Raw genomic sequence first — 135,638 nt, forward strand, 5'->3', positions numbered from 1 at the left:
ATTTTTAGGAAGTCATCACAGCTAAGGGTGGTTGGGATATAAGGTTCTATTGAGTTGTGACTGTTTGTCAGCCTTGCTACAGTGCTGAACAGAAACCTAGGATTATTTTTGTTTTCCTCTATTAAGGATGAGTAATATCTGGTTTTAGCCGTACGCAAGGCCTGCTTATATGTCACCAAGCTGTGTTTCCAGGCAGAGAGGGTGTGCTCTGTGTTGGAACGGCGCCAAAGTCTTTCTAATTTACGTGTCGATTGTTTAAGAGAGCGCGTTTCAGCATTATACCAGGGAGAGGCTCGTCTCGGCTTGACAAACTTTAATTTGGAGGGAGCGACGACATCGAGGGTAGTACGAAGCGTAAACATAACACGATCAACAAACTCGTCATTAACAGCAAGGCCGGACATTATTCCTTCATAATTAGATGACATGGAGGCAAACATAGGCTTAATTATCTGTTTATACTCTGAAACAGAGCGATCACCTAATGTCCTTTTCATCTGAGTTCTAGTCACTAGTGGCGGATTATCTTGAAGCACAAACTGAAAGGTAATTAGAAAATGATCAGACAGTACGGGGTTGTGGGGATGGACACTAAGATCACTAATCTCCGTACCGTAGGTTAAAATCAAGTCCAGGGTGTGCTTGTGACTATGAGTTGGTTTATTTACATTTTGAATGAAGCCAGTCCCATCTAGTAGGTCATTAAAGGCCTTACCAAGGGAGTCACCTTCATCGTCAACATGTATATTAAAATCCCCTACAATTATAATTCTATCCCAGCTTAGCAAAATACTAGATAAAAAGTCAGAGAAATCTAACAAAAACTGTGAGTAGGGACCAGGGGGACGGTAAACCACTATGTATGAGGTGCTTTTCAGCATGCGCATCTTTCGTGGCACGCCAGACCCACTTAGAGTGTTTGTTGCCAAAAAGCTCAATCTTGGTCTCATCTGACCAAAGCACACGGTCCCATTTGAAGCCTGGGACCGTGTGTATTTTTGTGTGAGAAGTGTTGAAATGATCAATTTAAAAAAATAATTAAGCAAATGTGACACACAGAGTGGCTTGCTAAAATTTGCTTTAATATATTGTTCTACGTAAAGGAAGTCAGCCAAGGTCGGCCCCCCACATTTTTACCACACCAAATCGGGCCCCCTTTGCAATGCCCTAAACGGTTTTAAAATAGGCCATACATTGAAAGTGCGCCTTATACTGTACAGTCCCTGACAAAAGTCTTGTCGCTTATCCATTTTGTAGAAACAATTGCTAATAACCTGACTTTTAATTATTTAATTGATTTCAGAAATGGCTCATATGAAACCTAAGACCCTCCCAAATGATGTTGAATGTACAAACATATATTTGTTTCACTGAAAAAAGATCTATCATTTAATGAAAACATAAAGGTCAAATTTCGGCAAGACAAAAGTTTTGTCGCCTACAGAAAGTAGTGTGAAAATTGAACAAAAAATGTACTTCAAATACAAAAATATGTTACATAACATAAGCGAATTAAGTAGTGGTGCTGTGAGATCCAAATTTAAAATTTTGTATGACTTCCATAGGCTTCGGCAAGGATTCATACAATTTATTGATGAAGTCATCAGGAACATCAAAGAAAGCAGTCTTGCATGCCTCCCAGGGTTCATCAACATTCTTGGGTTTCATCTTCCATGCTTCCTCTTTCACCCTACCCCAGACATGCTCAATGATGTTCATGTCTGGTGACTGGGCTTGCCAGTCCTGGAGGATCTTGACCTTTGCCTTGAGGAACTTTGAGGTAGAGATTGAAGTATGCGATGGAGCACCATCCTGCTGCAGAATTTGTCCCTTTTTATGGTTAGGAATGTAAGAGGCAGCTAAGTCCAGTGCGGCTTATCTATGAACAAATGCTCTTTTCGTGTCAGATTGTTGGGTGGTGGTTTATAGTCAGGTGCGCCTTATAGTCTGAAAATTACGGTAAATGTAAGTCTTAACATATGAAAATAAATCACTTAATAATGGTAAGGTCAATTCTATCCTTACAGCATTTGGGAATACAATATTACACAAAATTATCTATATAACTGAACTCATTATTATATGCAAAATAAGGTTGCTTAGAGTTTGTGGGGACAGTTTGAACATCCTGAAAATTTGGTAGTGTTATGTCCCTACCGTCCCTGTGAAAACCTACGCCCTTGGTCACACATAATGTTGATTGTGTTATGATCTACGGCTGCTTTGCTACTTCAGATCCTGGACGAATAGAACCGTAAATCCTGTAGGACAATGTTTGGTCATTAGTAGGTGACTTCAAACTGAAGCAGGACGATGACTTAAAAGTCACAGTGATCACCAAACAGATGTCAAAAACCCATTACTAGTTGTAAAGTATACTTTAACACAGTTATGTTAAGCTAGTTATATTCAACACAGTAATGCCCTTTCCAGTCGAAGCCAATCTAAGCCATTTCACTTTTTCTTCTTTCGTAGCATCTACTATGATCTGAAGCTCTGCGTGGATCACTGGGCCCACGTATCCCTGTGTCGGAGTCGGGGCTCACTCATAGACGAATTCTTCCATGAGATCCATCAAAATTACTTTGCTTCCTGTGGACAGGTCCAGGACCCACCATTCGGCATTCTCGTAATGCTGATAGCTCCAGTTGTCTTTGTGACATTCCTCATGCCGCTTCTGTGCGTCCAACTCACTACATGCAATACAATTTAAACTGTTAAACTGAGATGGTTCTTATACTTCACTGACAGTTGACAAAACAGCTCCCACAAACACTGCACCATGCCCTCCCATTGGGGGCTAACTCAGGCAGAGCGTTTGGCTTTCACTGTGATAAACTCAAACACACGCTGCATTCAAATGCCAGATTTAGGTGGAAAAAGAACAAATGTTTGATTGCATACGAGCAGGCAGGAGTGTCTCAAGAGTAATTTGGTCAAGGAATTCAAGGTAATTATTATATAAAATGTCGCCATGCAGGCACTTTGAAACATTAAGGGAAAAAAATGCATGGAAAAAACTAGCGTAACTTTAGCTTGAAATGTTTACGTAAAATGAATGATGACTGCCCAATTGTTTGCTTTTAACCAAGAATCTGTTGTATGTTTATATCTATAGAAATTCCGGGATGTACGCATTTATTTACAAGAATTTTTAACTTAAAAACTCTTTGTTTTGTGATTGCCGCAACAATGGATTACACAATAGCCTAATTTTAGCTTGAAATATTTACGTAAAATGAATGATAACTGCCTGTTTTGTTACTTTTAACAAATAATCTAGACTGTTCTATGTTCATATCTATAGAAATTCCGGGATGTACGCATTTATTTACCAAAATTTTCAACTTAAAAAGCTCTTAGCCACCAAATAGTATCCATACACAGTAGCGTAACTTTACAGTCAAATGATCAGGTAATTTTCAGCCAACTGCCTGTTTTTTTGGCAAAAAAGTAGTAATTTACACACTTCTGCGTCCATAATTTATTTATTTTTTTAATTAGACTTTTACGTGTTTTATTTTACATAACATTCCAATCTAAAAACGATGAGGGCCATATAGCCGGCAAGACGTGCTGAGGCAATAGTAACATAGGAATTCAACCTGAATAAGTTGTGATTGTATATAGAAAAATGCAAATTTGGCTTTTGTTGAGGAAAATTAAGATGATTCTGCATGCTTTCCTCAAGTATTAAGTTTCTGATGTGAAAATTTAGTTATGTATTAGCTGTTGAAAACTTGCACTACATAAAAAAAATTAGGTTGCTATTTTGGGCAAAAACTTATATGATAAGTTAAATATGATCCTGAAAATATAGGTGAGTCTCTCTGCATTTGGTGATTTTTGTGCATCTAGCGTAAAATTTGAGAATTTTGTAGCCATTTTAATTTCTATAATACTTGTATAACAAAAATAATCAGGATTTTATTAGGGAACAACTTTGAATGTTTTGATGTTGCTGCTCATGGAGACTTGTATACAGTGTATCACAAAAGTGAGTACACCCCTTGCATTTCTGCAGATATTTAATTATATCTTTTCATGGGACAGCACTGACAAAATGACACAATGAAAAGTAGTCTTTGTGCAGTTTATGTTATTGTGTTAATTTATTTTCCCCCAAAATAACTCAAAATATAGCCATTAATATCCAAACTCCTCGCAACAAAAGTGAGTACACCCCTTAGAAACTACGTACATCCCTAAATGTCCAAATTGAGTACTGCTTGTCATTTTAAAATATCTGCACAAATGCAAGGGGGTATACTCACTTTTGTGATGGATTACTGGAACCATGTGCTATGGTCTGAAGAGACGGGCGGGCTTTCTTGTGTACCGTCTTCAGAAAAGGCGTCCTCCTAGGGTGACGGCCATGCACACCAATTTGATATAGAGTGCGGCGTATGATCTGAGCACTAAAAGGCTGACCCCCCACCTCTTCAATTTCTGCAGCAATGCTGACAGCACTCCTGTAATGAGTCACATGACATTTTGGAGGGAAAATGACAAGCAGTACTCAATTTGGACATTTAGAGATGTACGTTTTTTCATAAGGGTGTTCTCACCTTTGTTGCCACGGGTTTAGATATTAATGGCTATATTTTGAGGGGAAAATAAATTAACTTTAATATATAAGCTGCACACAGACTACTTTTCATTGCGTCAAAGTGTCATTTTGTCAGTGTTGTCCCATGAAACGATATACCATATTTTTCGGACTATAAGTCGCAGTTTTTTTCATAGTTTAGCTGGGGGTGCGACTTATACTCAGGAGCGACTTATGTGTAAAATTATTAACACATTATGATATCATTTCACATGTTATTTTGGCGTTTTGGAGTGACACTGATGGTTTGGTAAACTTGTTAGCACTTGTTATTAGATATCTGAATAACTTAATAGCTATGGCCACGTTCGCATTCTGCCTTTGGCAATGTGTGTTCAATTGTATTATTGACTTTTTTATATTGAAATGCATGCTTTTAGTTTGTGGCGCTTTCACGCCCACATTGAGGCGCACTCGCACTTGTTTACGCGAAGAAGAGCGCTCACACGCCAGAAGAAGATGGAAAGCTGCGCAGCTCTGAGTGAGTGGGCGAGTTAGCGAGAGAGAAACACGGCTGCGAACCTACGTTCATTGGGCATGCTTGTAAAATAAGTCTGTGTGTATCATCTTTTCTGTTGTTGATGTGTGTTTTCCACCCGCGATTGGACACTTAGAGCCAGTTGTGTGTTTGTTTGAACGATGTGCTAATGCTAGCGAAAGCATGCTAACCGTTTGTGTCATTGCTGTAATAGCACCTAATTATCATTTATTTACGTTGATGCGAACCTTTTTGGTATCGAGGACGAAATTGATTCACCAAATTATATGGACGTCCAGAATCGTCATTTGGAGTTTAGCTCGCTGTATAGCCAGGACCGAGCCGTAGCGTCCTGGTGAGGACAGTACATTCGCATTTCGTTGTTCATGCACTGTACACTGTACCCTTATTCAGCATGTTGTTTTCTATTGTATTTTTATATTAAATTGCCTTTCAAGATGACATATCTGTTCTATGTGTTGGATTTTATCAAGTAAATTTCCCCCCAAAAATGCGACTTATACTTCGGTGTGACTTATACATGTTTGTTTTTCTCTTCGTTGGGCATTTTATGGCTGGTGCGACTTATAGTTATGTGCGACTTGTAGTCCGAAAAATACGGTACTTAAATATTTGCAGAAATGCGAGAGGTGTACTCACTTTTGTGATACACTGTATGCCTAAGGGAGGTGCATGTTTTGGTTTTAGGTCACTAGTGGCTTTGGATTTGAAAATATCTGAATTTTATGTTTTTGAAAATAGGCCCCCTACGAGCCCCGTGTCCTGTCAACTGATAGTGAAGTCTATGGATGATTGTTCATAATTAGTAGGGTTGTTCCGATAGTGTTTTTTTGCTCCCGATTCGATCGTTTTAGTTTGAGTATCTCCCGATCCCGATATTTCCCGATCCGATTGCTTTTTTTTTGCTCCCGATTCAATTCCAATCATTCCCGATAATTTTTTCCGATCATATACATTTTGGCAATGCATTAAGAAAAAAATGAATAAAACTCGGACTATTATATACATTCAACATACAGTACATAAGTACTGTATTTGTTTATTATGACAATAAATCCTCAAGATGGCTTTTACATTATTAACATTCTTTCTGTGAGAGGGATCCACGGATAGAAAGACTTGTATTTCTTAAAGGACAAATGTGACTTTGTATATTGTGACTAAATATTGCAATCTAGTGGATTTTTATGAGCTTTCAGTAAATGATAATTCAGCCATCTATCTTCTGCCCAAATGCATGATGGGAAGTGCAACTATGACTGTGCGTAATGGTACCAATTGATATATCTTCTCAGCGTTGGGAAATAAAATAAGGTGTTAAGAAAAAGATCAACTACTACCTTTCTTCCCCACATTGCTTCCCACGATATTTCTGACCGTTGAGAGAAAGATTGTAAGGCTTTAGCCAACTAAAAATAGGCTTCAAAGGCCGCCAAAATTCTCTCTACTCATTTTACGTTGCTGTTTAGTTCTATGTATACGTAATATGGTGCCATTATAGATTGAACGCGACAATGCGTGAGCGGATAGGGCAGCGCATGTGTTAATTGTGTTAAATATTTTAATGTTATTACCGCGGTTTACGCGATAAATTTGACAGACCCACTGTTGGTCAAAACTAAAGACTCTGGATGAGTGTAAGACATTTTGTCTGTAACATTAAATACAATTAGAAAACGATTTAATTAAAAAAATAATAATAATAAATAAATAAATAGATAAATACATTAAAAAAAAATATGTATATATATATATATATATGTAGGCTAGTGATTTAAATGCGCCACCAGATGTCATTGGCGAGTTTTTGATTAACTGGGAGATAAAGACAATTTGTGCATTTTGACCCTTCACTGACGCCGTAGCTTCCTCTGCCTTCCAGTGCTGGCGTCATTGGGCCTTATGCCCCATTGTATTTCATGAAGGTAAGACGTTTGTTAATGGCTCCCAGCATCAAAGTTGGTATATAGTGACGAAATATTGCCATCCAGTCTTTTTGTTAAGCTAAACGGGCTGCTAACATGTTTACAAAGAGTTCGAGCAAAGTTTAATTGAGTTTAATGTGCATTTTGAATGTTTATTTTGACTGTGAATTTGTGAATGCCAGTTTACTTTTCATGGTTGTTCAGCTGTGAATATATTGTCTTCTATTATGCAGACTGAAGCACTTTTCTTTTCCTAACATTATTTTTCGAACATGTGAATATTATTTTTGTTTTATTTGCAATACTGTATATGACAATGATGCCCCATTGTATTTCATGAAGGTTGGTGAAGAAGAAGTTGCCGAGTTTCTTGTGCCAATAAACGGCGTGGTCCAATCTGCAAATCAGAACGCCCGTGCCCACTCGTCCTTTCTGCCATACACCCCGTCATCACCGATCCAATAAAAATACACAACGCAGAGCATCGTCGTGGTGTACAGAGAGGGGTCGCACGGGTCGGGTTACATCTTTGGTGCCGTGACCCGGATTTGTGGCGCTCCAGGACCGAAGAGAACAAGATCAACTTTTTCATCAACGTTGCAGTAATAGACTTGCACCTTGTGTGTGTGCGGTGTGTCAGCAGAATTATTAAGGTACCCATTTTCCCATTGTGTCTATTTGAAACAAGGTAAATTTAGTTTTTCTCTTTGGGTGGAGACCATTCCTTACAAAAAAAAAAAAAAAAAAAAACTAGGGAATGGTAAACAAATGTTTTGTGGAAGAAAAAAAAAAATATATGAGAGTGATGCTGGTTTAATATCACAAGTGTTGATAGTGTATTTAATTCATATCTGTGATTTTGAAATTGAACTTTATTGTGATATTGGTGATATATCGGTGTATTGAGCACATTTTAGTGATACGCACACACATTTATTTAGCTGTTGAAATAATTACATAGCTAAATAGATAGCAGTTGAAAATGATGAGTAACAGTGCAGACACCCAATTAAAGCAACAAGGCCCCTCCACGGCCACAACAAGCCAGCAGCCCACCCTTGGGCCTGGTAAAAGCCTCCACCATGACTCCACAAATCAAACCCACCGTTGGAAAGAGGGGGAAATGGCTCGTCCCAGCACAGCTCATCAGCAGCCAGCAGTGAGGCCTGGGCCAACAAGTCAATTTCCCAGATTCAACGTCCCCCAGCAGCTGGGCTATAACATTATTCGTCCACCTCCTCGTCACCCCACGGACACCAGTTTAGCCCCACCGCTAACCCCACCACCCTCTATGTTGTCGCCGTATGTTGATCCTCGTGTTGCGTTGACTCATGTGTCCACAGTAACAACCTCTGGGACCCCAGCACAGACGCCCATGAGACCGATCTTCACATCTCAGGCTACTGGACCTGGGCCTACACCCACTTCTCCGCCACAGTGCCCCTCACAACTCGGCGTGTCACCGGAGAAAATTGTGCAGCAGTCCCCTGTGAGCCACATGGGTTTCCCTCCTTACCCCATGCAAACTGCTATCTCTAGCCTCCATCCTCACACCAGCTATGCGTATTCCACATCCATGCCCCAAGCTTCCACACCATGGCTGCAAACAACACAAAACATGGACAATATGCATAGACCTCCCGCAGCAGAGCAGGCTTTCCAAATCACAGAAGATGAACATGTTCCCCAGTTGCAAATGTCGAATGCTTTCGTCCACCACCCTCAGCCTCCACTGCACCCATCTTCTACAGGTGCATGGGGCCACAGTGTGCTAGCTAACCCAAACCCCCCACCAACTACTTATGGCGGCTTCATGCAGACACATCAGGTGAAAAATGTCCAAGTTTTCACTGGTAATGCTGATAGTAAGATGCTTGTGGAGGACTGGATTCGTGACATGCAATATCTCCTGGAGGCCATAGAACTACCTGCACACCTCCGTTTCTCCACAGTGGTGCGTCACTTGGGCGGTGAGGCCAGAAAATTAGTACTGAACCTGCCCACCTGTGACCAAACTCCAGCGAAGGCATTTGAAGAATTGAGAGCAGAGTATGGAGACGCACAGGGCTCCTTAGACCCACTGGCTGACTTCTACGAGCGTAGCCAGAAGCCGGGGGAGTCTGCATGTTCTTACGCCATAGCTCTGGAAGCCACGTTGCGAGCTGTGGAAGAAAACCAAAGAGGTGGCGAGTCCTTCCCTGACCGTGACAGTAAACTCACCCGTCAGTTCTTGAGAGGCCTTATCGATGAGTGGGTGTACACGAGAATTGCACCAATGAAGCCACGGCTGCTCAGCTTTCGAGAGCTTCAGGCTGAACTCAGGAACCTGGCAAGAGAATCAAAAACTTTCCAGTCCCAAAGCAAAGCAAAGAAGACGTTCACTCAGGTTCATGTCGCTTCAGAGTCTAATTCAAATGCAAGGACAGAGAAGATGAAGCAGGCTTCGGAGTGGATGGAGCTAACCGAGTTGGTCAAGAAATTAGCCCTTAACCAAGAGGAGCAGATGACCAAGTTGACTCAGCTGGAATCTAGGATTGCTACGCCTCCTGTAGCTCCACAGCAGAGACTCCGCCCACCTCCTGGTCCCACACCCCCGATTTCAAGTGTCACATGTTATCGGTGTGGGAAGCAAGGACACATAGCTCGAGTCTGCAGAGCTGTGTTCCTGGAATCTGATGCAGCGTGGGCACGCCAACCTCGGCCAGTAGTTCCGGCGGAGGGAAGCATGCTACAGCCAGCCCAGCCTTTAAACGAATAGAGCCCATGGTAATTGGGGCTACTATGGGCGAGCAGCAAAACCCCCCACAGCAAGAGAACAATTCTGTAAATGAAGAAGAGGACACTCCCCTTGTGGGCCCTAGGAATGAGGGTGAGGTGGAGGTCGATGGAACAAAGTGCATGGCGCTCCTCGACTCTGGCTCTCAGATCACCAGTATTACACACAGTTTCTGGTGCAACCACCCCGTCCTTAAAAGTCAAAAGCTACAACCATCTAAAATACCCATTGAAGGTGCAGCTGGCCAGAGTGTGACTTACCATGGTGTCCTACAGATTAGCTTGAAAGTTCTGGGTAAAGAATTCAAAAGTGTGCCAGCTTTTGTTGTTGCTGACTCGTCATATCGGTCTTCTGTCCCTATGCTGGTGGGGACAAATGTCATTCGCGCCGCTAGAACCCACCTAAAAGTGACATATGGCCAACACTTCTTGCACCAGATTAAAGAGAGCCATCCAGAGTGGTACACTGCTCTATTGGATGTTGGAAACACTGAACATTGCAGTATGGATGGCATGGTGGGCCCTGCGGTGTACACTGGTCCCAGAACACACATTCCAGGGGGAAAAGAGATGGATTTGATGTGTAGGATAAAAGCTGGTCCTCAAAGGAAAACTTACACAGCCCTGATTGAAGGCCATTCTGCAAGACCACACCCACAAAATGTCCTGGTGGCCAAAGTTTTTGCTGATGTAAAGAAAGGAAGTGTCCCCGTTCGAGTAATGAACCTGTCTCAGCATGATGTAATCATAAAGCCTCATACACATCTTGCTAATGCCTTCTTGGTGGAAAACGTGGTGGACTTTTCTGACAAGAACCAGAGTGGCATTGATAATGGTGGAGCCAAAGAGGTATGCCAGAGTCTGCATCAAGTGGTGGCAAGCAGTGGGGTGGATTTGAGCGAAGCAGCGGTGGAGAACGAAAACCAGCGCACTCTCCTTAAAGAACTGCTGGAAAGGAATGCAAGTGTGTTTTCCCAGCACCCCATGGATTATGGACACACAAAGACGGTGCAGCATGAGATCCCTCTGGTCGACTCTAAGCCATTTCGACTCCCCTATCGCAAAATCCCCCCATCACAGTGGCAAGATGTGAGAAAGTTGTTAATGGAAATGGAAGCATCAGGAGTCATCAGACCCAGCAAGAGTCCATATGCTTCTCCAGTGGTGATCGTAACCAAGAAAGATGGTTCGTTGAGGTTATGTATCGACTACCGAAAGTTGAACTCCTGCAGCACAAGAGACGCATTCCCACTTCCCAGGATTGAGGAAGCTTTGGAGGCTCTGGGACAAGCAAAGTACTTCTCGACACTCGACCTCACATCTGGTTATTGGCAAGTGGAGGTAGCTGAGCAAGACAAGTACAAGACAGCATTCAGCACCCCCATGGGCCTATTTGAAGCGAACCGTATGCCCTTTGGGCTGCAGAATGCCCCCTCCACGTTCCAGAGACTTATGACATGCTGTTTTGGTGATCTGAACTTCACTCACCTCTTAATCTACCTGGATGACCTGATCATTTTCTCTAAAACATTCGATGAGCATCTAGAGAGATTACAGCTTGTGTTCGACCGGCTACGGCAGCATGGCTTGAAGCTGAAACCCTCCAAATGCCAGCTGGTGAGGAAAGAGGTGCAGTATTTGGGCCACTTGGTGTCTGCTCAGGGTGTCCGGACGGACCCGGAGAAGATCAGTCGAGTGAAAGACTGGCCGAGACCAACAAACCGGAAGGAAGTGCTCCAGTTTCTGGGATTCGCTGGCTATTACAGGAGGTTTGTGTGCGGATACTCAACGTTAGCCGCCCCATTGTATCGCCTCACTGCTGGAGACCCCAGAAGGAAAAAAAGAGGAGTAAAGAAACGTGTGGAGCCTGACCCTCCTTTCCTGTGGACTGATGAATGTGAGGAGGCTTTCCAATCCCTGAAAGAAAAGCTGACAACTGCACCCGTGCTGGGATATCCAGATTTCAGTCTGCCTTTTGTCCTCCAAACTGACGCCTCAGGAGAGGGGCTTGGCGCGGTGTTGGTCCAGGTCCAGGATGGAACTGAAAGAGTTATCGCCTTCGCCAGCAGAGGTTTGAGTCCACCTGAGACGAGATACCCGGCACACAAGCTCGAGTTCCTTGCGTTGAAATGGGCAGTGACCGACAGGTTCTACGATCACCTCTATGGGCGAAAGTTCTCAGTCTTGACAGACAACAACCCTCTCAAGTATGTGATGTCTTCAGCAAAGCTGGACGCCACCGGTCAAAGGTGGGTGTCTCGACTGTCAGCTTTTGATTTTGACGTCCAGTATCGGCGGGGACAATGCAACACAAATGCCGATGCCCTCTCTCGTATGTCTAACCAAGAGGTCACTCAAGCTCTGCAAACATGCCCTCAGCAGGTGAAATCCAGTCAGGACATGGGACCGCCAGCCCAAGAGCCAGACTGTCCCAAAGACCTGAACACGTCTACCCCACAAAAGCCTCATTCTGACACCCTCAGAATTAAGGTGCCATATCAAGACGTGGGAATGGAGTCACTGCCGGCCATGACAAAACAGGAGATCCGTGCGAGTCAGAAAGAAGATCCCGTCATTGGGCCTGTCTTGCACTACAAAAGTCTGAACCACAAACCAAATCGCAACGAGAGAATCAGCGATGGTGGCCTAGTGGGCCTTCTTTTAAAAGAGTGGAAGAGGTTAGTGGTCAAAGATGGTATCATGTACCGCCGCATTCGAGACCGCCAAAGGGGAGTAGTGGAGCAGTTGGTACTTCCAGAGAAACTCCGAGCATCAGTCAAAACTGCGCTCCACGATGACTCAGGGCATCTGGGTTTTGAGAGGACAGTGCACATGATAAGGGAGAGGTTTCATTGGCCACGAATGTTCCAAGAAATAAAGGCATGGTGCGAAAACTGTGAAAGGTGTTGCCTCCGAAAGACCCCAACTGCAGGTGTCAAAGCTCCCATGGTCAGTATTCACAGCAGTGCTCCCATGGAACTCGTATGTGTGGACTTTTTGACTCTGGAGAAGTCAAAGGGTGGCCTAGAGAATGTCCTTGTCGTCACTGACCACTTCTCACGCTATGCACAGGCATACCCCACCAGAGACCAAAAGGCCAGCACTGTGGCGAAGGTGCTGTGGAAGAACTTTTTCTGCCGGTTTGGTTTCCCAGCGAAATTGCATGCAGATCAAGGGCGCAATTTTGAAAGTGCAATTGTGAAGCAGTTGTGTAAGTGTACTGGCATCCTCAAGACCCACACAACCCCCTACCACCCCCAGGGGAACGGGACCACTGAGAGGTTCAACCGCACTCTCATGAACATGCTGGGGACACTTGAGCCTTCACTGAAACCCCGCTGGCATGAGTATGTGGATGCGATGACACACGCCTACAACTGCACACGCCACGATTCAACAGGGTACACGCCGTACTACCTGATGTTTGGGAGGCATCCCAGGCTCCCTGTTGACTTGATGTTTGGTCTCCCAGCCACCCATGAGCCATGTGGGTATAGTGAATATGTTCAGACGCTGCATGATTCCCTGTCCAAAGCCTATGCTCAGGCTAATGCAACTTCTCGTCAAGCAAAAGGGCAACAGAAGAAGTATTATGACCAAAGAGTACAGAGCCATGCTTTCAACCCAGGTGACAGAGTCCTGGTCAAGGTTTGCCAAGTAGAAGGTCGACAGAAACTGGGTGACAGGTGGGAGTCACGTCCATACATCGTGGTGAAGAAACAACCAAACTTGCCTGTGTATGTGGTCCGATCAGAGGATGGCGAAAAAGAGAGAGTGCTCCACCGCAACCTCCTCACCCAGTGCATGTTCTTCCCAGCGGAAAGGTCTGATGGAGTGACAAGGGAGGAAGTGGATGCAGACACGTCAAATGGTTTGGAGATGGAGGACACTGATATGATGGAAGAGCATACTAGTCAAATGACAGCAGAAGAGGATGCTCCACTTGCAGCAGAGAGTGTGGAAGTGGAGGATACAGCAGAAACTGTGGAGAGCTCTATTCCTGACACAAATGGACAAATGGAGCACACAGATGGAGAGGAAACAGTCGTGGAAACGGAGCAAAAGGATGATGGAAGGATGAAAAAGAGGACTGTAAAAGGGACCCACTCCCCTGATGGAACCGTTGTTCCAAGGAGGAACCAGCCAAGGAACCGACGTCCCCCCAAGAGACTATCATATGACACAAGAGTGGTGGAGTTAGATGAAGACCAGCAGAAAATACAAAGAGGAAGAGAATTGTGGGAGAAGGCCAAAGCAAGAAGAGCTATAATTCACACATAGTACAGATAAGCTAGCACACTCACATAGATAGGGCTTCCATGCACGAATTTTGGTTTTGCCACAATAGTTACCTATGCCTTATCTGACACTGTCTACTGCGAATCTGCAAAGTGTGTTGTGTTTTTGTTGTGATGACTGGGACGCCATCATTTAAACAAGGGGTGGATGTAGGCTAGTGATTTAAATGCGCCACCAGATGTCATTGGCGAGTTTTTGATTAACTGGGAGATAAAGACAATTTGTGCATTTTGACCCTTCACTGACGCCGTAGCTTCCTCTGCCTTCCAGTGCTGGCGTCATTGGGCCTTATGCCCCATTGTATTTCATGAAGGTAAGACGTTTGTTAATGGCTCCCAGCATCAAAGTTGGTATATAGTGACGAAATATTGCCATCCAGTCTTTTTGTTAAGCTAAACGGGCTGCTAACATGTTTACAAAGAGTTCGAGCAAAGTTTAATTGAGTTTAATGTGCATTTTGAATGTTTATTTTGACTGTGAATTTGTGAATGCCAGTTTACTTTTCATGGTTGTTCAGCTGTGAATATATTGTCTTCTATTATGCAGACTGAAGCACTTTTCTTTTCCTAACATTATTTTTCGAACATGTGAATATTATTTTTGTTTTATTTGCAATACTGTATATGACAATGATGCCCCATTGTATTTCATGAAGGTTGGTGAAGAAGAAGTTGCCGAGTTTCTTGTGCCAATAAACGGCGTGGTCCAATCTGCAAATCAGAACGCCCGTGCCCACTCGTCCTTTCTGCCATACACCCCGTCATCACCGATCCAATAAAAATACACAACGCAGAGCATCGTCGTGGTGTACAGAGAGGGGTCGCACGGGTCGGGTTACATATATATATATATATATATATATTAAAAAAGGCATGTCTGATATTTATTTGCCGATTCCGATACTTTGAAAATGACATCTCTAATAATTAGTAATATTTCTAATAGTAGTCATTGAAGTTATTGTGATTATTTTAAATGACTTCGATTTTAGTTATGCAATATTTGATGTTTTTCGACAGTTTGCCGTGGAAAATGGCTATGTACAATGAATGGACATGAATAGTTGAAAGTAACAAGAAGCTGCCCTGACACCAATGCAATGACAGTTAATTTACACATGAATACAGTACAGAACCACTGACATTGTTATGACTGAACATATAGGGTCTCAATGGAGGATTTGTTTACTTTACTTGCAAATTAACTCTCAAACACATCTGTTGTTTTGGGCAACTAAATCAAGATGTGGCGTCACACATGTTGAGAATGGCCTCATTTTTTCAAGATGGAACAACATACTGTATAGAATAGAGCATTATATAGAATGTAGACATGTTTCTGTCCTAGATATCTTTCTTTTGTATTACCCACCGTAAATACCATCTATTAAGCAGCCGTGCGTGTCGGCGTCGACGAGAACAATGCAAAGGCCTCGGTTTTTCCGTTTCAAATCACTGTTAAATATTGCCTCATTGCTGGGTGTGTCATTTTGTACATCCACATAATAACTATACTTTTAAAATTTGGCACAACTTTTTAAAACCACTGTAATGAAAAGCCAAATGTGATAATTCACCCTGTGAATCGTGTTTAGCCACGCTAGCTAGCCAGTCAGACTGTAGGAGCTGCCTGCATCATAGTTAAACTGGTTTTGGGCCGGTTTTGTATACCGGGGAAGATATGACAACCCCAACAAACATTATAATGGTTGGTAGAGTCCAAAACTCATGACACTAACTGGGCAAGCGCATAATTGCTAGCGCCCAGGGGTGAAAGTGGTTAGAATTTCTTCCTGTTTTTTTTGTTTTGTTTTGTTTTGGTAAACCTCCTAAAACCACCGAAATGCAAAAATTGCTTTTGGCACAGTTATAAATAGAACACACAATAAAACAACACAGGTTTCACACACACAGTGGTGTCCGCCTCACAGTTCTGAGATCAAGGGTTCAATCCCGGGTTCCGGCCTTCCTGTGTGGTGTTTGCATGTTCTCCCCGTGCCTGCGTGGGTTTTCTCCGTCCCCAGCCCCACATTCCAAAAACATGCATGGTAGGCTAATCGAACACTCTAAATTATCCTCGTGAGGATAAAAGGTTCGGAAAAGTAATGAATGAATGAATGGTTTCACACATGCATTAGGCTACTGCTTTACACTGAAACAAGGCATAAATGAGAAACTGATTTCCAATCAAAGTTGTATTTTTTCACTGATTTAAAACATTCCATTAAAAACTCAATTTAATTTTTATTTACCCTCATTTCCTCAAATCCAAATGCAAAATCTTAATTTCAACTACTCAAGAAAAAAGGATGTACATTAAAGGGAACCACAGATGGAAGGACATACAGTTCTTAAAACCTAAATCTTAGTACGAGCGGTGTTGTCAGTAACGCGTTAGTTAGTAACTCGTTACTGTAATCTGATTACTTTTTTCAGTAATGAGTAATCTAACACGTTCATTTTTCTACACCAGTAATCTGATTAAAGTTAGTTTCCTTAGTGTCTCTGCGTTACTATTTTTTCATTGCCTCATAACGTATGTAGAATGAAGAATATTGTAGTCATGTATAAAGAGCATTTTGAATAGAAAATGCTAAAAAGTTTCCTGGTACGTGTTTCCATGACAACCTCTTAGCTATTTGCTGTTTTGGTCGCGCGTCACATGTATTGTGGGACTGAAGGCGTGGGCCAGGCGGGTGGACATTTGAGCCGAGTGTTGAGACGTTGCGAGGGAATGTTGATCTGTGGATATCCATGAATGAAGGTGAGTATTTTTCCTTCATTCTGGAGGGTATCAGCAAAAGGTTGGACCTCCTACATGCGCGGCCGTTTCGTAGCTTTGCCGTAGCAACGACGGGCAGTCATCGCTCCAAGTTGGCAAGCTTTGTTTACATCATATGCGTGTTGCACATTTGTGCCTTGAGGTGATGTGTTCGTTTAGCATCTGAGAGATGTGTTGTAAGTCTGATTGAGTGTAAAGTGCTTAGTTGCCGCCACATTTTGTGGCCAAATTTACCGCGTGTGCGTTGAGAGGAGTACTTCCGGGTTGTGCACGCACATCCGCGCCCACCACCACCTTTGCAATTTTGTGCAGTCAGTTTGCATTGCTTTACATTGGCACTGATATGCTGTTAACCATAACCCAAAATTAAGAAGTTTTGACATTAGGCTTATTCTTAGAGTTAGCAAGGTTTAATTGGTCGGTGGAGTTGATTTCAACAAATTCCAAGCAGTTTGTCAGATATTTGTTAGTTTCAGGGCTCTGGAGTGGCTAAGCTAGCGCGAAATTCTGATATTACCCTATAAATTCAATCACTGGAAAGTCAATTACATGTGATGACATTTTTCTGTTGTCATTCTTATGTTGAGGCGGCAAAGGGAGAAAAACGGGTAAAAAGTAACTGATAGATTACTTTTAAAGTAACTTAGTTACTTTGATAATGAAGTAATCAGTAAAGTAACTAGATTACTTTTTGAGGCGTAATCAGTAATTAAATTTTCAGATCACAGATTACCTTTTCAATTAGTCTGTGACAACACTGAGTACGAGATATAATAATTTGATATTAAAACCCCTCTTAATGTTTTTGAAAATTAGTAAAATTATTTTAACTCGTTGCTCGGCATTGTTGTTGACGTCACATGGCCACGCTGCTGGAACTCCAAGTATCACTCTTTGGAAAAAAAAAATGTGTCACTAATTATGTAAATTAGTGATTTAAATACGCCACAAGGGGTCAATGGCGAGTTTTAAATTAATTAGGGATCAAGCCAATGAGTGCGTTTTGCCCTTTGACTGACACTGTAGTTTTCCTTTAATACACATTGGGGTGTAAGGCAGAGAGTAAGGAGAGTGGACACAGGCATAAGCTGCAGCAATTCCTTCACAACAAACAAGTATCATATAGTGAATATAACAAAAATAACATTCATATCTCTCAAAAAAATAATTTCCACAAAAAGAAAAGTGCTTCAATCTCTATTAATGAGGCCCCATTCTAACACAGTTAAACAGCAATGCAAAAAGAACTGGCATTCACAAATTCACAATCAAAATAGATATGCAAATTACACATAAAACTTCCTCAGGCTTTGGTCAAACTCTACTTAAACATTTTAGCAACTTGTTTAGCTCAACAAATACACTGGATGGCAATATTTGGTAACAATATACAAACTATGATGCTGGGAGCTTTTATCAGGAGTCTTGTTTGTTGTGAAGACAACACTCAAATTAACGTAAATCACAATGGGTCCGCACTAAACAGGAAACTACGGCGTCACTCGAGGGACAAAACGCACTCATTGGCTTGATCTCTTATTAATTCAAAACTCACCATTGACACCTTGTGGTGTATTTAAATGACTACCTTACATAGTTAAAGAGTGACACTGTGAAGTACAGCAGGGTGGCCATGTGACGTAACCGCCCTGCGACGTCAACGACAATGGCGAGCTACTAGTTTATTTTTTGATTTAAAATTCTTCCAATTTTATTCAAACAAAAACATTAAGAGGGGTTTTAATATCAAATTATTATAACACATACTAACATTTAACTTTTAAGAACTACTTGTCTTTCTCTCCGTGGTTCCCTTTAAAATTGAAGATAACGTAAACATTTTTTTTTTAATAATAAAGATATAATTAACATACATTAACAAAAAATAAGTACAAATGACTTAAATTATGCACAGTGAAATGGAATCTATTTTGAAGATAAAGCAAACATTGACATTTTTTTAATGATAAGGAAATAAATAAGTAGCCTTACATAAATGAACAAAAAAAGTCCGAAGTGCACATTAACATAGATGTTCTGAACCTCCCAAATAAAAATAAAACAAACCTCATCAATTCTTTCCTTTCTCTTAATGAGCTGATCAATTTTCCGTTGCATTGCCATTTTAATTCAACAAGCTTGTTTATTTTCCTCTAGTTGTTGTTCCAAAAAAACATGTGCATTTGATCCAATCAGAGCTAACTATCCATGCTGATCACATGTCAGTATGTAAGCTAATTGATCCAGAGTCCAGTTTATTTTATTTTTTTGACTTCTCAGATACAGAGAGACGCTGTGAAGAACTAAGTAGAATAAATATATGAATATTAAATATCAGTGGAAACGGAATACGGTACACAAGCACTTTATTAGGCTTGTTGTTAACACTTCTGTGTGTAAAGCTGACGTTAGTAGACTGTTCTTAATTTGTTCTGAATAATAAAAAGAATCACAAAACAGTTCCATTTTTAATGATTGAAACATATTTATTTCTCACAAAATATTACTTTACAGTCAGATTAAATGTACATTTTTGGGGTTTTTTTATTTTATTTTTTTACAGCAGCAGAAGAATGAATCTCTTGGACCTGGTACAAATTCAAAAGTAAATAGTACAAAATTCAGGCTTTGAAATTACATGGCATTGTTTTTCTATACCGGATCCCGAATAAACTCTCACGTCACAAACCTTCACTCCAAGGTAAGCACCCTAATGGGCGAGACACACAGGAGGCAACGTTGCTCGCGTTCATTGCATTTTCTATGGCATGAGCGCGAAAAGGCGAAAATCGCCAACCCTCTTGCGGCGAAGCGACACACGACGTTCGTCCACGTGAAATTTTGCACTTGTGCACGTACACATACACATGTACATATAAGAAAATAGGAAATGGTGTCATGCCTTGAGTTTAGCTGTGTTAGGTTTGTGCCCTAGTGTGTCTTGTCATGTGATTACCCATTGATTTCACCTGTTGCGGCCTGCTCCTTGTGTCTTGATCAATCCGCTGCCTCTTGTATCAACCACCTGCGCCTCATTGTCTCGTTACCCAATGTCTGTAAGTTCCCCATGTGCTGTCTGCTCTTGTTCAGTCATTGTCAATCCATGTGTCTATCAAAGTCTCTACCCAACTCCAAGTAAGGAGATAAAATTGAGACGCGTTTGAGATCGACACAAGTACTCATAGTTGTCTCTTGGTGAGATCTTGAAAGGAGACAACTGTGAAGACTTTCTCGAAAAATTGTGCCAGTAAACTATTCTCAAGACCTTCTCATGTAATGCTCACTATGAGACTTCTCATGAGACAAATTTGAGAAAACTGAGAAAACCACTCTGGTCTCGATTATTGCTTATTCACTTCTCAGAGATGTAAATGAGACATGAACAAGACCTCATCTTCAATTTTGCTTTGCTATGGGAACTGATTTATTGATCGACAAACAACCTGCAAGGACACTGTCCAACCTGGAAATTGACATCCACATGCCACACTTTGTCAACAGGAAGAGCGTATCATTTTAATAGTGTGCGACCAGCACATACTTTTTGATGCCTTTCGGCATGATTTTCTGGACATAAATAAAAAAGCGGCAGTGTGGGAAGTCGTTGGCGCTCAGTTAAATCTGCAATCGGAAAATACCGAAAATGTTAAAATTCCCTTCAAATTCATACCCATTCAGAGACCAGCGATGATGCACAGGCACAAGGCAGTGCGTGTCGCTAACGCTTGTCTCTACAATCGCAACGCACCCTGTCTGTCGGCATTCAGCTCCACGGCGATGACTTTCGCATTTCGCCATTGCTCATCTCCGTGTGTTGAGCCCTTGAAGGTCTGCTTTGTTAGCAGACCAATGATAAGCTCTGAGAAAGCAGGGGGAAAAAGTAGTTGCCCATTTTTGAGATGTTCTCTACATACAGTGATCCCTCGCTACTTCGTGCTTCAAACTTCGCGCCCTCAGTCCATTGCTGATTTTTTTTCAATTAAAAAATAAATACATAAATACAGATGAGCAGTCCCGAGCCGATCGCTTAGTCTCACTCTCACTCCATCCCTCCCTCTCCCTGCTCTTTTTTCCCCAGGCAGGCAGCGCACACACACAGGAGTTGCTTTTAAAGTTAACGAGGTTGACAGATGTTTGTGTTTGATCTTGCCAGAGTCACGACCTTCAAAAGCGCCGCATGCGTCAAACATCGTTTTACTTGTTAAACAGTTGCTGTGGCATTTCATTGTGTGTAAGTGAGAGGATCTGAGTAGACTCACTCAATGAAGTGCTGCCTTGGAACAGACAGGCTCTGTGTGCGGATTGCGCAGGCGGGGAGATAAGGAAGTGCGCGCTGGAATGAATGTGTGTGTGTGGCGACGTTCGAGGCAGCCGGACTTGTTGTTTTCGCGGCAATAGACACATGTTAAAAGTGATCCTGAGCAGTTTGTAATTTCCACATGTCACTCCAAGAGTCACAGCCAAGGGAGGTAACAGAAGCATTTAATAAAGCCAAGCAGTTTTGCACTACAGCACTGTACTTTATTGTTGTTTAAAAATAATTCAGTGGGACGGTAACATGTTTAAAACTTATCATGATTATTACATTTGGAGTGCTTGAAAACCATTTAATAAAATATATATTTATACATATTTTTTTTTAAATTAAACCTTGGGGAATAAAAGTGAAAAAACATGTTTTCTATGTATGCCTTTCCAATGCTAAGTCTGAATAAATACATTGAACACAGACACCCACACACAATTTGAGGAACTTCATGTTTTTCACTTATCGCTGTGGATTCTGGTTCCAATTAACCACGAAAAACGAGGGATCACTGTGTTTACAAATACAGTGGGGCAAATAAGTGTTTAGTCAACCACCAATTGTGCAAGTTCTCCTACTTGAAAAGGTTAGAGAGGCCTGTAATTGTCAACATGGGTTGACCTCAACCATGAGAGACAGAATGTGGAAAAAAAAAAAACCAGAAAATCATATTGTATGATTTTTAAAGAATTTATTTCCAAATTGGAGTGGAAAATAAGTATTTGGTCACCTACAAACAAGCAAGATTTCTGGCTGTCAAAGAGGTGTAACTTCTTCTAACGAGGTATAACGAGGTCTAACGAGGCTCCACTCGTTACCTGTATTAATGGCACCTGTTCTAACTCAGTATCGGTATAAAAGACACCTGTCCACAAACTCAGTCAGTCACACTCCAAACTCCACTATGGCCAAGACCAAAGAGCTGTCGAAGGACACCAGAGGCATAATTGTAGACCTGCACCAAGCTGGGAAGACTGAATCTGTAATAGGTAAAACTCTTGGTGTAAAGAAATCAACTGTGCGAGCAATTATTAGAAAATGGAAGACATACAATCTTACCCCGTGGCATCAAAATGATAACAAGAACGGTGAGCAAAAATCCCAGAACCACACGGGGGGACCTAGTGAATGACCTACAGAGAGCTGGGACCACAGTAACAAAGGCGACTATCAGTAACACAATGCGCCGCCAGGGACTCAATCCTGCACTGCCAGACGTGTCCCCCTGCTGAAGCCAGTACACGTCCAGGCCCATCTGCAGTTCGCTAGAGAGCATTTGTATGATCCAGAAGAGGACTGTGAGAATGTGTTATGGTCAGATGAAACCAAAATAAAACTTTTTGGTAGAAACACAGGTTCTCGTGTTTGGAGAAAGAATACTTAATTGCATCCGGAGAACACCATACCCACTGTGAAGCATGGGGGTGGAGACATCATGCTTTGGGGCTGTTTTTCTGCAAAGGGACCAGGACGACTGATCTGTGTAAAGGAAAGAATGAATGGGGCCATGTATCAAGAGATTTTTTGTGAAAATCTCCTTCCGTCAGCAAGGGCATTGAAGATGAGATGTGGCTGGATCTTTTAGCATGACAATGATCCCGTGTTGCCCAACGACAGCCCCAAAACATCACTGCTCTAGAGGAGATCTGCATGTAGGAATGGGCCAAAATACCAGCAACAGTGTGTGAAAAGCTTGTGAAGAGTTACAGAAAACATTTGGCCTCCGTTATTGCCAACAAAGGGTACATAACAAAGTATTGAGATGAACTTTTGGTATTGATCAAATACTTATTTTCCACCATGATTTGCAAATAGATTCTTTAAAAATCAAACAATGTGATTTTCTGTTTTTTTTTTTTTCCACATTCTGTCTCTCATGGTTGAGGTTTACCCATGTTGACAAATACAGGCCTCTCTAATATTTTCAAGTGGGAGAACTTGCACAATTAGTGGTTGACTAAATACTTTTTTGCCCCACTGTATCTGCAGCTAAATATAATACCTTGGGTGACAGATTGGCGGCGCCAGTTTGCCATAAATGATCCAAATTAAGTCAGAAGTCAGTTTATTTGAGTAAAGAAAGGTTACCAAGGACGTTTGAAAGGCAAACATCTCATTTTCTTTGGCCATTTTCTCATTCTTTACGCTCTCAGTTCCCTGAACTTCAAAGGATAAAAAATACAATATAACTGTATTTCTAATTCTATTTCAAAAACCAATTTTGGAAAGCTCCCAATAAGGCCACCCGAAATCTCTTAAATTTTCTAACCCAGGTGTCTTGTTTCAGCGGAACGGCTCACATTTATATGGGCACTAAAGATCTTCATGACTAATGTTTTTGAGTGGAGCGCGGTTGGGAATCAAATTCATGCACTCTACAACCATTGCGCAGATGTACCGTATTATCATGGTTAGTTTTCTAAATTGCAATACATTATGTACAAGGATACAGTTACAATTTCATTTACAAAGTGTCCAAAAAAGTGTTTTTAAATAAGTTTATCTGAGGACAGCTTGCGGGAAAGACTTTTTAAGGCTAACGCTATTTAACTTTTATACATAGTTTCTCCATACTGCAGATTTTTGGATATCGCTGGGAGTTGGAACATAACTCTTGCGTTAAAGATCACTGTTGAAGCCATAATAAGGTCCATCTGAACTATAAAATCAGTGTAAGATTAATCCGGCATGGTGGTCCATATTAACATGGTGCTTCCATATAAAAAGAATATGATCCCTTTGCCCTGCATACACTTCAAATTCTTTGAATCTGTCCGTTGCAGTAAATAAGAAGTTGGGAAAGGGAGTGGTCCGAATATACCAAAGTTAAGTATTTCTCTCATCTTGCGGACAGACAAAAGCCAAACTTGCACAACAATACACAAATGGAATGACCTCATTGCCCTTTAGTTGTTTTTGTTGCGCGACGAGACGACTGAACTTGCTGTAGGGATTAAACAAACACTCAGCAAGGCTTGAAATGAAATCAATCAAAAGCATAGGTAAGAGGATTTTTTCACAATAAAATCAGATTGTGGCAAAATAACAACTTGATCACGAAAATGTACATACATTTATTTACAAGCGGTGATCATTAGAAGAAAACTAATCACAATCTTAAGTTATTTTGTAAGACTGAACCATAGGTGGAGTTTGACTTTTGGGTCAACAACATGTTGATGACCCCGAAACGCAGTGTCAGCAATAAAATTACAAGAATATTTATAATAATTTGACAGTGAGCGTTTTTTTGTTTCCCATTATTCTTGACAGGAATTCTAAATCAGGCTGCTTAGGCAATACTTTTCGCCAAGATCGTCATCCATTGAATATGGTACGCCCGCCGGTGTCGTGCCAATGTAGTTACCCCAGTCAAAAATTGTATCCCTTAGGCGGAGCCATATGGAGGTAGATTTGTGTCTTTATTATTCAACCAAAAAAATGTTGCTTCAATTAAAATAATGTGTTTGAATGCAAAAATAAATTTGAAACTCAAAAAATAAAATTAAAAAAAAAATGCATGTGAAAGCTATTTTTCTTAGATTTTATTTTATTTTTTATTTTTTTATTGGAGTCAAGATTTTTTGATTGAAGCAACTTTTTTGATTGAAGTGATGTTGATTTGTTTTTGGGCCACATTTTGGCTAGGACATTTTTGTTTTTATTATTCAGTCTAGGGCTGTCAAAATTATCGCGTTAACGGGCGGTAATTAATTTTTTAAATTAATCACGTTAAAATATTGGACGCAATTAACGCACATGTCCCGCTCAGACAGATTTAAATGACAGTAGAGTGAAATGCCCACTTGTTAATTGTTTTATGGAGTTTTGCCGCTCTCTGCTGGCACTTGGGTGCGGCTGATTTTATAGGCTTCAGCACCCATGAGCATTGTGTAAGTAAGTATTGACATCAACAATGGCGGGCTACTAGTTTATTTTTTGATTGAAAATTTTACAAATTTTATTAAAATGAAAACATTAAGAGGGGTTTTAATATACAATTTCTATAACTTGTACTAACATTTATCTTTTAAGAACTACAAGTCTTTCTATCCATGGATCGCTTTAACAGAATGTTAATAATGTTAATGCCATCTTGTTGATTTATTGTTATAATAAACAAATACAGTCTTTATGTACCGTATGTTGAATGTATATATCCATCTTGTGTCTTATCTTTCCATTCCAACAATTTATTTTACAGAATATATATATAAATTACAGAAAAATATGGAATATTTTACAGATGGTTTGAATTGCGATTAATTGCGATTAATTAATTTTTAAGCTGTAATTAACTCGATTAAAAATTTTAATCGTTTGACAGCCCTAATTCAGTCAAAAAAAAAGTTGCTTAAAAAATATAGATTTTAAAAAAGAAAATCACTTCATCCCAAAAAAAAAAAAAAACTTCAATCATAGAAAAATTTTTTGAATGCGAAAAAATATTTGAGATTGAAAAATTTGCCTTTGAACACTTAAAGTTTTCTTTGATTGAAGCAACCCTTTTTGTGTTTGGGCCATATTATGATTAGGACATTTGTATCTAAATCATTCAATCCCCCCCAAAAGTGCTTCAATCAAAAAAATATATATATTTTTGGTAAAGAAAAAAATCATTTAAAAAAATATTTTTTATCATAATTTTTTAAAATTATATGCAAAGCAAATGACCGACTAAGGTGCCCGAAAAATGTTTTTTTGACCCAATATAAAAATGTTATTGTTCATTTCATTCATTTTTGCTGCAGTTTTATTGCTTTTCAACTTATATATATATATATATATATATATATATATATATACGTATTAGGGCTGTCAAACGATTAAAATTTGTAATCGAGTTAATTACAGCTTAAAAATTAATTAATCATAATTAATTGCAATTAATCGCAATTCAGACCATCTATAAAATATGCCATATTTTTCTGTAAATTATTTTTGGAATGGAAAGACAAGATGGATATATACATTCAACATACGGTACATAAGGACTGTATTTGTTTATTATAACAATAAATCAACAAGATGACATTAACATTATTAACATTCTGTTAAAGCGATCCATGGATAGAAAGACTTGTAGTTCTTAAAAGAAAAAATTTAGTACAATTTATAGAAATTTTATATTAAAACCCCTCTTAATGTTTTCGTTTTAATGAAATTTGTAAAATTTTCAATCAAAAAATAAACTAGTAGCCCGCCATTGTTGATGTCAATAATTACTTACACAATGCTCATGGGTGGCTGAAGCCTATAAAATCAGTCGCACCCAAGCGCCAGCAGAGGGCGGCAAAACTCCATAAAACACGATTAACAAGAGGTGTTTTACTGTACCGTCATTTAAATCTGTCTGAGCGGGTAATCTGCGTTAATTTCGTCAAATATTTTAACGTGATTAATTTAAAAAATTAACGCCCGTTAACGCGATAATTTTGACAGCCCTAATATATAAATAAATATATATATACACACACATTGATATATATATATATATATATGAAAGTCAGTTACATGCAATGACACTTTTCGGACACCAGGCGGGGCCTAGCCCCCCTTAAAATCTGCTTATGGACTGAACTGAGACATTTTGAGACAAAAGTTAATGTCTACTGTATCTGTGTGCTTGTTGGACCTCATACATCACTGTATCTATGTATATGCTCGACCTCCGACGGCATGTTGAATTAAAGAATTTTTAAATAAAAGACCCGAGTCTGGGTGGTCCGCGCTAATGGAGGTGACAAAATGTGCCGAACAAAGACTGTTGACAGGACCGAAATTTTTGAGGGTTAAGAGAAACAAAACGCAACTATTTTCCTTTTCAACCTGCGTGTTTCGACATCCAACAACCAGACAGGACAGATTAGCGGCACCGCACATTTTATTATCTTAAATAATACCCACAATTCAACGTCAGTTCTTGTGTAAATACCGGCCAATATGTGCTTTACAGTCAGGTTGTGGCTAGACACACCAGGTCTTGTCATAACAAAGCACACGTGGACGTGTTGAAGAGATTTTAACTCTCGCACAACCGTGAGCCTCTTTTACTGCTGTTGGTCAGCCGGTAGAGAAAACGCAAAGCTCCACTGAAGACAGATGGCAGGCGCCTGGTGACAGCTAATTTACGATTGGTTTCCGAAAAATAACACCTGTATACTGGCCTAATGTTAGGTGTGTTGCTCCCAAATTTATGTGTATCCCATACCAGTCCAAATAGTTAAAACAGGTGAGCTGTGAGCTTTACATGCGTGCATCTAAACTTGGCTACTATTCACTTTTCACTCAAATGTATGAAACCTTTTGCCAGTTGGGTGCTGAAAATATCTTGAACCAAGTGAGCTTTTGTTTTTTATCTCATTTATTTTGACCAAAGAATATCAGAGTGCTTTTGCTAAGACACCAACAAAACACTAACAATGTCTCCTTTAAATGTAGACAAAACACTGGTTGAACATTTAGTGTAGTTGTCATAGTAGTAGTAGTAGGGCATTTAGTTCATTGTTTGGTATTGCAGTCTGAAACTGTCATGATTGTTTCGGTCTCAGTTTCCACATCAAACCCGATTCCAGCCATTCCGGGCACGCATTTTGCGGCCGGCAATCTGCCATCAAGCGAATGCGCACAACCTGTCCCAACACAAATTGGCCAAGCAAGACAGTATGTCAACATGTCAAATATGAGAGTCACGTTGCGGGCCTTTTTGTAGAAATGTACAATTTGGGGTTGCTCCGCGTCTGTGTTTTTGGTGAACTTTCATAAATGGCAATCTTCTGTGGACGAGCATGTGCTTGCAGTCAAACATTTACATTCAGTAACAACAGGAATGATGAATGTCTTGTGCCATTCCAGTTTTAGGAAAGGAGTCAAAAGCTTTATAGCAAAGCCCAATTAAAGGGAACCACGGATAGAAAGACTTGTAGTTCTTAAAAGACAAATGTTATTATGAGTTAAAATAATTTGATTTTAAAACAGCTCTCGATGTTTTCATTTTTATACAGTTTGTAAAATTAGTAGGTCGCCATGGTGACGTCATTGGGTTACGCTGCCGTGCTTCCAAAGTGTGACTCTAGCGACATTAATATGTCATCTGTTCAGCACTTTCAGTTAGAACCCGAGAGGAACGTTAATGAGCAAGACAGCACTGTCGATATTTCACAAAAAGAGCAGCAAAAGCAAAATGAACAGGAAAGACGAGATGAAACGAGACCAGAGTAGGACAAAACCAGTGTCCTGCACCTTTTTTAACCCACCACACACATCATACTCCACTTGAGAGCTCCAGCAAAGGGCGGTGGGACAGGGGGCTGGGTAGAAATTCCATGCTGCGGTCCCACTGCCCCAAGCCAAGCGCTCCTATTTTAATGCATACATTGCACTACCCTCCGCTCACAATCCCATCACGGTGCTCGGTAATGGCTGCCAGCCGGGAACCTGGCAGCCACACTAATAGGGTGGTAGCTGGGTCCCACACTTTTTGCCTATGGCTGGGCGCCGGTGTATCGGCGGAGTGTTGCCTGCTCCGGCGGGGGACCCTGTTCTGCCCTCGGCTTGGTGGGCCGCTGGGGGTCCCGTGGCGTGCTGTGCCGGTTGGGGGGCTGCTGCTGTGGCTAGTGGGCCGGGTTGGCGGACGGGGGTGGAGGTGGGCGTGGGGTTGGTGGTGCGTCCCCTCTTGCCATCCCTGAAGGCCTGTTGATGGGTGTGCGGATCCCGAGGGGGAAAGACGATGGCTCCCTTGCTGGGCTGCGGGAGGAGGGATGGACTGCGCATTAACCCCCCGCCCCCCGGGCGCCCGTTCATCTCCGCTCGTCTGTGTGGCTGTCGCATGCAGCTGGATGTGAGGGCGCGCGCTCGAGTGGAGGGGTGCCGGTGCCGGGATTGGTGATTGGGCGGCGTAGGGTCGGTCGCCAAAGGGCTTACACTCACAAGGGATTCACATGATTACTGGGTTCTTGATCACAGAGCTGATTTGTGTACACTCTACCCCTTTCAATCACTTAGCTTATAGACTCCTCCACCCCATCCCCCTCTTTCCCTGGTCAACAGGCCCCCCACGTGGTATCAACCGGAAATACATCTAGCTAACGATAGCACCAACATATTAGTAGTTAGTGTAGACGTTCAATGTCTTTCTTGTTGGAGTTTGTGTTTCTTTTCTTTCTTCTCTTGTGTTTCTTTTCTTCTGTTCCCCCATAACCCCTTCCTGTTCGCTGCTTTGTCATAATAAACGAGGTATGTTGAATGATCACGATGGGAGTATGTCAGACTCTCAATGTGAAACATTAAAACTGTTCAGTCCATCCGGGCACTTAGACTTCCATTCTCCGTGTCAAACAGCTGAACAAGACGGGTTAAAAAATATATATAAATAAATAAATTAAATAAATAAAAAAGTGTTCTGCCAAAATGTGCTACACCAACGAAACGTCTACAAGAGGCCAATTTGACCCCCGAAGTACTAACGTGCACTTTAAGCTTGTTTTGTTTAGATGTTTACAGACAGAACATATTAAAGATACCTTAAGAAAATACTTAAACATAGTAATGTCAAGTAAGGTTGGTTTACATACGCTACATGACTTATGTGGTCAAAAGATCAACAATCTGCTTTAAAGCTACCACAAGAAAACACAATGCTTAATAGTATGAAAGAGAAACGCATGCAAAAAGTATTTTGAGGCAATGAAAGCTAATAAGACTCAATAAAAACATAAATAGTAAGTACTCGCTGCTTTTAACAGACGTGTGCATGTGTTGGACGTCTCGTCGCGTAGAAGGAATTGCAGAACACCGGTAGTGTTCGTCTAGTGACAGTGACAAACTACGTCATCACCCCGAGCGTCCATAAAACATGGCGCCCTCCATAGGTCAAACCATGTACTAAATATAATAGATTTTTAACTCAATGGGAATATTTTATGTGTTTCTAATGACATTTTATAGTAAAAGAGCAGAATTGTGGCTTGTTAGAGCCTACAAGTCTTTAAGTCCGAGGTTCCCTTTAAAAAAAATCTTAGCATGAAGCTCCAAAACCTAATAGCCAGGTAAATGGTTCACATTTTGGACTGAGAAAGATAAAAGAAAAACAATTGTAAATATATAGTTCGTTTGAAAATCATATACAGTAATTCATCTTCACCTGACCCTTGTCAAAACATTGTTTAACACAAAAAGCTGGGCAATAAGCCATATATTTTCCTCTCACTGCAAATCTTATGTACAAACATAACTCAGCTATAACGAAAGGCTGGGAATTTACAGTTCAAAGGTCAGTTTATCCTGAGAGAATTCTTGTATGGCTCATAATTTAGGGCATGGTTGTGTAAACGCCGATACCGATTCATCAGGCGAGCAAATACACTGCTGATTCATAAAAATACGATCTGCAAATAACTACTCATCACGTTGAAGCACTTAAGGGGGCGGGAAGAAGGGGGGGGGGGGGTGTCTGTTTGTTTGATTGTATTCCTGCAACTATAAAATAACCTGGTTAACCCAAGAAATTAGTTTTATCGTTAGCCTCATTTCGGCTCTTACAAATGCATGCATTACTCTGTCAAAAAAGTGGACCAGTGGATTACATAAGTGCAATTGCCATCTGATCTGTGCTTACCAGCGATCACAATATCCTCAAAGGACTTTACAAAAGACTTGGAATATTTAAAAAGAAATTCAAATACATGTGTTCCATATTATTAGGCATATGCTGTTTTGTTAATTTTCCTAAAGAGGATTTACAGTGAGTAACAAATTTCAACCATTGACTGCCATTCGACATATGATATACATAATGTATATGCATGTATGTGAACCATTATCAGATCCATGTTGATGTTGGTGTTGCATTACTTTGACCACAGGGAAACATTGGGGTGTGAATCTTGTGAAGCTTGTCATGTCTATTTTGTGGAAGAGAAGCAGGGTTACAAATTACTTCGCCCCAAAAGTAATTCAGTTAGTGACTCAGTTACCTCAATGTAACAGTAATTAATTACTCGGCAAAGTAACTGATGTTTACTTTTCATATTCTGTACGTTATTACATGATCCATTCTATAACGTCTTTCACATCAAATATGTTTATATTAAATAATTGAATTTAAATTTTTTTTCATTAAAAAAAAACTAAACAAAAACAAAACATAGGTTACACTTTTTACATGTTTTCCAAATTTCACCTATATAAGTGTGTAATGATACACAAACTTTAACATTCAAATGCTGTGAGAAAAAAGCCTTTTTGTTTTTCCTATTGTACTGTACCCACAATGAACCGTGACCCCCGTACCGAGGTACGTACTGACTTGTGCGTACTATCCCACCCCTAATATACAGGTGAGGCTCTGAATCTCTTCTCTCTCCTATATTTGCTCTCTTTGTTTTGATTTTTTTTTTAAAAATCCCACAAGGTTTACGGATACATCATTCAAAAGAAAAAAATTAAGGGCAAGTGACTATTTTTAGCAACTGAAAAACAAAAAATATTATTATATTGTAGCATCTACAAGAACAACACCCACTTGGTGATGATAATGCATACTCAACAATAAAACAGTCCAGTATTTTCAATTAATTGTACCCACCTGAACGCCACAAACTTTATGTAGAAAAAAAAAAAAAAATGCCCGAGAGTTTAAGACAGGGGTGCCCAAGTCCGGTCCTCAAGATCACCTATCCAGCCTATTTTCCATGTCTCTCTCCTCCAACACACCTGAATCAAATAATCAGGATCGTTATCAGGCCCCTGCAGAGCTTGCTGATGAGCTTATCATTTGGTTCAAGTGTGGTAAAGGAGGGAGACATGGAAAACAAGCTGGATAGGTGATCTCGAGGACCAGACTTGGGCACCCCTGGTTTAAGATGACGCTCACCAAGCTAAATGCTAATGCTAGCGAGAACGCGAATTCTATGCTAACGCTCCCAGCCACCTAGCATCGTGTTTGCAACGGCGTCACAACCCCCTTCCCTCCTCCCACCTACCGATCTGCTCTCTCAGCGTTTCCCGCGTCATTCAACCAAATTGTAGTAACGCGCACCTTCACCTCCTCGGTAATGGTAACGGCGTTGCAAATATGGGACAAGTAATTAATTAGATTATTCACTACTAGCAAAAATAACGCCGTTTGCAACATTGTTATACTCTAACGGCGTTATTAACAACATTGAAGTGAAGTCCGACCAGATTTGGCAAGTCACACTAAAACAGAATATGTGTATGTATGGTATGAACATGGTATGCACCGTCAAGGGTCGTAAAAGCATGTAAATGAAGCATAAAAAAAATATATCTGTCAAAAGTCACTGTCCTGCTTGACATGTTTCCTTTGGAAACACTGGTGAAACTTTCTCAACGCTCCTGTGCTCGAAAACGCTTTGGGTATGGGGTACTCAGTTTTGACAACTTTAGCATTAGAGCATCTCCACATATACCTAATAGGGTCCAATTCAGGGAGTGGTGCCGATTTTTTTTTTTTTTTCTCCACTTTTACCTGGATTACCTGGATTGCTAATAAAATATCGTGGCAGTAAACAGTATGTTAGTAATTCCATATCTTATTCTGACACTTTATTACACCCTACCATCTCATAGCCCATTATTCATGAATAAAACCCCACAAAAAGTTTCAAAATGAGTCCTTGTGAAGTTTTTCTGAGATAATGCGTGGCTAAAATACAGCTTTATGCATGACTGTATGCCATAATAATTTGGAACACAAAGTAATGCTTCACTTCTTTCTTTGCACACCACCACCCACAACAGACATTCACGTGTAGCCATTGTTCAGAATGTCTCTCAGAGTCGAAAGCCATTAAATGAGAACTGGATGCAAGACTGCGTTGCTTCTATGTACAGCAGAAAAGTTTGGTTCCTGAAAGCAACCCAGCTAATTTGAATTCTATAGCGACCTCGCAAAAAGCCGAGGGGGTGAAAACCCAACGACCGAACACAGATGCTACATTATAATTCACAGCCATACTATACAATACATCATTCATGCACCCTGCCAACACTCAACTGCTCCCTGGCGTGTTCGCTACACGTGTGTTTGCTTAGTTTCTCGGCTTTTTCAGCTGAAGTGTTTTGTTATATTATTCATGACATATGTGAAAAGTGTACTGGGAGATGAAAGCACAAATATGAATAAAGACATTTGGTGGGGGGCGTTCAAGTGCGCCAAACTACGCAATGTCCTTTTAACTTTGCGCCAACACTTAAGTTGCAGATAAAGTTGAAACATTAATGGTCAGGAGACAAATAGGTTGGCAAAACAAAGGATAAAATAGAGGTTATTCATTTGCAAGGGGCCTTTGTATTGGGTACTTACAATACAGTCAACACTGTCTTTGAGTGTTTACATCTTTGCCAGGGAGCTTGGTTGGTTGGCAGGGACAAGTTGCCAGTCAAAGATCTTCAAGCATGTACCAAGAGGGACGCATATACCGTATTGGCCTGAATATAAGACGGTGTTTTTTGCTTTGAAATAAGACTGAAAAAGTGGGAGTCGTCTTATATTCTGGGTCTAGACATTATACCCATTCACGACGCTAGATGGCGCCAGATATCATTGAAGTGAATACTGAAATTGAGGAGTAATGTTCTGTCATGACAGATCTCAGCTTCTCTCAAGTTTAACCCTTTAACACCGAACCTGTCGGCAGCGACGCGTTTACGCATATCGTCTTTGAAGCTTCGTCACGCTGTAATTACGTCACCCACGTGCCGCTGGTTGGTCTCATTTGAAGGTGCGGAAGTTGATGTCCACATCAGTTTTTATTTGAAGTCAATCGACCAAGTAAAACGGGAGATAATGTCATTTGAGTTTTATAGTTTTTTTGCATTGAAATAAGACTTAAAAAGTGGGAGTTTTCTTATATACGGGGTCTAGACATTATACCCATTCACGACGCTAGATGGCGCCAGATTTCATTGAAGTGAATACTGAAATTGAGGAGTAATGTTCTGTCATGACAGATCTCAGCTACTCTCAAGTTTAACCCTTTAACACCGAACCTGTCGGCAGCGACGCGTTTACGCATATCGTCTTTGAAGCTTTGTCACGCTGTAATTACGTCACCCACGTGCCGCTGGTTGGTCTCATTTGAAGGTGCGGAAGTTGATGTCCACATCAGTTTTTATTTGAAGTCAATCGACCAAGTAAAACGGGAGATAATGTCATTTGAGTTTTATAGTTTTTTTGCATTGAAATAAGACTGAAAAAGTGGGAGTTTTCTTATATACGGGGTCTAGACATTATACCCATTCACGACGCTAGATGGCGCCAGATGTCATTGAAGCGAATGCTGAAATTGAGGAGTTATGTTCTGTCATGACAGATCTCAGCTACTCTCAAGTTTAACCCTTTAACACCGAACATGTCGGCAGCGACGTGTTAACGCATACCGTCTTTGTAGCTTCGTCACGCTGTAATTACGTCACCCACGTGCCGCTGGTTGGTCTCATTTGAAAGTGCGGAAGTTGATGTCCACATCAGTTTTTATTTGAAGTCAATCGACCAAGTAAAACGGGAGATAATGTCATTTGAGTTTCATGGTTTTATTGCACTCATAAATATGCATTAAAACACTGCATGGACTATGTATCTATCTCCATATTTCCATCATTTCCTGTCTTTTTTCAAAACCAAAAGCAGCATAAAAGACTACATATCCCAAGAGCCGTAGTGATGTCAAGAAGGAAGAACCGAATGTGAACATTTTTAATAAATTTCCGAGCGAGGCGCCAACTAAAGAAAGGGAAGGCGTGCTAAGCAAGCAACGGCCGGTTGGATTGAGCTAGCGACTTTGAAACGTGCAGAATGAATGTAAAACTAAATTTAGCACAAGCTAATGCATTATTTCAAAAAAAAAAAAAAAAAAAAAGAAAACTTTATTGGGTTGCATGCCTGAAAATTTTGAATTGAACTGAACTACTTGTCAATATTTTGGAAAATAATTTTTTTCAATGTTATATATATTTTTTCTTCACTTAAATCTTTTCAATTTTTATATAGATGTGTGTTCGAGAAGCTTGATTGCATGTACGTATATATTTTTCATAAGGTGATGTGTACAATACCTAACTTCACAAAGCGATATCCTCCAAACCCTTTTTGTGTTAGATGATATTTATAATTTTTTTTCTCACTATTTTGCACTGTATATAACTTGTTTTGACTATAGTTTGTGTAAAGAACAAAAAACGCCTATGACCATACCTGCTGTTTGTGTTGAATTGTCAGACATAAAACTATTCAATCTTATTTTTTTCTATTGAATGTTTATCCTAACAAGTTGAATAAATATTATCAAGCTTCAAAACGGTTGGTCGAGCATGTTTGGTTGTCAATGGGACATCAACGTTACAAATTTTGAAAAAAGATTTTGGGATTTTTTTTTGGTCTTTTTGGGTTCAAAATGTTGATTATAATTGGTCAGTGAAGAAAACAAGAGTTTGGACATGAACTTCAAAGTGTCCTGAAAAAAGGGACCCAACTTGGCCATTTTGAACACTTTTTTCTTTGAAATATAAAGGCAACATCAAATGCATGCAAATTCAGCCAAAATAGCCTTAGGTGTTAAAGGGGTTAACCAGTTTGCATTATTTTATTGCAACGTTTTTCCTTATTCAGATTTGTTTCAAGACTACGGTTACAGTTAGACCTCACTTTGATGGTTAATGCAGTTATTGCAATTTTGTTGTTTTATCATAATAGATTGGTTTATTTACATTTCAAAAACCAGAAGCCATTCATTTACGAATGTGATTGCACTTTAGTTTACATATTTAAATGTTCAGGTGTTAAGATTTGAATGAGGCAAAATAACATGCTTTTTCTCTCAAATATATTGTTATATAAAGATGATGCCGATCGATCGGGTCCGATCACGTCGTTTTCAAAGTATCGGAATCGGCAAAAAAATATCGGACATGCCTTTTTTTAATATACATATATATTTTTAAATTAAATCGTTTTCTAATTGTATTTAACGTTACAGACAAAATGTCTTTCACTCATTCAGAGTCTTTAGTTTTGACTTAAAGTAGGGCTATCAAATTTATCGCGTTATCGGCGGTAATTAATTTTTAAAAAATTAATCACGTTAAAATATTTAACGCAATTAACGCATGCACTGCACGACCCACTCACACATTGTCGCGATCAATCTATAATGGCGCCGTTTTACCTACAGTGGGGAGAACAAGTATTTGATACACTGCCAATGGGAAAACCCATTGGCAGTGTATCAAGTACTTGTTCTCCCCACTGTATATATAGAGCTAAAAGGCAGCGTAAAATGAGTAGAGTGGATTTTGGCAGTCTTTGGAGCCTTTTTTTATTGGCTAAAGCCTTACAATCCCTCTTTCAACAATTAGAAATATCATGGGAAGCAACATGGGGAAGAAAGGTAGTAATTGATCTTTTTCTTAACACCCTATGTTATTTCCCAATGCAGAGAAGATATATTAATTGGTACCACTACGCACAGTCATGGTTGCACTTCCCATCATGCATTTGGGCAGAACAGTTAAATGGCTACAGTATCATTTACTGAAAGCTCAAAAAATACACTAGATGGCAATATTTAGTCACATTTATCCTTTAAGAATTACAAGTCTTTCTATCCATGGATCCCTCTCACAGAAAGAATGTTAATAATGTAAATGCCATCTTGAGGATTTATTATCATAATAAACAAATACAGTACTTATGTACTGTATGTTGAATGTATATATTCGTCCGAGTTTTATTCATTTTTTTTTTAATGCATTGCCAAAATGTATATGATCGGGAACAATTATCGGGAAGGATTGGAATTGAATCGGGAGCAAAAAAAAAAAGCAATCGGATCGGGAAATATCGGGATCGGCAGATACTCAAACTAAAACGATCGGGATCGGATCGGGAGCAAAAAAACATGATCGGAACAACCCTTTTGTTATAATCATTTGTTTCAGATGTACTGTAATTATTTTCTGTATAAAAATTAATTTGGTGTTCAAAAAGTCTCCTTTAAAACTTGAGTCTTTAAAAAGAGTGGGTCGTCTTATGATCAGGGCCGTCTTATATTCGGACCAATACGGTAGTTGTTTTTTTTTTTTTTAAACTTCTGGTTATTTGGGAGCTTGGTATAATCAAGAGACAACATCTTTGTTTGGAATTTCTACTGGAATATTTCTAAACATCTGACTGCAACTTGCTATGATGCTATCTAAAAGAAATAGCAGTTACCTAAATGTAGCAAATTTATGCATGCAATATAATTTGGCTTACTTTCTTGCACCATCTTTTGGTATGTGGGGTCAATTGGGATGCCTATTAAGCATTCATAACTGGGAAATCAACACTGTCCCCCTCACATTCATTCACCAACCTCTTCCTGTTGCCTAAAAGGTAACCATTAACATTGCACGTATGCCCAAAGCCTGCAGAGTAATTAAAGGGATCGGCATGTTCATTGACTTCATCAAAAGGGACGAACAAACAATTTCAGGGAAGTGAAAAACACACCACCTACACAAGGCCCGAACATTTTGCGTATAGTACATCTGTTTTTTGTTTGTTTGTTTTTTTCTAAAAGAAAAAATATATAGATATCTTATTGATCTATCAATGTTACACATGTGCTAATGTTTTTGCCCTAAGACTCTTGTCCTGTGGACATTCAAGAGCACAAAGAATGAAAAGTCCTGGGTTAGTTCCACTTTATACAAGCATGTGAATCTCGTTGTACTCATCCCGTCCGTCTTCGTCGAAGTTGGGCGAGTCCTCATCGCAGTCCAGCTGTGAAGATAAAGAGGTCCGCTCAGGTTGGAGTTACGTCGCACAGTTCACAATATTTTGTAATCTAAGTGGATTAAAAAAAGGTTCTTTGAACATCTAAAGCAACACTAGGTAACTTTCCGACCTATATAAAATATTTTTATAACATTTTTCATGATATGTCGACTGACAACTATTTGAATGACACCTCTTTTATATCTTAAGGGGGTCTGTATCACTTTCACCAGCACTAATTAACTTTGAAGAGGGTGGCAGGATCCCTGACACACACAAAAATTAAAAACGTGCTAACTGCTTTACAGCATACGTCACTTCCCCCTTTCCCCATTCATTATAAAGATGGAAGTCGATGCTTTCGCCCGAATTCTGCAAAGATGGCAGAGCGACAAAAGAGTCAAAAAGTTTTGTCCGAGAAGGAAATAAAAGGGAGGCTACCAGGATTCTCAAGAATCAACTTTGTCCCTGCTTTCACTCACTGGCATGACAACCCACCCCCCCTACCCCCCGGTGCTGACGAGTTCGGAAGGGGGGTTTAGTCACACGGTTGCTGACCGTCATATGCTATTGTTTATTAGCCACAACTATATTCATTATGTTATAACAATTCATCCTCCACACAGCTGCTGGAAACAGAAATGTCATTTAATCCATCTGCAGGTGACCGGGAACTTCCGAATTTTTTCACATGAGGCTTAATCTTCGAGTTAGCGGGGATTTAATCAGTCAGTGGAGCTGATTTTTTAAAAATTATGTGCAGTTTGTTAGTTATTTGTTAGTTTCAGGGCTCCGGAGTGGCTAAGCTAGCGCGAATTAATGGTGCCTGCTTAGCATACTAATAAAAAACAACATATGCAAGCATGAAAATCAAAGAGAACCCATGCAATCAATAGTGTTGGCTCTTTGTCCTAAAAAAAAAAAAGTTATTAGAATTTACCATTGCATGTCAATATTTGAATATGAACAGCAACATTTGAGTGATATCACTTTTTTTTCACCCCAGACAGAGCACTCTCTATTGTCGTCGCATTAGGCATTTAAAAAAAGTCCTGCTTTAGAAATGAATTAGAGCAGTTTGGTGTGACATTGTTTTGGCCACATGAGTATTTTGAACAATGATTTGCATTTTGAATTTATTTGACTATGTTACATCTGGTCATATCGTTTTTTTTTATTGGCATGCTAAGCAGGCACCATTGTCTCACGCTAGCTCAGCCCCTCCGGAGCTCTGAAACTAACAAATAACTGACAAACTGTACGGAATTTGTTGAAATCAACTCCACCGACTAATTAAATTCCCGCTAACTAGAAGCCTAATGTCAAAAATTCTGTACTTCCTCTTTAAGGCAAAACACTTTTGTCCACTGGCGTCGCTAAAATTCACCAAAATTGATAAGTTACATAGTGTTGCTTTAAAGGGACACTCCAGTGAAAGTCAACATTATAAGGGACACTCCAGTGAAAGTCAACATTAATAAATTTTATGCTTGGGTCAAAGAGGACTATTCCTAACAAGCCAGCCAAATCTAAATAAAAAAAAAATGCTAACTGTATTTAGTAAGGTTTCAAAATGGGGAAAAATAAGGTCGGGCCATCAGGTCACAGATGCTGTAGGCATTTTCGAGCAGAAAACTGGGAAACCCGCAGGCAAGCAGTGGCTCATGCAGCAGTTGTCGTCAGTAATGTGTACGATCGTGTACAATCTGCTAGAAATTTAGTGGGCGCTTGGCAATATTGTACCCGAATGTATGCATCCACGCAGGCCAAGGTTCTGCTGGATTTGTTTTGGCTCCGGTTTTATTGGTAGAGGCACCAGCATATGCTGGATTTCTTACAGAACACATACAGTATGAACGACGGAAGATGTATCTTGGTGACGGAGGTCTTAATTTTTTTCGCTGCTGCCCCCGGAAGTAATGCCAGAACTTCAGCGGACCATTGGCAGAACTGGAGTCGATTCCAATGATGCCGCTATCTGAGGGGACTGTCAACCACGAACATTGCGACAGAGATTAATGGAAAAGTATAGGCAGCGGTAATTGTGCTGGGGTGGTAAGCAGCCACTGAAGGCACCCTTAGCCTTATATAGTGATGGGGCAGGCCAGAAAGCAAGAGTTCTAGGTGACATCACCTGACCCCCTTTTTAAGCCCACCCAAAAAATACTGGGATCTTCCGAATCATAAAAAACTTCCGTGCTATAACTCAGTGATTCAGCACTTACAGTGTAACACAAAAGTGAGTACACGCCTCGCATTTTCTGCAGATATTTAAGTATATCTTTTCATGGGACAACACTGACAAAATGACACTTTGACACAATGAGAAGTAGTCTGTGTGCAGCTAATATAATAGAGTTCATTTATTTTCCCCTAAAAAATAACTCAACATATAGCCATTAATATCTAAACCCCTGACCATGCGGTGTACTCACTTTTGTTGCCAGGGGTTTAGGTTTTAATGGCTATATTTTGAGTTATTTTGAGGGGAAAATAAATTAACTCTATTGTATAAGCTGCACACAGACTACTTTTCATTGTGCCAGAGTGTCATTTTGTCAGTGTTGTCCCATGAAAAGATATATTTAAATATCTGCAGAAATGCGAGAGTTGTACTCACTTTTGTGTTACACCGCATGGGAACTACGTACATCCCTAAATATCCTAATTGAGTACTGCTTGTCATTTTCCCTCCAAAATGTCATGTAACTCGTTACAGGAGTGCTGTCAGCATTGCTGCAGAGATTAAAGGGGTGGGGGGTCAGTCTGTTAGTGCTCAGACCATACGCCGTACTCTATATCAAATTGGTGTGCATGGCTGTCACCCCAGGAGGAAGCCTCTTCTGTAGACGGTACACAAGAAAGCCTGCAAACAGATTGCTAAAGACATGTCAACAAAGGACATGGATTACTGGAACCATGTCCTATGGTCTGATGAGACGAAGATTAATTTGTTTGGTTCCGATGGTCTCAAGCATGTGTGGCAGAAACCAGGTGAGGAGATCAAAGATATGTGTGTCATGCCTACAGTCAAGCACGGTGGTGGGAATGACCCCCCCCCCCCCCCCCGCCCCCACCCACCACCAACCCCTTCAATCGCTGCAGCAATGCTGACAGCACTCCTGTAACGAGTCACATGACGTTTTGGAGGGAAAATGACAAGCAGTACTCAATTTGGACATTTAGGGATGTACGTAGTTTCTAAGTGGTGTACTCACTTTTGTTGCCAGGGGTTTGGATATTAATGGCTATATTTTGAGTTATTTTGAGGGGAAAATAAATTAACTCTATTATACAGTATAAACTGCACACAGACTACTTTTCATTGTGTCAAAGTGTCATTTTGTCAGTGTTGTCCCATGAAACAATATACTTAAACATCTGCAGAAATGTGTGGGGTGTACTCACTTTTGTGATATACACTGTATTATAATACACGGGCGCTTGTATTTCCAGTACAAAAACTCCAACACACACTGTACATGAAATAGAACGCTGTCTATGTAGTAGACTAGTAGTAGTCCTTGTATGGAGAAAAAGCGCAGGCATGACAAATTTGGACCTAAACTGCTGTTTTTGGATGGGAAAAACAAAATAAAATCCTAAGCACCCCCTACTGTGAGTGACCTCCAGCGCCTCTGATTGAAATAGTGCATTCGACTATCTAAAAAGTGACATTTAATTTTCTAATTGTACATCGCGCGGAACACCTCCAAATTTCTTATCCTTTATAATCTAAGTATAATGGAACAATACAATTTTTCTTAAAAAAATAAAAATAAAACATGTTGGATTCCTCTGTGGTTTGGCGTGTCCAACCACGAAAACATGATACAACCCATTAATGGATTTGAATGTTTCCAGGTAGAAACCCGAGACATTTACATTTGCCTCCGTGAATCATGAAGGAATTTGAAGTTCAATATTTGCATTTGCTTTTGAGGTGTGAGTATTGGACACGAACTTAAACCGGTTCAAATCCATCCGACTGAAAAAGTTGCAGAAGTTCCAGTAGGGGGGGATGAGACAATTGCGGCATTACTGGAAAGCCCCCGCCGCACGACCTACCGCCTGGAGCTCACGTTCCTCAAAAATCCTGGAGAGGATGACGCGGCGCAACGGCACCGTCATGATGAGGACGAAGGGGAATGCCAGGGAAGCAGCGGTGGACTTCACCACCCACAGTGCCACAATGCAGCCCAGCTGAATGAGGGTGAACATGTTCATACGCCAGGTCTTCACCTGTGAACAGAGCATGTAATACTATATAAACACATGAAGTAGTTGACAGCTGGCATCTCCACCTTATGACAGTTATCAAAATCACTTGTGTTTTTAGCTCCATCTTGTGGATAATGGTGTACTGACATTTAACAAGTACTGCTACATCCATCCACTTTCTATTCTACTATGTTAAAATTTCAAGATTAACAAGTTCAACTCAGAATACATTGTGAATTCAATATTTACACCTATTAGTGACATATTGAAAGTTGAAATATCTTCGATAATGCAAAACAAGTGAACAATATACTTATAATTTCTGAAATGTAATCCAGTAAATTAGTAAGGGATCCTATGTTGACAAATAAGCAATTTGTGTGTGTGTGTGTGTGGGGGGGGGTTTATGGTGGGTTGATCCAGCAACATGTTCCTGAAGAAAATGAAAATAACAGCAAAGTTGATAGCTATAAATGTGATTTACAGGGCAGCTGTTTTTTGCTTCCTATTTAATGAGTTATCCTTGGGACTCGTAAAGGAGGGCAGAAATTAATCATCATCCCTTCACAATCCATAATGCCATTAAAACTCCCATGTCTAACCCCAAATGTCCTGGAAATTAAAATGGTCTATTTCTGAGGGGGTTGGGCAGGGGTCCCCAAACTTTTTCCTGTGAGGGCCACATAACTTTTCCCTTCTCTGATGAGGGGCCGGGGTCAGTTTGTAACAGAAAAAGTGTGACAATGGCAAGAGTGCCTAAATGTAATATTTATTGTTTTTCAGAAAGCCACAATCAAATAACCCTTTCTGGATTCTTCACGGAACAAAAGTATATAAAATAAAAAAAATAATATAATATAATATAATATAATATAATATAATATAATATAATATAATATAATACAATAAGGGCTGTCAAACGATTAAAAATTTTAATCGAGTTAATTACAGTTTGCTTAAAAATTAATTATTCGTAATTAATCGCAATTCAAACCATCTAGAAAATATGCCATATTTTGCTGTAAATTATTGTTGGAATGGAAAGATAAGACACAAGATGGATATATATATTCAACATATGGTACATAGGGACTGTATTTGTTTATTATAACAATCAACAAGATGGCATTAACATTATTAACGTTCTCTTAAAGCGATCCATAGATAGAAAGACTTGTAGTTCTTAAAAGATAAATGTTAGTACAAGTTATAGAAATTTTATATTAAAACCCCTCTTAATGTTTTTGTTTTAATAACATTTGTAAAATTTTCAATCAAAAAATAAACTAGTAGCCCGCCATTGTTGATGTCAATAATTACACAATGCTCATGGGTGCTTAAGCTCATAAAATCAGTCGCACCCAAGCGCCATTGGAGGGCAACAAAACTCCAAAAAACACAAGTAACAAGTGGACATTGCACTTTGTCATTTTAATCTGTTTGAGCGGGGCATGTGGGTTAATTAAGTCAAATATTTTAACGTGATTAAATTAATTTAAAAAATTAATTACCGCCCGTTAACGCGATAATTTTGATAGCCCTAAATAAAATACAATACAATATAATACAATTAAAGATGTCCCGATCACGTCATTTTCAAAGTATCGGAATCGCCAAACGAATATCGGACATGCCTTTTTTAAATATATTTATATTTTTTAATTAAATCGTTTTCCAATTGTAACGTTACAGACAAAATGTCTTCCACTCATCCAGAGTCTTTAGTTTTGGCTTAAAGTAGGGCTATCAAATTTATTGCGTTAATGGCGGTAATTAATTTTTTTTTTTTTAAAGAATCACGTTAAAATATTTAACGCAATTAACGCATGCGCTGCACCACTCACTCACGCATTGTCGCGTTCAATCTATAATGGTGCCGTTTTACCTATATATAGAACTAAAAGGCAGCGTAAAATGAGTAGAGTGAATTTTGGCAGTCTTTTTTTAGTTGGCTAAAGCCTTAAAATCCCTCTCTCAACGATTAGAAATATCGTGGGAAGCAATGTGGGGAAGAAAGGTAGTAGTTGATCTTTTTCTTAACACCTTATTTCCCAACGCAGAGAAGATATATTAATTGGTGCCACTACGCACAATCGGGTTCCACTTCCCATCACGCATTTGGGCAGAACAGTTAATTGGCTACAGTATCATTTACTGAAAGCTCAACAAATACACTAGATGGCAATATTTAGTCACAATATACAAAGTCACATTTATCCTTTAAGAATCACAGAAAGAATGTTAATAATGTAAATGCCATCTTGAGGATTTATTGTCATAATGAACAAATACAGTAATTATGTACTGTATGTTGAATGTATATATTCGTCCGAGTTTTATTCATTTTTTTCTTAATGCATTGCCAAAATGTATATGATCGGGAAAAATTATCGGGAACGATTGGAACTGAATCGGGAGCAAAAAAAAAAAGCAATCGGATCGGGAAATATGGGGATCGGCAGATACACAAAACTAAAACGATTGGGATCGGATCGGGAGCAAAAAAACATGATCGGAAAAACCCTAAATATAATTATAACACTATTAATTAAATAGACTGGGTTAATGAACTGGGTTCATCACAGAAAAAAACCTAGGAAATAAATAACACTATTGAAAAAAAAAAATGTTCAGGGGGCCAGACCACATGTGGAGGCGGGCCGTATCCAGCCCGCGGGCCGTAGTTTGGTGACCCCTAGGGTTACACCATACTTTTTTTTTTTAAAGCAACACTTGGTAATTTTTCAGTTTTAGTCTATTTAAGCGACACCGGTGGACAAAAGCGGTAGCGTTTTGCCTTCAGGAACACTGCGTTTCCCAGGAGGACCAGCGCACACCCGCTTATTGTTGTAAAATCCTTATGGTCGCCTGCAGAAGGATTAAACAACATTTCTGTTTCAAGCGGCTGTGTGAAGGATGAGAAGTAATAATGTAAGGAATCCAGTTGCGGCGAAACAATAGCATATGATTGTTATCAACCATGTGGCTTAGTGTGTCACGCCAGCGAGTGAAAGCCAGGCCAATGCTTGTTCTGTATATCCTGGTGGCTGCCCTTTCTTTTTCCTCCTCAGACAAAACGTTTGGTCTTTGTTGCCCTGCCACCTTTGCAGAATTTGTCCGACTTCAGCCTTTTATAATGAATGGGGAAAGGGGAAAGTGATGTATGCCATAAAGCAGTTTTTATGTGGCAGAGGCCATTCAGCTGGTTGTCAGTCGACATTTCATCGCAAAGGTCGTAAAAATATTATATAAAGGTTAAAAAGTTACCTAGTGTTGCTTTAAATATAGAGAAAAATGAATGTGTTAGGAATAAATGAAATTTCATCAACTGTAAAAAAAAAAAAAAAAAACTTTTACCAATTTAGAATAGCTATACATTTTGAAATTCACAATCCTATTATATTAAAGTGTTTTCAAGAAATAGTGACTAATATATACGATACCATTCAAATGCTGCATTTGCAGCAAATTGAGTGTTCTTTAAGAAAAGCAAAGGAGAAAATGATTATTTCCAATAAAAAAAAAAAAAAATTCTGAGTTTTTCAGTCATTTGATTTAAAAAAAAAAAAAAAAAAAAAAAAAAAAAAAAAAAAAACATTTTGACATTGACATTTAATGAAAAAAACTAATTTGACTGGGTGACTCCAAACTAGTGTCTATAGAGTATATTAGGGGCGTATAGGTTCACATGGATGTATTGAATGGTGTAGGGGTGAATTGAATCCAGTATACAGTGGTACCTCTACATACTAAGTGTATTCGTTCCAGGACCTTGTTTGTGAGTCGAAATGGTCGTATGTCAAGCAGGGTTTTCCCAAAATATGTAGACTATTTAAACATTAAGAAAACTTGCGTTTTTTTTCTTTCTGCCAACTGAGAATTTGTTACGAAAGACACTTATTTAAGCACACAAAGGCAAAGCAAATGTGATCCTTTTGAATCTTCTCCTCTGTGTGTCTGCAAAACCACATTTTTTTTTTTTTTTTAAATATTAAACTTTCCTGGCGTTATTTGGTTATGTAAATGCTTTTATAATGATCATAAAAATATGTAGACTATTTAAACATTAAGAAAACTTGCGTTTTTTTTCTGCCAACTGAGAATTCGTTACGAAGGACACTTTCATTTATGCACACAAAGGCAACAGAAATGTGATCCTTTTGAATCTTCTCCTCTGTGTGTCTGCAAAACCGCATGTTTTTTTAATTTATTTTTTTTATATTAAACTTTCCCAGCGTCATTTGGTTGTGTAAATGCTTTTATAATGATCATAAAATTATGTAGACTATTTAAACATTAAGAAAACTTGTGTTTTTTCTGCCAACTTGAAGAAATGAAAATAAATTGCTGCTGCTGTGTTTTTTTTCCGCGTCACTCCAGCAAATAAAAAAAAAAATAAATAAAAAAAAAATGTTTTTTTCGGGCTAGGCCTGCAAATCTAGTTAATTGATCGGGCTAGGGCCGGGTCGGGCTTCAATACCAGCGGGTTGTGTCGGGTCGGGCTGGATTTTTTAGGCCCGATCTAACCTCTTATTGCACATATATAGTGGGCTAGGCCTACATTTTACTTTTGTTCTACATTGCAATTTAGTTGATGATTTGTTTGCAATTGAACTGATCCCTGGATTGATATTGCGATAAAGATGCTGTTGCACTACAATATTTTCTTTGTCCTTTTCTTTAATATTAACTTGAATATTTTTATTGATGGGTCGTTGTGACTAAAATAAAATGACTGTTATTACTGATTTTGCACAGGAGTTCAGATGTTGCACTGTCTGAAAGGCTGCTACTGTGTGTAAAAAAATGAGAAAGCCCTGGTCTCATTCAAAGCACTAATTAAATGCTGTGATCTGTTTTTTTTTTTTTTTTTTTTTTTTAAATATATATATCTGAAAGTATTTTCATTTGACTTCAACCAGGAGTGACACAAGAGCCAATAAAAAGTTGTTCAATGTCTGACCGCTTGTGTTGCCTCATGATTCACGAAAAATATGCTTTGCTTTAGAATTTTAATGCATCCCAGGCTTTAATGCATCGCGATGCATTGCCAAATCGAACCGAATCGAATCGTGACCCTCTGAATCGAATCAAATCGTGGCCTTCCGAATCGTAATCAAATCGAATCGTGGGGGTAGTGCCGATGCACGTATGTACATTCGATTAAGGTTTATCTGCTGTGCAAATCGACATCAGGACAATAGTATGTCCTTTCCTAGGGGAAGCCCCGAGCTTGAACACTTTCATGTGACTGTCATTACTCAGGCTTCTGGGCATCTGCGTCAATGCTGGAATCCATAACATCCCAAACACTAAAGACTGTCATTTTTTCACCGACTGAAGCAACATGACCTCTAAGAATGGACCCGCTTTGGCTTTTGGCTGCAATCACACACGGTTGGACAGTGTTCTGCCGTCCTACCACTAATGACAGAGTACACGAGTGAGAGCATATACTGGAGATATTCTTGCTGTTGTCTGCGTGTGTGAGTATACAGAATAACTGCCTGTGCGTGCGTTCGAGGTTGGGGACTCGAGTCACTTGAAGTGACTCGGGCGAGATTTTCTGTCACTTTTCAGATGCTGTCAGCGTGTCTGAGAAGTGGTTTAAAACCCCACTCTGCTCTATTGCCAAATGCATAGACTTCACTATCAGTTGACGGGAAACGAGGCACGGGGCCGCTCCGTAGGGGGCCTATTTTAAAAAACTTAAAATTCAAATATTTTCAAAACCAAAGTCGCTAGCGAACTAAAACCAAAACAAGCACCTCCCTTCGGCATATATGCGTCTCCATGAGCAGCGGCATAAAAAAATTCAAAGTTGTTCCCTAATAAAATCCCGATTAATCATTTTTTATATAAGTGTAACAAAACTTAAAATAGCTATAAAATTCTCAGATTTTACATTAGATGCACAAAAATCACCAAATGCAGATATAATCACCTATTTTTTCAGGATCAATACTAATATTTGACATATCATATAAGTTTTTGCTCAAAATAGCGACTTCAATTTTTTTTGATTTAATGCAATTTTGAAATAAGTTCTTAACAGCTAATAAATCACTTAATTTTCACATGAGAAACTTCATACTTGAGGAAAGCAATCAGAATCATCTTAATTTTACTCAACAAAAGCAAATTTTGCATTTTTCTATATGCAATCACAACTTATTTACGGTGGGGAGAACAAGTATTTGATACACTGCCGATTTTGCTGGTTTTCCCACTTACAAGCCATGTAGAGGTCTGTAATTTGTATCATAAGTTCTCTTCAACTGTGAAGGATGGAATCTAATACAAAAATCCAGAAAATCAAATTTTATAATTTTTAAATAATAAATTTGTATTTAACTGCATGAAATAAGTATTTGATACATTACCAACTAGTAAATATTTCGGCTCTTAGTTCTTTTTTAAGAAGCCCTCCGGTTCTCCACTCATTACCGGAAGTAACTGCACCTGTTGGAACTTTTTACTTGTGTAAAAGACACCTGTTCACATGCTCAAACAAACAAACTCCAACCTCTCCACAATGGCCAAGTCCAAAGAGCTGTGTAAGGACATCAGGGATAAAATAATAGACCTGCACAAGGCTGGGATGGGCTACAGGAAAATAAGGAAGCAGCTTGGTGAGAAGGTAACAACTGTTGGAGCGATTATTAGAAAGTTCAAGTTGACGGTCAATCTGCCTCGTTCTGGGGCTCCATGCAAGATCTCAACTCCTGGGGCATCACTGATCATGAGGAAGGTGAGGGATCAGCCCAAAACTACACGGCAGGACCTGGTCAATGACCTAAAGAGAGCTGGAACCACAGTCTCGAAGAAAACCATCGGAAACACATTACGCCGTCATGGATTAAAATCCTACAGCGAACGCAAGGTCCCGCTGCTGAAGCCAGTGCATGTCCAGACACGTCTGAAGTTTGCCACTGACCATCTGGATGATCTAGAGCAATGGGAGAAGGTCATGTGGTCGGATGAGACCAAAATTGAACTTTTTGGTCTAAACTCGGCTCGTCGTGTTTGGAGGAAAAAGAAGGATGAGTACAACCCCAAGAACACCATCCCAACCGTCAAACATGGAGGAGGAAACATCATTTTTTGGGGCTGCTTCTCTGCCAAGGGTACAGGACGACTGCACTGTATTGAGGGGAGGATGGATGGGGCAATGTATCGCCAGATCTTGGCTGACAACCTCCTTCCTTCAGTGCGAGCCCTGAATATGGGTCGTGGCTGGGTCTTCCAGCATGACAATGACCCAAAGCACACAGCCAAGGCAACTAAACAGTGGCTCCGTAAGAAGCATCTTAAGGTCCTGGAGTGGCCTAGCCCGTCACCAGATCTGAACCCGATAGAAAATCTATGGAGGGAGCTGAAAGTCCGTGTTGCCCGGCAGCAGCCCCGAAACCTGAGGGCTCTGGAGAAGATCTGCATGGAGGAGTGGGCCAAAATCCCTGCTGCAGTGGGTGCAAACCTGGTCAAGGACTACAGGAAACGTTTGGTATCTGTAATAGCAAACAAAGGTTTCTGTACCAAATATTAAGTTCGATTTTTGTGATGTATCAAACACTTATTTGATGCAATTAAATGCAAATTTATTATTTAAAAATCATACAACGTGATTTTCTGGTTTTTGTACTAGATTCTGTCCCTCACAGTTGAAGAGAACTTATGATACAAATTACAGACCTCTACATGGTTTGCAAGTGGGAAAACCAGCAAAATCGGCAGTGTATCAAATACTTGTTCTTCCCACTTATTTAGGTTCAATTTCGATGTCACTATTGCTTCAGCATGTCTTGCCAGCTATCTGACCCTCGTCGTTTTTAGATTGAAATGTTACATAAAATAAAACCGTTTTTTTGTATGGGCACAGAAATATCTAGATTACTAGTTTTCTGCCAAAAAACTGGCAGTTGGCTGAAAATTACCTGATTATTTAAATGTGAAGTTCCGCTATTGTGTATGGATACAAAATCCAACCTGGCGGCCATCACAAAACAAAGAGGTTTTTAAATTGAGAATTATTGTAGATAAAAGCGTGAATCCTGGAATTTCTATAGACATGAACGTAATTCAGTCTAGAATTTTGGTTAAAAACAAAAAACCCAGCAGTTATCATTCAATTAACGTAAGTATTTCAAGCTAAAGCTACGCTAATTTTTTCCATCCATTTAATTTTTTTCACAATGTTTCGAAGTGCATGCATGGCACTATTTTATATCATAATTACCTTGAATCCTCGACCAAATCATTCTTGAGACACTCCTGTCTGCTTGTATGCACTAAAACATTCGTCCTGTTTCTACCTAAATTTGTCGTTAGAACGCAGGGTTTGTTTGAGTTTATCACAGTGAAAGTTTCCATGACACTCTGCCTGGCCCGGCCCCTTACGGGGAGCCAAGGCGCAATGTCTGGCTGTCTCGTCAACTGATGGTGAAGTCTATGGCCAAATGTTAATCAAATACCACCAATGGCGGTATTTGATTAAAAAAATATTACTTCTTAAAAAATAGTAAAGCCTAGAACCAGGTATGACTGCAACTGTATATCAATTGAAAAATCATGTTACCTTGGTGACGTAAATGTGGTCAGGGTGGTGCTTCGCCGGCGTGACCATGAGCGTGATGCGTTCGTATAACTGAATCCCCGTCAGAGAGGTGACCCCCATGTACAAGAAAATACCAAAGAGCACAGCAAGAGGGATGAGGCGCAGAACATCAGTCATCACGATGGACATACCTGAAATTACATTTTAAACACAATTAATGACTAAAATGATGGTATTAACTTATTAAAACATCACATTACGTATGCTTACCAACAAGCACAGCGACAAAAAGCCCTGTCAGTCTCTGTTCTTTGACTTCTTGAATCATGGGCTTCTCTCCAGGCGCCGTGGCCTTGCTCATGACAGTGAGGGCGTTGACATGCGTGACCGAGCGCACAGTGGCTGCTGTTAGCCAAGGCAGGCCAAAGAGTGGGCAGAATGCTCCGAGAATGACGATGAGCAGCAAATCCAGGTGGAACCCTGAACCTTTCACCAGACGACGTTCCTTCTTACTGACAATCAGGCTGAGCGGGGGGACAGAAATACTATGTAAATGTGCAGTATGCTAATTGATGTATAGTTAACTCCAGGGGTGAAAGTGGACCGGAACGAGCCGGATCTCCGTACCGGCATGAGTTTTCAACCCGGAACGCCGTTCCGACGGTACTTTGATCCCGAAAATATGACGGCAACTGTCAAAATCCTATGTGTGAATGTTTGTTTTAAAGTATAGTATTTTGTCAAATGATGCCCGCTGGTGGCGGAGTTGGGTGTGTCTGAACTCTTGCCATTTATGACTGAGAAGCAGATGTTTCTGACATGGCTAAGGAACAGCTACCAGTGACGTGCGGTGAGGTTCATGGTTGGTGAGGCACTGACTCCTTTAGTGTCAGATTTCCAAATATATAAACCAAAAAGGGTAGCTTATTCAATTGGGTACTGGTTATTTCATATCTCATCAGCATTCTTCACAAAACACGCACACACGGTACATATTATCGATACGTAAAAGTAAGAAAATAACATGCATTTGCTCAACAATTCAATTCTGACCTTTAGTGAAATATTCAGTTGTTTTTAAAACTTTTAATTCTGAAACTTTAATCAATTTATTACATATTGCTAAACAAAAAGTGTGAAAAGAAAAACAAAGAATTAGAGTTAGTTTTTAAATATTCTATTGTATTTTTCTTGGTCTAAGCTCTTTTTTTTTTTTTTTTTTTTTAAATAAGATTGAAATGAAAACTTTGTGGTCTTGCGCCTGTCCTTCACCACAAAAACCGGCGTTACTTTGGAAGGGCATAGGTTTGGTCTCAACATTCGTAGGGACGATATAACAGCATAACCTGCATGTAGGTACACTTTTTGCTGGAGACGGGACATTAATTAGACCAAACAGATTGGATGAAGGGGGCAAAGGGCCACATTTCTCATGCATATGAACCTAATTAATTAATAGGCAAAATGATCAATGCAAAATAAATCCTTATCTACTGATAATAACTTTTACGTGCATTGGTTCAGATGATACACTGTTCGATTCAAACCTTTGTTTTCAAAAAATACTAAAGAAACATTTTGAAAACTTCCTGAATAAATGTCTGGTTTTTATTAGCAAACATAAACATAGTGAAAATAATTCACTTAATAATGGTAGGGTCAATTCTATCCTTACAACATATGGAACTATTGAAAGATCTAAATTCTCTTTATAACTGAACATTGTATCATGCAAAAAAGGTAAGGTTGCTTAAAAGTTGGTAGGGACAATTTTAGCATGCTGAAAAGTTGGTAGTGTTATGTCCCTACCGTCCCTATGCAAACCTACGCCCTTTTAGTAAAAGTCCTCCTTATTTTCCTTTACTTTAAAAAAAAATCTCTCCGCCTCAATGGAGAGGATTGCTTCAATTAGATCGTTCTGTGTTCTATTTGACAAGCCAGAAAACACAGTGGATGTGTCCAAATGTCTAGCTAACCTTTCATCTTTCTCAGCAAAACCATGTAATCGTTCTACATATATGCCACGTTTAGAAGAGCTACACGCTCATCGTTACCACGAAATGTTAACTCCTGTTTAGCTAGGATGCAGGTTGCATTAATGAGGTCTTTCAAACTCTTTTCTTTACCTTAGCTTTGAGGATGCTACCGTTGAGCTTCCGCTGTTCGTCAAAGCCAAATCGATCCTTGAGCTTCCAAAAGTTTTTAAAGCAAACAGGCTTTGAATGTGAGTGGTCGAGCTCTCATGTTTGCTGAGGCTTCGTGGTAGTTTTTTAATGTCACAATATCTCGTGTTAGTCCAGACATTGGCACAAGTTGAGAAGAAAAGGGCAGGGAAAGCAGCAAAGGCGATTTTTCGAAGGACAGCCACATAGCCAGTCTTTTCGGGTGTACCAGTCCGTTTGAAAAGCGCGAGTTATCCTCTGTCCCGTAGTTTGAAGCAAACCTTTTAGCTCAGGCGTTGTGTTAACCGCGTCCACTTTTAACGGAAAGTCCAGTTTCACGTACGCCCCCTTGCAGTGCGGCAGAGTACTATCTGCCGCAACCTGCGCCTTTTCACTGCGGTTTTATTTCCCATCAGCAAAACTAAATATGTCGCTAACAAACATTAAACTTTAAGGGTTAAAGACATTAGCCAGACTGAGGAAAATCAGGTCAAATAAACGTATCTGGAAACATTATAATGGCGACATGCAGATGTACGGCAACCAGCACGCTCCAATTCCATGTATCAACCCAGTTTGTTAAGGACTGCGCAATCAGAGGTGAGGCTTTACTCGTTGCTGCCGCACCTCTCGTTTCATTTCTTTATTTGAACAGGAAATGGGCAAATTCAGCGATTTTGACTATAGAAAATGTTTGAAATGAGTCAGACATAAAGAGCAATGGACAAATATTAATATAAATTTGATGCTATAATTTTTTTTTTGTCATGATGACAGGTGAGGCTCTGCCTCACCTGCCTCCCCTGACCGCACGTCACTGAAGCTACTTACTCTGGTTCGGCCCACCTGAAGCTGTAAGTTGTTTCAGTTGATGTATGTTGGTGTTGGCATTTGTGGTTAAGTTTGGAAATAATGTTTGCTTGGTTATGTTTAGCGATTTGCTATGAGAGAAGTGTGAATACGTTAGCATTCGTAGCATCTAAGCTAGCGGACTTTATTATGCAGACTAGGCTGATTTGATTTACTAAATTTACATATTGATTGTACTGGAGGAACGTATGATCACCAATTGTTTTGTGTAAAATGTTTATTGTTTTATGTGGGTCATTTTGAACATGAGTGCATGTGTGTGTTGCAGCTTTATGATTCGTCAAAAGTGAAGAAAAGATTCAAATTAAAAAATCCACTATTGCCTCGTTTTGCCACCTAAACAAATTCACATTTAGTGTAGACAGGACACTATGTAAAAAAAAAAAAAAAAAAAAAACGCTTGGTGAATTGATGCAATAAAAAAAGAGCAATGCAACAGAAAATTGATCAGCGCTTTACGAGAAAGGAAAGAGTTGAGGAGGCTTGTTTATTTGATCTACTGTCCATCATTTATTTAGACTTGTCAAGTGTCATTGTAAATTCTCACTGAACGTAAAAGAAGTATGAATGAACATGTGTGGAGCTATGTACTTAGTAAAAACAGGTGAAATAACTAAAAACATGTATAATATTGTTGCATCTTTAAAGTGCCTCCTTTTGCTCCAAATACTTTTTGTACACTCTTGCTATTCTCTTGATGAGCTTCAAGAGGGAGTCACCTAGAATGGTATTTGACTTCACAGGTATGCATTTTCAGGGTTGATTAGTGAAATTTATTGCTTTATCAGTGGTTTAGGGACCTTCATTTGTGTTGCATTGAATTAGGTGTGTCCAAACTTTTGGCCTGTACTGTATGTAAGTTATATCTTTATTTAATAAAAAAAAAAAAAAAAAAACTAATGACATTAGCTTCAATTTTAATGTACATCCAATGTTATTAACTAGTTAAAATTGAGGATTTGCATTTAGGAAATGTGGGGGGGGGGGGATTAGATGGAGGTTGGGGTTACTTCTGTTTTTGTTGACTTATTTTGCAAATAATTGAAAAAATACTATTTTGAATGAAAATGATGTTTTGTTTGTATGTGTTATAGGAATAACTGTGCCAAAAGCAGTTTTATCTGCATTTCAGTGGTTTTAGGAGGTGTAAACCCCCCCCCAAAAAAAAGAAATTCTGGCTCCGTGGCGGCCTTCTTAACACAGAGTTCCGGCAAGAAATTCTAACCACTTCCACCCCTGGTTAACTCCTGCTTTGTATGGAAAAGAGAATCACAAAGAGCAAATAAACGTGAGTACTCATCAATTACAAGCGTCAAAAAATGTTTTTTTTTTTTTTTTTTTTTTAATGCTGATTAGTGGGGGAAGGTTCTGACCAGGAGTGGGAACCTCTTGGTACCTCACGGTGCGATACGATTTGCGATACAAAGGTCACGATAATGATGATCTGACCATATGGTGGTACAACGATTATTGATACATTGGTCAGGAAATCATTCTAGGATATTCTACAAACAATTTATAAACAGAAAAACAAGCTTCTGCTGTGAATTGGAATGAGTTTATCACTCGTAGACGTCCAATCCATTTGAACTGAGAGGGTGCCACCCTCCCACTTCGAACATTGAACGTCTATGGTCGTCAGTGGCAGCCAATGCCAGGGAATGAGGTAATTTTGGGCTATTTAAGGTAATTTAACTGTTGATTTTGAGTTACTTCCTGTTGATTTTGGGATATTTACTGGACACTTCCTGTTTATTTTGAGTTACAAAACAGGAAGTGACCTGGGAATCACCCAGATGAATAGGCAGTGACTCAAACTCAACAGGAAATGACCTGTCAATGCCCTGAAAATCGGACAGAATGACTGTGAATGCTCTGGTTTCGAATGAACGAACGTTCCCAGTCTAAATGGATTCGGCGTCGCGCACCGTCAATGCAGCCTTAGAGTTAACTGAGATGTAATATTCTGTGTCTTAAATTATAGGACAAAATCCTCTAAACAGAAAACTGAATGAGTTTAACATTTGGTCTTACCACAAAAACAGTGAAGAGTTCAGTGAGGGTTTCTGAAAATGTAAGCAATTTGCCAAACACTACCGTATTTTTCGGACTATAAGTCACAGTTTTTTTCATAGTTTGGCTGGAGGTGCGACTTATACTGAGGAGCGACTTATGTGTGAAATTATTAACACATTATGGTATCATTTCACATGTTATTTTGGTGTTTTGGAGTGACACTGATGGTTTGGTAAACTTGTTAGCACTTGTTATTAGATATATGAATAACTTAATAGCTATGGCCACGTTCGCATTCTGCCTTTGGCAATGTGTTTAATTGTGTTGTTGACTTTTTTATATTGAAATGCATGCTTTTAGTCTGTGGCGCTTTCACACCCACATGAGGGCGCAGTCGTACTTGTTTACGTAAAGAAGACCGCTTACACGCCAGAAGAAGACGGACAGCTATGCAACTTGAGTGAGTGGGCGAGTCAGCGAGAGAGAAACACGGCTGCGAACCTACGCTCATTGTTTATGCTTGTAAAATATCTCCACAGAGGCAACGCCTGTGTGTATCATCTTTTCTGTTGTTGTTGTGTGTTTTCCACCCGCGATCGGACACTTAAAGCCAGTTGTGTGGTTGTTTGAACGATGTGCTAGTGCTAGCCAACGCATGCTAACCGTTTGTGTTATTGCTGTAACAGCACCTAATTATCATTTATTTACGTTGATGCTTACCTGTTTGGTATCGAGGACAAAATTGATTCCGCAAATTATACGGACGTCAAGCATCGTCATTTGGGAGTTTAGCTCGCTGTATAGCCAGAACCGAACAGTAGCGTCCTGGTGAGGACAGTATATTAGTATTTCGTTGTTCATGCACGGTACACTTATTCAGCATGTTGTTCTCTATTGTATTTTTATATTAAATTGCCTTTCAAGATGACAGATTTGTTCTATGCGTTGGATTTTATCAAGTAAATGTCCCCCAAAATGCGACTCATACTCCGGTGAGACTTATATATGTTTTTTTTTCTCTTTGTTGGGCATTTTATGGCCGGTGCGACTTATACTCAGGTGCAACTTGTAGTCCGAAAAATAGGGTAATTTCTACTTTTCACTTTCAGGCATAAAAAAATGAAAACAAAAAGGTACACATGTTTTTTCTTCAGCAAATAGCTCAAATTTTCTCTGATAAAATTCACAAATAGGAAAGTACATAAGTGGTGGGTTACTATGAAAATATGGTGCACTCACGAAGTGATTTGAGTTTCCATAAAAATGAGGATGAATACTAGAAGGGCGGGTACAACGGACGCTCCCATCATCCAAGTGGGGAAGGGCTGCTTGTCACCAAAGGGACTGATGAACCAACCCCTCTTGGTAGGAGAAGTGACTGAAAAGCCGGATGGCACGTCGAGTTTCTAGAAGTAGACAACAAGAGAACACGGTATTAAAGGGAACCTCGGACTTAAAGACTTATAGGCTGTAATAAGCCACCACTGTTCTCTTTTACAAAAGTATGTTATTAGGAACACATAAAATATTGCCATTGATTTAAAAAACTAGAATATTTAGTACATGTTTTGACCTACGGAGGGTGCCATGTTTTATGCGTGCAATGGACGCTGGGGCTGATGACGTAATTTGTAACTGTCACTAGACGAACACTACCGGGGTTACTACAATTCCTCCAACACATGCGCACATCAGTTAAAAGCGGCTAGAATTTTCTATTTGTGTTTTTATTGAGTCTTTTATTACCTTTTTATTGCCTCAAAATACTTTTTGCATGTGTTTTCCTCTCATACTTTTCAGCATTGTGTTTTCTTGTGGTAGTTTTAAAGCAGATTGTTCATCTTTTGACCACATTAGTCACGTTGAATATTTTAACGTCCCATATTTGATATTACTACGTTTAAGTATTTTCTTTCTTAAGGCATCTTTAGTATGTTCTGTCTGTATGAAACTAAACTAAACAAGCTGAACGTGCACGGTAGTACTTTGGGTTTTAAATTGCCTCTTGTAGGACGTTTCGCCAGTGTAGCACATTTTGGCAGAACACCGTTTTTTTTTTTCCTAGTCTCATCTCATCTCATCCCATCTTTCCTGTTCATTTTACTTTTGCTGCCCGTTTTGTGAAATATTGACAGTGCTGTAATGCTCATTAATTTTCCTCTTGAGTTCAAATTGAAAGGGTTGAACAGATGCCAAAGTCATATTCTGGAAGCACGGCAGCGTAGCTATGTGACGTCACTGCCCTGTGACGTCAACAACAATGGTGACCAACTAGTTGAACAAATTTTCCAAATTCTATAAAAACAAAAATATCAAGAAGGGTTTAAATATCAATTTTTTTAAAAACTCATAATAACGTTTATCTTTTAAGAACTACAAGTCTTTCTATCCTTTAAGAAATCAATCCTATGTTGAACTGACAAACTATGAAGATACAAGAGAAATTACCAAGTCGTACAATTCAGATTAGCGTGGATATGCAATTCTACCTGTGTGTAGGTGTCTGTGATTGAGTAGTCCACAAACACAGAAATTAAAATTGAAATGGGAATGCCAAAGTCCCCAATGATTCTTCTTGCCTGTGGGTCAAAAGAAAGAAAGTCACTGTAAAAATCAAGGTGAGTACAGAGGGCCTTACGATAGAATGCACATAACAACAACTTAAGTTAGGTGTGGCAAATTGATGTTTCTAATGTAGATCTAAATTACCTTGCCACCTAAAAAACGACTGTTTCTGAACTTTCTGAGGAAGAAAGCCAGAAAGAAAGTGCCCATCATGAGGACCAGAGAGAGCAAAGCAGTGTTGGGTTGGTTCTGGACATCCTGCTGCTCAGACGGAGGGGTTGGGAGTCCAGGGTACCATGACATTAACGGATGCTCTTGAAACACCTAAAAAAAAAATTAAAAATAAAAAACAATCCAAAGTTATAACTGAAACGAGCAGGTGAGAAACACTATCAAACTGAAAATGTAATCTGGGCAATTACCTTTAGGAGCTTAGAGAAAGTCTCGTAGATGAAGATGAGGGAGATCAGAAAAGCAAATATCTCTTGAGTGAAGGGTGAGATGAAGCGAACAAGAAAGCTGCCCTCCGCCGCCACGATCACCAGGACAATGAAGACGAGCCAGAAGCCGATCCACACACGACCGGTCAGATATTCAAAATTGTAGGCCTGACAGAACTAAGCGACAACTCATGGTTATTATCGGCTTGGTGGAAGAAAATGAGACAATAAATCAATCAAATATTGATTGCAATTGTGTTCTACCTTGTAGAATGCTTCCTCAAACACTAGTAAAGGTCCAGAGAATCCTATAATGAGAAGAGGCTGACCAGCCAGTAGTGAGAATATAACTCCAAGTGTTGCAGTGGAAACAATCAGTTCAGTTACTCCCATCATGCCTTCTGTTTTTTCCCCTGCCAAAAAAACAAACAAAAACAAGCTGAATTCTTCGGCGCAACCCGTGTTAGGTTCCTTTCTAAGGAACATTAACAATAGATCATATCTCCAGCCTTACCTAGCAAACCCCCAAAGGTAATAGTAGGTGACAATGCAGCAAAGTAAATGAAGATAACAGCAGCGACGCACTGCATGTCCACAGCATCTTTCAAGTCACTGACATAGTTCGGGTAGCGGCGCCGGATGTCATGGATCAGTCCTCCAAAAGGGATCCCGGAACGCTTCAATGGGTCAATCTCTTGGTCTCCATCCTCCTCCTCTTCTTGAGTTATATCTAAATGCATGTTAACAGGAAGAATGTGTGTCATGTTAGAGCCGTTTTTTTCCATGATAGTTATACCCTGATGGATTACCTTTGTTGTTCTGCTCCATACCAGATGAGGAGTGGTGCTTCTTTAGCTCCCTTTCCTTCCGTTTACGCAGCATTTGTTTCTGGAAGTCAGCAACTGTCTTCAAGAGGTCTTTCCCCTCCACGTCTGATGGAGGAATGACAATGCTGTAGTCCAGGAATTCGTTGATACCGTTTAGAAGGTCCTGTCTGTTGTCGGCGAAGTAAGCCACCTCGTGGAAGTTCTGCAATTCACATCAACACAATACTACAATCAGTTGCTTACTTGTTAACTGATTTATTTGGGTCGTGCTCCCCTAGAATAATCTTTTGGGAAGAGGTAGAGTGGGGCAAATAAGTATTTAATCAACCACTAATTGTGCAAGTTCTCCCACTTGAAATTATTAGAGAGGCCTGTAATTGTCAACATGGGTAAACCTCAACCGTGACAGACAGAATGTGGAAAAACAAACTGAAAATCACATTGTTTGATTTTTAAAGAATTTATTTGCAAATAATCGCGGAAAATAAGTATTTGGTCAATACCAAAAGTTCATCTCAGTACTTTGTTGTGTACCCTTTGTTGGCAATAACGGAGGCCAAACATTTTCTGTAACTCTTCACAAGCTTTTCACGAACTGTTGCTGGTACTTTGGCCCATTTCTTCATGCAGGTCTCATCTAGAGCAGTGATGTTTTGGGGCTGTCGTTGGGCAACACAGACTTTCAGCTCCCTCCATAGATTTTCTATGGGGTTGAGATCTGCAGACTGGCTAGTTCTCTCCAGGACCTCGAAATGCTTCTTACGAAGCCACTCCTTTGTTGCCCTGGCTGTGTGTTTGGGATCATTGTCATGCTGAAAGACCCAGCCACGTCTCATCTTCAATGCCCTTGCTGATGGAAGGACATTTTCACTCAAAATCTCTCGATACATGGCCCCATTCATTCTTTACTTGGTCCCTTTGCCGAAAAACAGCTCCAAAGCATGATGTGTCCACCCCCATGCTTCACAGTGGGTATGGTGTTCATCGGATGCAATTCAGTATTCTTTCTCCTCCAAACACGAGAATCTGTGTTTCTATCAAAAAGTTATATTTTCGTTTCATCTGACCATAACACATTCTCCCTGTCCTCTTCTGGATCATCCAAATGCTCTCTAGCGAACCGCAGACGGGCCTGGACGTGTACTGGCTTTAGCAGGGGGACACGTCTGGCAGTGCAGGATTTGAGTCCCTGGTGGCGCATTGTGTTACTGATAGTAGCCTTTGTTACTGTGGTCCCAGCTCTCTGTAGGTCATTCACTAGGTCCCCCCGTGTGGTTCTGGGATTTTTGCTCACCGTTCATATCATTTTGACACCACGGGGTGAGATCTTGCATGGAGCCCCAGATCGAAGGAGATTATCAGTGGTCTTGTATGTCTTCCATTTTCTAATAATTGCTCCCACAGTTGATTTCTTTACACCAAGCGTTTTACCTATTCCAGATTGTCTTCCCAGCCTGGTGCAGGTCTACAATTTTGTCTCTGGTGTCTTTCGACAGCTCTTTGGTCTTGGCCATAGTGAAGTTTGGAGTGTGATTGACTGAGGTTGTGGACAGGTGTCTTTTATACCGATAATGAGTTAAAACAGGTGCCATTAATACAGGTAACGGGTGGAGCCTCGTTAGACCTCGTTAGAAGAAGTTAGACCTCTTTGGGAACCTGGCAGCCACAGTAATAGGGTAGTAGGTGGGTCCCACACTTTTTTTATATGGCGTGGCTCCCGGGGTGTGGCCTCCCCTCTGCCTCGGCTGCCGGCCGCTGGAGTGGGTTGGGGGGTCGGGTCTCCGATCTTGCATCGCCCCGTGGCAGTTCCTGGGCGTTCTCCTGCCTCCGCCTTCCCCTCTCTTCTCTGGCTGGGATCCGCCCTGCGCTCCGTTGCGGGTCGCTGGCTGGGCGCCGGTGTATCAGCGGGGTGTCGCCTGCACCGGCGGGGGACCCTGCCTTGCCTGGGGCTTGGTGGGCCGCTGGGGGTCCCGTGGCGTGCCGTGCCGGTTGGGGGGCTGTGGCTGTGGCTCGTGGCCCGGGTGGGCGGGCGGGGGTGGGTGTAGGCGTGGGGTTGGTGATGCGTCCCCTCCTGCCATCCCTGAAGGCCGGTTGATGGGCGCGCAGGTGGCCCGGGGGACCACCCTGGGTCCCGGGGGGGGGGACGGTGGGCAGCGGGAGGAGGGATGGGCTGCGCTCTAATTTGGAAATAAGTTCTTTAAAAATCAAACAATGTGATTTTCTGTTTTTTCCCCACATTGTGTCACTCATGGTTGAGGTTTACCCATGTTGACAATTACAGGCCTCTCTAATCTTTTCAAGTAGGAGAACTTGCACAATTGGTGGTTGACTAAATACTTATTTACCCCACTGTAGGTGCCTCAAACGACTATTTGTTTAGAGATGACCTATCTAAGTTGGCATTTTTTTACACCTCTTTCATTCCAGAGGTCCTCTTAATCCAGAATTTGGATGAATTTGGATGTTGTTATCTGTTGTTAAATGTCTCTACTTCTTGAGATGCAAATGAAACAGCCAATTCTGGACCGAAGATGCTCCTCGGTGATTCTGGGACAAGCATTTGTGAGGCAAATGCTTAGTCTGTCCAATGTAGAGTTCATTGCGATTCTCACTACACTGCACTGCATAATTGCTGAGGTTGTGTCTCTGGATTTGAGGGTGTTAGTGACCTCAGCTAACTGTTAGTTGACAGCCAACCTTTGTGGAAAACTATGATCCTGGAGGATTGAAAAACTACACACAAGTGGTAGAGATGAAGTCACAGTCCCAATCACTGAATTAATACAATAATCTTTTATTCATACCTTATCAGACATGAGGGTTGAGAAGGAACGTCCAATCTCATGGTAGTCCACATTTGACTGACTCGGACCAAGTAAGACAAAAAGAAAGCGAACAGGAACTGGGACCTCCAACACCGACTCCAAAAGCACAGCCTCATTCAGACGTACGAAGGCCATTGCTGGCTGCTCCAGGAATTCAACGCAGCCTGGAGGAAAACAAAATACAGAATATGCATGCCATAACTACATGCAGTTAAGAAAATAAGTATTTGAACACCCTGCTATTTTGCTAGTTCTACCACTTAGAAACCTTGGAGGAGTCTGAAATTTTCATCGTAGGTGCATGTCCACTGTGAGGGATAATCTAAAAGAAAAATCCAATAATCACAATGCTGCAAGTAAGTATTTGAACACCTGTCTATTAACAAGAATTTTGACACTGAAAGACCTGTTAGTCCGCCTATTAAAAAAGTCTAATTCCACTCCATGTATAATCTTTGAATCAGATGCACTTGTTTGAGGTCAATGGCAGCATAAAGGCACCTGTCCACCCCATACAAGCAGTAAGACTCAAACTTGTAACATGGTCAAGACCAAAGGAAGCCAAAGAAAAAATTGTTCCCTCCACAAAGCTGGAAAGGGCTACGGAGCAATTGCCAAGTAGCTTGTTGAAAAAAAGTCCCACTGCTGGAGCAATCATTAGAAAATGGGCGACACTAAACATGACGGTCGATCTCAATCGGAGTGAAGCCCCCATGTAAGATATCACCTCGAAGGTCGCTGATTCCTTGACACCTCAAGGAATCAGCCTAGAACTACACGTCAGGAGTTGGTCAATGACCTGAAAAGAGATGGGACCACCGTTTCCAAGGTTACTGCTGGTAACACACTAATACGTCATGGTTTGAGGTCATGCATGGCACGGAAGGTTCCCCTGCTTAAACCAGCACATGTCAAGGCCCGTCTTAAGTTTGCCTATGAGCATTTAGATGACACAGAGGAGTCATGGGAGCAAGTTTTGTGGTCAGATGAGAGTAAAATAGAACTTTTTAGTCATAATTCAACTAACCGTGTTTGGAGGAAGAAGAATGATTAGTGTTATCCTCAAGAACACCATCCCTACTGTGAAGCACGTGGGTGGTAGCATCATGTTTTGGTGATGTTTTTCTGCATATGGGAGAGGACAAGTGCACTGTTTTAAAGAGAGGATGACTGGGGCCCTGTATTGTGAGATTTTGGGGAACAACCTCCTTCCTTCAGTCAAAGCATTGAAGGTGGGTCATGCCTGGGTTTTCTAACATGACAATGACCTGGAGCACACAGCCAGGAAAACCAAGGAGCGGCTCCGTAAGAAGCATAACAAGGGTCTAGCATGGGTCTAGCATGGCCTAGCCATGCTCTAGACCTAAACCCAACAGAAAATAGAAAACCTTTGGAGGGAGCTCAAACTGTTTCTTAGTGACACCCCAAAAACCTGACTGATTGGGGGGCCAAGATCCCTCCTGCAGTGTGTGCAAACCTGGTGAAAAACTACAGGAAACGTTTGACCTCTGTAATTGCAGACAAAGGCTTCTGTACCAAATATTAACATTCGTTTCTCAGGTCTTCAAATACTTAGAGTGGGGCAAATAAGTATTTTGTCAAACACCAATTGTGCAAGTTCTCCTACTTGAAAAGATTAGAGAGGCCTGTAATTGTCAACATAGGTAAACCTCAACCATGAGAGAAAAAAAACGGAAAATCACATTGTTTGATTTTTAAAGAATTTATTTCCAAATTAGAGTAGAAATTAATTATTTGGTCATCTAGAAACAAGCAAGATTTCTGGCTGTCAAAGAGGTCTAACTTCTTCTCACGAGGTCTAACGAGGCTTCACTCGTTACCTGTATTAATGGCACCTGTTTTAACTCATTATCGGTATAAAAGACACCTGTCCACAATCTCGGTCAGTCACAATCTTAACTCCACTATGGCCAAGACCAAAGAGCTCTCGAAGGACACCGGAGACAAAATTTTAGACCTGCACCAGGCTGGGAAGATTGAATCTGCAATAGGTAAAATGTTTGGTGTAAAGAAATCAACTGTGGGAGCAATTATTGGAAAATTGAAGACATATAAGACCACTGATAATCTCCCTCGATCTGGGGCTCCATGCAAGATCTCAACCCGTGGCGTCAAAATGATAACAAGAATGGTGAGCAAAATCCCAGAACCACACGTGGCGACCTAGTGAATGACCTAAAGAGAGCTGGGACCACAGTAACAAAGGCTACTATCAGTAACACAATACGCCGCCAGGGACTCATATACTGCACTGCCAGACGTGTCCCCTTGCTGAAGCCAGTACACGTTCAGGCCCCTCTGAGGTCCGCTAGAAAGCATTTGGATGATCCAGAAGAGGACTGGGAGAATGTGTTATGGTCAGATGAAACCAAAGTAGAACTTTTTGGTAGAAACACAGGTTTTCGTGTTTGTAGGAGAAAGAATACTGAATTGCATCCAAAGAACACCATACCCACTGTGAAACATAGGGGTGGAAACATCATGCTTTTGGGCTGTTTTTCTGCAAAAGGACCAGGACGACTGATCCGTGTAAAGGAAAGAATGAATGGGGCCATGTTTCAAGAGATTTTGAGTGAAAATCTCCTTCCATCAGCAAGGGCATTGAAGATGAGACGTGGCTGGGCCTTTCAGCATGACAATGATCCCAAAAACACAGCCAGGGCAACAAAGGAGTGGCTTCGTAAGAAGCATTTCAAAGTCCTGGAGTGGCCTAGCCAATCTCCAGATCTCAACCCCATAGAAAATCTGTGGAGGGAGTTGAAAGTCTGAGTTGCCCAACGACAACCCCAAAACATCACTGCTCTAGAAGAGACCTTCATGGAGGAATGGGCCAAAATACCTCGCTGCTACCCCCGTCTCATCTGACTAGAGGGACTTCTTTTTGCACCTTCACTCCACTGTATTTTTACGGACTATAATTTCGCTTGCTAATTCCCATTAGCCGTTCTGGGGTTCCTGTCTATCCGTCCTGGGAGTGGATCTCTCCTGACTGTGGTACTCCCCAAGGTTTCTCATTTTTCTCCCAATTGACTCTGGAGTTTTTGGAGTTTTTCCTTGACGGCATGGAGGGTCTTAAGGATAGGGGATACCCAGGACTTGAACTGCATCTATTCATCTTTGTTGCTTCATTTCTAATTGTGTATCATATTGCCTCTGTAAAGCCCTTTGAGACTTCTGTTGTGATTGAGGGCTATACAAATAAAATTGAATTGAATTGAAAACCAGCAACAGTGTGTGAAAAAATTGTGGGGAGTTACAGAAAATGTTTGGCCTCCGTTATTGCCAACAAAGGGTACATAACAAAGTATTGAGATGAACTTTTGATATTGACCAAATACTTATTTTCCACCATGATTTGCAAATAAATTCTTTAAAAATCAAACAATGTGATTTTCTGTTTTTTTTTTTTCCACATTCTGTCTCTTATGGTTGAGATTTACCCATGTTGACAATTACAGGCCTCTCTAATCTTCTCAAGAAGGAGAACTAGCACTGTTGGTGGTTGACTAAATGCTTATCTGCCCCACTGTATATGCAGCTGTATCACACAAATAAATAGTAAAAAAAAATCATAGGCCTACATTGTGATTTCTGGATTTTTCTTTTCAGATTATCTCTCTCACAGTGGACATGCACCTACGATGAAAATTTCAGACCCCTCCATGATTTCTAAGTGGGACAACTTGCAAAATAGCAGGGTGTTCAAATACTTTTTTTTTTTCACTGTATAAACAAACAGATGACTTTATTTTCAGCTGTTAAAAAAACTCGACAGAATGAGACAAAACTTGGTGTCAATATATCAAATTGATGTGGACTGTAAAATGACAACATACATTTAATGATGCACTTTAATCATTTTGATTCAACGTGAAAGGCCAAAAGAAAATTAAGTAATATTTTGTCCAAAAGCAACGGCGATTACCAACTAAAACAATAACCGCTTCAGCATCTCTTGGTATCTTGGCGAGTAGTTTCAAAGATCTGGCCGCCGCTGGATGGCTCTCCGGAGATACGGGGTGGAGGGATTTCTTGGAGAAAGAACAGTACACAGAGGATCCACATGATTGTTCGGCGCAACATTATGTGACAACACAATGCAGCTTGGGACCAATTATATGTTTTTATTGAGCCAACAGTGCCATATGGCGCCTCCCTGTGATATTGCATATTGACGCACACAACACCCCCCTTTGAATTTAAAACACATAATGACAAATGCCAACATTTTACATCATCAAGAACATTTAAAAATTCACAGTCCATGCATCAAAAAGTCTTCAAAAGAAGTGACTCATTAAATAATTCAACGCATGCGGTCAAGTGTTCTTTTTGACTTGAACATGAATCTCCACCACTCATCGTGGAGCATTTCAATGTAATACATACAGGACTCTCACATGGATTTAAAGGCAGTAAAAACACTTAAATTTAAGAGTGACACTGATCATGGCTGGGGCAAATTATATTGCGGGATTCCCGTAAGAAAAACAAATAAAAGACAAGTGCATGTAGATGATGTAATCTGCTTGCACTGTTTAAGTTTCTTTGAGGACTTTCGATATTGGGTAAATATGGTGCAAAATTACCGTAATTTTTGGAATGTAAGCCGCTACTTTTTTTCCTTCATTTTGAATCCTGCGGCTTATTTGTTTATTTATTTGGATGAATAGGCAACACATGCCTCCTAGCATGCATTGCAGAGCTACAAATGTAAATCCCAATCAAAATTCATGTTCTGTGCTAATGATTTATTCAGTTACTGTTCCAGTTGTTTCATTAATTGCTTATTATGGTATTTGGTCAGGGTTGGGGATCGAGCATCGATGGGAACCGGTTGTATCACTCCGATGCTCCCGGAATCGTTCGAATTTTTAAATTTCGATTCCATGTTTCGATGCCGTGACCGCCGAGCGGAAAAAAAATGATCAAGGTTAAAGTCTGATACTTATATACAAGTTAAAATTACCTCTGTGAGAAGTTCATATAATTCAAAAAATAATCGAGAAGTTAAGACTTTAATATAAACTAGGGTTGTTCCGATCATGTTTTTTTTCTACCGATCCGATCCCGATCGTTTTAGTTTGAGTATATGCCGATCCCGATATAATTCCAATCATTCCCTATATTTTTTCCCGATCACATACATTTTGGCAACGCATTAAGAAAAAAATGAATAAAACTCGGACGAATATATACATTCAACATACAGTATATAAGTACTGTATTTGTTTATTATGACAATAAATCCTCAAGATGGCATTTATATTATTAACATTCTTTCTGTGAGAGGGATCCACGGATTGAAAGACTTGTAACTTTTTTATATTGTGACTAAATATTGCCATCTAGTGTATTTGTTGAGCTTTCAGTAAATGATACTGTAGCCATGCCCAAATGCATGATGGGAAGTGGAACCATGACTGTGCGTAGTGCTGCTGTGCTATTGATATATCTTCTCTGCGTTGGGAAATAATATAAGGTGTTAAGAAAAAGATCATTTACTACCTTGCTTCCCCACATTGCTTCCCATAATATTTCTAATCGTAGGGAGAGGGATTGCAAGGCTTTAGCCAATTAAAAAAAGGCTCCAAAGGCTGCCAAAATTCACTCTACTCATTTTACACTGCCTTTTATCTCTCTATATAGGTAAAACGGCGCCATTACAGATTGAGTGCGACAATGCGTGGGTGGGTCGTGCAGCGCATGCATTAATTGCGTTAAATATTTTAACGTGATACATTTTTTAAAAAATTAATTACCGCCGTTATTGGGATAAATTTGATAACCCTACCTTAAGCCTAAAGACTCTGGATGAGTGTAACATATTATGTTTGTAACGTTAAATACAATCAGAAAACAATTTAATTACAAAAAAATATATATATATATATATATATTAAAAAAAGGCATGGCCGATATTTTTTTGCTGATTCCGATACTTTGAAAACAACGTGATCGAACCCGATCGATAGGGATGCCGATCGATCGGGACATCTCTAATATAAACCATGCAATTTCTTTTTTACCCTGCCTTTTTTTGACCCTGCCTCTTAAAAGAATCGGAATCGAGAATCGTTCGGAACCGGAATCGAAACGTGGAATCGTAATTGGAACTGGAATCTTTCAATTTCAAACGATGCCCAACCCTATATTTGGTAACACTTTATTTGACAGTGGCGACGGTGATATTTAAGACATGACACTATCATGTGCATTACTGAATGCTAATGACAGATGTCATTAAATGTCATCCAGCAAATTATGTTACTGACGCCATTTATCTTTTTACATCCATTCAGAAGTGAGATAATTTGTCAGATAACACTAAATGACATGTGTTATAAGTAAGGGTGTAATGGTACATGTATTTGTATTGAACCGTTTCGGTACGTGGTGCTCGGTTCGGAACGGAGACGTACCGAACGAGTTTCTGACGTAATGTAACCCTTATTTTTCGAGGCTGTGAGTCGATTGGGTTACAGTTTCTTTGTGTAGATTATATTTACTCCGTCTTCTCTACTATAATGAGGACCAACACTGTAGGACAGTATAACCCAGAAACGTCAACGGCGCGACAACGTGGCTGCCACAAGAACGCAATGAAACGCGGGCGTTAAAGTCAATCAGCCAATGCACACCAGTCGCAGTGCGGCTGTGTGTTAGACGCGTCCCAGAAGCGGCTCAACGCGACGCACGCGAAAAGAAGGCAGAGTTTATTATTTGACACGTGACGCGACCCTCCTGCGTCAATACTACTACCAGTAGCTAGGATCGGGCAGACCGGAAGTCACTCGTGTAAAAATACGGTGGATCCGGTCGATTTTCAAACTAATATGCAATCGTAACCCACTTTTTGAGTCCATCAGATCTCTTGAGTGGTAGATCGGGGCACAGTTGACTTGTCTTTGTTGATTTACTGCTGTCCCCTCTGCTATAATAATAACCAACACGGCCCCGTGTTCAAAACAAAACCCTCCTACCACAACAAAACAAGTAGGAACTAATATTCACATAGGAACTAAAGTTATACGACATAAAATATACAATATAAATGAATTAGGGCTGTCAAACGATTAAAATTTTTAATCGAGTTAATAACAGCATAAAAATAAATTAATCGTAATTAATAGCAATTCGAACCATCTATAAAATATGCCTTTTTTTTTTTCAATTATTGTTCGAATTGAAAGGTAAGACACAAGACGGATCTATACATTCAACATACGGTACATAAGTACTGTATTTGTTGATTATAACAATAAATCAACAAGATGGCATTAACATTATTAACATTCTCTTAAAGCGATCCATGGATGGAAAGACTTGTAGTTCTTAAAAGATAAATGTTAGTACAAGTTATAGAAATTTTATATTAAAACCCCTCTTAATGTTTTCGTTTTATCAAAATTTGTAAAATTTTCAATCAAAAAATAAACTAGTAACTCGCCATTGTTGATGTCAATAATTACACCATGCTCACTCATGGTACCAACCCATGAAATCAGTTGGACGCAAACGCCAGCAGAGGGCGCCAAACACCAAAAAAAAGTAACAAGCGGACGTTACACTGTACTGTCATTTTAGTCTGTTTGAGCGGGGCATGTGCGTTAATTACGTCAAATATTTTAACGCGATTAATTAAAAAAATTTATCACCGCCCGTTAACGCGATAATTGTGACAGCCCTAAAATGAATACTACATCACATTTGTAAAATATAAGCACATGATAAAATAAATAATAGCCCATTTAAATAAAATAAATTGAAATGAGCTAAAACACCTGTAATTAAATAATAAGAATAATACACAGATCCTGCTTACACAATTAAATTTATTAATTTCTCTGTGGTGCTTTTTAACTTGAGAAAATCCACCAATAAAGCTTTTGAAAACCATTCATAAGAAAAAAAAAATGATTCATTGAGGCATTTCATTTGTAAAATACATGTTAAAATCTTTGTCATCGGGATTGCTTTTCTCTTCCGCACAGGACTTCTTTTTTCTTCTTTCTTTCAGAAAGAAAGCCGACCAATACGCGGGGTCTGAAAGGCAAATTGTTGTTGGATTATCTTTAAATACCCGCTACTTTTTGAGCAGAATTCTAGCTTTGTATAGGCTATTGTTCCTATTGTTGAAAGCACAAAGGTGTGTAATAAACAACTAGCACATTTATATTTTGCATTTTGTTTTCTTACTGTACCGAAAATGAACCGAACCATGACCTCAAAACCAAGGTACGTACCGATCCGAGATTTTTGCGTACCGTTACACCCCTAATAAATAGCAATTCATGAATCAACTGGAACAGTAACTGAAGAAACAATTAGCACAGAACATGAATTTTGATTGTTTTTTTTACATCTATAGTGCTGCACTGCATGCTAGGAGGCATGTTGGACAACAACAGTGTTGACAGCAGGTGGCAGAAGAGGTTGACTGTCTCCCCCAAGGGAGTGCTGATGGTCAAATGAAGCTTATTGAAGCAAGCTTTGCAGCCAAACGGTTCAAAGCTTCATGAAGTTTCATTTGGTCTTATGACAGTCGTATGATGCTGCTGTCAAATAAAGCGTTAGCGGTCAATATCTTTTGGTGTAAATATCCCATAATACAGTGAGGACAGCTGCAGCTTATAGTCCAGTGCGCAGTGTTGTTAATAAAGGCTTTAGAATATAACGGCATTATTTTTTTCTGTATTGAGTAATCTAATTAATTACTTTGGTAACACTTTATAATAACTATCCATTTTACGAGTTAATAGATCATTAGTAAACTGTTGATAAATGATTTATTGTTGATTTGTGAAGTATTTGTTAACAGTTTGTTAAGCATTTACAGGGTGTTCCAATATGGTTGACCCCATTCTAAATGCCCATGCAAGTTGATGGATCTTAATAAAACTATATACACTTTATGTTGAAGGTCATAAATTTTATTGGTTAAATATACAAAGAAAAGTACAAATATTTGTTGGTTGTACGGCAGATTGTCATGTGCAACATGAGCGCTGCCTGCAAAATGCTTTATCAAAATGCCTTTTCTTTTGAAGTGAACGGCATTTCTTAACCTAAAAAGATTGAAATGCCAAACGTTACACACAAAAACTTAAGTTTCTACACAAACTGTTTCATGTTAAGAACACCCTGTAAATGCTTAACAAACTGTTAACAAATATTTCACAAATCAACAATAAATCATTTATCAACAGTTTACTAATGATCTATTAACTAGTAAAACGGATAGTTATTATAAAGTGTTACCATTACTTTTCTCATCTTGGCAACGACGTCACTGTTACTGAGGTGGGAAAGGCGTGCGTTACTAAGTTGGTTGACTGACGCGAGAAAATGAGACAGATGGACTCACGGAGACGAGAGAGCAGAGCAGGAATGGGGAAGACGCCGTTGCATACGCGATGCTAGGTGGCTCCAATAATACCTGACTGTAGCCATAGCCGACAAACTACGCCCACATGATACGGTAGATATCACATATTATAGAACTAGATGCAAATGACAGACACGGCTGCATTGGCAACATGTTTTAAGAACTACATGCGTTAGTAAACATCCGCCATCTTAAAGCAGTGGACCTCTCAGGAAGGCTCTGATGTAGAGATCCTTCCTAGCGAGCCTAGGTAACTTTTTTTTTAAAATCTAAAATGCTCCTAAATCGGCAAAATCTTGACTTAAATCTTTCTTTAAGCGATGAAACAGTTTTAAAAATTACACATGTTGAAAGTAGACAGAAGGGAACTAATGCAATAACGGGAGCAATTCAACTTTAACGATTGATTCACAACTTTAAATGACTTCCACACATAGCAAAGGTTACTATCTAGTTATCGCAATACCCTTGTGTCTAGTTAAGTGGAGGGTAAAGAATTGGGCTAGGGCCAATTGTCCCCAAAACCCTTTAAACTTCACATTGTGTGACCTGTTTTTTGTTTTTGTTTGTTTGTTTGTTGTTTTTTTTTTTGAGAAAAAAAAAAAAACATGAAAATTATCACTAGTTACTTTACCAAGTAACTAATTACTCTTACATTCAAGTAACTGAGTTACTAACACAATTACTTTTTAGGAGAAGTAATTTGTAACTGTAATTAATTACTTTTTTAAAGTAAAATTAACAACACTGCCAGTGCGGCTTATCTATGAACAACTGCTGTTTTCGTGTCACATTTGGTGGGTGGCGGCTTATAGTCAGGTGCGCCTTATAGTGCGAAAATTACGGCAACTGAAATTTTAGTAAGGATTTGTTGAAAAAAAACTATCAAGTTGCAATTATCGCAATTTGGTGACATGCAATAACTGAAGCATACTTACAAACAGGCTGACAAAAACATCCTGTTTGGGGTCATACATGGGTCCTTTGCCATCCTGTTGTTCTTCCATTTCTTCAGCAACAAGGGGCAGGTTGGTGTCCTGGACATGGTTGTGATTAAAACTGCCATGAAGACTGGTCGATGAGTGGTGGCGATGAAAACGATGCTTCATGTCGCTTGGATGGCTGTCGAAAGAAAATACATGTTGGAAAGTGTAATACAGTACAGACTATGATCTCAAAACACTTTTATGTCACTTCAAACACATCTATCATGAACTTAGAATGAAACGGCTTTTCAGAAACCACGATAAGTGAGAGTTATACTGAATATCTGGGGATAGGCTGCGCAGGAAAAAATGCTAACAGTGTAATTTGTGAATAGAGAACATCAAGTACAACAATCTTTAACTCCCTTTGATGTCATCTCAAATTCATTACTGTCCACCAAGTCCAATGGTGACATCACTCCACTCATGAAGACCACATGGTCCAGTATGATGGTACCAAACTTGGACAAAACAACCTCTTGACTAAAGGAGGTGGAACTGTAAAAGAGAATTGCACAAAAGCCGTTCCTGATGAATCCTTCAAGTAGCCCGAGCGAACGACGAGCCAAATGCTAACAGCATCTCGATGTGTTTCTTTCCACGTTGTAAATCTGATGTCAGTCTCATAATGACTGTAATGACGGAGGCTTGGTTTCCCTGTGGAGGCTGCCAGTGATATGCCGGGAATTTACGTGGAAAGGCTGACAATGACCGCACGATGGCCCAATTGGAATTTTGGCTTTATTTTAGCCGCATTAGTTGCGTTGTTTTGCGCGTGCTTGCCATCAACCTTTTCATCGAGCCAAATTTTCAAGACACAATTGTCAACAATATGTTGATTAATGAACCTCTCACTGTACAAATCAAGGAATTAGACACCGTCTTATTTGGCATATGATAGCCATGCATTTTGTACGATATAGGTGACATATTCTGTTTTCCCATTGACGTAGCTATTGTATTTGGACAAGCATGAGCTGTTTTTGTCCCACTAATTCATTTTGACAGCCTCCATGTGGCTAATGTATTTTCATTACGTAATTCTTAAAATCTATACGTCTAATCAATTACCAACGTGAGCTTTTTTAGGACAGTTTCACTGGCATGTCATTACAAGTCTAAGTCAATATGTGGGAGAGCCTTTGGGAGAGCAATGGATTGTCACAATGATTACATTACATTACAGGCACATTATATATATAATGTGTGAATAGGCATGTGCCGGTATGAGGTTCTGACGGTGCGATAACCTTAAGCAAAAATATCACAGTTTTACGGTATCACTGTATTGCAATTAAAGCTCTAAAATGTCTTACTTTGAGATATCTGGGTTAAAAACAACCTTTTTTCCAATGAACATGATTTTTATCATTCAAAACATTAGCAAATTGAAACATAAATACAATGTTAACTAAAAATAAATAAATAAAATAACAAAAAATAACAAATATTCTAAAAAAAAATAATAATAAATAAATAAAATAAATGCAGTCCTTTAGGTGAACGTAAATCCACAGCCACAGCTTCACATTATGATCACCAGAACAATAATAATTGAATTAGTTTCCATAAAAAGCACGTGTGTATGACTTGTATCATGTTTACAATATACACACACAATCTTTCCCAATACAGACAGTTATCAGAGGGGAAAAAAACACATGTGTTACCACCGCTAGACACACTAAACATGCTGGAGTTAACTCTCGTAGCTAGTGGAAAACGTTCATGATAGTTTTTACTAGGGGTGTGACAAAATATCGAAATGGTTGATATATCATGATACTTTGTATCCCAAAAGGTTATCGATATGCTCCTGCCAAGAATCGAGATATCGTTTTAAAAAGGTGTCATTGTCTAAAAATAAAAATGAACCAACACGTTGCTACCTAAATCTTCCACCATATTAGTGTCTCAGTTAACTCTAAAGCCTGAGTTATACTCCTGCATTGCGGTGACGGCGAAGTGATTACGGCGTAAATGAGCATTCGATAGTTCTGCGGTGAGGGAACGTGTTGCTCTGTAATTCACCCACAAGCCACTAGACGGGTGTGGCGTTATGTTTGTACGGTTTTAGGGCATGCTTGTTGACTTCCGCTAGTCTAGTTTAGCAGAGAAAAAATAAACAATGCAAGATGGAACGCTTGAATGTAAATCTTCTGCTCATCAACATTGAATAAATGTTGTTCATACAAATGTTGAGGGGCAGGCGATGCAGAAGACGGTTTCGAGGCAGTCTGGCCGACTTTTGATGCCGCACAGAGAGTTCTAGACTCGGGTGGAGACAGCTAGCTGTGGCAGCTAGCTTCAAACTGGCGTTGAGCACTCCGTCAAAGGTCTGCAAAGCCCTCCAGCCCGATTTGTTTGCCGTGTCCTACAACCAGCCAGTGGGAAGCCATAGCAGATTTCTGGCGTCTATGGAACTTCCCAAACTGTGTTGGGAGCCTTGATTTTAACGTTATCATAAAAAACACCGAGGCACTCTCAATCACTGATGATGTATCATGTGTGAACTGTCCGTTATTGAAAATTAAAGATCAAAACAACTGTTTTGACACCAAACCTGTGCTTTATTCTTCATTTACTTGAAGTGTGACACGTAAATAAGTCACAGACTCACAGCAAACATATGTACACAATAAATGATGAAGTGCACCAACCAAAAATACGACATAAAGTGATAAAAAGTTGGCAATTTTTGGCCGACTGGGTCAACGCTTCGTGTGGCCACTCGATTCCGAACACACACGTCTCGGTGGCTCTTCCATTTTTTTTTTCAATTGCCGACCTTGCCATTTGGCAATCATAATAATGTCTTGACGAGACATTCAATGATCCTCCTGTCGGCTTGGTCCATTTTTGGGTGTATAAAAATACTGTTTTACAATGGTGGTGATTTCAGGCTGAACCGGAAACAATAGTCTGAGCGAACCAATCGCAGTCCATTTCCCCCACGTCATATGCGTAGACGTGACGCTAGGCTGACGCTATGGTTTGAAAAATCAATAGGACCGCGTCAGGCTATTGCGCAGGGTCGTAAATCGGGTCTTCCTTGACGGTGCAGGTCTGACGCGGAGGTAAACTCGGCCTTAAGGCTACATTGACGGTGCTCGATGCCCAATCCATTTAGACCGGGAACGTTCGTTCATTCGAAACCAGAGAATTCACAGTCATTCTGTCCAATTTTAAGGGCATTTACAGGTCACTTGCTCTTCATTTTAGGGCATTTACAGGTCATTTTCTGTTGAGTTTGAGTCATTGCCTATTCATTTGGGTGATTCCCAGGTCATTTCCTGTTCTTTAACTCAAAATAAATGGGAAGAGACCCATAAAATACCCCAAAATCAACAGGAAGTAAGTGAAAATGAAGAGGTAAATGACCTTAAATGGCCCAAAATTACCTCATTGCCTGGCATCGGTTGCCACTACCGGCCATAGATGGTCAATCCGTTTGAAGTGGGAGGGATGCAATCCAGTTCAAATGGATTGGAGGTTTACTAGTGATAAACTCATTTCTATTCACAGCAGAAGCTTGTTTTTCTGTTTTTTAGCTGTTGGTAGAATATCCTAGAATGATTTCCTAACCAATGTATCGATAATTGTTGTATTGCCATATCGTCAGATCGTTGTTATCGTAAGCTTTGTATCGCTAATCGTATCGTATCGTGAGGTACCAAGAGGTTCCCACTCCTAGTGTTTACTAACCTTTAATTTTGTTTAAATGTGAAATCATATTGGAAGTATTGCCTCCTCAGCAGCCACCCTCCGCAAACATGTTTTACACGTTGGTTGGCTCTCCTTCTCTAAACCGCGGCTGTCCGTAACTTTTCTGTAGTTAAAGTATTCCCATACTGGCGATTTTGTTTTCTTCGATGAGGGGAAAAGTTCGAGAGTTTCACCTCCTCCAGCCATCGTGTAGCACAGCTGACTCACTGACACTGAGCAACAACCGGTGGAGGAGGGTTGAGCCTTGCAGCTGCAAGCGACGGATATTTCCTTGCATTTATGATACATAAAAAATAGCTAATAACTTAGAAACGGTATGACGGAAATTTTTATGGTTTTGAAACCGGTGAAACAAATAAATTTGACCAGTTAACTGTCATTTCCTAAAAATGAGACAAAACATTCATTAAGTGATTTAATGACAATTATTATGAATAGGATTAAGGAATTTCAGAATGGATTTTTTTATTTAAAAAGGAGTAATCCTTAGCTAGCTTACTGGCTAGCTGGTTAAGTCTTTCCTACCTGCTTCTGATTGGGGCTTTTATGGATGAATTGTAGGGGTTTGCTCAAGTAGTGCCTTAAAATTCACCCAAAATTGAAGTTTCTAACAAAATAGTGGTTTAAATTCGGTCGTTGATCTCTAAAACCTTATAAATGCTCACATTAGTAATCAGAGCAAAGGGTGGCTACATTGAAGCTACTAGAACATAATACGTTTTTAGATATTTCAACTTTTTACTAAGTACATATTCCACACATTTATTTTAGGGCTGTCAAAATTATCACGTTAACGGGCGGTAATTATTTTTTTAAATTAATGACGTTAAAATATTTGACGCATTTAACGCACATGCCCCGCTCAAACAGATTAAAATGATGGCACAGTGTAAAGTCCACTTGTTACTTGTGTTTTTTGGTGTTTTGTCGCCCTCTGCTGGCGCTTGGGTGCAACTGATATTATGGCTTTCAGCACCATGAGCATTGTGTAATTATTGACATCACCAATGGTGAACTACTAGTTTATCTTTTGATTGAAAAGTGTACAAATTTTATTAAAACGAAAACATTAAAAGGGGTGTTAAGATAAAATTTCTCTAACTTGTACTAACATTTATCTTTTAAGAACTACAAGTCATTCTATCCATGGATCGCTTTAACAGAATGTTAATAACGTTAATGCCATCTTGTTGATTTATTGTTATAATAAACAAATACAGTACTTATGTACCGTATGTTGAATGTATATATCCGTCTTGTGCCTTATCTTTCCATTCCAACAATAATTTAGAGAAAAATATGGCATATTTTATAGATGGTTTGAATTGCAATTAATTACAATTAATTAATTTTTAAGCTGTAATTAACTTGATTAAGAATTTTAATCGTTTGACAGCCCTTTATTTATAATGTAATACCTTCATTGAGAATCTACAATGACACTTGACGAGTCCAAATAAATATTTGACAGTAGATAAAATAAATAAGGCTCTTCAACTCTTTCCTTACTTATCAAACTGGTCAATTTTCTGTTGCATTGCCTTTTTTTATTTTTATTTTTTTCTGTTCTAGAAAACGTGCATTTGAACCAATCAGAGAAAACTACCTCTGATCACATGTCAGTATTGTGGTGTAAGGAATTAGAACTACACTACTCACCATGTAGTGTGGTTACTCATAGAGTCACATGATGTTATGTTGAAGAAAGTTCAGTGTATACTGTGCAACTAACGCAGGTGAAACCAAAAGTGTTAATTAAAAAAGTCAGCGTGATTACAACGCCTCATATACTTATTAAAACAATAAGATGGACAACACAAGTATGTCAGCCAAATAAACGGACAACTGAGTCCAAGGCAGTGACGCGACTCGTCAGACTCAGTTAACTGCAGCAGCTTGGGAAGCTTCATGCTGTCCGAGGAATAAATAAATAATGCTTTTATCTTCATTTACTTTGCTGCATTGTCACCTACTATTACCTTTGGGGGTTTGCTAGGTAAGGCCAGAGATACGGTATATTACCGTATTGGCCCGAATATAAGACGGCCCTGATTATAAGACGACCCCCTTTTTCAAGACTCAAGTTTAAGAAAAGACTTTTTGAACACCAAAGTAATTTTTATACAGAAAATAATTACAGTACACCTGAAACAAATTATTATAACAATATATTTGAGAGAAAAAGCATGTTATTTTGCCTCATTCAAATCTTAATATCTGGACATTTAAATATGTAAACTAAAGTGCTATCACATTCATAAGTGAATGGCTTCTGGTTCTTGAAATGTAAATATACCAATCTGTTGTGATAAAACAACAAAATTGCAATAACTGCATTAAGCATCAAAGGGAAGTCTAACTGAAACTGTAGTCTTGAAACATATCTGAATAAGGAAAAACATTGCAATAAAATAATGCAAACTGGTTAAACTTGAGAGTAGCTGTGATCTGTTATGACAAAACGTCGCTTCAATGATATCTGGCGCCATCTAGCATCGTGAATGGGTCTAACGTCTAGACCGCGAATACAAGAAGACGCCCGCTTTTTCAGTCTTATTTCAATGCAAAAAACCACAGTCTTATATTCAGGCCAATACGGTAAATATCGGTGGAAACGGATGACGCTACACAACCACTTTGTTATGCTTGTTGTGAACACTTGTGTATGTAAATCTAACGTTGGTAGATTGTTTTCTTCATGGAGATGAGATGCTTGTGTGGCAAACTGGCAGTTTTTAAAAATTTTTTACATCGGGTTTTGACAGTTGCCGTTATATTTTCGGGATCAAAGTACCATATGCTGGAATGCGGTTCCGGCCCCGGATCTCATGCCGGAACTTCCGGCCCACTTTCACCCCTGGATACAGTATTATTAAACATAAAATGAAATACATACAAAAATGTACATAAATTGTTCATATTAAGATTTTTCGTAAGGAATATTTTGATTATTGCTAAATAAACTCCATACAGGGTGACCCCAAAAAAAGTTTACACTCAGTTGACTGCTTGTTTAAAAGCCATTGAAACATATCTAAAAAGGTTGTCATGCTTAAGTGATTCATTAAGGTCACTCAATGCAGCTGGTAATCTCTCGTCTCTACAATTCCTGTGCTTCTGCTGAAAATGAAGAAAACTTTAGCTGTACCTGAATTGCTGCGTGCCGGTCTGACACCTACTGAGATTGCAGCAAATCTGAGAATATCCAGATGTGCAGTCTACAAAGTTAAAAAGAAGCTGAAAGATACTGGAACAGCCTCGCGAAAACCTGGGTCTGGAAGTGCCGATCTGTGTGGACCAAAAAGTTGATTGACAAGGTGATATGTGGCCACCCCAGAGTCCAGATCTCAATTCCCTGGATTATAGCATATGGGCAACTGTGGAGGACAGTGCCTGTAAGAAGCCACAAACGTCTGTGGCAGCCTTGGAGAGGTCCATTGTTAGATCTTGGGAAAAGATGACAGCATCCTACATAAAGAAGACCTGTCAAGCGTTCCGCAGGCGCCTGGAGGCTGTTGTGACACTTAAGGGAGGACACATTGAAAAATAGAGTGTACTGTACATGTTCTTTACAATAATGTATAATTTGTGATTAAATTCTAATTCTAAGCTGAATAAACATGGCATTTAAGTTGTATTATGGCAGTGTAAACTTTTTTTTGGGTCACCCTGTAAGTGCAGTGAAGTGAAGTTGTCCCAAAATGACTGGAACAGTAATGGTCACATTGTTGGTAGACAGTGTTGATAATAACGGCGTTGGAATATAACGGCGTTATTTTTTTCAGTAGTGAATAATGTAATGCCGTTACCGTTACTGAGGCGGGAAAGGCGTGCATTACTATGTGTTACTATGTTGGTTGAATGACGCGAGAGAGACGGACTCACGGAGACGAGCGAGCAGAGCAGGAGTGGAGAGGAGGCAAGGGAGTTGCGACGCCGTTGCAAACGCGATGCTAGGTGGCTCTAATAACACCTGACTGTAGCCGATAGCCTACATGATACGCCCACATGATGCTACGGTAGATATCACATATACTATATAGAACTAGATGCAAATGACAGACACGGCGGCATTAGCAACATGTATAAAGAACTAGATGCGTTAGTAAACAGCTGCCATCTTAAAGCAGTAGACTTCTCAGGAAGGCTCTCAGGAAGGCTCTGTTGTATAGAACCTTCCTAGCGAACCAAAGTAAAGTATCTTTAAATAATGAAATATTTTTAAAACTTACACACGTCGAAAGTAGACAGACGGGAAATAATGCAGTAACGGGAGCAATTTTAACAACTTTAACGGTTGATTCACAACATTAAATGACTTCCACACATAGCAAAGCAAAATTGTCCCAAAAATGCTTTAAACTTGTGATCGTTGTGTAAACTGTGACCGTATTTTTTTTTTTTTTTTTGGAGATAAAAAACAAAAACACGACAATTATCACCAGTTACTTTGCCGAGTAACTAATTATTCTTGCATTCAGGTAACTGAGTTACTAACGCAATTATTTTTGTGGGAGCAGTAATTTGTAACTGTAATTAATTACTTTTTTAAAGAAAGATTAACAACACTGTATATGGTAGAACACTAAAACGTGGACAGTTATGCCATTAGTCAACACATTTGAACTCAGCCAAAGTAGAAAATATTATTAGTCATAGCCCATTGAACTTTGAAAAGTAGCAATGTCACAATGATTGTTATGGCATTGCCAGAAACAGACTGGAAACGGTCAAGTCTTTTAGGGAGAAGATTTCTTTCTCATTAAATTACCTGAAATTTGATATATACTGTATATATTTCTTTTTAACTAATTAGACAATCACTATAAACCATTGAGTAATTGCTGCTATTTTCGTGGACATCCTTTGCGATATCTACTGGATCTAAAGGTCAGTTCGTGCTTATACGATTGAAGAGGATCGCAATGCAAGGCCAGAAGTGCTTAACACCAAGCACCATCGATAATGGTCTTGGCTTTCAAACCGGGCACAACCACAGTACAGCTTCAACATCTGCAGCCTTGTCAACCACAGGAAAGTTCAGATGATGAGCCAAGTCTTGTTAAAGCAAACATTCTGGAAATTCCCAGTGTGGGTTCCCTGTGTCAGCCTTTTTGTAACACCAAAACCAAAAGAATAAGGAAGAGGGGAGATCGGATCATTTCATACGTTGTTGTACATATGTTAACACGAAGCCAAATCCCAACCAATAAAGGGAAGGAGAAAAACGAGGACATGTATGTCTCTCCATGATCTGAGTTTTATTTGATAGTAAGATGTTTGAGATCCAACTAATATTTCGGGCCAAGGTTTTAACATACCTGTCAAGTTGTACGGTTTCGGCGTAATTTGCACAAGTGAGCACTGATTTTTAAATGTGTACGCCGTACGTTTTCCGTGCATTACGTTTTTTTTTCTCCGTTCGGATTTTGTCACCGTTTCGGCAACGAGACAATGTGCGTTACGATGCGTTACTACGTTGGTTGAATGACGAGAGAAAAGTCAGAGACACTGAGAGAGAAGAGTGTTGTGACGCTGTAGCAAACGCGATGCTAGGCTAGGTGGCTCCAATATTTCCTGACTGTAGCCGACAGCCTACAATCTACGCCTAGATATCAAATGCTTATAGAACTACATGCGAAATGACAGACGGCGGTGTTAATAAAGAGCCGCCATTTTGAAGCAGTACTTGTCAGAAAGGCTATGTTATAGTGAACCTTCCTAGCGAACTTAATTAACTTTATATCTAAAATACTCCTAAATCAGCAAAATCTTGACTTGAATCTATCTTTAAATGATGAAACAGTTTTATAACTTTCACATGTCGAAAGTAGACAGAAGGGAACTAATGCAAAAACGGTAGCAATTTTAACAACTTTAACAGTTGATTCACAACATTACACGATTTCCAAACATAGCAAAGGTTACTATGTTTTATTTATTTGTTTATTTTTTTTTATATGAAAAAAAAAAACATGAAAGGTAACACCAGTTACTTTGCCAAGTAACTACCATAATTTCTGGACTATAAGGCGCACCTGACAATAAGCCGCCAGCCACCAAATTTGACAAATTTGACACAAAACGGCATTTGTTCATAGATAAGCCGCACTGGACTATAAACCGCAGTTGTCCTCATTGTATTATGGGATATTTAAACCAAAAGATATTAAGTGGTAACACTTCATTTGACAATGGCATCATAAGACTGTCTTGAAACCAAATGAACCACCATTAAGCTTTGAACCAATTTGGTGCAAAGCCTTATTGTTTTAAAAATCCTCATTAGGCCATCACTGCTCCCTTGGGGGAGACAGTCAACCTCTGCTGCCACCTTCTGTCAACACTGTTGTCATCCAACATTCCTCCTAGCATGCATTGCGGCGCTACAGATGTAAAAACAATCAAAATTCATGTCCTGTGCTAATTATTTCTTCAGTTACTGTTCCAGTTTCATTAATTGCTAGTTATGGTATTTGGTAACATTTTCTTGGATAGTGGTGTCATAATACTGTCATAATTACATTACACTGTCATAGGCATTATTGAATGCTTATAATAGATGTCGGTTAGTGTCATCCAGCAAATTATCTCACTTTTGAATGGACGTAAAAGATCTGAGCTGGACATAAATGGAGCTAGTGACATAATATGCAACATGACACATTTTGACATCTGTCATAATAATTCAGTAATAGTGTCGTGTCATGTCATAATTATGACATTGTTATGACAGTCTTATGATGCCGCTGTCAAACAAAGTGTTAGCTATTAACCCAAATAAATCATCAAATAAGCCCCACTGGACTATAAGCCGCAGGATTCAAAATGAGGGAAAAAGTAGCGGCTTATAGTCCGAAAATTAGGGTAATTACTCTTACCTTCAGGTAACTGAGTTACTAACTCAATTACTTTTTGGGGGAGGTAATTTGTAACTAATTAATTACTTTTTAAAACTAGGATTAACAACACTGGTCATAAAGATGAAGTCTGCAGAATGAAATGTGACGAAAGCGGAGATTTCATTCTGTCAATTTGTTGCTGAACAGAATTTGCCCGCAAATATTGCTGATCACTTCTCGGAATAAGCAAAACAAATGTTCCCTGACTCAAAGATTGCATCGGTAAGTTAATTTTATCAATTGACCTTTTTAATTTATAATTGGACACACTAACGAACTACCTTCAAGTCAAACTGAATTGCGAGCTGAAGTGCAGCCATCAAGACATGATAGAAATTGCAAAAAGTGCTACATACAATTATAACAAAAGTCACTGTTAAATTTTAGTAATCATGATGTAGCTGAAGATATTGATTGTTCTTTGATTGAACCGGGTTATATGTTACAATTTTGCCAATAAATTCATATTATTTTAAAAATGGAGTTTTATTTTTGTTTCATATTGCACGCTATATACAACGTTGTAAGATTAGTCACCAATTTGTAAGGGCATATATCACTATTTGTAAGATTGCCAACGGCCTCGGATTGACAGATTTTAATCCTGCGGTGCCCAGGTCCGGTCCCGAAGAGGCCTTATCCATCTTGTTTTCCATATCTCCTTCCTTTAACACACCTGAATCAAATGATCAGCTCATCAGCAAGCTGTGCAGGAACCTAATAATGATCCTGATTATTTGATTCAGGTGTGTTCGAGGAGGGAGATGTGGAAAACAAGCTGGATAGGGGGCTCTCAGAGAAATAAGACTTCTAACACACCTGTGTTTGAGCAACAGAGCTCTGAGAACGCAGGATCTGTCTTCAGGTCTAATCTGATCAGAGATGATCATCGTCTCCACCACCAAATGGGCGATTCCAGGCAGGGAGTTTTGCTCCAAATCCAAAAGGATGGCACCTGGAAAGACCAGTGTCAGATATAACATACCAGAGGGACTTCGGTTTCCAAAGTCAGAATGTGGCTATGTCTATCTCTAACCTCGGCTAAAACAGTTAAACACTCATGATTACAGAAAATATTGGTGATGAAAATACTAGGGCTGTCAAATTTATCGCGTTAATGGGCGGTAATTAATTTTTTAAAATAATCACGTTTAAACATTTGACGCATTTAATGCACATGCCCCGCTCAAACAGATTACAATGACAGCAGTGTCATGTCCACTTGTTACTTGTGTTTTTTGGTGTTTTGTTGCCCTCTCTTGGCGCTTGGGTGCAACTGATTTTATGGGTTTCAGCACCCTCTGCTGACGTGATTACATGTCGACGCAAACTCATACCAATACAGTGCTATACAGCTAACGTCTCCATCTAGTATTCAGTGGCAGTTCTCGCAGTCTCATCACACTGTACCTTAAACATGCATCGCTTGTGAGTTGCAATCTTTCTTTGTATATATTCATGAGCATTGTGTAATTATTGGTGATGTACATTTCATTTTGTTTTCATATATGGTGCAATGTAGTTACAATATTTGTTGCTTGTGAGCTAATTGGCTAGTGCTACTGCTCAAATGGACACGTGTGTGTATACTTTGTGTTATTTTGTGACTTGTGCAAGTTATTGACACAATGTTTATTATTTTCAGGTTTACAATAATCAGAAATGTGCTCCTGTCAAGAGAATTGATGACTACAGTAAAGCCCAATCAACTTTGCCTCAACGTCTGATTCCTCTTTGGAGCTTCTGTTGTTCGCTATCTGTCAATTTGTGTACTCACACACATTGAGGACAGAATACAGAGCAAAAATAATATTCCTATCTCTAAAAAAAAAAAAAAAAAACGATTCTATCTGTATTAATGAGGCTCAGACTTTGGACAAAGTATTCAAACATTTAGTTTAGCTGTCGTTTAGCTCGACAAATACACTGGATGGCAATATTCACTCACAATATACAAACGATCAGAGGTCTCGTACGTTGTGAAGTCAGCACTCAAATGATGTACAATGAATGGACAGGTAAACAGGGAACTATGGCGTCGGTCGAGGGACAAAACACACTCATTGGCTTGATTTCTAAGTAAGTTAAAACGCGCCATTGACACCTTGTGGTGTATTTCAATCACTACCTTACGTAGTTAAAAACACTGTGGAAGAACGGCAGGGAGCCCATGTGACATCAACAATGGCGAGCTACTAGTTTATTTTTTGATTGAAAATTTTACAAATTTTATTAAAACAAAAACATTAAGATGGGTTTTAATATAAAATGCCTATAACTTGTACAAACATTTATCTTTTAAGAACTACAAGTCTTTCTATCCATGGATCCCTTTAACAGAATGTTAATAATGTAATGCCATCTTGTTGATTTATTGTTATAATAAAGAAATACAGTACTTATATACAGTATGTTGAATGTATATATCTGTCTTGTCTTATCTTTCTATTACAGCAATAATTTACAGAAAAATATGGCATATTTCATAGATGGTTTGAATTGCGATTAATTACAATTAACTAAATTTTAAGCTGTGATTAACTTGATCTAAAATTTTAATCGTTTGACAGCCCTAGAAAATACCCTACTAGATTTTTGAATTTTTCAGTGCGAACAATGCCAGGCCTCTTTACCATGCGTGATCGTGCGACGAAGCTCCAGTAAACTGCGAAACGAAAGTGAAGCCACGTGAGGTTTGCCCCAGCGGTCAGTTTCCTCCTCGACATCTTCCTCAAACTTGATCCAGCGGGCACGCTCCTTCCAACGCATTTCATGGTCCTTCTCCACAATCAACTCATTCAGCTCCACAAACAACTGAAAATACAGCCAGGTCGGGTAAGCGGGAGAAAATGGATGGATGAACATTCAAGTTTTCAATGGTGCGGCAAACCTCGTGAGTCTTCTTGTCCGATGCTCGTTTCTTCTTCTTTATGCTGCACAGTGGAGTGGAACTATTGCTTGTACGGCCAATCTGGAATCGGGAGGACTTCTTCACTAAGTGACGTCTTACCCCGGGGTTGTCTTCAAATCTGTGACCTGCAGGAAACCCAACAATATATTGGTCAGATATAATCTCGAGAACAGGTTTACTAGAAATCTAAAATTGATATATTGGTTATTTTCTTTGACTTGTTTCATTGGACTGTATTCCTTTTCTTGTGGCTTCTTGAAGTGGTTTCCATGCACTGTTATTTAGTCACGCCTTATTAGAGTGATACATACACCTATTCTGCCAGGCTGATCATTCGAGATCATCACCATTCGAGATCATTGATCCGTCCGTCCGTCCGTCCGTCCGTCCATCCATCCATCCATCCATCCATCCATCCATCCATCATCTACCGCTTAATCCGGGGTCAGTTCGCGAGGGCAGCAGCTTTAGCATGGAAGCCCAGACTTCCCTCTCCCCAGCCACTTCAACCAGCTCCTCCGGTGGGATCCCAAGGTGTATCCAGGCCAGCCAAGAGACATAGTCTCTCCAGCGTGTCCTGGGTCGTGGGACATGCCCGGAACACCTCTCTAGGGAGGCGTCCAGGAGGCATTCGGACCAGATGCCCGAGCCACCTCAACTTGTTCCTTTCAATGCGGAGGAGTAGCTGCTCAACACAGAGTCCCTCCCAATGACCGAGGTTCTCACCCTAACAGAATTTGTATTGTGTTATATTTTTACTTGTACTACTTCATTTACGGTAAATTGTGGAAATTTTGGATTACCATCACAAAAACACTTTCAATACAAAATACCCTTCAGCAGGGTACGTCTTGTGCAGTTGACAAACCCCTACGGGAGTTGCTTGATGAAATGTAATCAGTACTTTAATAATTCCCAAATTTCCCTTTTTTTAATATACTGTATATACAGTATATCTTAATTAAATCGTTTTCTAATTGTATTTAACGTTACAGACATAATATGTTACACTCATCTGGAGTCTTTAATTTAGGCTTAAGGTAGAGTTATAAAAAATATCCCTATAACGGCAGCAATTAATTTATTTATAAATGTGACACGTTAAAATATTTAATGCTATTAATATATGTGCTGCACAACCCTCTCACTCATTGTCGCGCTCAATTTGTAATGATGCCGTTTTACCTATATATAGAGATAGAAGGTAGCGCCAATCGAGTAGAGCGAAATTTGGCAGCCTTTGGAGCCTTCCTTCAATCGGCTCCAACCTTGCAATCCCTCTCCCTATGGTTAGAAATATCATGGGAAGCAATGTGGGGAAGAAAGGTGGCAATTGATCTTTGTCTTAACACCTTAAATTCTTTCCCAAAGCAGAGAAGATATATCCATTGGTAGCACGACGCACAGTCATGGTTTTACTTCCCATCATGGTTCCACTTCCCATCATGCATTGGGGCATGACTGCAGTATCATTTACTGAAAGCTCAACAAATACACTAGATGGCAATATTTAGACAAAGTAACAAGTCTTTCTATCTGTGGATCCCTCTCACAGAAAGAATGTTAATAATGTAAATGCCATCTTGAGGATTTATTGTCATAATAAACAAATACAGTACTTATGTACTGTATGTTGAATGTATACATTCGTCCGAGTTTTATTCATTTTTATCTTAATGCATTGCCAAAATGTATATGATCGGGAAAAATTATCGGGAATGATTGGAATTGAATCGGGAGCAAAAAAAAAGCAATCGGATCGGGAAATATCGGGATCGGCAGATACTCAAACTAAAAAGATCGGGATCGGATCGGGAGCAAAAAAACATGATCGGAACAACCTTATTACGTACTGTATGTCTAGATCTTTTAGCGTAATATAAGTATTGTGGTAGTTAGCACAAGAATGCATGTGTATGACTGACATGCATTTTGGTGAGATACATCACTTGCTGCATAATAACTATGTTAAAATCACTAAATAATTCCATGGGACAAATCTTCCAAAGAAATGTCTCCATTTGTTGGTTTTATGTCACTTTAATTCCATTCAAACAAAAAAATGTGGATGGAAATAGAAAGAGTGGACACACTGATTGTCAATGAAATATCTTTCCGCTTCAGCTGTAGCTAAGCCCAAAGCCAAATGGGTGCCCGCAGATCAATGGAAACGCAGGAAGCAGCATCAACAGTGAAGCAGCTTGTCAATTCACTCAATAACACGTATCAATGTAGTACTCTGTGACATAGATGTGGCCCATAGCATTAGTCAAGCTCGCTGTATAATCAGTGGAAAGAAACAGCCATTGATTATGTGGCCATAAATAGATTCACTTCACGAAAATGTTAAATTGTAATGGTGACAAGCTAGAACCGATATTCCGTTGTCTAAAGTTCACTTTTTAAAAATCTAATAGACTTTCCACTACTTACGCGTAGAATCATCTGGAGATTCCAGTTGAGTGTGAATCGACTCGAGCAAGTCATAGTCGTCAAAATCGAAAACAAACTCTTCAAAGTCCTCAAAGCCTTCCACCATGAATGATGAGCCTTGATGCTCATTTTGATGCTGCCTCGGTGAGCCCGATCCTTTTCGGACACTGCATTGATGCTCGGCTCCATTGTGCTTCTCTTCGGCCTGGTTCTCTTGTCCATCTATATCTGTCATCTCCACAGCTGGTGCCGCCTCCTGTCCTCCTCTCTCCAGGTGGGCTTACTGCTCATCCAGGGGCTGCCAGCTTCTTTCAGCTACAGCAGGTTGACAGAAATCCAAGTCGCTAGTCCACAACAATAGGACCATGAAACCAAGTCAAGTCCAAAAAAAGCAAGAAGATACTTCTGTGGTGCGCCAGGCAGAAGCGTGCAACCAACTTCAGCTATCACAGCAAAGTGTAGAAAAGGCGTGGTCTTACAACTGAATCAGTGACACTTTTGTTTTGGGTGATGTCCACAAGCCATTGATTTTGAGGTTGTGCCATAACGATCGAGAGTGCATCAGAGTAGAACGTGTGAGGCATTTCAGCATAGTCCAGTAAACCCCCACTGTTTGAGGGTGGTAAAGATAAAACTCTGCCATGAATAACTCTTCATTGGCAATACTTCTGTACAGGTAAGATGGGAACAATTCCCACAGAATGGTGGTGTAAATTTAAGTGTGAAAAGCCATCTCTTCTGTGATAGCCTGGCAAACAGTTCCCGATTTTGTCTGCCGTTCTCACACAGTTAACTAAAAAATAATATTAATAACTAGGCCTGCAAGCAGGACTGAACGGGCCCTCGCAATTTAACGCAACTCGAATGTCACGTAAACTCGGACGGCACGCAGGTCAGGGTTGTGGCACATCGTCCCCCGCTCATTATCTCATGAGAACCTGACCCGAAACCCGCCTCTTTTTTGGGGGGGATTAAAAATTCATTCACACACTTAGGAGAAAAAAAACACTGTTGAAGAGGGTCCTACAAAAAAGGAGGCGCTACTGAGCTGTGCAGCCATGCCCTTATTCAAAACCAAAATGTATTCGCTCTATGTTGAAAAAACTTAATAGGAGAGGCTTTTTTGAAAAATTCAAGTGGGCGCCACTGAGCCATTTTGTTAAGTTTTTTTTGAGAGGTTGCAAAATTATCAAAACGTACGCCAAGCTGCATGCATGTGCAAATTTTGGTGAGTTTTCGAGCTTGTTAAAGCCTCAAATTCTGCTACCACTAATTGGCGCTACAGAGTTGATGCATATGACCCATACAGGAGCCTTCAAGGTATGACTCTCAACAAGCACGGGGAGTTTGGCGCAGATATGTTGTATATCTGCCAAGTTATGACTGTTCAAAATTTGTGGTGAGAGAGAACAGTGAGTGTCTTTTCACTTTTCGGTTTGGACCCCTCCGCTTCAACGAAACCTCAATATTTTTCATCAGGCACCTGAACACATGTCTACAGGCCCCCCTGAAACAGGTTTGAGGTGAATTGGGTTTTTTTTCCCTAGGAGGAGAGCCGGTGTCATAAATAAGGCCGTTTCCTGTTCCCAGCAGGGGGCACCAGGCCTAATGGCAAATATTATGCAGTCGTATTCAGGCTGTGATACCTCACATACATGCAAGATATGAAAAAGGAGTTATTAGTCATTTACTGAATTTGTTGTTTTGCCAAAACAAATGGCCAAATTTGGCACCCCGCCCAGGTCAGGCCCGTGAATGAAAACTCACCATTTTGAGAACTTAAGATCTCATATGTCTCATGAACATTCTCACCAATTTTGAGGCGGATCCAACTAACTCCCTAGGCACAAAAGTCTCAAATGTGCATCCTGTTAATCGATAAAAAATTCACATTCAATCCAAAATACCCGATTTCTTGTTGGGTTTGGAATATGGGTGCATGAGACTTTTTGGAGGAGGTTTGCACAACGTATCAACTCCCCAAATTTCAACACTCTGCGTTGAAAAAAACCTAAATGGAGAGGCCTTTTTTTAATTTAATGGGGCGCCACTGGGACATTTTGTTACATTTTTTTGCAACGCTGCAAAATTATCGCTATTTCCGCAAAGCCGCACGTATGTGCAAATTTTGGTGAGTTTTCGAGCATGTTCAGGCCTCCAAATTGGCCATTTTCATTTGCCATGGAGGAGAAATAATAATAATCCTTTGCATTACAATATGGCTCTCGCACACTTAGTGCTCGGGCCCTAATAAACCCAAACCTACATAGGTATTGATTGCTCTGTTGAGATGTGTCATTTCAAGGTACTTCCTTGAAACTAGGATTGTTCACGAATCAGTGGTGATTTGAATAGGAATTCGAGTGACCGCAGATGGACTCGAATCTTAACATATGACATGTACAGTGAAGAAAATAAGTATTTGAACACCCTGCTACTTTGTAAGTTCTCCCACTTAGAAATCATTGAAGGGTCTGAAATGTTCATTCTGGGTGCATCTCCACTGTGAGAGAGATAATCTACTGAAAAAAGAAAAATCCAGAAATCACAATGCATGATTTTTGAACGATATATTTGTGTGATACAGCTGCAAATAAGTATTTGAACACCTGAGAAAACAAATGTTAATATTTAGTACAGTAGGCTTTGTTTGCAATTACAGAGGCCAAATGTTTCCTGTAGTTTTCAAGTGGTTTGCACACACTGCAGGAGGGATCTTGGCCCTCTCCTCCACACATATCTTCTCTAAATCAGTCAGGTTTCTGGGCTGTCGCTGAGAAACAAGAGTTTGAGCTCCCTCCAAAAGTTTTCTATTGGGTTTAGGTCTGGAGACTGGCTAGGCCATGCTAGAACCTAGTTTTCCTGGCTGTGTGCTTCGGTTCATTTTCATGTTGGATGACCCAGCCACAGCCCATCTTCAATGCTCTGATTGAGGGAAGGCGATTGTTTCTCAAAATCTCACAATAAAGGACCCCAGTCATCCTCTCTTTAATACAGTGCACTCGTCCTGTCCCCTGTGCAGAAAAACACCCCCAAAGCATGATGCTACCACCCCCATGCTTCACAGTAGGGATGGTGTTCTTGGGATGGCACTCATCATTCTTCTTCCTCCAAACACGGTTAGTGGAATTATGACCAAAAAGTTGTTTTTGTGTCTCTTGACTCCTCTGTATGATCTAAATGCTCATAGGCAAACTCAAGACGGGCCTTGACATGTGCTGTTTTAAACAGAGGAAACTTCCATGACATGCATGATTTCAAACCATGACATCTTAGTGAATTATCAACAGTAACCTTGGAAACAGTGGTCCCAGATCTTTTCAGGTCAATAACCAGCTCCAGTCGTGTAGTTCTGGGCTGATTCCTCACCTTTCTTAGGATCATTTAGATCCCACGAGGTGAAATCTTACATGGGGCTCCACTCCGATTGAGATTGACCGTCATGTTTAGCTTCTTCCATTTGCAAATGATTGCTTCAACAGTGGACCTTTTTTTACCAAGCTGCTTGAAAATTGTTCTGTAGCCCTTTCCGGCCTTGTGGAGATGTACAATTTTGTCTTTGGTATCTCTGTACAGCTCTTTGGTCTTGGCCATGTTACAAGTTTGAGTCTTACTGATGGTATGGGGTGGACAGCTGTCTTTATGCAGCAAACAACCTCAAACAGGAGCATCTGATTCAGGATACTACATGGAGTGGAGGTAGATAGACACTTGTTCAAATACTTATTTGCAGCTGCATCTCACAAATAAATCGTTTAAAAATCATGCATTGTTATTTCTGGATTTTTCTTTTTAAAGATTCTCTCTCTCACAGTGGACATGCACCTACGATGAAAATTTCAGACCCCTCCATGATTTCTAAGTGGGAGAACTTGCAAAATAGCAGGGTATTGAAATACTTATTTATTCGCTGTACGTATATTGTCAAGACTTCAATTCAGGTGTGGCGTATATATGAGGGAATGTACATGCGTACAACGGGCAAACATTCATTTCGAAGTCATTCGGTAGCATCTCATCAATTCATAGTACAAGTCAGAGTCAGAATAGTGAGTCAGAATACTGGTCCACAGGGTAAAATGAACCTCAAATATAAGCAGAGGTTCACCTACTCAATATCAGGTCACCAAAGTCCTAAAACCATAGATTTATACTAATCAATCTTTAACTAAAAATCCTTTTTACGATTCCATGAAATTGTGTTGTGGCAAATCTCCAAATGTAGAGTCCCAACAGTTTATGGCAATTAGGTTTCACTTTACAAACCATTCATCAAGGTTATCACCAGGAGGCTGTGTATGTGTGCAATGCTATGCGTGTGGATGTTGTGTATCTTTTTTAACCGAATATTGGGCCGACATTATGAGACTAATGTATTTTCAAAAGAAACAAAACGAAAGGTTGCAGCGGCTCGCACAGCCTGTCACTATGAAGCATCGCTACCCGGCAGCTGTGATTTTAGTGGCCCTGTTTTGTGTTTCTAAACAGTCAATGATTACTCCAGTCTGTTAAAGCAGGAAAGGCCAGAGGCAGGGTCGCTTGTGAAGGAGAATCGACTGCAGGCTCTGGTAATGACTGCCGCTTTTTCTCTCGCAAGTACACCACTAACACTTACTGCTTGCTTTCATATGTTTTCTTTGCGTAATTCTCTGGATCAATGCATTATTACGGTTTCTTTCACCGTCTTACGTTGGCGTACAGTGTTTTTGGTTAAATATAGAGTGGGGCAAATAAGTATTTAGTCAACCACTATTTGTGCAAGTTCTCCCACTTGAAAATATTAGAGAGGCCTGTAATTGTCAACATGGGTAAACCTTAACCATGAAAGACAGAATGGAAAAAAAGAAAAAAACAGAAAATCACATTGTTTGATTTTTTTAAGAATTTATTTGCAAATCATGGTGGAAAATAAGTATTTGGTCAATACCAAAAGTTCATCTCAATACTTTGTTATGTACGCTTTTTTGGCAATAACGGAGGCCAAACGTTTTCTGTAACTCTTCACAAGCTTTTCACACACTGTTGCTGGTATTTTGGCCTATTCCTCCATGCAGATCTCCTCTAGAGCAGTGAAGTTTTGGGGCTGTCATTGGGCAACACGGACTTTCAACTCCCTCCACAGATTTTCTATGGGGTTGAGATCTGGAGACTGGCTAGGCCACTCCAGGACCTTGAAATGCTTCTTACGAAGCCACTCCTTTGTTGCCCTGGCTGTGTGTTTGGGATCATTGTCATGCTGAAAGACCCAGCCACGTCTCATCTTCAATGCCCTGGCTGATGGAAGGAGATTTTCACTCAAAATCTCTCGATACATGGTACCATTCATTCTTTCCTCTACACTGATCAGTCGCCCTGGTCCCTTTGCAGAGAAACAGCCCCAAGGCATGATGTTTCCACCCCCATGCTTCACAGTGGGTATGGTGTTCTTCGGATGCAATTCAGTATTCTTTCTCCTCCAAACACGAGAACCTATGTTTCAACCAAAAAGTTCTGTTTTGGTTTCATCTGACCATAACACATTCTCCCAGTCCTCTTCTGGATCATTCAAATGCTCTCTGGCGAACCACAGACGGGCCTGGACGTGTACTGGCTTCAGCAGGGGGACACGTCTGGCAGTGCAGGATTTGAGTCCCTGGCGGCGCATTGTTTTACTGATAGTAGACTTTGTTACTGTGGTCCCAGCTCTCTGTAGGTCATTCACTAGGTCCCCCCGTGTGGATCTGGGATTTTTGCTCACCGTTCTTGTTATCATTTTGACGCCACGGGGTGAGATCTTGGTCAGATCGAGGGAGATTATCAGTGGTTTTGTATGTCTTCCATTTTCTAATAATTGCTCCCACAGTTGATTTCTTTACACCTAGCGTTTTACCTATTGCAGATTCAGTCTTCCCAGCCTGGTGCAGGTCTACAATTTTGTCTCTGGTGTCCTTCGACTTTGGTCTTGGCCATAGTGGAGTTTGGAGTGTGACTGATTGAGCTTGTGGACAGGTGTCTTTTATACCGATAATGAGTTAAAACAGGTGCCATTAATACAGGTAACGAGTGGAGCCTCGTTAGACCTCGTTAAAAGAAGTTAGACTTCTTTGACAGCCAGAAATCTTGCTTGTTTGTAGGTGACCAAATACCTATTTTCCACTCTAATTTGGAAATAAATTCTTTAAAAATCAAACAATGTGATTTTCTGGGGGTTTTTTTCACATTCTGTCTCTCATGGTTGAGGTTTACCCATGTTGACGATTACAGGCCTCTCTAATCTTCTCAAGTAGGAGAAGTTGCACAATTGGTGGTTGACTAAATACTTATTTGCCCCGCTGTAAATAAATATTCCTTTAATTACTCCTCACTCACTTTTCATGTCATCCAAGTCAACACTGGCCAACATTTGGGCTTCGGCTTCATCAGTCGGCACTTGTTGATAGACAGCAGTCTCAACCGCGGTCATGCTGCCGATGCAAATCCGCTCCCTTAGATCGTAGTTGCAGCGCTGGGTGCCAGCCACGCGATGGTGGGCGGGTTTGCGGCAGAACCAGCTCGGAGTTGTGGTGGCAGCGGCAGACACCCGTGCTGAGGTGACGCTGACAAAAAACATAGACACAGTATTGATAAGAACTTCATGAATCCTTGTCTTCACTTGATCAGAAATGCATGCAGTAGAATGGCATACCCTTAATTAACACCGCACTTCAATTAAAAACATTTGTGTTCTTATAAACATTCATAGTTGAATCAACGTTGTGTTTCAACTAGGGCTGTCAAACTTATCGTGTTAACGGGCGGCAATTAATATTTTAAATGAATCACGTTAAAATATTTAACGCATTTAACGCATGCGCGGGACGACCCACTCATGCATTGCCGCATTTAGACTACAATGGCGCTGTTTTATGTATATTGAGAGCTAAGAGGCAGAGACAAGCGAGAGGAGTGGACTCAGGCATTCATTAGGGCCGTGCTATTTATAAGCATAAGCTTTACCATCTCCTCCAGAACAATTGTAACTATTGTGTCGAGCGATGTGGGGTAGAATGACAGGAGATAATCTTTTTGTTGACACCCTGTATGGAACACAACGCGGAGAAGATATAAAATTTGCAGCCACCACTGACCGTCATGGTTGCCCAACTTCCCATCATGCATTTGGGCGGAACAGTTAAGTCACTATAGTATCATTTACTGAAAGCACAACAAAAATAAGATTCCTATCTGTCAAAAAAAAAAAATAATGTTCACAAAAAGAAAAGCGCTCGATGCAAAGAGAACTGGCATTCCCAATCATAATAGCTATGCAAAATAATACTCAGACTTTAGTCAAACTCTATTCAAACATTTCGTTTAGCTCAACAAATACACTAGATGGCAATATTTAGTCACAATTAACAAACTATCAGAGGACTTATACGTTGTGAAGTCAACACTCAAATGAATTTTAGGTACAATGAACCCGGAAACTACGGCGTCACTCAAGGGGCAAAACGCACTAGAAAAACTTGGCTAGATCTCTAATTAATTTAAAACTCGCCCTTGACACCTTGTGGTGTATTTAAATCACTACCTTCCACAATGGCAAGCTATTAGTTTATTTTTTGATTGAAAATTAAACAAATTTTATTAAAAAGAAAACATACAGAGGGGTTTTATTATAAAATGACTATAACTTGTACTCATATTTATCTTTTAAGAATTACGAGTCTTTCTAACCGTGGATCCCCTTCACAGAAAGAAGGTTAATAATGTTAATGCCATCTTGTGGATTTATTGTTATAATAAACAAATACCGTACTTATGTACAGTATGTTGAATGTATATATCTGTCTTGTCTTATCTTTCCATTCCAACAATAATTTACAGAAAAATATGGCATATTTTAGAGATGGTTTGAATTACGATTAATTAATTTTTAAGCTATGATTAACTCGATTAAAAATTTTAATCGTTTGACAGCCCTAGTTTCAACATCAACTGAGACAGCATCAACGTTTATTCAAGGTTTAATCAACATTGTTTCAACATTGACACAAAATCTTTTATTCTAACTTTTCAACGCTGTGTTTTAACCATGAAATTACACAATATCAATGTTTAACCAACATTGTGTTTCAACCATAAACTGACAGAATAGCAACGTTTATTAAAGGTTTAATCAACATGTTTCAACCATAATATTACACAAAACAAACGTTTATTCAATGTTGTGTTTCAACAATGACATGACAATATCTTTGTTTATTCAACGTTTAGTACCCTTAACTAAAGCTGGTATGTTTGTTTTTTTAGGATCCACACCTAAGCACACCCCCAGCAAGTTTAATTAACCCTTTAATGCCTGCAATATGAAGCAATTGTCAGAGAATCACAAAATGTATTTGTAAAAAAGAAGAAAAAAAATATGTGTGATAATTGCTCTAATATCTACAACCCTTGAAAATCGTGTTTTTTTTCCCCCCTTTTTTCTCATGTAACCTGCTGACGCATGAGTTGACTTGCATCCATTATTTTTTTTTTTTTGTGGAAAGATATTTTCAAAATTCTGGTCTCAAAAATTAGTCTCAAAATCATGAAGTTCTAAGTGTATAAAATGTGATACATTTGGCAAGAAAGGGTTGAGCAATCATGTCGGGAAAAGATATTCCTGTTTGAGCACTGGTGTTACCTGAGCGCCGTCTAGTGGTACTCGAAGAAACTTTTCTTCATAACCCAGAACAGTAGATTTGCTGAGTGCACTTAAAATGTACTTGAATTTTAATCACAATACAATTGCAATAATAATGTTTTTTCAAATATGTAACATATGTATATACTATTTTTACTTTATTGTATTTGCAATTGGAGCGGTTCAATATCTGGCTTTCCTGTGTGAAGTCTGCAGGTTCTTTTGGACTCTTTCTGAAACCTCCTGAGTAACCACAAGATGGTGCCAAAATACTGCCAACATAAAAAGCGGTTGAACGCACGCTGAAGCGTTTTGTGATCATAGTTTGTAGTATAGTTACTTCTTAACAATGTAAACTTCAATTTTATCTACTGTATTAGTGTAAGGGCCCATTAATATAACATGTTTGAAGAAACACCTATCTGTGAAATTACTATGTCGATGATACTTCTATCTTTGAGCATTGATAGCAAATCGAAAGAATATTTTTATAACCGAGTGCATTGAAAATTAGTTTTGGAAAGGTGATTTCATGGGTCCATATTATAAATGTGAAATAACTCCATGAACAGCAACCTTTAGTGCAAACAAACAGCACCCAATCCTGGTACAGCGGCTTACCTGTCGCAAGACGCCTCCTCCTTTCCATCCTCTTCATGGTGCTCAATGACATCATACCCTCCCCCGTGAAAATCCCTCTTGAGAGTTAGCGTGCGTTTCTGCTTTTCATTTTCCATGTGGACGGTGGCGATTGGAATAGCTTCCTCCAAGTGATCTTGACTCTCCAAACTAAACTGAGAGCAAGGAGAGAGATGGAGGTGAGTGGGATGCAAAAGAGGCCGAACAACATTACTCCAGACGCCGTAGAGAAGACGAATTCACAACAGAAGAATGAAAAGCGCCACATGCCGCTCTGGTGCCACCGAAAAAGTTGATTTAGTGTCAACAAATAGGATTTTGTTGGCAATCTGTTTAAATTAGAATTCTCCGATGACGACTTTATAACCCATATCCCAATATTGTCCAAAAAAACTATACCGATATATGCAGTTGTGTACTTAGCACATTATGGCTAATTGTATTGTGATGCTTCATAGGATGCTTTAATAATGATAAACGTAACAACTTCAAGGTTTTCCTAATAAACATTTTGTAAAAAAAAAATAAGAGAACTTTAACTGAAGTTATGGAAAAAGTGCATATACCATATATACGACCACTATGCAGTGGTATGAAAAAGTATCCAAACCTTTTGGAATTTCTCACATTTCTGCGTAAAATCACCATCAAATGTGATCTGATCTTTGTCAAAATCACACAGATGAAAATAATGTGTCTGCTTTAACTAAAACCACCCAAACATTTATAAGTTTTCATATTTGAATGAGGATAGCATGCAAACAATTACAGAGGGGGGAAATAAGTAAGTAAACCTTCTGCGTAAGGAGACTTAAAGAGTATTTGAAGCAATTTTTTTACCAGACATTTTAAGTCAGGTGTGTGCCCAATCACCGATGAGTAGTTTAAAGCTGCCCTGCCCTATAAAACACACACCAGGTAAGAATTGTCTTGATGAGAAGCATCGTCTGATGTGCATCATGGCTCGGTCAAAAGGGATCGCGATCAAGGATTATTGATTTGTATAAAGCTGGGAAAGGATAAAAAATACCATCTCTAAAAGTCTGGATGTTCATCACTCGACAGTCAGAGAGGTTGTCTACAAATGGAGAGAGTTTGGCACTGTTGCTTCTCCTATAAGGAGTGGCCGTCCACCAAAGATGATGCCAAGAGTGCAGTGCAGGATACTCAGATAGGTAAAAAAGAGTGTCTCCTAAAGACTTACAGAAATCATTGGCACCGTCCAATGTCTCTGTGTACACATCAGCTATACTGTATGTAAAACAATGGCCAAGAATGGTGTTCATGGGACGACCTCACAGAGGAAGCTACTGCTGTCTAAAAAAAAAATTGTTGCTCATTTAATGTTTGCAAAAAGGCACTTGGACACTCCACAGAAGTTTTGGCAAAACATTTTGTAGACTGATTAAACCAAAAATGTTTGGGAGTAACACACATTGTCATGTGTGGAGGAAAAAAATGTAACAGCTCATCAACACTTCATCTCCACCGTGAAGCATGGTGGCGAGAGCATCATGATTTGGGGCTGTTTTGCTACCTCATGGCCCGCACATCTTAGCTGCAGTTGAAGCTAAAAAGAGGATGGATGCTGCAACAAGACAATGATCCAAAACACAGAAGTAAATCAACTTCAGAATGGTTTCAGAAGAACAAAATACACGTTCTGGAGTGGCCAAGTCAAAGTCCAGACTTGAACCCAATTGAGATGCTGTGGCATGACCTAAAGACAGCGATTCATGCCACACATCCCAGGAATCTGACTGAACTACAGCAGTTTTGTAGAAAAGAATGGGCCAAGATTAGTCCTGATCGATGTGCCAGACTGATCTGCATCTACAGGAAGCGCCTGGTTGAAGTTATTGCTGCCAAAAGGGGGGCCACAAAATATTAAATGTGAAGGTTCACTTACTAATTTTTTCCCCCTTCTGTCATTGTCTGCATGCTGTCCTCATTAAAATATGAAAACCTATAAATGTTTGGGTGATTTTAGTTGAAGCAGACATTGTTTTTTAATCTGTGTGATTAGGATAAAGATCAAATCACATTTGATGGTGATTTTATGCAGAAATGTGAGGAGTTCCAAAAGGTTCAGATACTTTTTCATACCACTGTATATCAATAAACGTAACTGCTGTGCTAAGCTGCGACCAGCCCTTGTATAAAGGCAGAAGGCTTCTAGACTCACCTTGAAGGCAACATGCATATTGGCCCCAACCCGATAATGAAAAACCAATGTCGAAATTATCTGATACCATCTTAAAAATGCTTTAATGGGCTGATATTATCGGCTATCTAATGATATCAGACAACTCTAGTTTAAATCAATCCACATGATGGTACGGATTTGATGTTGCGATTGATATATGCTGGTCAAAGAGACCAGTTTTCCAAGGAAAAAAAGTAGCAGAAAAGACTAATATATACATATTATGGCTAATTGTACTGTGATACACCATTAATAATGATAAATGTAACAACTCAAGGTTTTCCAAATAAACATTTTGTGAAAAATAAGAGAATAACTTCAACTGAAGTTATGGGAAAAAAATGCCTTTATTGCACCACTATATCAATAAGCATAACTGCTGAGCTAAGCTGTGACCAGCCCTTATATAAAGGCAGAGGGCTTCTACACTCACTTTGAAGGCAACATGCATATTGGCCCAAAACCGATAATGAAAAACCGATGTCAAAATTATCCGATATCATTTTTTTTTTGGCTGTTATTATCAGCTATCCAATAATATCGGAGTTTAAATCAATCCACATGATGGTGATTATGTCATGTTGTGATTGATATATGCTGGTCAAAGAGACCAGTTTTCTTGGAAAAAGGTAGCAGTAAAAATTAAAACACATGATTTTCTAATCCTATATTACCTGTGCTTCAATGTCAGCTATCTCGGTGGCCGCGGGCGCCGCCTGCGTATCTATTTCCAACTCGGCCTCCTCCTCATCTACCTCGTGGATGGTGGGTGTGACATCTGAGGGTGGCAGGGATGTCTTTCTTTTCCTCCGTTTCTTTTTGCGCCGGCGTTCCGGGCCGCGCACCTTCTTGCGTAATCGCTGGGGTACGGGCAAGTGGGTGGAGAGGGGGTGATGGATGTGATGAACTGTGTGCCTATGATCTGGATTAAAACACAACACTTAAATGTCAAACAACAGTGTATAAGGTGTACATGGTTCATAAGGTATGCAGCCAAGCCTTTTTTGGAACATAGCCCTTTTTCCTGGTACGTACACTCAAAATCTTTTTCTGTGTAGTTTCGGCCCATCCTTTCTCCGTTGGTAGAAGCGGATTCACTGATGATGTCAGAAAAGTACTGGACGGAAAATGCTTTCTCCCAATCTTCGTCATCTTCTTTTTGCTCAGCCAATGATTGTTCCTCATTGTCTTCATCCTCCCTCACCTGAAAAAAATAAACGTACAGCCTCAACAGTTAGTACAATAGCACCACCTAATGTGGAAGTGTCTAACATTTTCTTCTTCTTTTTTTTTTTTTTTTTTTTTTTTTTAAATTTTTCTCCAAGACTAGCTGTATAAGCATAGGCGGAGTTTGACTTTTGGGGTAGGGGGGGCACAACATGTTGATGACCCCGAAATGCAGTGTCACCAATAAAATTAACTTACAATAATAATAAGTTGAAAATGAGCCTTTTTTTGTTTCCCATCATTCTTGAGGGGAATTCTAAATCAGGCTGCTGGCAGGACAGCTATACTTTCATCATCATCCATTGAATATGGTACGCCCGCCGGTGTCGTGCCAATGTAGTTACCTCAGTCAAAAATTGTATCCCCTAGGCGGAGCCATATGGAGGTAGATTTGTGTCTTTATTATTGGATCAAAAAAAAAAAAGTCGCAGTCTAAAAAAAAAGTTGTTTCAATCAAAAATAAATATTTTCAATTAAAAAAAGTCACTTCAATTCCCCCCAAAAAATGTTTTTGAATGCAAAAATAAATCTGAAATTCAAAAAAATGCATTTGAAAGCTAATTTTATTAGAATTTTATTAGAATTTTTTATTTATTTATTCATTTATTTTAATTGAAGTCAGTTTTTTGTGATTGAAGCAACTTTTTTGAATGAATGTTTTGTGTTTGGGCCACATTTTGGCTAGGACATTTGTGTCATTATTAATCAATCAAAAAATAAGTTGCTTTATACAAAAAAAAAAAAATTTTTTTCAAAAAAAAAAAAAAAAAATCACTTCAATCAAAAAAAAGAAAAATTTTATTCATAGAAAAAAAGTTTTTGAATGCGAAAAAAATATTTGAGACTCAAAAATGTGCATTTGAACACTTAATTTTTCATTTAAAAAAGTTATTTTTTTTAATTTTATCAATCCTTTTTGTGTTTGGGCCATATTATGGTTAGGGCATTTGTGTCTAAATCATTCAATCCCCCAAAAAGTTGCTTCAATCATAAAAGAATATTTTCAATCAAAGAAAAAAATCAATTATAAAAATTAAAATTGCCCTCCCCATTTTTTTTTTTTTTTTTTTTTTTAATGATATGCAAAGCAAATGACCGTCCAAGGTGCTAGTCACATGATCTGTTCGAAAAATAATTTTGACCCATTAAAGAAATATATTTTTTTGTTCATTTCATTCATTTTTGTTGTTTGTTTTCTTGCTTTACAAGTTTTATATATATAGGAAAGTCTATTACATGCAATGACACTTTTCAGCCACCAGGGGGGGCTTGCCCCCTTAAACTCTGCTTATGTGTATAAGTAGCTCCTATCTTTAGTTAATTTGCTTTTTCCCCTTTGTTCTTTTTTTTTTTTTTTTTTTTTTTTTTCACAGAAATGTGCTTCCAAGACATTTATTTACCTATTGTGTCAGAATGAAAGGTTTAGTTTGGCTTCCTGAACATGAAGAGGATAGCTAGTGTGGAAAAACTATTTAGTGTGTCAATGAACGGATCTCCATTAATTTACATTTGACCCTCCTTTTATTTTACAGTGTGGGTCAAATTTTAAAATATAAAAATCTAAAGTAAAACATAGGCGCCCTACCCAGTTTTAATTCTTCGTAGTAGGTTTGCATAGGGACGGTAGGGACGTGACACTACCAACTTTTCAGGATGCTCAAATTGTCCCCACCAACTTTCAAGCAAACTTATATGCATGACATAATTTGTTCAGTTACATAGGAAATTTAGATTGTATTCCCATATTTTGCAAGAAAAGCATTGACCATACCATTATTATGTTTGCTTTGAAAGTCCGACCTGCATCAGAGTTAGCATAACATTAACCTGTGTGAACTTGCTAACCTGAAAAACTCGAGTAGGAAGCTGCTTAGAGAGTCGCGTCTTTCTGTTTGTTGTTTTCTACTGTTAACGTTAATTAAACTGTGAGAAATGTAGCGAATTCTGCTGGAAACTACGGAACCAGAAAACGTGAGCAAGAAGCTGCTTAGAAAGAGAGGGGTGCTGCATAAACTCATACGTTGCTCACACAACACAACATACACACAACATAATTAACTATGTACATTAAAAAAATCTTGGGATGGTAAAACCCCTCTTGATGTTTGCATTTTAGTAAAATTAGGAAAATTTTATATCGAAAAATAAACTAGTAGCTCACCGTTGTTGACGTCGCAGGGCGGTGATGTAACATGGCCGCGCTGTCGTACTTCACAGTGTTACTCTTTAACAATGTAGAGATTTAAATACACCACAGGGTGTCAATGGCGAGTTTTAAATTAATAACAGATCAAGCCAATGAGTGCGTTTTGTCCATCGACTGATGCTGTAGTTTCCTGTTTAGTGAGGGTCCATTGTGATTTACAAACAAACAAGAATCCTTATGATGGCTCCCAGCATCATAGTTTGTATGTTGTGACTAGATATTGCCATCCAGTGTATTTGTTGAGCTAAATGAGTTGCTAAAATGTTAAAATACAGTTTGACCAAAGGCTGAGTAAGTTTTATGTGTATTTTGCATACCGGTATCTATTTTGATTGTGAATTTTTGAATGACAGTTCTCTTAGCATTGTTGTTTAACAGTGTCACAATAGGGCCTTATTAATACAGATTGAAGCACTTTTCTTTCTGTGACCATAATGTTTGAGAGATATGATTGTTGTATTTTCACTATATGATACTTATGTTTGTTGTGAAGGAGTTGCCAAAGCTTATGCCAATAAATGCTGTCCGAGCTACGAATCTGAATGCAAGTGTCCACTCTCCTTTCTCTTTGCCTTACACCCCACTGTGTATTAAAGGAAAACTACGGCATCAGTCAAGGGACAAAACGCTAGTGCTGCAACGATTAATCGATTAACTCGAGTATTCGATTAGGAAAAAAAAAATCGATTTAAGGTTTGCTGCTTCGAGTATTCATTTAATTATTGTGGCGTTGTAATGGTTTATTTTGAAAGTGTTTGCATTCAGTTTTATTGATTTGAGTGGATACACTGCCCTCTCGTCGGCCTCATTTCACATGGCTGAATCCAGCTGATCCATGTTAAAACCAACATATGTTTCATTTTTGTTTGAGCTAATGTTTTTTTTTTAATGCATTCGTAATTTAGTTTATGGGTAGTTTAGCCGTTTTTTTTTTTTTTTTTTCTTTTTTTTGGGAATATGTGTCTGAACCATTTGTTAAGAGCATTGTAAAAAAAAAAATTTTTTTTTAAGTTAGCGTTTTATAGCATTTAAGCTAGTGGACTTTAGCTATGTAAGTTAGTTAGTTGTTCTTTTGTTGTACATCGATACTTATTTAATAATTTTTTTATACCGTTTGAGGCTCAGCTCAGGTATTTTAATTTTTCATGTTCCTTATTCGATTATTCGATTAATCGACAAACTAGTTCATCGATTAATCGACATCTAAAATAATCAATAGCTGCAGCCCTACAAAATGCAGTCATTGGATTGATCTCTTTTTAATGTAAAACTCACAATTGCCACCTTGTGGCATATTTAAATCACTACCTTACATAATTAAAGAGTGACACGTTTGTTTTTTTTTAAGAGTGACACGTGGAATTCCGACAGCGTGGCCGTGTGATGTCACCGCCCTGCGACATCAACAACAATGGCGACCCATTAGTTAATTTATTGAAACGAAAACATTAAAAGGGGTTTTAGTACCAAATCATTATAACTCATACTAAGAGTTATCTTTTAAGAACAACGTGTCCCTCTATCCGTGGTTCCCTTTAAAAACACCACAAATTATGACCTCAATTCAACTCATTTTATAACATTACTTGCGGTTATTATTGTATGATGAGTGTATTTTCAAATAGTTACGCCAAACCCTCCGAGCTGTGCTGCACTTTTAACAATAGAAACATTAATGCATAATTAAAACAACACACTTGATGAACATGAAAACATGACGTCACCCCAACAGAGTAGCGAGCATATGACTAATGCACTCAGAGAGCGCCCCTGGAGACAGTGACGGCTGGTGGGAGCACCGTGTCCCGGCAGGAACATGTGGTGCTTCTGATAGGTCAAGTAGCTTAGAGGCATCGGATCCTCGGCTCATGATTGGCTGGTCGTAGTGAGTCCTCTGCTTAATGATCTATGCTCTCGAATTTCTCCGCTTTGGGCTCCATTAGGTCCTAATTACCAGTGGGGTGAAGGGAAAGGATGCATTTAAATATGTGAAGTATCTAGCTGGTCAAGGCTGAGGCAATAACAGCCAGACACGATAGAAAAACGCGGTGTCCTGTAAAACCTTATTTTATACTATAATTGTTCATGTATAGTTCACACTCGAGAATCATACTAAAAAGATAAAGAAAACACTGAGATTTGAGTCAGTGTTGAGAATTGACTGAATAGTTATGTAATGTGAGCTCATTTTTGTTTTTTAAGTCATTGATTTTTTTATGGTTTAACATGCATCAGGTTACTGACCCATGAACATTTCTGAAGTGAATCAGGGGAATATTTTGTTAGAGGATTCTAAACTCAACGCGTTGAACAGGGAATGGCAGGGGGAAAAAATCAATTATTAGTTCGACGTATTTTAAAAGAGAAATACGTGGAATTTGATTTTTGTCATATTACAACTTTGGGGGGAAAAAAGAGTTGGCAAAATGTACCGAAAATTTAATACAGTGGTACGAACTAGGGTTGTTCCGATCATGTTTTTTTGCTCCCGATCCGATCCCGATAGCTTTAGTTTGAGTATCTGCCAATCCCGATATTTTCCGATCCGATTGCTTTTTTTTTTTGCTCCCGATTCAATTCCAATCATTCCCGATAGTTTTTCCCGATCATATACATTTTGGCAATGCATTAAGAAAAAAATGAATAAAACTCGGACGAATATATACATTCAACATACAGTACATAAGTACTGTATTTGTTTATTATGACAATAAATCCTCAAGATGGCATTTACATTATTAACATTCTTTCTGTGAGAGGGATCCACAGATAGAAAGACTTGTGACTTTGTATATTGTGACTAAATATTGCCATCTAGTGTTTTTGTTGAGCTTTCAGTAAATGATACTGTAGCCATACCCAAATGCATGATGGGAAGTGGAACCATGACAGTGCGTAGTGCTACCAATTGATATATCTTCTCTGCGTTGGGAATAACATAAGGTGTTAAGAAAAAGATCAATTGCTTCCTTGCTTCCCCACATTGCTTCCCATGATATTTCTAATCGTAGGGAGAGGGATTGTAAGGCTTTAACCAATTAAAAAAAGGCTCCAAAGGCTGCCAAAATTCACTCTACTCATTTTACGCTGCCTTTTATCTCTCTATAGGTAAAGCGGCGTCATTACAGATTGAGCGCGGCAATGCATGAGTGGGTCGTGCAGCGCATGCATTAATTGCGTTAAATATTTTAACGTGATACATTTTTTTTTAAATTCATTACCCTCCCTTAAGCCTAAACCAAAGACTCTGGATGAGTGTAACATATCATATTTGTAACGTTAAATGCAATTAGAAAACAATTTAATGAAAAAAAATATATATATATATTTTAAAAAAGGCATGGCCGATATTTTTTTTCCGATTCCGATACTTTGAAAATGACGTGATCGGACCTGATCGATCGACATCTCTAGTACGAACTGTTGTTTTCGTCAACAGTGATGCTAATGAAAATATTTCGTCAATGAACACTTTTTTCATGACGATGACGAAACAATATAAAGCTTAAAACGTTAGCTGAATTATTATATCACAGACAATTGTTTTAAGTTATTTTACAATGGGAAAAATAAGTATTTAGTCAACCACCAATTGTGCACGTGCTCCTACTTGAAAAGATTAGAGAGGCCTGTAATTGTCAACATGGGTAAACCTCAACCATGAGAGACAAAATTTGGAAAAAAAAAAAACAGACATTGTTTGATTTTAAAAGAATTTATTTCCAAATTAGAGTGGAAAATAAGTATTTGGTCACCTACAAACAAGCAAGATTTCTGGCTGTCAAAGAAGTCTAACTTCTTTTAACAAGGTCTAACGAGGCTCCACTCGTTACCTGTATTAATGGCACCTGTTTTAACTCATTATCGGTATAAAAGACACCTGTACACAAGCTCAATCAGTCACACTCCAAACTCCACTATGGCCAAGACCAAAGTCGAAGGACACCAGAGACAAAATTGTAGACCTGCACCAGGCTGGGAAGACTGAATCTGCAATAGGTAAAACGCTAGGTGTAAAGAAATCAACTGTGGGAGCAATTATTAGAAAATGGAAGACATACAAAACCACTGATAATCTCCCTCGATCTGACCAAGATCTCACCCCGTGGCGTCAAAATGATAACAAGAACGGTGAGCAAAAATCCCAGAACCACTCGGGCGGACCTAGTAAATGAACTACAGAGAGCTGGGACCACAGTAACAAAGGCTACTATCACAATTAGTGGTTGACTAAATACTTATTTGCCCCACTGTAGTTACCTGACATGTTTCGGCAACTACTTCCGTCTTCATCAGAGTGTCACTGGTGTTGGCGTGTCGCAACTTTATCAGCTGATGGAGCTAAAAACGTGTTTTGGGAGACCAAAACATAACGAGATGAACGACAGTTTTCGTCTGACGAGATGAGAACAAGATGAAAATGTGCAATAGTTTCCATGACATATTCACAATGTGTGACATTTATGTGTAGTTAGCCTGCATCGTAGCAGTGTTTTGCTTGTTGTGCCACTCATGTGACAGGCTGCGCCCCCCGACTCACAAGTGAGCCTTCTCTAGTCTCCATGCAGTCTTGCACACAGGTAAGATTTGTTTTCTTATCTTGGTCAGAAAGGATACGCAAGATTGCTTTAGCCTTTAAAGCTAGCTACAATAAACCACACAGTTGCTAACCGTCATATGCTATTGGTTAGCTACAATTGGATTCATTACCTTATTACTATTTATACTTCACACAGCTGCTGGAAACATTAATGTTGTTTAATCCAGCTGCAGGCAACCGGGAGATTGAATTTTTGATTGATTTATTTTACAAAACTGTGCAGGTGTGCGCTGAATCTCATGGAAAACACAGCGCTGGTTCTTAACTCATTTGCTCCTAAAAACGTATGAATACGTTCTATTTTCAATTGTTTCAGTGTCCCAAAGACTTCTTTTACTTTTTTTCTTTTTTACTTTTTTTTTTTTTTTTTTTTTTACCTTTTTTTTTTTTTTTTTTATCAAAAAAGACATCTCTGGGTCATGGTTCAATTTAGCTCCAAAGCACAAAGCTGAAAATCCATTTTAAAGCAACCATAACAAAGGTAGCACATCACAGACTTCCTGTGTCCGTCAACTATATCTGTCCCGCGGGAAACTCAAACCCAAATCACAATAGTTCCTATTGTTACTGATTTGTCTACAGCGATGAGCGCTCTCGGATTTCCCACTTACGTTCTCACTTTCATTTTACCGTATCAATCCATGGAGGAAACATATATTCATCATGATGAAACAATCAAGTTATACAGCAGCCTTTAAAAGAAAAGTCACATCTGTTTTGTTTTCTCCTGGAGTTTGGTAAGTTGGAGAAGTTGTCAGATCATATTATTACCGTGCATATTGTCACTTTACGGTAATGTTTTGAACTACCAATGTGCTATGCTTGTGCTGTGTTTCACCAGTCAGTAAAATGACATTTCTGTATCTGTACACGAGCTCTGTTTTCTTATATTCTTCTATTTATTGGTGCTAAAATTAGGGTGCGCGTTATACACGGGTACAATAATTTTCCCTAGATTTTACAAGTAAATTTGGGGTGCGCGTTATACACAGGTGCGCCTTATATTCGGGAAATTACGGTACTTTATAGGCATATTGCCGGAACCATTTGTTAAGCGCATTGTAATTACAAAAAAAAAAAAAAAAAAGTTAGAATTTTACAGCATTTAAGCTAGCGGACCTTTGCTATGTAAATTAGCCATTGTTCTTTTGTCGTTCTTAGATCCTTATTTATTAATTTTTTATACCGTTTGAGGCTCAGCTCAGGTATTTAAATTTTTTATGTTCCTTATCCGATTACTCAATTATTCGAACTAACTAGTTCATCAACTAATCGACTACTAGAATAATCGATAGTTGCAGCCCTAGTTTCAATATTGGATTTTTATCAATATTTTATGTTGCTCAACAGAGAACATATAGTTCTCCCTAGAGCAGGGTGGTAAACCGAAAATTTACCGTCACCGAAATTCTTCACGACGACCGACGTAATTTTGACCATGTCGGCAAATTCGGTAATTTAATAAAACAAGAAAATATAGTCTTTTCATCCCGCTTTGACTCTGTGTTGTTCGGCTATCTTCATTCCCCTTTAAGAAAGCAGACAGTGTGCTTACGTATGGAGTCACGTGGTTTTCAGGAAGCCAAACAAACAGAAGCACGGTAGGCTAACGCCAGCGGCTAACGCTACAAGTAAACGGGATGGAGTCGGGCTTAAGTCAGCTTCGCCAAACTTTCACCCGACATTAAGTAAACTCTTGGCAAGTTCCAGACAGGCTTTCACCCGCTGTCCTCCCTGGTTTTCACGATTTCAGGAGAGGATGCTTTCAGTGCTTTCTTCTGGTAGCCAAGCCACAGACTAACGCTAGCGGCTAACAGCGGCTACAAATGAACGTGAAAGAGTCGGATAGTGGCTCTAACCTTGTCGAAACGGCTGAAATTAATGAGTGGACTGGGCACGGACTTCATGTAGCAATCATCATGTCGCGTTATTTGGCATCTCTGTGTGATTTCTCTGAAAGCTTTCATGATGGTAAAGCACTCAGCATAAAGTATAATCCAACAGTGAAGCCTATATACAGTATAATGTGACAGTTTAATGGCCACAGCTATTTTTCTGTATGTGTTTGCTTTATTTTGCCATCAAAAAACCTTAAATGTTTCATTGGCATCAGAGCAATACAGCTTTAATCTGGTTGTGTCTGTGTGGGGGGGTGCATGTATTAAAAAATGTTTCGGGAAAAAAAAAAAAACTTGAAACCTTGACGTAAACACTTGTGTTGAACAATTATGTCACAGCAGCCATTACCAATAAGTTGTCTGAAGTGTACTGTTAAAGCTGCAAGTCATTTGTGTTAGAATGACATTTGCATAGTCGTCATATTGATTTTTATAATGTACATTTTTCAAGTCATACAAGCTGTTATAAATGTTCACACGAAAATTCTTATTGTTTACAAGATTTTTTTTAATACTTAATGTTTTGGACTGCATGTGCAATTGTTAAATTGAAAGCTGGTAAATAAATTTAACGAGAAACGGTTTATTTGTATTCCATGCATTTTTTAAAACTCATGTCTTCAACTCAGTGACAGATGGCTCAACTCTCGCAACTAAAACACCCATGAGTCTCAGCTGTCGTAGGTGCAGAAGGAACGCCATTCATGAGGTGTAAATACACACACGTCTCTGAGAATTCTCATTGTTCGTGTGTTTCATGCCACATACAGCTTGAGGTTAAAAAAAAAAAAAAAAAAAAAAAAAAGTGAATTCTGAAAGCAAGTTCTTTTCAATTTCTTTTTTTTTTTTTTTTTCTCATCAATATACACTGTCCCTGAATCACGATCGTGTATTGTCACTGAAGATTGGAGCTTCACTGCACATAATGATGGGATCACAAAAGAGTAACAGCTAGAAACTTGTTTTCACATTCATCTGCTGTCATTTCACAAGTGCAGATTCAAATTTTTAACTGAACTACGTGTGGATGTGTGGGAGAAAAACTTCCCACTAACAAACACTTTACAGGACTTCCTTCCTTTGACAAGTTAATCGCTTTTTTGGAGCCTCTTAACATGCCTGAAAACACATCACATCACATCACATCACATTAAACACGTCATTATAATGAATACACCAAATTGAAGTCCGGTGTCAGTTCTTCTCAAGAAATTTCATATTATAATCAGCCTTGTTTTAATTAGGAGTCGCAAATGACTGAGAAACTATATTTCAGAAAAATGCTTACCTGATGCAGGTTGATTAAAACTGTCTCAGGAGCATGACCGCCTGTAGCCATTGGATTTGGCCCTCAGCCAGGGTGTGTAATTGCTTGTGACAAGGGCACTGGGGTTTGGATGAAGATAGCTACTGTTGCAGGGGGGGTGGGGTGCAGTGGGTCGAGGGGAACAGAGTGGAAGCGGTGCGTTTGAAGGACAGGGAAGAGGGGGCTGGGGGTTGACTCCAGCGGAGCAACAGCAACCAGCTTTCAGCCCTTTTCTTTTACAATCGGGCACCCAGGAAGCCTTTGGGGTGGCATCACCTGCAACAGAGGGGTAGAATTTTCACAAGCTTTATTGTTCATGTTCAGAATTTATTCTCATTTAGACTAGTGCTGGAACGATTAATCGATTAACTCGAGTCATTATATTAGAAAAAAAGATTCGGATGAAATTTTGCTGCTTCGAGTATTCGTTTAATTAAAGTGGCATTGTATTGGTTAGGGTTGTTCCGATCATGTTTTTTTGCTCCCGATCCAATCCCGATCGTGTTAGTTTGAGTATCTGCCGACCCCGATATTTAATGATCCGACTGCTTTTTTTTTGCTACCGATTCAATTCCAATCATTCCCGATATTTTTTCCCGATCATATACATTTTGGCATTGCACTAAGAAAAAAATGAATAAAACTCGGACGAATATATACATTCAACATACAGTACATAAGTACTGTATTTGTTTATTATGATAATAAATCCTCAAGATGGCATTTACATTATTAACATTCTTTCTGTGAGAGGGATCCACGGATAGAAAGACTTGTGACTTTGTATAATGTGACTAAATCTTGCCATCTAGTGTATTTGTTGAGCTTTCAGTAAATGATACTTAGACATGTGCCGGTTACCGGTTTATATATATGTATATATATATATACATATCGAATATTTTAGTAATTGAGTAATCGACTGAAAATTCTGAGTAAGAGGATAAATCATTTTTGTTTTTGTTAAAGAGCAATTATACATATAGATGAGAAAACAAGACATTTCATGTAATATTGAACCATTTTCAGTCAATCAATGTCTTTATTTTCGATGTACATTGTTGAAAACAGCCAACAATTGCATCTCAAATGTGACTTAAAAAAAAAGACTAATTCACTGCTTTCACTCCAAAAACTTTTAGATCTTATAAAAAATATATATATATATATATATATTTCTGACCTAAAAATGTCAATACGCTTGATAACACACATGACTTAAAAGTTAGGTGTTTTTCCTACGTGTTTCAATTGAATTTCCACTTGTGTCAAGCTATAAGGTCTAGTTAAGTTTTAAATTAGTCTAAACCTGATAGGATTTTGAGTTTTTGCAGTGTTCATAATAAATGCTGTGCTGTATTGGAGCACATTAGGCACCAGTGCTACTTGGTGTTTTATCCAGCAATGACTACTGAGCTAAAATTGACAGTTAGCATTATTAAGTTTTTATTTTACACCCTAATCACTCTACAGCGCTGTTTTCACAGATTAAATAAAGCCTGTATGTAAGAGTTAGCCACGCATCGACAGTGGTCATAATGAATAGAAACCTAGCCCTCCGCAGGGATAAAGTTACGTGAGCGAGTGAAAGTAACATTAATCTTATTTATGAGCGCCGAGAAGTGTACTGCTTTAAGATGGCTGCTGTTTTGTTAACGCCGCCGAGTCGGTCATTTCGCATCTAGTTCTACGTACATGTGATATCTATGACACGCATCAGACGCTACCTGCTAGGCTGCTAACACCGTAGAAACATGCGGGCGTAGTTCTTAGCAACGTCGGCGCAGTTTGTAACAGCTGTCGGCTGCATTAAGGTATTTTTTTATAGTTTCTTCCTCTACGCACGTGACGTCAGCGCGTTGTCCAGCATTAAAAGTAGTTAGGGCAAAACGTGATGCTTAGAGCTGGCAAAATGAAACGATTCCTCGAGGTGAATAAAATTACTTGGATCAGTTTTTAAACTCGAGTTACTCGAGTTGCTCAAGTATTTGTTTCAGCTCTAATATATATATATATATATATACACAGTGCCTTGCAAAAGTATTCGGCCCCCTTGAATCTTGCAACCTTTCGCCACATTTCAGGCTTCAAACATAAAGATATAAAATATTTTTTTTTGTCAAGAATCAACAACACGTGGGACACAATCATGAAGTGGAACAACATTTATTGGATAATTTAAACTTTTTTAACAAATAAAAAACTGAAAAGTGGGGCGTGCAATATTATTCGGCCCCTTTACTTTCAGTGCAGCAAACTCACTCCAGAAGTTCAGTGAGGATCTCTGAATGATCCAATGTTGTCCTAAATGACCGATGATGATAACTAGAATCCACCTGTGTGTAATCAAGTCTCCGTATAAATGCACCTGCTCTGTGATAGTCTCAGGGTTCTGTTTAAAGTGCAGAGAGCATTATGAAAACCAAGGAACACACCAGGCAGGTCCGAGATACTGTTGTGGAGAAGTTTAAAGCCGGATTTGGATACAAAAAGATTTCCCAAGCTTTAAACATCTCAAGGAGCACTGTGCAAGCCATCATATTGAAATGGAAGGAGTATCAGACCACTGCAAATCTACCAAGACCCGGCCGTCCTTCCAAACTTTCTTCTCAAACAAGGAGAAAACTGATCAGAGATGCAGCCAAGAGGCCCATGATCACTCTGGATGAACTGCAGAGATCTACAGCTGTGGTGGGAGAGTCTGTCCATAGGACAACAATCAGTCGTACACTGCACAAATCTGGCCTTTATGGAAGAGTGGCAAGAAGAAAGCCATTTCTCAAAGATATCCATAAAAAGTCTCGTTTAAAGTTTGCCACAAGCCACCTGGGAGACACCAAACATGTGGAAGAAGGTGCTCTGGTCAGATGAAACCAAAATTGAACTTTTTGGCCACAATGCAAAACGATATGTTTGGCGTAAAAGCAACACAGCTCATCACCCTGAACACACCATCCCCACTGTCAAACATGGTGGTGGCAGCATCATGGTTTGGGCCTGCTTTTCTTCAGCAGGGACAGGGAAGATGGTTAAAATTGACGGGAAGATGGATGCAGCCAAATACAGGAACATTCTGGAAGAAAACCTGTTGGTATCTGCACAAGCTCTGAGACTGGGACGGAGATTTATCTTCCAACAGGACAATGATCCAAAACATAAAGCCAAATCTACAATGGAATGGTTCGAAAATAAACGTATCCAGGTGTTAGAATGGCCAAGTCAAAGTCCAGACCTGAATCCAATCGAGAATCTGTGGAAAGAGCTGAAGACTGCTGTTCACAAACACTCTCCATCCAACCTCACTGAACTCGAGCTGTTTTGCAAGGAAGAATGGGCAAGAATGTCAGTCTCTCGATGTGCAAAACTGATAGAAACATACCCCAAAGCGACTTGCAGCTGTAATTGGAGCAAAAGATGGCGCTACAAAGTATTAATGGAAGGGGGCCGAATAATATTGCACGCCCCACTTTTCAGTTTTTTATTTGTTAAAAAAGTTTAAATTAGCCAATAAATTTTGTTCCACTTCACGATTGTGTCCCACTTGTTGATTCTTGACAAAAAATTAAAATTTTATATCTTTATGTTTGAAGCCTGAAATGTGGCGAAAGGTTGCAAGGTTCAAGGGGGCCGAATACTTTTGCAAGGCACTGTATATATATGTGTGTGTGTGTGTGTGTGTGTGTGTGTGTGTGTGTGTGTGTGTGTGTATGTATATGTGTATATATATATATATATATATATATATATATACAATTAATTTAGAAAATAATCACTTATTTTACAGTCGCATGATTGGAAAATTAGTTATGATGAAACACAGCATGGCTTCATTCTTGGTGCTGGTTCACACAAAAGTTGTATGTTACATCTATAGTTATTTTATCTCTACAGGGACTGGGAAGACAATCCTACAGTTGAACATGGGGCAGGACATGCAAAACAAAGCACAAGGTTATGAGGTTAAACCAAGCATATAATGTATTAAAAAACAGGGAACAGAGAAAGCTGAGGCCTCCCAGGTGACCCACTTTGTTTGGAGCTGTTTTTTCGCCACTCTAACAGGAAAGGTATCGGTCTCAGTTGTTATGAGCTCATCCACTTTTTTTTTTTCCTCTCTCCCTCTGAGACATTTACAGGCACTCGGCTGCACGAATGCACGGCCAGAAAAAAGAGACCTTTTGAAAAGGATTCAGATGGCAATTATTGTACACTTGACAATTTGCCGCCATTGCACTGTGGAGTGAGTTGTCACATTTGGGAATGTTGAAATTGGAGATATTTTCACCACAGATGTGTTGATCCTGATCAAGGGAAAGGGAGGGATTGCACTCTAAATCTTCCAATCAACTATACAAAAGTGTGCACTGGAGACATACAGTAAGACGTATATGTATATTTACATTTACATTTAGGCATATACAGTATATATTCTCTTTAACAATTCAAAACAGTTTCCAGGTGTTTTGGTGGAGATGAAAACCAAACATGCAGACAAGACATAGGACACATTAATATAAAAAGAAAACCAAAAAACTTGTTCCAAAAATCCAAATGAACACCAAACTCTCCAATTGAATCATTTAAGTTATGTGATTCCATAAAAGTTGATACAAGTGCATGAATAGATGCAAATTCTTGCGAGGTGACTTTAACATGCTAATTACGATTAATTAAATACAAAATATTTAACTAATTTTGAAAAAATACGCATTTTAATCGCAGCTTCGTCAGTGCGTAATTTACTGGTACACCAACTATAATTTGGCGCACATATTAGCTCAGGCAACTGAAATAGAGAAGAAATACGATTAAATAAGCAATTTTCATCTTAAAACGTGTGCTCTTTGCATCTTATGTTTCACTATTTAAATGTTGGACTGTTCCGAAAAAGATATAAAAGTCATGAAATTGCACTTTATCTGCAAATCTTTTAGTTTTTTGCCCGGATAAATGTTTTTCCACCGTTTTGAACTGAAATAGACTTAATTGCATTTGATAACTGGCTATTTGATTGATTCACCCACTAAGATCTTTTTCATATCCAGGTAGTCCCCGGGTTACGAGTCGACGTACCCGACTTATGTGATTTTGATTTTACGACGCCGGAGTCTCGTCTGCTATTTTGTCTCCAGTCAAAAACAGTTTTTAACACTGTTGACTTTTGTGATGCATGCTTTTATTTTGGCACAGGAAGCATGAGCAGGTAGTACTTCCACACGCGAGTAATAGCGCATGTACAGTACACACGAAGACGTCGCGCAGCCGAGTGAGAGAGAGAGAGGGGAAAGGAAGCCTGCGCGCACATTTGTTGCTTGTTGTGAACCATCCACAAAAGCAACACCTGTATCTAACCCCTTTTGTACTGTTTATTGTGTGTTTTCAATTGTGGTCAAATACTTGGGGATAGTCTATGCGATTGTTTTTGAGGATGTTCGGACGCTAACTGATACATGCTAATTGTTTGAGTTGATTGTTATTGCTGTATCAGCAGCGAGTTATAAACGCAAATTTTAATTGCTGTTATTGAAGATGAAACTTATTTAATTTCATTTTTATTTTAGTTTCATTCTGAAAGTCTTGATGTAATGAGCAGCTGAATAAAGTCAGCGAACCACACGGATGTCTGACATCGTCATTTCGGAGATTAGCTCGCTGTTTAGCTAGGACTTAGCTCCAACGTCTTGTCGAGATCGGTACAATGATTTATAATAGGGTGACCATATTTTGATTTCCAAAAATCCGGCCTCGAGATACTTGAATTTTACTCGACATTCATTCAAAGATGCCTTTGTCACTTTAATATGTGTAAAGTGTGCCTCCCCCGTCTGGATGGAACATTTCAGTTTCATAAAAATTTTTAAAAAATAAAATAAAAAAACAATGAAATAATGATAAAAAAAAAAATAATAATATAGTGCAGATCCATGGAAAATGTAGTCAATACGGACACACAGTATGGCTATGTGCCATTTTTAACATTTTTGTAAATTACAATCATGACAGTTGTCGTTGACAAATTATCATTCTGACTCAATTGTTATTCTCATTCAATGTTCTGGATTGCACGCAAACAATAACCAAAATAAACTGACAAACTATTCAACCAACATGTTTCCTAACGCAGAAGTTCAAAACTACATTTCCGATAATGTCTAGCGCGACTTAGCTCACTGATAGCTCCCGGGAGCCGAGGCAAAATCAAACTTTGCTGTAAAAGTTTACAATCATCGGCAGCACAACGATGCGACACCAAATGGGATTTTACAAATCACGCCAGCACAAAGCTCAGACAGAAGTCAACAGTTGCCATTATATACATATTTATCATTAGAAACTTAACAATTGGGCAGGTGCTCTCGGAACACGACACAGGCAACTAACTGCCTGATCTCTTACCAAACCGTCAACCCAGTAGATGGTGGTAATGCTCCATGATACAAGGGGTGAACTGCCAACATAAACAAGAAGAAGAACTACTCCTTCCCTCCCTACTAGTAGGAGCCACGTCAATGCAGGCAGGCACTGCTCCCCAGCGGCCGGAGGGATTCTCTTCAAATTGGTCCCGTGAAAAATCATATTTTCATGAATTTAAAAAACCCGGCCGGACGCTACGGAGAGGATGTGAAACGAGGACTTGTCCGGGCAAAAGAGGACGTTTGGTCACTCTAATGCAGACATGTCCAAACACACTAAATGCTGCTCCTTATTTACGCACTAAAAAGCAGCAGCACTCGAAGCAACGTTACCCCGTGTGAATCTTTACTCCCAATTTTCTAAAATGGCGACAATCAACAACAACAAAAAATAAAGTTGACTCCGACGGCCAATTCTTCAAGGATAGGTGGAAATTGGACTATTTCTTCACTAAAATACGCAACTGTGTCTGCCTCGTTTGCAAAGACAGTTTTAAAGAGTTCAATGTGAGGCGATATTACCAAACAAGACACGCCGACATGTACGACAAGATTACAGGCAAGATACATAGCGAGAAATTAAATCAACTTGAAGCTAGTTTAATTTTAAAGCTGCCGTATTTCGCAAGAGCCAGAGAGTCGAAAGAGAATGTCACAAAGGCTACTTGCGAGATTGTTGAAATTATTGATTAAAAAAATACTAGAGCAAATGTGACACACAGAATGGCTTGCTAAAATTTGCTTAAATATATTGTTTTACGTAAAGACGTCAGCCAAGGTCGGCCCCCCACATGTTTATCACACCAAATCTGGCCCCCTTTGCAAAAAGTTTGGACACCTCTGCTCTAATGTATAATACAGTGTATGTTTTGGGATAGTTTTTTTTTTTTTTTTAATTCATTTCCAGGGTGTTTTGAGGTATTTAAAGGGGTTAATTCAGACTTACTTATGCATATATACTAGGGCTGTCAAACGATTAAAATTTTAATCAGGTTAGTTACAGCTTAAAAATCAATTAATCGTAATTAATCGCAATTAATCGCAATTCAAACCATCTATAAAATATGCCTTATTTTTCTGTAAATTATATATATATTCTGTAAAATAAATTGTTGGAATGGAAAGATAAGACACAAGATGGATATATACTTTCAACATACGGTACATAAGGACTGTAGTGGGCATTTCACTCTACTCTCATTTAAATCTGTCTATGCTGTCCTCACTCCGAAGCGTCTACTTTTTCCAAAGCTAGACAGCTAGTGAACGACGCCGTAATAATTAGACTTCTTCCTTTTTCATCTGATTTATTCATAAAATGGCCTCAAACCATTGTCCTCTTTAGACCGTCGTAAAACTACAAAATAAAAGTACACAAGCATTGCATTAGCAACAACGTTAGCTTAGCACGCTATACAGGTTCACTAAACATAAACAAAAAGCGTCTCATACAAAAAATATAACATTTTGCTTATTAACATAATATGTACATTCTTTACAACAACCATACTTACGGACAAATCTTGTCCAAGGATCATATAAGCACAACATTATCAGCCCGAGACGTCGTGCAGCCATAATGAACTGGCAAGAAAACAATCAACCATGTCGCAAAGCGACCACAAGAGTTCGCTGTTGGACAGCACAAAAAGCCTTGCCGTAAAACTTACCAAAAGGCAGAATACTTCCTGAGCGGGACATGTGCATTAATTGCGTCAAATATTTTAACGTGATTAATTTAAAAAATTAATTACCGCGCGTTAACGCGATAATTTTGACAGCCCTAATATATACATAACTTTTTGGAACAAATATTGCTATATGATTAAAATAAAGTTAAGATGAATCATTTACAAAGCCTCTAATTAATTAGATTAAAATTTAAAATCGAGCACCACGCCTATTTAAAACGCTTTAAACACTACCAAAATGCAAAATTTATTTTGACTAGTCAGCATTTAGTGGACGACTCTTTCTTTGTATTTTCTAAAAGTCTGGATGCCAGTGCTGCCCCTCTCCTGTCAGTCCTATTACTACAACACACATGCAGGGGATTCGATTTTTTATGTATATGAACAATAAGAATCCACATGGTGATTTTTTTTTTCATGTGTGAGATCATATAATTTATAAGAGTACCCATTTCATCGTATAATCCCCCCCTGCAAGGACAAGTGGTGTCACCGTGTATTCCTTCAGGAAGTCTGCCATGCAACACCATTCCTGCCGAGTCATTACTATTTGACCTTACAAGCACCCCCAGCTCACGCTTCAACTTACATTGTAACATTCACTTTTATCCCAAATGCGCTTATCCATACGACAAATCGATCCGATTTTTAAATATGTGATCGACGTCTGAAAACGACGAGTCGTTTGACACTGCAACATACCGCCTTTTTGAGGGGTGATGCTGTCTGCTTGCTGCCTCACAATAACGACGCGTCTTCAATTGTCAGCAGGATGCAGAAAGACAATCCTGCAAGGACGGCTTCACAAATAGTAGATTTGTTACAGTGCCGCTCACGTTCTGCGAAACGCATTGCATTGATGTTTATCTTTCGTCCCCGGTGCATGCACTAAAAAAAGCGCGACTCAACATTGATGTTTATATTAGAGCGTGCACGCACGTCACTTAAAAAACAGCAGCATTGATTTGCCTCCATACCTGGGATTGTTGCAGGGCAATCCGAACGGAAAGAGGAAATTTAAGGATGAAGCGGTCCTGCTGGTCCGAAATGCCAGCCTTGAGCACGCGTTTTTTTTTTTTTTTTTTTTTTGGATGGGTTTGCAAAAAAAAAAAAAAATCTGCGAGATCACGTGACTGTGGAGGACAACCAGATAAAGAGCTGCTTGGACAACATGACTTGAAGCACAGTACAGTACAGTACAGTACAGTCGGCTGTATTCGTGTCATTTGACTATTTCTTCACATCCTCCATTTCATGATCACTTCTAGTAAACCTTAATACAGTCCAACTCAATGTCAATATATATATATATATATATATATATATATATATATATATATATATATATATATATATATATATATATATTTTTTTTTTTTTTACTTTTTATCATCGATTTAACCAGTAGAAGCAATCAAAGCTTCCTTATTTCACTATCTTGCGTTAGAAAATACAATTCAAACTCATAAATTCTAATTGGAACTAAATTGTTAAAATTAAATACAACGCAGCATATACAGCTATATTGTTACGAGGGGACATCAACAGAAATAAAACAAATTTACACCATCCGGTGCGCGCGAGATAGTATGTGGTGCACACTAGAGATTATCTGCACGAGAAAAGTACTGGCGACGTTGGATAATATAATGGCATAGGCGCAGTTTGACTTTAGGGGCAGGGGATGCTCAACATGTTGATGACCCCCGAATCCATAAACGGATTTTATCGGGGGGGGGGTGTCCAAAAAGTGTCATTGCATGTAATTGACTTTCCTATATTATATATATATGTATGTATATAGTTGAAAAGCAATACAACTGCAACAAAAATGAATGAAATAAACAAAAAAATATATTTTTATAAATATAATGGGTCAAAATTATGTTTCGAGCACATTAGACGGTCATTTGCTTTGCATATAATTTAAGAAAAATAAAAAATTGAAAAAAAAAAAATTTTTTTAATGGTTCTTTTTTGATCGAATATGTTTTTTTTTTTTTTTTTTTTTTTTTTTTTTTTTTTTTTTTTTTTTTGATTGAAGCAACTTTTTGGGGTGGATTGAATGATTTAGACACAAATATCCAAATCATAATATTGCCCAAACTCAAAAAGGAATGCTTCAATCAAAGAAAACTTTTTCAATGAAAAATTAAGTGTTCAAATGCAAATTTTTCAATCTGAAAGTTTTTCGGATTCAAAAACTTTTTCTATGATTGAAATGTTTCTTTTTTTGATTGAAGTGATTTTGTTTTTAAAATTTATATTTTTGAAGCAACTTATTTTTTGACTGAATAATAAAAACAAAAATGTCCTATTCAAAATGTGGCCTAAAAACAAATCAAAATTACTTAAATCAAAAAAGTTGCTTCAATCAAAAATAAATAAATAAATAAAATAAATAAATAAATAAAAAATAGCTTTCACATGCATTTTTTTGTGTTTTTTGAGTTTCAAATTTATTTTTGCATTCAAATACATTTTTTTTAATTGTAATTGAAGCAACATTTTTTTGGGTTAAATAATAATGACACAAATCTACCTCCATATGGCTCCGCCCAGGTGATACAATTTTTGACTGGGGTAACTACATTGGCACGACACCGGCGGGCGTACCATATTCAGTGGATGACAATCTTGGCGAAAAGTATTGCCTAAGCAGCCTGATTTAGAATTCCCCTCAAGAATGAAGGGAACACAAAAAAAAAAAACGCTCATTGTCAACTTATTTTTTTATAAATATTCTTGTAAGTTAATTTTATTGCTGACACTGCGTTTCGAGGTCATCAACATGTTGTGCCCCCCTGCCCCAAAAGTCAAACTCCGCCTATGCCCGAAACGCAGTGTCAGCAATAAAATTAACTTAGAAGAATATTTATAATAATAAATTGACAATGAGCGTTTTTTGGTTCCCTTCATTCTTGAGGGGAATTTTAAATCAGGCTGCTTAGGCAATATGTTTTGCCAATATCGTCATTCATTGAATATGGTATGCCCGCTGGTGTCGTGCCAATGTAGTTACCCCAGTCAAAACTGTATCCCCTGGGTGGAACCATATGGAGGTAAATTTGTGTCCTTATTATTCAATAAAAAAAATGCTTTAATGAAAAAAAAAAAAAAAAGTTGCTTCAATCAAAATATATATTTACAACAACAAAAAAGAAGGTCTTTTTAATTTGAAAAAAAAAAAGTTTGAATGCAAAAATAAATTTGAAACTCAAAAAAATGCATGTGAAAGCTATTTTTATTTATTTATTTATTTATTTATTTATTTTTTGATTGAAGTCAAGTTTTTTCTTAATTGAAGCAACTTTTTTGATTGAAGTAATGTTTATTCGTGTTTGGGCCACATTTTGGCTGGGACATTTTTGTCTTTATTATTCAATTAAAAAATAAGTTGCTTCAAAAAAATGTATATATTTTCTATATTTTCTGTATTTTCAAAAAGAAAAATTTCAATCATGGAAAAAGCTTTTGAATGTGGAAAAAATATTTGAGATTGAAATACTGTATTTGCATTTCAACACTTATTTTTTCACTGAAAACGTTTTCTTTGATTGAAGCGATCCTTTTGTGTCTAAATCATTCAATCCCCCAAAAAGTTGCTTCAATTAAAAAAAAATACTTTCATTCAAAGAAAAAAAATATTTGAAAAATACAATTGACCTCACCTATTTTATTTATTTTATTTTTTATTTTTTTGAAAATCACATGCAAAGCAAATGACCGTCTAAGTTGCTAGTCATATGATCTGTTTGAAAAATAATTTAGACCAGATATGTATATATATATATATATATATATATATATATATATATATATATATATATATATATATATATATTTTTTTTTTTTTTCCCCATGCATTTTTGTTGGAGTTTTATTGCTTTACAACTTCAAAATATATATAGGAAAGTCATCCACATGCAATTACACACTCCCCCCACCCCTTAAAATCCGCTTATGCATAATGGTGACGATGTGCAAGTAATGCCGTAATATCTTTATAGTTGAGTCCAAGATTGAAGTAAAGCTCAACTAAATCCTGTATTTTAATTTTTAGCACACTGAAACTGCTGGTGTCTGATGCGCGCCTGCAATTTGTGACCTATAAAAGGGAACTTTCTGGTGAGCACCAAATACTTTTCTGGTGCCCACCAGATACTTTCTAGAGCGCACCACATACTATTTGGTGCGCACCACATGGTTCAAATTTATTTCATTTCTGTTGATGTCCCTTTAGGGTCTCTATATATTCTGGATAATTTTTTATAGTACAATTTTGTTAAACATTTTTAACTGTCTCACATTGTTGTGTGTAATTCCATTATCAACCACTTGATGGCAGCAGTGAAATGCCACAGCCACTGTAAAACTGACTAAAAAATGAAGATTGAAATTTTTTCAAATCAACTGTTTTACAGTGGTATGAAAAAGTATCTGAACCTTTTGGAATTTCTCACATTTCTGCATAAAATGACCATCAAATGTGATATGATCTTTGTCAAAATCACACAGTATCTGCTTTAACTAAAACCACCCAAACATTTATAGGTTTTCATATTTCATTGAGGATAGCATGTGAAAAATGACAGAAGGGGGAGTAATAAGTAAATGAGTCCTCTGCCGAAAGAGCAATTGAAACCAATTTTTACCAAACAATTTAAGTCGCGTGTGTGCCCAATCATTGTTGAGTGGTTAAAAGCTACCCTGCCCACTATAAAACACACACCTGGTAAAAAGTCTTATTGAGAAGCATTGTCTGATGTGCACCATGGCTTGGTCAAAAGAGTTGTCAGAAGACCTGCGATCTCGGATTGTTGATTTGTATAAAGCTGGGAAAGGATACAAAACCATCTCTAAAAGTCTGGATGATCATCAACCGCCAGTCAGAGGAGTTTTCTACAAATGGAGAGAAATTGGCACTATCGCTTCTCTCCCAAGGACTGTCCATCCACCAAAGATGACGCCAAGACTTCAGCGCAGAATACTCAGAGTGGTAAGAAAAAAAGAACCCTAGAGTGTCTGCTAAAGACGTACAGAAATCACTGGCACAATCCAATATCTTTGAGCACACATCAACTATATGTAAAACTATGGCCAAGAATGGTGTTCAGGGTAGGACACCATGGAGGAAGCCGCTGGTGTCTTAAATAACATTGTTGCTTGTTTAATATTCACAAAAATGCACTTGGACACTCCACAGAAGTTTTGGCAAAATATTTTGTGAAGTGATGAAACCAAACTTGAAGTATGGTGGAGGAAGTGTCATGGTTTGAGGCCGTTTTGCTTCCTCAGGGTCTGGACAACTTGCAATCATTAATGGAGGAATGAATTCAAAGGTTTATCAGGATTTTTTTCAGGAAAACCTGAGGCTGTCTGTCAGACAGTTGAAACTGAAAAGAGGATGGATGCTGCAACAAGACAATGATCCAAAACAAAGAAGCAAATAAATTTCAGAAGTGTTTCAGAAGAACAAAATACATGTTCTGTAGTGGCCAAGTCAAAGTCCAGACTTAAACCCCATATATGGCATGACCTAAAGACAGCGATTCATGACAGACATTCCAGGAATCTGACTGAACTACAGCAGTTTTGTAGAGAAGAATGGGCCAAGGTTAGTCCTGTTCGATGTGCCAGACTGATCTGCAGTTACAGGAAGCATCTGGTTGAAGTTATTGCAATCAAGGGGGGCCACACAAAATATTAAATGTGATGGTTCACTTACTTATTTCCCCCGTCTGTCATTGTTTGCATACTATCCTCATCAAAATATGAAATCCTATACATGTTTGGGTCGTTTTAGTTAAAGCAGACACTGTTTTTTCATCTGTGTGATTTTGACAAAGATCAGATCACATTTGATGGTGACTTTATGCAGAAATGTTAGAAATTCCAAAAGGTTCAGATACTTTTTCATACCACTGTAGTTGAAGATTTGAATGTCACAATCCTCCCCAACTACGCTTTTCAACCAAGGTAAGCAGTAGTTGTGGTGTGAACCATCAATTACTCACTCACCTACTTGCAACTTTCCAGCTCCACCTACCTTCGCCATGGTCAACAATTTGCTCGAGACAGAACTGACCTCTTACTTATTTGTTCAGTCTTTTGTATTAGATTTTACTGTTTTGTTTTGTTAAACATTAATTGATTTGGGGTTGATGGGCAAAATTGAAAATTAAAGATAAATGAAATAATTAGGTAAATAGGTAAACTAAACGATGTTTATTGGTATTTCTCCAACTTCTGACACATTTTTGGATGGATCAACTTTATTTAAAAAAAAAAATTATATATATATATATATATATATATATATATATTATATATATACACTGCCTTGCAAAAGTATTCGGCCCCCTTGAACCTTGCAACCTTTCGCCACATTTCAGGCTTCAAACATAAAGATATGAAATTTAATTTTTTTTGTCAAGAATCAACAACAAGTGGGACACAATCGTGAAGTGGAACAACATTTATTGGATAATTTAAACTTTTTTAACAAATAAAAAACTGAAAAGTGGGGGGTGCAATATTATTCGGAACCTTTACTTTCAGTGCAGCAAACTCACTCCAGAAGTTCAGTGAGGATCTCTGAATGATCCAATGTTGTCCTAAATGACCGACGATGATAAATAGAATCCACCTGTGTGTAATCAAGTCTCCGTATAAATGCACCTGCTCTGTGATAGTCTCAGGGTTCTGTTTAAAGTGCAGAGAGCATTATGAAAACCAAGGAACACACCAGGCAGGTCCGAGATACTGTTGTGGAGAAGTTTAAAGCTGGATTTGGATACAAAAAGATTTCCCAAGCTTTAAAAATCTCAAGGAGCACTGTGCAAGCCATCATATTGAAATGGAAGGAGCATCAGACCACTGCAAATCTACCAAGACCCGGCCGTCCTTCCAAACTTTCTTCTCAAACAAGGAGAAAACTGATCAGAGATGCAGCCAAGAGGCCCATGATCACTCTGGATGAACTGCAGAGATCTACAGCTGAGGTGGGAGAGTCTGTCCATAGGACAACAATCAGTCGTACACTGCACAAATCTGGCCTTTATGGAAGAGTGGCAAGAAGAAAGCCATTTCTCAAAGATATCCATAAAAAGTCTCGTTTAAAGTTTGCCACAAGCCACCTGGGAGACACACCAAACATGTGGAAGAAGGTGCTCTGGTCAGATGAAACCAAAATTGAACTTTTTGGCCACAATGCAAAACGATATGTTTGGTGTAAAAGCAACACAGCTCATCACCCTGAACACACCATCCCCACTGTCAAACATGGTGGTGGCAGCATCATGGTTTGGGCCTGCTTTTCTTCAGCAGGGACAGGGAAGATGGTTAAAATTGACGGGAAGATGGATGCAGCCATACAGGAACATTCTGGAAGAAAACCTGTTGGTATCTGCACAAGACCTGAGACTGGGACGGAGATTTATCTTCCAACAGGACAATGGTCCAAAACATAAAGCCATATCTACAATGGAATGGTTCAAAAATAAACGTATCCTGGTGTTAGAATGGCCAAGTCAAAGTCCAGACCTGAATCCAATCGAGAATCTGTGGAAAGAGCTGAAGACTGCTGTTCACAAACACTCTCCATCCAACTTCACTGAGCTCGAGCTGTTTTGCAAGGAAGAATGGGCAAGAATGTCAGTCTCTCGATGTGCAAAATTGATAGAAACATACCCCAAGCGACTTGCAGCTGTAATTGGAGCAAAAGGTGGCGCTACAAAGTATTAACGCAAGGGGGCCGAATAATATTGCACGCCCCACTTTTCAGTTTTTTATTTGTTAAAAAAGTTTAAATTATCCAATACATTTTGTTCCACTTCACGATTGTGTCCCACTTGTTGTTGATTCTTGACAAAAAATTAAAATTTTATATCTTTATGTTTGAAGCCTAAAATGTGGCGAAAGGTGGCAAGGTTCAAGGGGGCCGAATACTTTTGCAAGGCACTGTATATATATATATATATATATAATAACAAAAGAAACTAACAGGCGGCTGTAAGAAACTATGAAAGATTTAGAGAACACAGTCATACATATTATATTTGAGACACAGTGTACTGCTAGTGATATTATGTGATGATCAAGACACAAAAAAGGCTATGGACAAATAAAATTGGATTGTTTATTGGATTGCGCACATTTTAATATAATGAGAACGAAACCTCTTGATATTTTACAGTTTAAACTCTCATCTAACAAAATATAGAAATCCAATTTACCCATCATTTTAAAATTGTAAAGTAAAAGTTGTAATAAAATGGTCAGTAATAGAGTTGCTTAGTTAAACATTTTTTAATAGAATCACACAGTGAAATAAAAATGTCTTCATGTCCCCACTAGAGGCTACCCTAACTCCAAATATGTAAAATAGACAAATCCGCAGCGCTGCACCTCTGTCTTGCAAAGAATTTCAGCAAAATTCTTGGAATTACTCTGGAGATCGTGCACATTTTGATTACAAAACCCCTCTAAACAACAGGTTGCAAATTTGAAATGAATCAGATGCCCATTGGTGTGGTTCACAATTGTTATGGTTTCAAATCTGATGGTGTTTAAAAGAAGAGCAAACACTCAACATCTGGATCATCATCCACACGTGTGGAACATTTTCCTGTCACTGTCTGGGGAAGGAAAAAAATGCAAAAACAAGGCTGAAAAAAACGTGTGTGGGTCCACTGCCACTACTACACGAGAATCTATTCTTTAGCCATTTTTAAATGCCCGTCACTTCACATAATTATTATTCTAAAAATGACTTTTCAATTTTACTTCCTAAATTTATAAACAGACTTTAGACCTGATCCTGTGAGTACATTTGCCACCACCCATCAGTGGCAAGTATCAGTCAGCCCAGGAAGGATGAGCCTGTCAGTTGATAACAGGTTTCCCTGAGGGAAATGGCCCTGTAAACCCACTGCTCATTTATTTCTAAAGACAAGTCAGCCGTCACAATCCAAAGCGGTTTAGCTAAGTGTTTTCCAAGCTAGTTGGTTTGATTACATGGCACCCTAAAGAGGCTGTGCTTTGTTCCCGGCAGCTGTTTCTCGTGAAAATGATCGAATCGAGCCAAAGATGCAACACAGGGTCGTACCAAACGTTCACATGCAGTTAGTGAACATTTGACTGTTGAATTTTCCTATCTACTTTCCTAGGAAAGTAATGGCCATGTATCAAGTCCTGGAACTATCATAACCGATACTGTCCATATGTTTCTATATTCCAACATGTACACTAAGTGTACAAATGCATGTGTATAGAGTAAATGACTATATACAGTGGGGCAAATAAGTATTTAGTCAACCACTAATTGTGCAAATTCTGCCACTTGAAAATATTAGAGAGGCCTGTAATTGCCAACATGGGTAAACCTCAACCATGAGAAACAGAATGTAGAAAAAAAAACAGAAAATCCCTTTTTTTGATTTTTAAAGAATTTATTTGCAAATCATGGTGAAAAATAAATATTTGGTCGATAACAAAAGTTCATCTCAATACTTTGTTTGTAGCCTTTGTTGGCAATAACGGAGGCCAAACGTTTTCTGTAACTCTTCACAAGCTTTTCACACACTGTTGCTGGTATTTTGGCCCATTCCTTCATGCAGATCTCCTCTAGAGCAGTGATGTTTTGGGGCTGTCGTTGGGCAACACGGACTTTCAACTCCCTCCACAGATTTTCTATGGGGTAGAGATCTGGAGACTGGCTAGGTCACTCCAGGACCTTGAAATGCTCCTTACGAAGCCACTCCTCTGTTGGCCTGGCTGTGCGTTTGGGATCATTGCCATGCTGAAAGACCCAGCCACGTCTCATCTTCAGTGCCCTTGCTGATGGAAGGAGATTTTCACTCAAAATCTCTTGATACAGGGCGGCACGGTGGCTGAGTGGTTAGCACGTCTGCCTCACAGTTCTGAGATCAAGGGTTCAATCCCGGGCTTCGGCCTTCCTGTGTGGAGTTTGCATGTTCTCCCCGTGCCTGCGTGGGTTTCCTCCGGGAACTCCGGTTTCCTCCCACATCCCAAAAACATGCATGGTAGGCTGACTGAACACTCTAAATTGTCCATAGGTGTGAGTGTGTGCGTGAATGGTTGTGTGTCTCCTTGTGCCCTGCGATTGGCTGGCAACCAATTCAGGGTGTCCCCTGCCTACTGCCCGAAGTTAGCTGGGATAGGCTCCAGCACCTCCGCGACCCTCGTGAGGAATAAGCGGCATGGAAAATGGATGAATGAATCTCTTGATACATGGCCCCATTCATTCTTTCCTTTAGACAGATCAGTCGTCCTGGTCCCTTTGCAGAAAAACAGCCCCAAAGCATGATTTTTCCACCCCCAGAAAAATATTGTCAGGAACGCGGGCAGGCAGGTTGTGTGGACCCAAATGCAGGGAAAGGAGACTAGGCGGATTGACGGTGCAAAATGATTTAATTATGACAAGCAAAAAACAAAGTACCAACAAATAATGACGAGATTCCAAAAAACACAGCGGCAAACAAAACTCAAGTTACTAACAAAAGGCTAGGTATCAAAACTTACTGTGGGCTACACGAGGGCTTGGAGAGATGCGAGAATGCTGAGCAGAACTGGACATGGACGTCGACAGACTTTGACAATGACGTAACAAGTAGTGAAAAGAAAATGGGAGCTTATATACACACACGCAGACAAGGGGTAACGAGACAACAAGGAACAGGTGAGCACAGGAGGATACACTAGGAGAAGGTACATCAGGTGAAATCAATGGGCAATCACAGGGACAAGTCACACTAGGAGAAAACAAACACAAAACCTAACAAATATGGTATATACACTACATTGAAACTCAAATGATCCACTGCCATTAAATTCAAATGTTTACTGTTATTGATTGGTGAGTTAACTTGTTAGGTTACTTCATTTCACGCTTCAGGTTTAGATTTACGTTGACTATCTTATTTAAATGCTACTGCATAAAAAATATGTTAATTGTGATGGGCTGGCAACCAATTGAGCGTGTATCCCACCAACTTCCGATAGTTAGCTGGGATAGGCTACAGCTCAGAAGATGAATGAATATATAGACATTTACTGTATACACATGCATATACAGTGGGGCAAATAAGTATTTAGTCAACCACCAATTGTGCAAGTTCTCCTACTTGAAAAGATTAGAGAGGCCTGTAATTGTCAACATGGGTAAACTTCAACCATGAGAGACAGAATGCGGAAAAAAAAAAACTGAAAATCACATTGTTTGATTTTTAAAGAATTTATTTCCAAATTAGAGTGGAAAATAAGTATTTGGTCACCTACAAACAAGCAAGATTTCTGGCTGTCAAAGAGGTCTAGCTTCTTCTAACGAGGTTCCACTCGTTACCTGTATTAATGGCACCTGTTTTAACTCATTATCGGTATAAAAGACACCTGTCCACAACTTCAGTCATTCACACTCCAAACTCCACTATGACCAAGACCAAAGAGCTGTCGAAGGACACCAGAGACAAAATTGTAGACCTGCACCAGGCTGGGACGACTGAATCTGCAATAGGTAAAACGCTTGGTGTGCAGAAATCAACTGTGGAGCAATTATTAGAAAATGGAAGACATACAAGACCACTGATAATCTCCCTCGATCCGGGGCTCCAGGCAAGATCTCACCCCGTGGCGTCAAAATGATAACAAGAACGGTGAGCAAACATCCCAGAATCACACGGGGGGACCTAGTGAACGACCTACAGAGAGCTGGGACCAGAGTAACAAAGGCTTCTATCAGTAACACAATGCGGCGCTAGGGACTCAAATCCTGCACTGCCAGACGTGCCACCCCTGCTGAAGAAGGTACACGTCCAGGCCCGTCTGCGGTTCGCTAGAGAGCATTTGGATGATCCATAAGAGGACTGGGAGAATGTGTTATGGTCAGATGAAACCAAAATAGAACTTTTTGGTAGAAACACAGGTTCTCGTGTTTGGAGGAGAAAGAATACTGAATTGCATCCAAAGAACACCATACCCACTGTGAAGCATGGGGGTGGAAAAATCATGCTTTGGGGCTGTTGTTCTGCAAAGGGACCAGGACGACTGATCTGTGTAAAGGAAAGAATGAATGGGGACATGTATCGAGAGATTTTGATTGAAAACCTCCTTCCATCAGCAAGGGCATTGAAAATGAGACGTGGCTGGGTCTTTTAGCATGACAATGATCCCAAACACACAGCCAGGGCAACAAAGGAGTGGCTTCGTAAGAAGCATTTCAAGGTCTTAGAGTTGCCTTGCCAGTCTCCAGATTTCAACCTCATAGAAAATCTGTGGAGGGAATTGAAAGTCCGTGTTGCCCAACGACAGCCCCAACTCATCACTGCTCTAGAGGAGATCTGCATGGAGGAATGGGCCAAAACACTGGCAACAGTGTGTGAAAAGTTTGTCAAGAGTTACAGAAAACGTTTGGCCTCCGTTATTGCCAAATAAGGGTACATAACAAATTATTGAGATGAACTTTTGGTATTGACCAAATACTTATTTTCCACCATGATTTGCAAATAAAGTCTTTAAAAATCAAACAATGTGAGTTTCTGGGGTTTGTTTCCACATTCTGTCTCTCATGATTGAGGTTTACCCATGTTGACAATTACAGGCCTCTCTAATATTTTCAAGTGGGAGAACTTGCACAATTATTGGTTGACTAAATACTTATTTGCCCCACTGTATATGAAAGTCTAATCTTCATCAGTACCTGACAGATACTGTATATGTGAAAGCATTGGCTTGTCGTCTATTGAATTGCAACAAACAAACACACAAATGCAGCAGAAAAAAAAGTTTAAAAGTTTGTAATCTTATCAGATTTTAGTGTCCATCAATTTGTCGGGGCCAGCTGTAACTTGCAGGTTTTGAAATTGGAACGTAGGGAAATGCTATACTAGGCCTCTCTATACGTTATAATGGAATGCTTTTGTTCAGATGATGAATGACTTTCAGAGCGCTTTCACACCTGTCCCATTTCAAGTGTATATTCAGAAACAAATTTTAGGATCAATTCATTTGGAGACATGCAGATACAGCTTAGTGTGAAGGGTATGTGAGAGCAGACTTCTCGAAAGTGCGCTGTAGACGGCCATCTTGGGCGGAACGGCAGGTTTGAATGAATTTCCGCCGAGAGGCGGGCCCAACATAGAGCATGTGGATACGGTGAGCCGTGTTCTGTCTAATTTAACAAATGCATTAGTTAAGACACGTACAACAAATAAATTATGAAAAAATAAGAAATAACTAAAGCGTTTCATTGTTACCCTATCTTACAGGCGACCGGAGGTCGGAGGAAGTAGAGAATGTATGTGTAGGTAATTACTAACTACGCAGATATTTTTCTATCATTTCTTTCCAGAATTTCAACGCTAAGCATCACCTTTTTCCATTTTTTACCACCTGCTGTCACCTTCTCTGGACCCATGTTGATTTCTCTCACAAGAAAATCCGCCATGCGTTTGTCTTGCGTGAAAACAATAAACTTGAATGAAGTCCGATTTGGGAGACTTGACAGTTCAGACCACCGCGACATTCTGGAAAAAATGTGGCCCAGATAGGATTTAAAGCACATACGAAAGTGACCCAGAGAAATATGCCATCGTCTGGCAGAACCACATAATTGCAGGTGCACTTGCCGCAAGTGGTTGTGGGAATGTATCCACTTCAGTCGTCGTGGATTCGTTCAGAAGATTTTTCCGTTGCCCACGTGATGTGTTGCCTTTTCTGTTCCCCCTTTCTGCAAATGTACAGAGAGGGTCAGCAATAAACGTCTGTGGTCACAAGCTACCAAGTCTCCTCGATTTATTCGCGAAGGCATCCCAGAAGACAGCGTTTACACATAGATATCATATAAGGCTAGATTTATGTTTGGTTTATAAAAAAAAGAAGAAAAAAAAACAACATATTACCATGGCTGTGATTTGGTCTGTATTTTGAAAAAATGATTTAAATATTTTTATATATAGTAAATTTACTGCATCCCTGATTTTTATGATGAACCAAGAAAAATTTAGCAATCTATGGGGACGTTTACATGGCGACTCTCCGAGAAGACGAAAAATTTCATGTTTGCAACAATATGGTTGCGTCTCTATTCGACCAATGTTACAATTCCGCATCAAAACGATGTAGTATTCATGCCAGGCCCTTGGGGGCAGTGCAGATTTACAAGGCGACAGCGAATGATGCACTTTGACCCCAGAAACTTCCTCAGCCCGGAAGACAAAATGCTTGCCCACTCCAAGCAATGGCATTTTTCTTTTGCTCCAAAAGGCACAAAAATGGAAACATTCAACATATTTAAATCAAAAACATTATTAAAACAGTAAATTAAAGTCGACGTTCCGCAATTTGCTGTTTTTAATGTTTAGTAGCACCGCTGCGCACGCCCAATGTGACGTGTGCGAGTGCTGACGGTATCGGCGCGGGAGCTTTCCATTGATTTGGATGCAGACCATGCCCATCAAGCCCCCGCAATCGAATCCTTCCACTTTGGAGGCAGGATTCCAAGGTTTTCGTCTTTGCCTTCTGTTTTCGCCGACACCATATGAATGCGAGGCCACTCCGCAACACCATCATTGCGTCTTGGTGTCGCAGAGTCGCCATGTAAACTGCCCTTATAGCTCTTTCAAAGTACATGCTCCATTGACTATTATCCATCGAATGGCTCCAATTCAAAATGGCCGACGTGTGACGATGCTCGTTCCCAATGGCTCACAGTGCCTTATATACGTGATATCTATGGTCGCACACCCGATACAGAGTGTTGCATTGAGAACACAAACGCCTCATACAGAAAACGAGACAACTGTATCGATCATTTAAGTAGAGATTTTCCATATCTTAGTCCGGATTTCAGAGCGCAGCCATTCATATTGTACTGAGTAATAATATGTCAAAAGTAAACATGCCCGAGCTGGAAAAGGCGCGCGGTGAAGCCAAAGCAGACATCTTGAAGGGAAGTTGGCAGGCTCAAGACCACAAATGTTCAGATGATGAAAATCATAACTCATGGGAGTTCACTTCAGCTGATTTTAACTTCTTAAAGGTGCAGTTTCACAATCTAAACATGACTTTTGAACCTGAATGTTAGTATTTGGTTTCCTATGTAATACCCTGCAGCGTATTTAATTAGTTGTCGTTTCATGCATGTGAACATACCAACTGGAGTGAAGTTGTCCTGAGTGTACCCAAAGTCTTATAACTAATTTAACACAAGAAATGACATCATCATTACGACCAAGCAAATATGCACAACTCACAGAAAGATCAAGCTTGGCCAAGTTATCAGAACTACAGATGCGTGCTCCATTGTTATTCTATCTTACTGATTGAGAATTGAAAGTCGAGCAAGGTAATCAAGAAAAGAGAGAATACTTGGTTTTTTAAGCCTCATTTCATATACAGTAATTGCCGATTTGTTTAATCATACACCAATGTTGTTTTTGGCAGCCATTTTTATTTTTGTCTTAGTTTTCGTCTTTTGTACGATCATACTTATTAGTCTTAGTCATATTTTAGTCATTTCAAAATGTGTTTGTCTTCGTCTAGTTTTTGTTGACGAAAACTCGAGACTAATTTTGTCTAGTTTTAATTAGGGCTGTCTAAATTATTGCGTTAACGGGCGGTAATTAATTTTTTAAATTAATCACGGTAAAATATTTGAAGCAATTGACGCACATGCCCCGCTCAAACAGATTAAAATGACAGTACAGTGTAAACTCCACTTGTTACTTGTTTTTTGGTGCTTGGTGCCCTCTGCTGGCGCTTGGGTCCAATTGATTTTACAGTGCCTTGCAAAAGTATTCAGCCCCCTTGAACCTTGCAACCTTTCGCCACATTTCAGGCTTCAAACATAAAGATATAAAATTTTAATTTTTTGTCAAGAATCAACAACAAGTGGGACACAATCGTGAAGTGGAACAAAATTTATTGGATAATTTAAACTTTTTTAACAAATAAAAAACTGAA

General features: G+C 39.2%; 1 protein-coding gene across 2 annotated transcripts; it reads right to left on the reverse strand.

Moving 5' to 3' along the window:
- Nucleotides 1-26,634: 26,634 nt before the first annotated feature.
- On the reverse strand, nucleotides 26,635-120,726 carry slc4a3 (solute carrier family 4 member 3). 2 transcript variants are annotated; one of them, XM_057852194.1, is made up of 23 exons: nucleotides 120,635-120,726; nucleotides 111,536-111,829; nucleotides 101,352-101,520; nucleotides 100,991-101,238; nucleotides 98,093-98,265; nucleotides 95,170-95,396; nucleotides 86,368-86,513; nucleotides 86,111-86,291; nucleotides 84,297-84,432; nucleotides 72,802-72,985; nucleotides 66,401-66,506; nucleotides 62,434-62,618; nucleotides 59,612-59,831; nucleotides 59,317-59,532; nucleotides 59,067-59,215; nucleotides 58,785-58,979; nucleotides 58,507-58,686; nucleotides 58,287-58,376; nucleotides 57,037-57,203; nucleotides 51,020-51,273; nucleotides 50,771-50,940; nucleotides 42,043-42,216; nucleotides 26,635-37,980 (listed from the first exon to the last, which is right to left on the reverse strand). In XM_057852194.1, exons 2-23 carry the CDS (start codon nucleotides 111,584-111,586, stop codon nucleotides 37,903-37,905), a joined length of 3,699 nt encoding a protein of 1,232 aa, XP_057708177.1. In that variant the 5' UTR covers nucleotides 111,587-111,829; nucleotides 120,635-120,726; the 3' UTR covers nucleotides 26,635-37,902. The 2 variants fall into 2 exon arrangements, with proteins under 2 accessions (XP_057708177.1, XP_057708178.1); XM_057852195.1 differs by lacking the exons at nucleotides 95,170-95,396; nucleotides 98,093-98,265; nucleotides 100,991-101,238; ... (1 more) ...; nucleotides 111,536-111,829; nucleotides 120,635-120,726 and adding an exon at nucleotides 88,822-89,260.
- Between the last annotated feature and the right edge of the window lie 14,912 nt (nucleotides 120,727-135,638).

This window comes from Corythoichthys intestinalis, chromosome 12, assembly GCF_030265065.1.
Source record: "Corythoichthys intestinalis isolate RoL2023-P3 chromosome 12, ASM3026506v1, whole genome shotgun sequence".
Classification (NCBI taxonomy): Eukaryota; Metazoa; Chordata; class Actinopteri; order Syngnathiformes; family Syngnathidae; genus Corythoichthys; species Corythoichthys intestinalis.

What these genes read in the sequence shown, in the direction of transcription:
- slc4a3 (XM_057852194.1), bottom strand. Translation starts at nt 111,586, where the DNA reads ATGGCTACAGGCGGTCATGCTCCTGAGACAGTTTTAATCAACCTGCAT. An exon ending in ATGTTTTTGTCAGCCTGTTT is followed by an intron (nt 66,507 to 72,801) that starts GTAAGTATGCTT and finishes TCTTTCTCCAAG; the next exon opens with AAATCCCTCCACCCCGTATC. An exon ending in TTGAGGAAGCATTCTACAAG is followed by an intron (nt 58,980 to 59,066) that starts GTAGAACACAAT and finishes GTTGTCGCTTAG; the next exon opens with TTCTGTCAGGCCTACAATTT.